A 134,748-nucleotide genomic window follows, 5' to 3' on the forward strand; every position below is an offset into this window, starting at 1 on the left:
GTTACTCTGCTTTTGCTTCTGGCCGTCGGCTCCGGGGTGTTGGCCGAACCCGTTAAGTTCGCGGACTGTGGTGAGTAACTCTTTTGCATGGTGACTGTTCTGGACCCCTTAACTTCCAGCACCGCCCGAGAGTTGTCACGCCTCCTCCTGCTGCTCTTAGGAATCACAGGGTGTTGTGATGTTTGCAGTGGTTCTCCCGGACAGAGAACTCGGGTGGATGTTCCCTGTCTGTAGGCGAGTATGAAAGGTGGAGGAGAAGCCTAAAGTGCCTAAAGAGGCAAGGCAAGCGCCCACGGTCATGTTTTTCCGGCTTCTGGCAGTCCCAGAAATCAGTAAAGAGACCAGCTCTCAAAGCGTCTCTGCTCCAAGGAAACTGGGAATCTCTGATCAAATTATTCATTTGGGGTTCATTCTATCGTAGCAAGGAGAACTCATGCGGGAAACCAGCTTCTTTCCATCATTCCCCTAAAACCACTTTCATAAGCCAGTTTGCTCCAACTTAGAGCTACCTGTTGTCGTGGAGTCACGAAGTATCAGTTTTACTGTACCTGACAGTTATGGTTCAGCTTTGGCCTTTGGGTGTCTGCAGACTGCTTGAAATAATCTCTCAATTGCCGCTTATTTTGTCTGCTACATGATAAATATAGATAAATGTCATCATTGAAGAGTATGGAAGCAGATGCTTGTTGCAAGAGTGACTGTAGACTGTGACAAGGAGGCCATGGGTTGGTTATCTTTTTCATTGGTTAGGATGATGAAAAAATACTAGACCTCATACTTAGTGTAAACTTTCCCAGTACTATGGTTATTCTAACCACTTTTTTTTTTCACTTAATCCAGCTGTTTGGCATTGCATGACCCATTGAATCATATGGACTGGCTTGGCACAGTCTGGTTTTTTGCTCTGTGGGTCATGAAAACAATTAGCACATGGTAATTGAATGCTATGTGTAAACTAGATCATTCTCTTTTCAGAACAGCCTCTGATGCAGCAAGGGGGGCATTGGTGCTCTGAGGTTAAACTTAGATACTGTGTGGTTAGGGGCAAGATGCAGTCACTAATTTTTAATTCTTATAAAATAAAGTGATGAGGAGATATGTGCAGTGCAACATGAATGAATGGTAAGTTTTCTTCCCCCTCCCCCTTTCCCTTTAAGCCTGCTTTTCTCGAGTTTTAAGTTTTCTCTTACAGAATTACTATCTTGGAGCAAAAGTTGGAAAAATCCAGTTTGATAGAATCCATCTAATGGAGGAAAAACCATTGGTAGTACTTTTATTTATAAATCACTAATGAAGAGCTAGAAACACTGGTGGGAGGCTTAGTTCAGAGTTATTATTTTATATATCCTTTGTCTTCTAAAAATATTGAGTTTTTAATCCTTATTCACCTGTTGCCCAGCCTTAATGATAATGGTAGCTCAAACATGTTTGACATTGACAACATGACTTGAAATTTTCTAACAAACACAAATGTATCTGAAGTTATACTAGAATGTAACTTGAATGTATCGGAAAAAAGTTGCTCTTTGATTGTATCACTGTGAAGCAGGATTATAAATAGCTAGGTAGTTTCTGTGCCTTCAACTTTTTTTTCAGCTCCTATCATCGGAGCTGCATCTGAAATTGTGATCCCATCACTGGGTAGAGCCAAGGAACTAGCCCATATATGAGATTTTGTTGACTAGTAAGGTTCTGACATTCATAGGGAGAAAAAAGATTTTTCATATAGTACAGGAAGTTTCTGATTCTAACCTATTTTCTAAATCATCTTTTTAAAAAAAAAAAAAATCCAGCCTTTGACAGAATGAATACTTGTTGTTTCTTAATTATAATTCCCAAACAGCCATGTCTGATTTCTGCCACAGCCATGTTATATACAGTGTCTTGCATAGAGATAATATATACATGCAGGAAAATCTGATGTGCAAAGCAGATTTGCATTTCTGCTAGGATTGCTGATACAGTTGCAGGTTTTTCATCGAGACTGGAAGTATAGTCAGATTTAATTAATTCATTTCAATGTAGTTGGCCATTTGCCATCCTTTTTATCTTCTAACTTAGAGTAGTGATCTTCAGGTCACTCAGATTCCAAATACAGCTCTCAGCCTGGTAAACCTGAGTTCCCCATGCATCAAGTTTATGCCCCTGTGAATGAATTTTGAATGTGTTAGTGGGAAGTTTTTTCTTCTGATTGTCTCCTATTAAGTCCCCTCTAAACCAGGGGTGTCAAACTCGCGTCATGGCACCGTCATGTGATTATCGTGACTTCCCCTTCGCTAAACCGGGCGTGGGAATAGCCAGCGCGTGACGCATCTGGCCCACAGGCCACAAGTTTGACAGCCCTGCTCTAAACTCTCCCTAAACACTGAGGGAATTCTCTGAAACCGAAGGGGATTGGTGTTCAGGGCAGAAGGAAGGAAGGAGTCAAGCTGATGAGATTCTTCCTGCCTTTCTTAAAGACAAAGCTATTTCATCCAGAGTTGGCTGTAATTATCATGTTTATTTTATTTGTTTGTATCCTGCCTTTATTTTTACAAATAACTCAAGGTGACAACTATCCAGCCCACTTTTGTCCTCTGTTTTTCCCACAAGAAGCAACTCTGTGAGGTGGCTTGGGCTGAGAGAGTGATTAGCCCAAAGTCACCCAGCTGGCTTTCATGGTTAGGACAGAATATGAACTCTCACAATCTCCTGCTTTCTAGTCTGGTGCCTTAACCGCCAAAACCAAACTGGCTCTCAGTTTATTAAAGTACATTTAGTAATTTCATTCTGAATAGATTTATGTACAATTTCATTGGAGGGTTGTCTTATAAACAGTTTTAATAGAATGTAAACATCAATGAGCCTTGGTAGTACAGGGGTTTAAGGCACCCTGTTATTAAGCTGGTTATTAAGACCAGCTGCCTGCAATTACTGCAGGGTTCGAATCTCGTCAAGGCTCAAGGTTGACTCAGCCTTCCATCCTTTCTAAGGTAGGTGAAATGAGGACCCAGTTGTGGGGGCAATAAGCTGACTTTGTATAAAATATACAAAAGAATGAAGGCTATTGCTGAGCACATTGTAAGCCGCCCTGAGTCTTCGGAGAAGGGCGGCATATAAATCAAATTAAAAAAAAAAAATGAACACAAGATAATGTTCTGTTCTGAACTGGGGGAGTTCTTTAGACAGCGAGTCATGCCATATCACCTCATGAATGGATTATTGGACTGGGCTGTCCTTGAAGGCTACTCAGAAACTACAAGTAGTTCAGAATGCAGTGAATGGGCAACATTGCCATGCCTTGTTAGGTCTGTGTGACCCCACTGCTTTGTGAGCTGCACTGCTTACCTGTTGGTGTTCTAGGTGCAATTCAAAGTCCTGGTTACTACTTATAATGCCCTTAATAGTATAGGGCCAGGTTATTTAATGCAGGAGTCCCCAACCTGTGGGCCACGGTCCACTACTGGGCCGTGGACTGTTGGCCACTGGGCTGTGTGAGTGGCTGGCCAGTGCGTGTGCATGCACGCATACCCCCCCCACTTGTGCTAGCATCACAAATGTGCCCTGTTTGCATCACAGGTGTGCTTGCTTGTGGCCCCGTTCGTGCGTGTGCATGAGTACACATAAAGGTACCTGCTCCTCCCTTTCCCTCTGGGCTGCCAACCCAGAAAGGTTGGGGAACTCTGATTTAATGGACTGCCTATCTCCAGTTGTTTCTGCCACTCTAGTGTGATTAGGCAGAGTGGGCACACTCTGGGCCCCATTACTTAAGTTACATCATCTTGTGAGGTCTAGAAGCAAGTTCTCTGGAATAATATCCCACCCTCCCCCCCAGACTTCCATCCTGACTACATGCAGAAAGCTATTAAAGACCTCTAACATCCTAGGCTGTGGACAGAATGAAGGATACTTTATTTCATATTTTTTCTCCTTAATTGTAAACCACCCAGAGTAATTGGGAATCAAGCAGCCTATAACTTGTATAAATAAAAATTAATAAATAGGACATTTTTCATAAAAACAAAACTTTAGGGCAGTGCCTGATCTCAATTTAAAAATCTACACTTATCTTTCATCTTGAGAGTTCAAATGGTTTCTATGAGATTTCCCTTAGTATAATAACTACCACAAGAACCTTCTGAAGTGGTTTGGGCTGAGAATGACTGGCTCAAAGTCAACAAATGAGCTCCATGACTCCATAACATCCTCAAGATTATACTATGTTCATCTCAACCTTACTGAGCTCACTGGGGCTTACTTATGAGTAGACCTGCAAAATCCTAGATACAACTGGCCTAATTTATTCCCTTCCTGAATAGGAATATTCTAAAATTATCTGGCAATTCAAATACAAACTTGGCAATTTCCTATTTCAGTTTATGCATAGTTGAGGCAAATAACAAAAGCAGGCACTGATACATTAGTGATGCATCAGTCATATGAGGATAAAAGTCATATTCTGCAGGATACAAACAGCTGATTCACATATTCCTTTCATTTGCTGTGGTGTATGCTAGTATATTTAGGACACAGTAAAGTGAAGAGGATTCATTTTCTAACAGTCACAGTGAGTTAATCTTGATTCTCTTTCTTACTTTATTGTTTGTGCTAAAAAGCACCAGGATGGCATCGAACAAATTTTATATATAAAAAGCAGCATTTTTGTACCATTATAATCTAAACAAGGGAACCTGAACAAGACTATGTAGGTGAGAGATATAAAGATATAGCAGTAGGCATGGTTTCCAATGGCGAAGATCATTGGGGTTAAGGACTTTACCCTTAAAATGTCCTCTTTTTTTTCTTATAGGTGTCATTAACTTTTATAGGAGAAATGCGAACTCTGCACTTAAGAACATTTGCTAGGGTGTCCTTGATATACAGTGGCCGAATAATATTGACAGTAACAGTTTCTTGTAGTGGAAAAAAGCACACCATAATGGATTTGCAGAGTGGGGCTAGCAGTTGAGAATAAATAAATTCATGCCAAAGAACAATAAGCCATCTGGAGATTTGTGGTCATATCTTTCTTCCAAGATTTGGTGATTAGTACTTATCTCAAATAATGCTTGATGCTTACCAATATAGACAAATGGATAGATAGATGAGCTACGGCAAGCCACTAGCATGTCTTTTGAAATGCCGAATGGCCCCAAGACTGAATGGTTTTTGGTCATGTATTTTAAAGGAGCAAACTTAGTACCTTCAGGTCCACAGATACTTAATGTCCATATTTTATCTCTTTAAACTCCTAAATGCCCTCCCAATAGGTCTTGCTTGCTCTGAAATGCAATTTTGGCATATTTCAACAAGCTTGTATTTACTTAATTTGTTGAGTTTCTTAATCAGAGACGTGACGAAAACAGGGAAACACTGTTTGCATGAAGCAAGCTAATATTTAAGAAATTGTCCAAGAAACCTGAAGGTTAATATCCTGATTTCATATCACTAAACTGTAAATATATGTAAAAACCATACCTGTATGAAATCACGGGTGTCAAACTCTCTTTCATTGAGGGCCGCATCAGGGTTGTGTTTGACCTTGGGGGCGGGGAGGGCATGGCTAGTTGAGGCCATCTGTGGTAGCCCAAGCACTCTGCCAGTGAAAACAAACTCCAGAGCTCCATTTTCAGCTGTGATGGCCTCCTGCCGCATATGGCCCCTCGAGTTCCATTTTTCACTGGCAGAGGGTGGCAAGAGGCCGTCACAGCTGAAAATGGAGCCAGGGAGGGCTGTATGCAGCCCTCCCTAGCTCCAGTTTTGCTGGCAGAGGCACTATGGCCCAGTCCTTTGCTGTTTCTCGGGCGGCCCTGCGGGCCAGATCTAAGCACCCAGATCCGGCCCCTGGGCCTTGAGTTTGACACCCCTGGTATAGATAGACCTCGACTTACAGCCATTTATTTAATGACCATTCAAAGTTAGAACAGCACTGAAAATGTCTTACAACTAGTCCTCACATTTACAACTGTCAAAGCATTTCCCCATAGTCATGTGATCAAAATTTGGGTACTTGTCAACTGGCAGGTATTTATGATGGCTGCAGCATCCTGGGGACATGTGATCACTATTTACAATCTTCCCAGCTAGCTTCCAACAAGCAAAGTGAAAAGGAGGAAGCTGGATTCACTTAACAACCATGGCATAAAATGTCGCAAGATGGGGTGCAACACACTTAACAACCACTTGCTTAGCAATAGGAACTGTGAAATAGGGAAAGAAAATATGAGGTACAAGGGAAGAAAGAAAAAGGCATTGACTTCTGACTTTTTGTAACATAGTACAAGATAACAATGTTACAACCTCAACTTTTTACATTTACACATTAGTATATAATTAGTCATTTCTGTAACAACAAATCTATCTAATTGGCAAGACCAAAGTCTAAGTTTCTTTTTTTTCCCATCACAAGCACAAAATCCAGACGTGATATCCAAATAAAAAACATATATTCTCCTCTTTGAATAGAATACCTTTTTCTTCCTTCCTTTGTACCTCATGTTTTCTTTTCTCCCTTTCTATTTCCTTCTTTTAATTGCCTATTTTTATTTTTCTTTGCATTTTATACATTGATAAAATAATAAAAATTATATATGAGTAGCAATAGAAATTCTGGTCCCAATTGTGAGTCGAAGACAACCTGTATTTGCCTTTGTTGATTTTACTCATGTGTTTGTGTGAGTTTTATACCACTACACTATTTGTGATATTCTGTGATAAGAAGACAGTTAGTACAATAGTATAATTTTAACAATGAAATTTATTTAAAAACATTTTTTTGAAAAATATACTGATTTGGGTGACAATGCCCTTGCAAGGTGTGTGGATTATTTGTGCTTTTTATTTGGAATAGAGGAATTCCAATTAATAATATGACATGAACACAGGTGAAAATGTATTCTCCTTAACCTTTACCTCTTGCTGGTCATGATTCATTCTTAAATAACTAGATGACTTTCCCTAAAGTTACTGGGTACAATTTTGAATCATTTTTATTGATTGCCTTCTGATTCTTGTTTCTGCACTGCTTATGATTCTTCCTGTCTCTTAAAGTGATAAGCATGTCAATCAAAGACATATGACACTATATATGAATATATAAATATTTGCAAGGCCATGTCTGTTATTGTGAAATTTGAGGGTTGCTCCAAAATTATGTGGTTCCATTCTTTCTGCACAGGTTCTAAAGATGGAAGTATTTTGGAGGTTAATGTTACTCCTTGTCCTACCCAACCTTGCCTTCTCCACAAAGGAGTGTCTTACAGTGTCAATGTTACATTTTCCAGTAGTAAGTATAATCTATTCATTTTGAAGTACAAGATTAATTTCCCAACCGGAACTTTTTCAGAATGTTTTCAGCATTCATAATGGGGTTATTTTCATTATTCCAAATGTCCTACACATAAATGCATTCATTTATAATAGTTAATTTCACTGAGAATCATTAGCAATCACTATACATAGTTTTAATGGAGTTCATAGACAAAAACCCATGACAACTCTATGTAGAACATGATTTTCAATGTTTCTTTTGTTGTTGTATATATGCCCAGGAAAATTGCAAATGGCTGTGATTTTCTAGTATATGCACAATACAAAATGAGAACAACCACAGTTTTATATACAGTGGGTTTTATTTATGGAAGTGTTTTCTCTATTAGAACCTCCGAAAAAGGAAGTAAAGCAGAAAATTTGTCATCATTGAGACTTACTGATCTGCAGTGCTACAAATTATAAAGCAGTTGGATTAATGGACAGGAAAGGAGGCAGACTGGACATGGAACATTGAGAACACTTTCTTATTGTGAAATGCAGTGTTGTAGTCTCCATTCCTTGTCCTATTAAGATTAATCTCATTTTTCTTCCGCAGAAATTGAAAGCCAAGGCAGCAAAGCAAAGGTGTTTGGGGAAGTGATGTTCGTAGATGTTCCTTTCCCACTTGAAGAGCCTGATGGATGCAAGAGTGGGATCAAGTGCCCCATCCTTAATGGTCATTCTTACAGCTACGTGAACAAGCTACCAGTAAAGAGCGAGTACCCATCTGTGAGTTTCTTAGTAGATTGATCTCTGTACTTGGAGCTACTTTTCATGGTTCTTCATGTCATTTATGAAATAGGGTGCTTACAATTGACCACTTGGTCCTACTTTGGCTCCTTTTGCAATGGGAATGTTTAAGTCTGCAGAGATAGGGTTCCATTTTCCAGGGAAAGACCATTAGCTCACATATTCGTTTAACTTTGTGAAAGTACAATTTCTAAAGTATACAGATTGTGGAAGATTTCATACAGTGCTTCTTTCCATGAAACCTTCCCACGTTTAGAATATCAGCATATTGGGAGGAGACCTCAATTAGAACAAGGAATTGTTTCTATAACATGTTCAGCTATATCTGCCCTCTGCAGTCTGAAATGATATGGTCTCTGTAGTCATATAGCTCATTATATTATGTAGATGCAAATGTGACTTCAGACTTCACAAAATAATGATCTCAGTTGTTTTATCCCTCAGAGCAAGGGATGCAAAATGTAACAATTCTAACAAATATTAAAGGACATAAATTTATTCAGAAAAAGAAATTTGCCATGTTGGCAAGGGAGTTATGAGTATGATCCCTACTTTCAAACATATGTGAGAAAGATATGAAACCTATTTCAAGTTCAAGTTAAATTCACACATGGCATTTTGTAATTTTTTCCTCCAATAACCCCAAATCTTTATATCTGAGGATTAATTGTTTTCATTACTTTCCTTTTTTTTCTAGATTAAACTTATTGTCAAGTGGGAGTTATTTGATGACCAAGAAGGATTGCTATTTTGCTGGAAGATTCCGGTTCAAATCATCGGTTAAAAAGCTATTTAGCCCTCAAGGGTTACAGAGGATGGAAGGCGGGGTTTGATAAAGACAAGTAAAATATTTTGCTACACAAGGCATTTCCTGTTTATCCTATAGTATCTGTGCAATAATTGTTGTCAGAGACATAGTGCAGATGAACAAAATGGATAGCTAGAATAAACAGTGGATTGGTGGATATCTTGCTGTAACTCAGAGCAATGTTTGTTATAATTGAATTTATAACAGGATTTATATTGCTTGATATAGAATACCTACCACAAAAATTTCTTCTAAAAAAACACCTGGCCCAGCAAAATTGATTACTGTGATTCTATCTTTTCAGTGCCTCTTGTAGTCAGATGCTGGCTGCAAATTTCCATCTGCTTTCCCCCTTCCTCTTTATATCATAACCTAAACTATTTTTTAAAACTGCAGTTGCCACCTGGAGCCAAAACAAGACAGGATAGCCACCTTTTGTGACTAATTCTGTAGATATTATACTCTCAGATGCCAAACCAAATGGCACTTGATCTCTATGCAGAAATAATTTATGTTAATCATTTTGCACTATCTTGTAAGTAATTAAAAGTTGCTGTGGGGTGTATTCCTAAATGCAGTGAACTTTTGTAACTGTTTCTAATAAACCAGCAGAATTAAACTTTCTCTCTCTTTTTTGATGATAGTGAAAATATTTGCTTATGATAAAAAGATTCCTTCGAGGTGATTTTGCATCCAGTAATTACATGAACATATCCATTTAGTTCTCTTGGCAACAATATAAAAATGGTTTGTATTGCCTCCTCCTGAGACATTCTTTTAATTTTTCAGTCAAGGTTACAGCCCTGGAAAATTAGATTGATCTTCCATCCAAGACTAGCCCTGCTTAGTTTTTTTGGTACCAGCCATAGTTAGCTAAGTATAGTCTCCTAATACTCTAACGAGTATCTTACATATGTGAATGGTGGTACTGGGACTGGAAGCTATACTATCATATATAGAATGCTTTTATTTGCTCAATGTGTAAAAATATTTTTTTTCCAAACTAGCCATCTCTCTTCTACTTACTGAATCAATAGTATCTGCTACTTATCTGGTTCTTCCCAAGAGTTTCCGGTTCTAACCTCAGAAAGAGAAGGTAGAAACATATATGACCAACCCCAGTCTATAAATCAGTAGACAGAATAAAAAAAAAAACATTTATTTAACATGTATTTTTTCCAATGGAAAGCTCTGCATTACTTTTCAAAACTAAAGAGCTATAACCTTTCCCACTTCCCAAAGTACCGTAACATTCCAGCAATCACAGAAGGTGCAGTTGGATGTCCATGACTTGTGGTGAACAGAAAGCTCAAAAAGGCCAATGAAGTCCAAACCACATTCAAACTAACTGTTCTAACTGCAGGGCAAAATGTGTTCTGGGCTTGGATGTAGGGTACTGTGTCTTTTGATTTGCTAATATAACTTTAAGAAAAGGTTATATAGATTTTTGGCTGGATTCAATTGGAAGCCAAATGTCTGTTATCTGTAGAATGCGAATTTCCTTCAGTCGTGCTATAAAAAGAGGACATAATGCATTATAGCTGTGAGGCAGACATGCCCATTTTGTACACAAAGCTCAGACTATTTCTGAAAAGGCTAGAGTAAGGATTGTAAGTAAATTTAGGAAGCAGTATTCTAAAGAAATGTAAGATGACATGGGATAAGTGAGAAATTGGTACAATAAAGAGGTAAAGCCTTGTGAGAATAATTTGGGGGCACAAATTTGTTCACCTATGATATAAACAGAGAAACAAAAGATGAACAGGAAGGAGGGAGTGTACTACTGGTCTATCCAACACAAATTAGTGACAAGGCCAAAAATCTCTGATAAAAATGGTGTGATAGTTTTTCAAAAGCACATACAGAATATGAAGATTGGGCCCTGAGTGTTTACACTGGCTGAAATACTGTAATTGAACAGATCCACATGTTGAGTCTTTTGCTTTCTGGGAAATAAAATGTTTTAAAGCTGCTGAGTTCCCTGAAACGCTTTTCTGGCTGCATAGATTTCCAGTTCTTGAAGCAAATGGCTGAAAATGTTACCTCCACTTTAACTCTTCTTTTGGAGTTATGCCGCCTCTGGATTTTGTGCAGTCTCTGGAATGCAGCGAGGCTCCACTAAAGCTGCACTGCCAGGTGAGCAAGTGCAGCGATAGGAGCCCTCTGTGTTTTCACAGGCATTACCGTTACAAAGAATCATGGAGGCATTTGCTGCTTCACACTCATTGATATCTGATGGGGAGAGGGTAAAAAAAGAATGCTATTCAGATCCAACAACACAGAACCTTTCTCACATCCCTTTTAGTTGTAAGGTCATACCTAAATTGACTATACCATGGCTGTTCTTTGTATCTCATTTAAACTGAAGGTGATTCAAAAGCTATCTGAAGTGAGCAGAATTCAAATAATCACTGTACAACATTGAGATACTTGCTTTCTGAATTAACCTCATATTTCATAAAGACTTTACTATAAGGATGGAGTGAGTAAAGCTAAACTTTGAATTGTGCCTTCAAATAATTTGGTAAGACTATGAACTCTCCAGCAAAACACTCCTGAGTGAGATGGAACTGACAAATACACCTGGATTTTACAGCCACCAATCATTTTGTGCAGAGCTGACCTACCATATAGAGAAGCAATTTTATTTGAAGTCTCAACTGGCTAGATAAAAGGTAATAGCAATTATAAATACTCAATAAACAAGATCCTGTACTACATAAACAGCCATAATTTGGTTCGTTCTAGAGCTCCTTGAAAACATGTCCTTAGGACTGATGGGTTTACATGTTCAGGCAGTGGTGTTTATAGATAGTTTGTGTAAAAGCTATTGATAGAATATGCTTTATGAAATTTTCGGTACTGAAGCACTGAAATCTTCCATGAGTCAGTTCTGTTTGCAAATGCACACAGCTTTTTTATTCCTGATTCATCATCACTAATGCTCAATTGTAATCCTGGTTAGACCTCCCTCTGCGGTCTGGCTTATATACACACTAAGCGATGATGTGGTTCACTTGTCTTTGGCATAGTAACAATGGCAACGAACTCACTAAAAACCTCTTCAACAATTAAAATTGTGTTTAACAACATTTTAAAAGGATGCACAGCCCTGAGTAGTAACTTGGGCTTTATGGGCTCTGCTGCACTGTTTTTTGGCAAGATCTACCATATTTTCTTCCATGGAACTATGGTGCTTACCGACACAGGCCATGAGCTTCAAATCCAACTGGAAGCCATCAAAGCAATCACAAGTGTAGCCTTCCTGTAGACGCACACAGCGTCCATTTTCACAGCCATTAAGAATTCCACACTCTTCTACTTGTAGCCCTTCAAAGCTGCTGTACTGCTCTAAAAGATGAGACAGTATGAAATAGATATTAAAAAACAATATAGGATAATCTTGTAGAAGGGAAAATGCCAAAATGATTCTTTCAAATGTATATGTGTGTGTGCCTTGGTGGCGTAGTGGACTAAGTGCTGTTAAAGTAGCATGTAGTTGCCAGCTGCCTGCAATTACTGCAAGTTCAAATCTCATCAGGCTCAAGGTTGACTCAGCCTTCCATCCTTTCGAGGTAGGTAAAATGAGAACCCGGATTGTGGGGGCAATAAACTGACATTGTATAAAAAATAACACTGCTTGGGGGGCCCGAAAGCCCTACTAAGCAGGTATATACAAAAGTATGAAGGCTATTGCTTAATGCATTGTAAGCCGCCCTGAGTCTCCGGAGAAGGGTGGCATATAAATTGAACAAACAAACAAACAAACAAACAAACAAACAAATAAATAAATAAATAAATAAATAAAAAATAAATATTGTGTTTAAAACCAAACAGAAAAAGACATTTTCTTTCCATTGGCCCTCCTTTTTCATATGGCACCTACTCTTTCTTTAATCCAATTAAGAATACTTGCACATGAAAATGATTACAAGAAGAAATCAGAGAGGCTTCCAACTGTATGATCCAGCAAGTGATATATATAATCTCTTCATCTGGATGAGCACCACTGACTCTGTGGAATTAGCCATTACAGAACTTCTCTCTGGATGTCGGAAGAATCTGGCTTGAGCACTTGGCTGAAACCAAGATTTTCTTGCATTTTTGGCCAATCTCTGGACCTGTTCTTTAAAAAGCAGGAAATGGGATTGAAGGTTGAAATGCCTACAGTTGGATAATATACTGGTAGTATATACCTAAGCATAAATCAGCTTTTATTTATTTTTCCCTGACATTTACCAATGTGCTCAGGCATGTAGCGAGGCTGTGTCTGATCTGGGTGGATCTGTTGTCTTTGTTGTGTTGTGCTATCCTCAAATGCATTGCTTTCTTCTCTGTTAGTATCAGCTGCTCCATCCTCATCCAAGCGATTCAAATAGGGCTCCAGATCTGGGATGTAAAGCTCATATTGATGACTGTCCTGATTCGACCCATACTCATAGCTGGGCCTTTCTCGGAGTCCAGCCTCATTTACTATATTGCACAGCTGATAAAAATCATCTAAAAAGAGAGAGCAAAGAAAAGGTTAATAAACGAACACCTTTTCATACAATACTGCCTGAATATTGCAATTGTTATTATAAATTATCTATCTTTAGAGATGCAGCAGTCAACTAGGGCTAAGAGTGAGGATTAGCCTGTACAAGCATTCTGGCAATGGAATGCTTTTCCCAATTTTCCCAATTGATTATATACATGATTATTACATAAAATATATTCATAAAAAGTATAACGTATATTAAATATATATGTATATAGTATCTGATTTCATACCTTTTGACTACAATCTATCCATTTACTGTATATCTGTCATTAATCCAAATAAGTATTGTTTTTCAAAGAATCATAGGGCTGGAAGGAACCTTAAAGCTGTCCTCATACCATCTCAGACAAATGGTTGTCCAATCTTTTCTTAAAAACTTTCAGTGATAAAGCATACACAACTTTCGGAACGAAGCTGCTTAATTATTATTACTATCAGAAATTCCTCTTCGTTTCCAGGTTGGACCTTCCTTAGTCTAACAAACTTCACTCATTGCTTCTTATCCTATCCTACCCTCAGGTGCAATGGAGAATAAATAGGCACTCACTTCCCACCCTCTTTTCTGCAGCTCTTCAAGTGTTGGAAGACTGCTATCTTGTTTCCTTTCAATCTTCTCTTCATTAAGCTAAACATTATTTGTAGCTGACAGGACAAGCCTCTGTAACAGGAGTGTCAAACTGGCGGCCTGCAGGCCAGATGCATCATGCACAAGCCATGCCCACCCCAGCTCCGCAAAGGCAAAAAACATTGTGATATGTCACATGATGCGATTAAGTTTGACACCCGTGCTCTAGAATGTAAACAGAGCAAACCCCATCCCCAACTAGCACTGATGGAAGTACCAATAAAGAAGACCATTTGTAGTTCAGGATTGAAATGAGTCCTTAGTGCTCTCTGAACTTGATTGTTTTCTTACACACGTTTTATTACTCAAACTAGGAAATACCATCAGGACTAGTCCTGATGATGTTATCTAGTTTGGATAATGAAACTTCTGCAAGAAAATAACCAAGCTCAGAGAACAGCAAGGACCCCTCCAGCTAAACGTATCTTCATTCTTAGTCATTTTCACAGAACTTAGAGCAGTGGCCCCCAACCTTTTTGGGCACCAGGGACCAGTTCTGTGGAAAGAGATTTTCCCACGGACTGGAGAGGGTGTGGTTTTGTGTGCTGCCTGCATCCCGCAGATGGTACTTCGCTTGTTTGCATGGCCCAGTTTCTAGCATGCCACGGCTTGGTGCTGGTCCACGGCCCAGTGCTTGGGGACCCCTATCTTAGTGTTTAGACCCTTATCATCTTTGTTGCTCTTCTCTGCACTCTTTCTAGGGTATCTGCATTTTTTTGTATTATGGTGACCGAAGCTGGATGCCGTATTCCAAATGTGGCCTCAACAGTATAGAGTGGTACTATCACTTCCCTTGATCTTGTTACAAACCCTCTGTTGATGCAGCTCAGAACTGCATTGGCTTTTCTGGTGGCTGCAGCACACTACCAAACTCATTTAAGCAATGGTCCACCAGGACACCTAAATCCCTCTCATAGGCACTACTGTCAAGCCAGCTGCTGCCTATCCTCTGCCTATGCATTTGATTTTTCCTGCCCAAGTGTTGGATCTTATTTTTATTATCACCAAATGCATCGTGCTGGATAGGGCCCAATCAAGATCCTTCTGAAACTTGAGTCTATCTTTTAAAGCATTGTCAGTTCCCCCCCAGTTTGGTATCTTCTGCAAATTTAATGAACGCCCCTTCAATGCCCTCATCTAAGTCATTTATGAAGATTTTGAAGAGCACTGGGCCCAAGACAGAATCTCGAGGAACCCCCTGCATACTCCCCTCCATGCCCATGTAGTTCCATTAAGGACCATACATTGAGGGTATGTTTATTCTATTGTTTGCTTTTGTTTTAATTGCTGTAAACTAATCTGAAAATCATCTGACTCAGGAATGAGTTATCAAATCCTTGGAAACAATAAATAAAATTACCATTAATAGGATTCCAGGAGTGAGAAATTATTTTGACAGATTGCTCTAGGGAAAGCCAGTTGCACTAAATGTGAGAAGATCCCTATTCCTTATCTTGGGTTATTCCATATGTTTTGGACTATATTTCTAACCCCAGTCAAAATGAACAGCTTTTTCTTATATTCCATTAGGAAGATACTTCATACAAAGCAAACAAAAAAAAAAAAAAACCTCCCATAGTGACTAATAATAATGAATGCTTTAGTATAAAAATGTGGAGTGGTGGGTGGAGTGATCAGTTTACTTAACTGAGCAAATCCAGTCCTAAACAACTTTTGGCTTGTTACTCAATGAGCCAAGGAATAGAAACAAATAAAGCATTGCGTTAGGTTTTTTTTTGTTAGAGCAGTGAGAAAGGAAAACTTTAATACTGTGGTTGGTTTTCAATATTTTAAAGATTTAAGCTTCTACAGTGGTTGAAAGAGATAGGAAAGATTGGATAATGTAAATCGGGTATATTCTTTATGAATTTCTCTGGATTTCTGGTTTACTGTAACTAAGAATGTGCCTGTGTCTTCAGATAACAGAGTAACAGAGTTGGAAGGGACCTTGGAGGTCTTCTAGTCCAACCCCTTGCTCAGGCAGGAAGCCTTATACCATTTCAGACAAATGGTTTTCTAGTCTCTTAAAAACTTCCAGTATTGGAGCATTCACAACTTCTGGAGGCAAGTTGTTCCACTGATTAATTGTTCCAACTGTCAGGAGATTTCTCCTTAGTTCTAGGTTGCTTCTCTGCTTGATTAGTTTCCATCCATTGCTTCTTGTCCTGCCCTCAGGTGTTTTGGAGAATAGGTTCACTCCCTTGTCTTTGTGGCAACCCTTAGTTATTGGAACAATGCTATTATGTCCTTTTTTTCATCAAACTCTACATACCCAATTCTAGCAATCGTTCTTTATATGTTTTAGCCTCCAGTCCCTAATCCTCTTCGTTGCTCTTCTCTGCAGTCTTTCATGATATAAATCCACTCTTCGTATGGATTTATACCAGGGATAAAATCTACTTACCTTCCCTACCGGTTCGGAAGTGCGCACGAGGGGGGCAGGGCACATGCGCGGGGGGTACTCACATTGCATTTTGGGGTTGCGTGCGCTTTAGGCACTTGGCACCAAAAAGCCATCACTGTTCTAGAGTCTCAACATCTTTTTTATATTGTGTTGGCCAAAACTGGATGCAATCAGACTAATCAATTAATAATCTAAATTCAACTATAAAGCCTAACTGTTGAACCAAATGATGCATCCTCACCAGAGGACCTTGGAGGGCAGAGTGCACAGTCCCGACTCCAAGCCTCTCCATAATGGCAACAGCACTCTGAATACGTTGTTTGCCGTCCCAGCAATGGTTCACTACAAACATAGTTTGTCGAGACCTTCTGCCAACAAATTTCTAATTCACTGTCAGGCTCATTCGGATTATCTGTTATTGAAAAAAAATAAAAGGTTATAGAAAAGGAATAAACCAGTCTATCTTGTATTAAGGCCATAATACTGTAAAGCCTTATATAAAAGAACTTCCGTCTTTCCTTTCCGCAGAATGTTGATCTTTTATTGCAATATTGGCTAGAAAAAGAAGTTTGAGATTTAACTGTTCTGAGGGTCAATATATAGAATCATAATGTAACAAGGCCACTTAGGTCTTGAAGCTCAGGATAGGAATATAAATTAAAACATCATTGGAAGACCATTGTCAAGATGATTCAAACATAGCTTACAAAGTAATGAAATACTTCGACTTTTAGAATCCTTTTTGCAACATAAGAACCCAGGAATAGCATTGCTGAACCAGTCCAAGACCCATCTTAGCATGCAGACAGAAAAGGGAGGTATATATCCCTCTCCCACCTGGTCCTTCTGCAGCTGTTATTTAGAAGCCTATTGCTTCTAATTCAGATATAGCAGTGAGTTTTCAAGGTTAAGTTCATTTCTGCACTGCTGACTTACAGGGTCTCCACAATAATACCCAGTCTGTCTATGTTATTGTTATTTTGGCACTATGATATTTGAATGACTTTAGAAGGCAATATAAACATGCAGAAATTGCTTAATATCTGTTGTTAGACTTGTTTTTCGATGCATGTTGATGTATGTATTTAATCCTTTTTAAAAACCATTCAAGTGAGTGGCCATCAAACCTTCTGGTACTAAAGTCACTGATTAATTATACACTTGTGATGAAGTGCTTTCTTTTTCTCAACCTTCTTCAAATCCATTTCATTAGATAATGCCTGGTTCTGGTGTTTTGAAAAAAAATAAAATAAAGGAAAACATCTCCCTGCACACTTTCTCAAGGCCATGTATGTTTTTAGATATTTGAGTCAGGTGCCATTTCCATTATTTTCAAGATAAAAAATCCCAAACATTACCACATTCTCTTGTCTAAACCCCTGAGCATATTGGTTGCTTCCTTCCATCTTTTCCAACATTAATTTACCTTTTCCCCTTTATCACAACAATCCTATGAAGTAGATCAGGTTGAAAGATGCCCAAGGTCAATCAGTGAGAGTTTTAAACTAAGTTTCCTACTTTGGTGCTTCATTTTTTTAGAAGATTTTTTTAATTAAAAAGAAAAGATAAAAGAAATTTACAGGCAGCGTAATATTAAATAAAAATTATGAAGCAATATTAAAGTACCACATATTTAAATACCGTGTATCAATTTAAGTCTTCATAACGTAATTAAAATCAAACTGATATTCACTAATTAATAACTAATATGAGTCCTAAATCAGAATGAGAAATCATTTTTTCCATTGTCTAGTCCAAGAATTTTGTCCTTATTTAACAAATCAAATAGAAGGCTAGATATTTAAGCCTTAACCTAATAGATGTCCAACTTTCAAATGTTGTACAGTATAAATTCATATGTAGAACTGTAATCCATAGAATTAAATTCTGTATCAGATTTATGAAGTTATTTATAGAGATTGATCTTCCAAGCTTCTAGAGATTGATCACATCTTAATTTACAATGTTTTACATAGGAAACTGTGCTTTCAGTTCATTTAGTGACAATTCAAAGTTACAACTGTATAGAAAAAAGTGACCAGTTTTTATGACCATAGTAGCATCCTAATGATCATGTGATCACTGTGTTCACACTTGGCAATTGACTCATATTTATGACAGTTGCAGTGTCCCAGGGTCATGTGATCCCCTTTTGCGGCCTTCTGACAAGCAAAGTCAATGGGGAAGCCAGATTCACTTAGCAACAGTTTGACTAATTTAACAACGACAGTGATTCACTTAACAACTGTGGCAAGAAAGGTCACAAAATGGGGGCAAACTCACTTAACAAATGTTTCACTTAGCAACAGAAATTTGGGGGTCAGTTGTGGTCATAGGTCAATGGCTACCTGTAGTACAACTGCCTCTCTTATATTTTATAATGTGTTCTGACCTCATCTATATTTGACTTTGCTATTTTAAACTCAAGAACAAAACTTACTGTACATTCACAGGATTCTATCAGAAGCCTTCTATGTTTATAGAGACCAGTTTATATACTATCCGGAGGAATCTCACCTGCACGGTTAGAAACGTTGACACAGTGATTGTGGATTACATCCAGAACCAGGGGAAGGCTACAGAAGCAGTGATAAGAACCAGCTGTGTTTAGACATTTGCCGTTTGCACAGATCTCTTCATTTTCACACTCATCAAGATCTATGATCACAGCAGAGAATTCACTCAAGCAGATGTTAAAAAAAATGTTTTTTCACCCTCACATATAGAACACCCAAAGGATGTTTCCCCATTAATAGTTGATAGTTTGGATGGGCCCTTGCTCACCCTGGGCCATGTTTTTCAGTAAATGTATCATTCCCTACAAATGGCACAGAGTGCCTTTTACAAAAGACGTCAAGTAGGTCAAACAAGCAGGGAGAAGATTCTCACCAACACATGCAAACTGACTGGAGTGATAGAAATATCCAATGTGGCAGAAACAGGTGTATCCAGGCACTGTGTTCACACAATGTCCATTACGACAGACTTCAGAGCCAAACATTTCACATTCGTTGGCATCTATGGGGGAAAAATGAACTTCAATAAGAGGAAGGACGGACGGACGGACGGACAGAAGGAAGGAGGAGGGGAGGGAGGGAGGGAGGGAGGGAGGGAGGGAGGGAGGGAGGGAGGAAGGAAGGAAGGAAGGAAGGAAGGAAGGAAGGAAGGAAGGAAGGAAGGAAGGAAGGAAGGAAGGAAGGAAGGAAGGAAGGGATTTCTAGAACACTCTTCACACTAAAATCTCTGGTGGGAAACTTTTCTATTTGGAGCAAAGCCCTGCCTATTGAAGTCAATTCTGGATACAAAAAGAAATACGTACATATAGAAAAGCCCACTGATTGACATCAATGTGAACACTGTGAAGTGACCTCGATTTACTGTTTGATCACTGGCAGTTCTCTGAAGTTTTTATAAGGGTAGCAGAGTCATAATTCAACATGAGAATTGTTTATTGTGTTATAATAATTGCTTATATAATGCATAATGACAGACCTCAGAGCCAAACACTTCACATTCATTGGCATCTATGGGGGAAAAACTGATTATGGATATTAACACTTGAATAAATGAAATATTTCTTCTAAAATATAAACCATCCCTCCCATTCGGTTTGAGCTTGAAATGGCTGTTGGATTTTTAGAATTAGAAGTACCTGTATAAGATGTCTGTCCAAAAATCAGTGTTCCTTCTACAGGAATATAGCCCTTCCCACTGGGACAAATATCAATATATTCCACTGCCAAAAAAATTGACAAAGAAGAATTATAATTAAATGAAACTCAGAAGAAGGGAAAAATGTAAGAAGCATATTATATAACTGAGATACTACTGATCATGATACCCGTGTGATCAGTGGTGCTGTTTAGCGTAACCTTGACTTTCCTGGTAAAGAGGGGCCAAGGGAACACTTCTGAGCTGCTGACATGAATATTGTAGGCATCAATCAAATACAGTCGCTCAGATTCATTCGGAAGCTGAATCTGACTGCACAGGTCCTATGGCACTGACTGAGGCATATCTTACCTGGTTACTTTTGAATACATATAGCTATGCATTTTGGACTTTTGAAGAGTCCAAATCTATTAGCCCTATGAACTGTCCAGCATCCTTATAGCTATGTGGCTCTGAAGGGCATCTACTGGGGGATTAATGGGGTTTTTGTCTAGTTGCTTGGCTATATGAAAACAGACTGATGGACTAGATGGGCCAGGGGTCTGATCCAGCAGGGATCTGCTTATGTTCTTCATGTTATCTCCCGGGAGACTTTAATCAACCAGGATGGACAGGGATCTAAGACACAGGAGATCCCTACAGAGCAGTTGTATACTGCCATCAAGTTTAATAACCATTGATCCTCATGACTTCCATGAACTTGATCCAACCTTTTTTTTTTGAAGCCAGCCAAGTTGGTAACCAGCACTACATCTTGTGGTTGTCAATTCCAAAGTTAAATTACCCATTTTAAGAAATCTTTTTGCCTGTCTTGATTCTTCCAGGATTCCATTTCACTGAATGACCTCTGTTTGTAATATTTCAGAAAAGATAACACCTTGTTCACTTTATCCACACCATGCATAATTTTGTATACCTCAATCATGTTCCTTGTTATACAATACTTTTCTAGATTAAAAAGCTGAAAAAGCTGCAATGTTTCCTGATAGGAGAGCTGCTCCAGTCCTTTGATTAACTTAGTTGCCCTCCTCTGACCATTCTCTAGTCCTATGATATCCTTTTTGAGGTGTAACTGCACACAATATTCTACAAGTGGTGGCACCATTGCATTTATATAAGGACATTAAGATTTTGGCATTGCTGTACTATTTCTTATGTAGTTGGGTCCATGCAATGGTGAATGGATTTCTGTTTTTTAAAGAGATGATTTTCTTCTATCTCCTTAAGAGACCACAACTTGAGTCAACTGATCTGGACAATTTGTATTTAGTTTCCAATCTTCCCGTCTTGAGGAAGTTTGTAAAGAAAACGGTCAGTTTACAGCTCTAGAGGACCCTGGAAGAAGCAGATTATGTACTCTAGTCACACAATATTCAGGCCTGACTTGGACAGCTTTATAGCTATGCATCTGCATATACAACCATATACATCTGGTATATGTCCATACATACATATACCAAAACACATGAGACCTGGTTTGGTGTAGTGGTTAAGGCATCTAGTTAGAAACTAGAAATTGCAAAGTCTAATCCTGGACATAAAGCTAGCTGGGTGACCTTGGGCCAGTTATTGTTTTCTCAGCCCTAGGAATGAAGAAATGGCAAATCACTTCTGAAAAACCTCACCAAGAAAACTGCAGGGATTTATCCAGACAGTCTTTGAGAATCAGACACAAATGAATGGAAGAAAAAAAACCATACACCTACACATACATTCAGAGCAAACAAGCATTTAGGAAGTTCCTTTTTTTGTTGTTCACATGTTTATTACTTAAACAATAATGCAATATACCTGAGCCAATGATTGGGCACAGATATGTTTCACAATTATCTCCCCAGGCTGCTCCTTCTGTGCAACAGCATTCCTCTTTTGTGGTGTTATTGGCTAAGACACTGTCACACAATGGGACATCACTGATGTGATAATAGCACTCCTTCCGCTCTGCATTATCTGGATGTAAAGATACAGACCTTCCAGGTTCCTCTGAGATGAGATTAAAACATATAATTTTTGAACATTTATAACATTCTATTAGACAACAGGCACACATCTGGAAATTATTTGATGAAAGCAATCTGTCAGAGCAAAGCATCCTCTAGACTTTATTACATTATTAATTTTAGCAATATAATGTATGTTTCACAAACTCCAAATAGTTTAATTGGAAGTTTACTTGCATTTGTCTTTCCAAATGCAAATATAACACAATTCCGCATTGTCTGCATTATATTCTTTGTTTGTAAATACAATTTCTCTTCAAATTACAAATGTTTGCTTAATGTGGAAAAAGTTAGCCTCCCGCTGATTCCCACAACACACACTTCAAAGAGTCTATGTTTTGTATTATTTTAAAACTGTCTTTAATGGCTGTATGTGCTTCAACACTTTCATTAAAGCATGCTTTTTTAAAGAGTTGCAACCAATATTATCAGTAAAGCCCCATTTTACCAAACAATTAACTCTACTTTCCCAAAATATTACATGGAGCTGGACAGCATGTTACTAATGCCAAATCAGGGATTACGAAAATCTCATATTAAGACCATTTATTTGAAGACTACATTTTGGAGCAGGAGAAAAATCACTCAAATGCAATCTCTATGTCATTATCCATTTATATGTTAACTGTTAACTGTTTTCAAATCTTGCTTTCACAAATGGGATTTAATATGCTCCTAGCTATTTTTTCCCTCTCTGGACCAAAAGGTGATTGGTTAAATATCCACATGAGATTATATTTAATAGACTGGTTTTATGTATAAGAAATTCAGATTATGGTCAATCTCTGATGTTGGAATATGTTAAGAATTTAAACAATGCTTTCTACAGACTGATGATGTTACCTAGTTTGGTAATGAAATGTCTACAAGAAAATCACCAAGGTCAGAGAGCATCATGGAGCCCACAATTCTTTCTTTTACCCAGACCAATAAGAAGAACTTGCAAGAATTGTATCTCCAATTTCCATTTGCAGGATATTGTTCACTAAACCCTTACCTATGCCTGATCGGGGGCGACATTCCCCAGTTTCTGTGTCATACTCCTCATGGTCACTTGGACACAGGCATAAGAAGGCTCCTTCTACATTTTCACAAAGTGCAGTCCCACACACTGCAATCATCAGCTCACATTCATTCACATCTGCAAGAATCATAATACAGTTTATCAATATGCCTGCTAAATTCAGTGCTTTTTGGAGTCATCATCTCTGTTTCTCACCTAAGGAGTTAATTTCTGCATTCTGCAAATTGCACCTTACATTTCTGACTTCTCATAATGCCTGTTTCCTAAAGACTATATTTAGAGCTATGTCAGCAACATGTGGTTCCTGCTGTAGTTCATGGGATACAACTAATAATTCTGCTGGCTAAGTTGTTAGTACAGAAATATGATTACCTAGGAATAAAATAGCTGAAAAAATAGCTTAAGTATTAGATATATGAACAGGAAGAAATGATAGGACAGCCAAATATTTAAAGACTGTCAATAAATGATAGGCCAATTTTGTTTTCTATGTCTGAAGAAATAGAACTTAAACCAATGAATTCGAAATGTTAAAAAGGGAACTTCAAGAAAACATTAGGAAGTCCTATTTTATGTAGATATCTGGCAATGAGCAAACTGTTTCAAAAAACAGTGGATTCTTATTTGACAAAAACCTTTAAATAGAAGATCTATAACTTTCTATCACAGTTGTACTTGCTGATTTCTTGCAACAATAAATGTTTAGATTTGATGATCTCCAACATCCTTCCAGCTCTAGGTTTCGGCATTCCTCTGAACTACACTGTTTTTCTCCAAGAAACTGCCTCTCTAGCCTGGGTTTTATACAAATGCTTAAACCTCAGATTATGCTACAATCACAACTAGTATTTCTTTACAAAAAGAGCTAGATTTAAAGATTTGTCTGGGCATTGCATTTTTTCAGTCCTATCCTTACAGTAAAAGACTTCATTCACAAAGAACTTGAGAATTGGGAAGTTAGAATTTAAAATACAATTAACCACACATAGACAAAAACCCAATGTTATCTTTAAGGGATTTTCCTCAAGATCATAACCTTGATAAACAAGTTGGAAAGGTGCCTGAATTCTGGATAAGGAGGCCATGTGGATCTATGAAGGCTGAATGACTCTTACCAATGCAATCATGGCTTGAAGGGAAATTTGTATAGCCACGGTCACACAAGCAATGAAATGACCCAACAGTGTTGTCACAGAAACCATGGCTTCCACACAGGGTCTCATTGGCACATTCATCAATATCTGCATAATAGATAGATCAACAAATCAGTATACAGTCCTTTTAAGCAAGGCAAACTTTATTTTGCTTCTTCATTTCAGACGCATGCTAGCAAGATGACTCATACTGATATTTTTAATTCATATCAAAAATGTGAATGTCATGAATTCATTTTAACATAACTTCAGTATTAGAACAACAATTCAGCAAAAAAGAGAAACTGTGGAGAATTAAGGAACTGAAAGAGGAAGCATTTAGGTCTAAGGTGCTGAACTTTGTGCTCTGTGTATACTATAAGAGAAGTAAACCAATCCAAATCCTTAAGAACAATGTTACACACATTGATAGATGTATTTCTCCTTGGAAGAAATGCATAGTCTTGGAGTTAAATTATTTCAGTCTTTCTCCCCTTTCTTGATGATACCAGGTCCTGAGAGAAACACTTTAGAACTTGGTCTTGCAGAAATATAGGAGTAATGTTCTTATTATTATAATGAACTTTATAATACACTTTTCACGTAATTTTTCAACATACTTTCTATCTCACATAAATAAACATTCTTATCAGTGGTGAAATTCAAAATTTTGTACTACCGGTTCTGTGAGCGTGGCTTGGTGGGCATGGTGTGGCTTGGTGAGCGTGGCAGGGGAAGGATATTGCAAAATCTCCATTCCCACCCCACTCTGGGGCCGGCCAGAGGTTGTTTTGCCGGTTCTCTGAACTACTCAAAATTTCCACTACCAGTTCTCCAGAACCTGTCAGAACCTGCTGAATTTCACCCCTGATTCTTATTGTCCAGACCTAAAATTTTGCCATAGTTTTAGAGGAGAGGTTTAATAATATTCCATTATGAGCTTATTTTTGCCCTTAGTTGGGCTGGGCAATTAAGACAATATCTCAAGTTCTGCTATGCTATTTTTTAATATTGGTCTGCAGAAATATCTAGGAAGGTTGCCAGATTTTGACTAATTGTGATTGCCATAAGTTCAATACTGAAAAACATTTACGAATTGATTTACTGCTTCAGATGTAGCTCACTTCCCACTTTATTACCTGCTTGTTTTCTTTTATGCTAATATCCTATTTTGCTTTTATTTGATTGTGTTATACTGGTATTTTAGACTTTGATCGTAGACTATATATTTAGCATATATGGAACTGAGAATAACATCAGGGATGGAAGTATTTACACTGTCTCCTCCCATATGAATTAGTAGCAATAAACAGGAAAAAGAAAGTTATGAGTCCATTTCCATCAAGGTGCTTTCCATTCTGGGTACTTTCATGGCTATTTTATCTATGGGAGATACACCTGTTTAATAAACTGTCTAAGAGGAAGAGCAAAACAATATCCATTTTCTTAAAAAAAAAAGACAACTCCCAAACATTTGAGAGTACAGCCAGATAGTATTTTTATCTCTATAATGTAAAAATGTTTCTCCTTCTTTATAAAATGGAATTCTTCTCTACAGAGGGTCTTCCTTGACTTTTACACACCCCAGAGTTTTCCCAACAGCACCTACCAATGCATTCACCAAATGGTGTGCGATGGAAGCCGGGAGGACATCCCATAATGCAGTGGAATGAACCCAAGGTGTTCTGGCATTGCCATATGCCACAAGCAGTAGCCCCAAATTCTTCACATTCATCCACATCTGTCATCCACGGGGAAGCATTTTCAAAAGAACGTATCAAAAGGACAAAATTTAATAAAAGACTTGGCAGCAGTAAATTGTAGGGGAAAAGGGAAACATGAAAGATGTCTCAAAGAGAAGAAGAACCTGAAAAACATGCACAAGCCCTGATGGCTAACATAGTTAACATTCAAGTATCCTTAAGTAACAATGGGCAACTCTATGTTTCTGGTCCCAGAGCAACATTAATTGTGCTACTAAAATTGATTAATATTTTTTTGCATTTGGGGGAGTACAATAAAAAATAAAAAGTGGATACAGTGCCCACGAGACTGGTATACCTGCCCAGGGTGATAATCTTACATCAGTAGCATTGCCCTCTAGAGCAGCTAGAGTCTATTAAAAAAAAGCCTGCCTTGTCACCAAAGCACAGTACTGACTCCCACTTCCCAAAAAATTGCCTGCCTCTGTAGAATAAGTATTGTAGTTCTAAAGTTTGGTTGAATGAAAGCAATAAATCAAAAATGAAAAAAATAAATAAATAAACAATATCATTTCAGGGGAGATAAGCATTCTTTAAAAAACTGCTTTGCAGGACTAGTAATGAAAAAATAACATTTTCTTAGACGATGGAGAGCAGCTATATAGTATGATGTTACCCCATCTGCACATGTGAATTGAGACCCAATAAACCACCTGAAGCTGTTATTTTCATTAAGAAGAAATCTTGCATTGGCATAATGCAAAGAACTCCTCTCATGCCAATAACAGCTTCAGGGGACCAACGTTTCCCAGGATCTCAGCATGGAAGTTAAACTTCCACACCCCCACCAATAACTATCAGCATCATGCCAGCAGCTAACATTTGTGGGTTTTTTTAAAAAATGTAGATATAAAATACAAAAATGCCTCCAACAATTTGCTTAGCTTGATTCTGATCTATAGTCTTTTTTTTTCTTCTTCAGAGGTCAGCTCTTACCTACACAGTCATCTGTTTCCTGCGAATGCTGGAAGCCAGTTTGACATAAGCAGCTGTAGGAGCCTTCGGTATTGATGCACCGACCGTGCAAACACCGGGAGTGATCAGCACATTCATCCACATCTGCCGAATACAATACAACATATAAGCCCAGGGAAAGAAGCCAGATTTTAATGTGAAATAGTATTGCAATGGGACAGTAGAAAGCTAAAATACGAAGGGTTGATAATATGTAATGGAGAGATTCATCTGAGCTGATTCAAATGAATTAATCTGAGCCTAATTTGGAATGGATTAAATTATCTAATTTGAATCCAGGCTCTCTGATTTCCTTAAATTTGAATTGTAAATGGAAACAGAATGTGAAAAACCTTATAGCAAGCAGTGGAATAAATTCATAATTGGGAATCATATATACTATCTTGTTTCCCCTAGTATCTTATACTGTCATTATAGCATCATTCAACCCATCTTTGAAGTATGCTGAACCCATCCACATTACTGTTATTTTGACAAAGCAATGATTGGATGAGTCTTGAAGATGTTATAGTTCATTAGGAAAATGATAAATATTAAGTTAGCAAGCTGAAATTACATTTCCCATAGTTTAACATAGAAAGCTTAGCTTGTCTGTGGCAAAAACAAAATCTAAATTGAAAACTTTCAGAATTTATAAGCCCTGTCATTAACGTTGTATCTTACTTTAGTAATTTTTGGAAATATGGACATGCAAAAGCAGGGCAGAGAACAGGGTTCTGCAGCATCCTGGATTTCTTGAAGGTAATTCAGAGCATGTCTGGATACATATATACTTTTCAGCACCTTTCTAAATCAAATACATCTTTTTCTTAGATGACAGTATGAGTCCTGGAAAAGTCATAGCGACATGAATTCTAATATGCATTCTGAATCATCTTTCCCCCCTCAAATGCTGGATTGCTGCAGTCTTAAGAGGAAATATAGGGTGGATGATGTTGAATGGGAAAGCATCTTTTAAGGACCTGGGATCAGCCTGAAAAGAAATAGGGAGTGAAAGGAAACCTTCCTTGATTTCTTTCTTTGGCAAGATATGTCCAAGAGGGAAGGGACAGAGAAAAGTTCATTATAGTTTTTAAAATCTCACCCTGGCAGCTGACTCCACCAGCAGCATTTGAGAAGCCAAGAGCACATATGCAGAAATAAGATCCGTGACTGTTTAGGCATTCGCCATTGGGACTGCAGGTGCCACTGTCCAGACACTCATTCTGATCTATAGGAGGTAAGGATAGTAAAGATAGTTACAGGGAATGCAGTCTGAAAAGCTGCTACAGATTATTCTAATTTAACACTATCACCTACTTAACAAAGTATCTTTTCATTCAGAACAAGATTGTCTTAAAAATCTTACGCTACTCGCATCTAAGCTATTGATGTGGGATATATTAAACAATAAGAGAAGCTGAGAGTCTCTTTCAGAAATCTATTGTTGGAGAGAGCTCTAAATAGACGTACATATCCTGAGGTCTAGCACGTATTCACTTAAAATCAAGAAGCAGAAGTCAGCAGCCATATAATTTAATGTAATATGAAAACTGAACCTGCAGTCTTTTCTGGCAAAAATCCATACCCGTTTTTCTCCTTGTTTTTTAATTCTGGCAACCTAATTTAAATGGGTAGGTGGAAATCCATATTCTGATGTTTAACAAGGTGTCAGAACTTCTTGCCAATATATTTAAAAACAGCAAGATATTAACTAAGAAACCCTGGGACATCTTTTGCCTACTCCAATTTTAAACATGTTAACTGAGTTCCAAAAATTATGGGAGAGTAGGAATCAGTTGGTTTCAAGCTGCAAACCAAGGAAGGTGATGGTTACTATCAGATACACAATATGTCATTCTTTTATTCTATTACATTCAAATATGAAAAAATAAGGAACACAAATATATTAGTCATACATTACTGTTTATGCTACCTTTCTATAAAATACAAGTAGTTATCAATAATAATGGTAACTTTAATCACAGAATTAAAAGCACAGAATTAAGAAGAGCATAGGACAAAGACAGCACCCAAATGACAAGATAACTAGAAGAAACCAAATATTGACATGAGGAAAAAGAAACAAGAAGTGGGAAAGGAAAGCAAAAGTTAATATTTAGCTCCAATTCCTCTATTACTTGTCAAAAGCATGTGAAAATAACTAGAATAATCCAGAATCAATTGTTCAACCATCACATGGACAACAGAATTCTCAGTGCATTTAGAGAACATCAATTTGGGGAAGGTTGGTTTAATTTATATAAATGGGCACAAGTTATAAAATACAAAGGCATTTAGAAGATGGTACTGCATATTCTTCAAAAACAAGATAAATTCTCCTCTTCTTTTTTTGAACAGTCAGATGTACTTTTTTTTCTAGACACTAATGAGGCTGATTTGAACAAAAGCCACATGAAGCTCCCAAAATGTCTGCCTTTCCCCCCCTCTTCGTTTATGCTAGTTTTGAAAGTAACTAAATTAATGAAGAATGGGCAAATTCATCCAGATACTGGGCTTACCTTCACATGTGGTCCCATTGAAAAGTTCAAATCCTAGTTGACAATGACATGTGTAGGATCCTGGTGTGTTTAAGCACTCTCCTCCTAAGCAGTAAATGTTTGGGTATTCACATTCATTACTGTCTGTTCAAGAAAAGGAAGGCATGATTAATGGAAAGCAACACCAATTAGGGAAGAAAAATTCCTTATAGGCACAAGCTTTTTTGTGTGTGTTTATTTTAAATGAAAAAAGAAAGCTAACCTACAGGGTACCATTCCTGGAGCTATTAGCAGAGGAAATTTATGCATTCTCCTGTCTAGCTCATATTAAAAGTGTACTGCAAATGCTTAAGAATATAACCAAGCACACATTCTATTGCTAAAGAAGTTCTGTCTATACAATTTTCTTTTAGAAAGAAAAAAGCCCAGAATCGAATGGATGTGATTCCACTGAGCTAGGGCTGCAGAAAAACCTTGGTTATGTAGGAAAAACCTGGCTGGAGGAAAAACACACATAAATCCTACGAAAAAGTAAGAATATATATATATATATATATATATATATATATATATATATATATATATATATACACACACATATACATATACATATACACACATACATATATACATGCATACATACATACAAACACCCACGAAAACATCAGAAAACATATATATATATATATATATATATATATATATATATATATATATATATATGTATGTATGTATGTATGTATGTATGTATGTATGTATGTATATATATGTAGGTCTTTGGTTATTCAGGTTTTCTCCCGCGTAAAATTGGAAGTGTCTTGGCGAGGTTTCGACAAAGTCTCATTCGTCATCTTCAGGCTGGTGTTTTCGGCGTCATGCTTCTAGGAGCACGAAGCCGAAGATGACAAATGAGACTTCGTTGAAACGTCGCCAAGACACTTCCAATTTTACGTGGGAGAAAACCCGAATAACCAAAGTCCTACATACAAACACCCATGAAAACCTCAGAAAACACACACACACACACACACACACACACACACACACACACACACACACACACATATCTCCCTGTGACTATTCACTCTGTTATATATTTACTCATGCTAACACCAAGTTCTTCTAGCTCAAACATAGAAAGACATCAGACTGAAAGGAAAATGTGACACTTTCCTGCAAGACAGTTCAGTGTCTGGAGACATTCATACCTAATAATATTACAGTGCATATCTTTTATCCTGCAGTCTCTATTTTAGTCAAAGAGAATAACCATAGAAAAAAATTGTGATATTGTTGGTTATGAACAAAATGAAGTAGCATTTCTTAAATTTTCTGAATCTGATTTACACACAAACACACACACTTCTCACTATGTGTGCATCAGTCCATTTGTAAAGTAATATAAGGACTCTTCTCTTTAAGGGCTACTCAAACACTGAAAAGAAGCAAGCAAGGTGTGCCATTGAATAAATATCAACAAGTAGTTGCAATTTTCTTAATCACCTAATGAGTGTTCAATGATATACAGTACAACAAACTTTCCAACAACACCTGTTTTGGACTTGGATTATTTTTATATGTATACTTAAAATAGCTCACCTATAAATTAAAAATATATTATACAGTTCTAAGAAACAGGGATGGTCCACCAAAAACATTGTTAATATGCTTCATTTCCATTCGTCTCTATTGTTAAGGGTATGACTTATATTAATAATGTATTTGTATAATGTGACATAAATGTATACTAGCTTCATCTAGTATATCACAGGTGCATGTTTTGTGGTCATTCTTTCTGATTTCTTTGATCTGTTTCAAGTATTAAGGGTTCCAAGTTTGTCACCAGCCACACCCAGCTTGATAACTGTAAGGACATACTTAAATCTAAAGTAGTAGCTGGAAAGAAAGATAAACATTAACTTTATTGTCATTCTTAATCATGAACTAGCAATACAGTAGTGTCCTTTCAAATCCAGAGCCATTTATTAACTATATACTATTACTGTATATAATGAAATACCTGCCAGTTCTTCCTCTCTATTGGAAATTCTTGGATAATTTGCATTTGCAAATTAAATTGTCTGGGCATATTTTTTTAAAGTGTACACCTATAAATATAATGTGGAAAGTGATCTCTAATAAAATTATTACTTATGTAGAATTCTCTTTATGACAATATAAACTTCCATAATTATATAGTTGTGCTGGTTGCAAACACTCCGGAGAAAATTGATTGAAAACGTTGAAATAGGAATTGATTTATACATATTATACATTTCTAGTTTTGAATGATGAAATTCTCCATATTTTATTGAAACATCATCATTCAGGTTATACAAAATGAGTACAGGTAGCCCTTGACCTATGACCACAACTGAGCCCAATATTCCTGTTGTTAAGTGAGGCAGTTGTTAAGTGAATTGTGTTGTGCCCCATTTTACAAATCGCTAGAGTTGTTTAGTGAATCATGTCATCCTTAAGCGAATCTGGCTTTCCCCCTTGACTTTGCTTGTCAGAAGCAGCTGGGAAGGTTCCAAATAGTGATAACATGATCCTGGGACAGTGTAACTGTCATACGTACATGCATGCCAGTTGCCAAGCATCTGTATCTCGATCACATGACTATGGGGATGCTGCAACAGTATGAAAGACAATCATAGGTCACTTTTTTCGGTGCCATTGTAATTTTGAACAGTCACTAAATGAATGGCTGTAAATTAAGGAGTACCTGTATGATTTTATTAACTGCATAGTTTTCAGGTGGATGTTGCTACATGTGTAAAACATGTCTGATTTACTGTATCAGAGAACAATTCTAGCACAGTAAGCATATAAAAGAAACAAAAGGTATTATTGAAAAATATGTAGGCAATTATTTTATATAATTAGTTTCTGCAGTCCACGCTTTCTCAATTTAACTCTTTATATGTTGCATATGTGACACTCTTAATTGGGAAACTGCTGGAATTCCTACTGAAGTCAACTTCAATTTTATTCTCCACATTTTTCTATTCCTGTTTTCCAAAGCTACTTCTTCAAAGCAGTAAGCAAAAATAAAAAGCAATTAACCATTGTTAATTTTCTTATTTCTAATAAACTGAGTTTAACTTATCTAAATTTAGTTTTTTAAACTGGTTTTCAGTGCAACTTTGTTTTTATTTCACATTTTATTTGTTACAATTTTTATAGTGGCATATTTATTTTATTGGCATCATAATCTAATTATTCTCTCATGGAAAACTTGTGGGAGGATTTGATATTGAAAATCCAGTCTGGCACTTCTTGATCTCTCTGTTTTCATGGTCCATTAAATGTCCAGAATATGTGGGGACCATCCAATTAAATAAATGTCCCTCTCATCCCACTCAACTCACAACATAGGAATTCACATTTTTCACTGAATAAAATGATGATGATATTTGCATTGTGTGTGAGCCTCTCAACGTTTCCATTTTTAAAGTCCTTTTTAAATTAAATTCTATATAAAAACGGATGGAAAATTAACCACTTTCGGTAATTATTGGATGACCACTGGGGGGCAGCAATAAGATGCAACAAACTATAGCACAAAACTATTTGCTTGTCACTGACTGATTTCCAGAGTTTTTCACTACTGATCTGGTAGCCTTTAATGCCTGGTCTTCTAATTTACAACTTTAAAAACAAAAGCAGATTATCTTATTTAATCACACTGAATAATCATGCCCTTCTTTCTTTCATTCTCCTGACCCATTTTCTTGTTCTTCTCCAAATTCACCTAATTTAATGTAATGAATGTTATCTGCAACCAACTCATTAATTAATACATTAATCACTGCCAAATATTTCCAATATCTTCAAGTATTTCATAATAGCCTGCCAAGGTTGTGAACTGTGACCTGGGAAAAACAGGATCAATATTCTACAAAATGCTTTCCTCTAGGTGATGAATCTGGGAAAGGAAAAATCAATCCAGATCATAATCACTACTTCTTCTGCTTTTAAATGCACACAGGCCTAAAGTAAGCCAAGTGTTTCAGTCATTCAGCCATGAAGAATGAAATCAATATTACCTTCACAAGACTGTCTGTTAGATGAGAGAACATAGCCTATTTCACAAGCTTGGCAAGTGAAGGAGCCTGGTGTATTAATGCAGATTCCCTGTGGGCAGGCCATGTGTGAACTGCACTCATCAATATCTAGAAAAAAAGAACAGATTTTCACTGACCTAGAATAAGGAACAAGAAAAAGCTCAGAAAATCTATCCAATATATGATTCAAAAGCTTATCAGGCAAATGTCTCTAGCATTTCCTCAACAGTGTATAAAAATGATGTGCTACATCCAATTACATTCTTCATATCAAGTAATATTCACTATATACTGTTTATATACACAGCTTCCAATCAATTTTCAAATAATTTCAATCAATACGTTATTCAGATAACTTGATTTCTATGACCACAACAAAAGCTTGTTATTTATAAGACTATACAATCTTCTAGATTAGGCTAATGTACCTTTTTTAGTTAATCAGAAACTTATCATCATATCAAGCCACATATATACCTTCACATATTCTTCCATCCATTGATGCAATATAGCCATTACCACAATCCACACAAGAAAAGGAGCCCTCGGTATTGATGCAGCGTCCTCTGGGACAGATGTTATAGGTTGTACATTCATCAATATCTATGACAAACAAGAGAAACAGGGAACTGAATTTTGAGTTGATGTCACTGAACTTGGTAGAGCAACAACAGAATATAAAGAGCCCCATATAACTTTCAACAAATGGTGCTATAGGCAGAAGAACAATGTGTGCAAAAGTTATCAAGAAATAGCTATATTCCAAATAAGATTATTATTAGAAACTTCATGAAGTTATCGAAAAGCATGTGGAAATTGTATTAAGGGGTTTTACATCTGGCTCAATGAAGATTATGAGATTAGAGCTTCAATGAAGAAAATAAAAAAAATTGGAAAAATGTTAATTTCTTTCTAACTTCTGATGGGCCTTTTATAAGGTCATTGGATGATTATGAAATTTTTAATTATATGGCAACATAAAATTATGATCATAAAGGGGGAAGGCCTTGTACAGGGACAAGAGGAGCTGTATATTGGTACAAAGTAACTATGGAGGAGAGACGACTAGAGTTAATATTTTCACTCAGAGTAGCCAGCAAAACTTTAACTATAATCTTTCATCCTATGATATTTAGATTAGATACTCAACCTTTGCTGCAGACTGCCAGTGTTATTACCACTTAAGATTACTTTGATTTTTTTGAAATCTTACTCTTACTTTTTCTGCCATTTTATCATTGATCCATTTCTTGTGAACATGTTATACCATGAACTGCAGTCTACCATCAGTTTCTTGTAATGGTTGATGGGTGGAGCTGGTTGTTGATTTTAAAAAAATCACTCCTCTATCTTTGTGGTTTATTGCCTTACTCTCTTACTTACAGTTTGGTTGCTTAACCAGAACCATCATTTTCCTACCAAGTTCATATTCTGGTTCTTATCCTGTGCTGCCATGTCTTAATTTGGTGAATTTATTTATACAGATCCAAATTAAGGTTTTGCTACTTCTGTTTTCTGCTTGTGACTGTCTAATGAGACAGGCATCTGCCACTGACAGCACTGAGGAAGGGCTGAGGCAAGACTGGTCACTGCTAGGCTCCTTCTTGTGGCCTTCCTTCTGTCATTACCTAAGCTGAATAAAGTAAAACAATAACAACAACAACAACAACAACAACAACAATAACAACAACAACAACAACAGATTTTGCATAAGCAAAACATACCAGCTCCCAGATTTCTATGGGAGGGAGTAATCCACTTACCTTGTGGTAAAACAGCAAGGGCCACAGAATTTAATTCAGTGGTGGGATTCAAAATTTTTTACTACCAGTTCTCTGAGTGTGGTTTGGTGGGCGTGGCAGGGGAACGATACTGTAAGATCTCCATTTCCACCCCACTCCAGGGGAAGGATACTGCAAAATTCCCATTTCCACCCGATCAGGTGGGATTTGGGAAGCAGAGAATAGATGGGGGCAGGGCCAGTCAGAATTTTTACTACCAGTTCTCCGAACTACTCAAAATTTCCACTACCGGTTCTCCAGAACTGGTCAGAACCTGCAGAAACCCCCCTCTGATTTAATTACTCTGTTAACTGCTAGCTAAGTAGCGTTACACTTCAGGCAGAACTACTGAAGGCAATTCTAAAGCAATTCTAAAAGACAATCTGCAGAGTGCTTCTCTGTCCAGCTCTTTAAGGAAACTTCAGAATGGAGGAGACAGGCCTGACTAGGGGTTAGAGGGATGCTGCCTTGTTTCTCACAGAGTCACTTTCTGTGAGATATTAATTTGATTGATTGATTAATAAATAAATAGCCAGAAATTGTGAATAGCAACATAAAATTATGATCATAAAGGGAAAAGGTCTTACACAGGGACAAGAACAAAGGATAACTTGACTTTGGTTCTGTTGTCATGGGTGATGATGCTTAACAGATTTTAAAACCCTGAGGATAAGGGGGTCACTTAATGAAGGGGAGAAACACTACCTTGCTTTCATCTTATGTCCAAATATTGCTCATCTCCAGTTTCAACTTTAAGATGTTTTGCTGTGATGACTGCAACAATTTAATTTCAATAAAATAAGCAAAAAAACTTAATGACTTAATGGCAGGGGAAGTCAGTCTGAAGCATTTCAGCCTTGCAGCAATTAAACAGGTATGTGCAAAATATAAAACCAGAATTTGTTGATTTCGGACAGACTTGCTCAACACTGTTGACTTAATGGTGGGTTCATACATCAACTATTTGTCTTGGGATAGAGTTGGAGATGGCACACTATGGATATGCAAAGTGATATGGTTCCTAACAGTTTAACTTCCAAAGAAAATAAACATGGCCAAAAGTAGCTCCTTCTCAATGTTTGCAGCTATAATTTCATTTAATCTTCCTAATCTGTCCAGTATTGGGGGGCAATTGGCTTTGAGGTTTGTAGAGGTCTTTGCTGTGACACAGAGATAATGCAATTATGATCTTAGCACAGATCTCTATAGCACTGTGAACAATGCAAGGTTAGATTTGCAAGGAAATTAGGAGAAAAATGCTTGACACAGTCGGAGGAAATTAGTGCCACATGCAGGAAAGAAGAATAAACTAAACTTTTTAAAATTGTTTTGTTAAAGGAAATGATATACCATAGAACTGAAAAACTGAAATCTAACCTCTCCATATCAATTTTTAATTTGTATCTTACTTTTGATCTAAACTCTTACTTGCAGGAGATCCCACAGCGAGCCTCCACATTTTTAATTTGGAAAAAAAAAATTGTTGGGAAAAATCTCTGTCCAGTATTTGGGGGAGCCTTGCCTGTTTGAATCAATAAGCAGTGTTGAATTAGACATTTTCTATAAGGCAGTTTGTTTTATTATAAGCCAGCATTACTAGATATCATCCGTTCTTTGGAGCAGGTGAAATATTGAGATAGAAATGCAGGTAGTACTTTGAATAGTCTACTTTTTTTTCCGGTTCTGAAGAAAACCAATTATGATGGAGATATACAATTTAAACCAATATACATAGGTCGCAAAAGGGAAGTCAGAATATAAAAACAGCACTATTTTGCATTTTCCTTCTTTTCAGAAGAGGGCAATCTCTGTTCAGCAGATTCCTTATCAGCATTACTTTACACATCCTATTTATTTGTAGCCAGATAAAAGTTAAATATGAATGAACATAATAAAAGTGACACAAAACACCTTTCTAAATGGGCATGTCCTCTGTTAAAGATACAAGTCGCATTAAAAAGCTGAGGTGAACATGAGAAGTATTTTGAACAACTTGGCAAGAAAGATCAAAACTAGCAATGAAAGGAGAACATTTCAGAAAGCAGAGGTCTTCTTCAAACTCACCTTCACATTGTCCTTTGTGATTCAGGAAGTAGCCTATTTTGCACTCACAGTGATACGAGCCAGGTATATTGATACACTGCCCTCCATGGCACACATCTGGCTGGTCACACTCATTTAGATCTGTTAATTCACAGCAACATGCTCTTCAGCAAAAAATTTCACTCTAAATTGCTATGATGCACCATGGTCAAGTACTTAGCTCCTTATATTATCCTCTTAATACAGTATGTTTAAATTGGAATGACCAGGCCAAATCATCATATTTTAAAACACATATGGAAAAATCTAGTTCTCTGGTGAGGTCTATAATACTGGGAAAAACAGAAGGAAAGAGAAGAGGAGAACAACCAAGAGAAGGTAAATGACTCAATTACAGTGGCAAGGGGGCCAAAATTGGGCAAACTGAAGGACCAGGTTGGGCAGAAATTGCCCTGAAGAAAGTCTATGTGCCTCTAACAGTTGGTACTGATTTGATGACATATAATCACTCAATAATTAGCATTTAATCTAATTTGCATATTTCAAAATGTAAATGCTTCTGCAAAAGTATGCAGAGACAAACATTTTTAGATACATATCACACTATTGCTTTTCTGTTCATTTACTTCCATACTTAATGAAAGGTTTATTATCCTTTTTGTTATTTATATATTAAATCTGCAATCTATCTGCTATCATTAGCAAAAGCATAGTGCAGGAAATTGAACACATGATCTAAATTAATACAATAATAATGGCATGTAATAGCTAAACAATAAAATAAAATATGGCAATAAATTCCAGAGCACCCAGTTTTGTTTGCTTCTTCAGATATATATACTGATAAGATGAAGGAAAAGTTAGCTAATTTTCTTGGCCACAAAGATAAAAGAACTGAGATCTGCAGGCAAGACATAAATAAAACAAAATATCTCTCTCTCTTTCAATATAAGGTGGGAGAGTGAGAACCAATCAACCAGATTGCTCTCATTTCCTGATCTTCTATGGTAGGCATCAGAAGACGGCATGGCCAATATGTGGATCAGTACACACGTAATTTGATTTGTGATCTGCATTAATAGAGCAGCATCTATTCTCAGGGTTTTTATTGTTTTTATGTTCCTGATGCAACATCTTTTTTAAAAAAATAAACATGCCCAGTTTATATTCAATTTTTGGAAACATTATACCTTTTCAGATGCCACCTAAATATAAATATAAATGTGTGACACAAAAGATAGATCCTAAAAGACTCAACTGGTGCTACCCTCAGTGGTGTAGAATAAGATGTTTGGTGGAACTTGCATATATTTTCCCACATAAATAAATGAATTTCTTTTACATTCTCTGATTTTATAGAAACATTACTCACCCTGACATGTTTGCATGTTTTGTGAAGTGAGAATGCTATACCCAGAGAAGCAGATACAAGAATAAGAGCCTTCAGTGTTGACACAGTGACCCTTCCCATCACATGGATTTCTCTCACATTCATCAATATCTGAAACAAGAGGAGATAGTTAACAACATTTTGAAACCGACCTCCCTATCTATTCTGTAGTCACCCAGCCAGCTTAGCCATTGTAATCCCACACAAGTGAAAAGTGTAGTTTGTAGAAGACTGAACTAAAAATCACCTATTAAAACCATATGCATAGCTTCTTGGGTTACATTCTTTATTTCCCTGTCTCTAACAACTTCTATATTTTAAACAGTTTTTCTTATGTGCTCATACTGACACAGACTACATTTCCACCAGCAAAACTAATTAAATAATTAAAATACCAATGCAATAAGTGTGACTAGGATGTTGTTGATAACCAGGATAACACAAGCAAGTATATCCTTCAGGAAAGTTCACACAAGTGCCTGGCCCACACATATCAGGTGAAGAGGAACATGGATTTATCTCTAAAAAAAGAAAAAGAAAAATATTGTCAGGGAACAAATAAAATTTGTGTGTGCTGTTGTCCCAAATCCAAGACAAATGTAGATATTTTTACCTTAATTAATGCAATTCATTCGTGCAAGACACAACAAAGGCTATACTGATCCTCCCGAGGACGTGGACAGGATCTTGGGACAGCTGAACACCACCACATGTTTATTGGACCCGTGTCCCTCCTGGTTGGTGCTGGCTTCCCGGGAGGTTACACGAGGCTGGCTCCAGGGAATTATCAACGCTTCTTTGAGTGAGGTTGTCCTGCCGGCCGCCTTGAAAGAGGGGGTGGTGAGGCCTCTCCTCAAGAAGCCATCCCTGGATCCGGCTGTTTTGACTAACTATCATCCAGTCTCCAACCTTCGCTTTATTGCGAAGGTTGTTGAGAGTGTGGTGGCGCGACACTTCCACAGTACCTGGATGAAGCTGTCTATTTGGATCCGCTCCAGTCCGGCTTCAGACCTGGGTACAGCACGGAAACGGCATTGGTCGCGTTGGTGGATGATCTCTGGAGGGCTCGGGATAGGGGTTATTCCTCTATCCTGGTCCTGTTAGACCTCTCAGCGGCTTTTGATACCATCGACCATGGTATCATGTTGCGCCGGCTGGAGGGACTGGGAGTGGGGGGCACCGTTTTGCAGTGGTTCTCCTCCTGTCTCTCCGACCGGTCGCAATCCGTGTTGACAGGGGGGCAGCGGTCGACCCCGAGGCGCCTTGTTTGTGGGGTGCCACAAGGGTCGGTCCTCTCGCCCCTCCTATTCAACATTTATGTGAAGCCACTGGGTGAGATCATCCGTGGTTTTGGGGTGATCATCAGTACGCTGATGATACTCAGCTGTACATCTCCACCCCAGACCATCCCAACGATGCCTTGGAAGTGATGTCCCAGTGCCTGGAGGCCGTGCGGGTCTGGATGGGGAGAAACAGGCTTCGACTCAACCCTTCCAAGACCGAGTGGCTGTGGCTGCCGGCGTCCCGGTATAGCCAGCTGACGCCATCGCTGGTTATTGGGGGCGAATCATTGGCCCCCACGGAAAGGGCCCGCAACTTGGGCGTCCTCCTGGACTCACGGCTGTCTTTAGAAGGGCATATGACGGCCGTGGCCAGGGGGGCTTTTTATCAGGTTCGCCTGATACACCAGTTGCGCCCCTTTCTGGATCGGGACTCCCTACGCACAGTCACTCAAGCACTCGTCACCTCTCATCTGGACTATTGTAATGCTCTCTACATGGGGCTCCCCTTGGGGTACACCCGGAGGCTCCAACTGGTGCAGAATGCGGCCGCACGGGGGATTATGGGAGCGACTGGGCGCTCCCATGTGACTCCTCTCCTGCGCGAGCTGCATTGGCTTCCGGTGGACTTCCGGGTGCGCTTCAAGGTGTTGGTGATCACCTTTAAAGCGCTCCATGGCTTAGGGCCAGGGTACTTACGGGACCGCCTTCTGCCACCAATAGCCTCCCACCGGCCAGTTCGCTCCCACAGAGAGGGCCTCCTCAGGGGGCCGTCAGCTAGACAATGCCGGCTGGCGACCCCCAGGAGGAGAGCCTTCTCTGTGGTGGCACCTACCCTTTGGAACAATCTACCCCCAGAGATACGAGTGATCTCCGACCTCCAGACTTTTCGTCGGGCCCTAAAAACTCATCTCTTTCAGTTAGCCGGTCTCTCTTGATTTTATGATTTTATGGTTGGTTTTAAATTTTGATATGGATTTTAAATTGATATTTTAATCTAGGGGCCAAATTTAATTATTTTAAATTTATTTTTAATCGTACTTATGTATAAATGTTTTTTATTTTGGCTGTTCACCGCCCTGAGTCCGAAAGGAGAAGGGCGGTATAGAAATTCGAATAATAATAATAATAATAATAATAATAATAATAATAATAATAATAATAATACCTTAAAAGGGAATCAGTACAACCAGTCTAAATATAAAAATGTTACGCCCTGAGTTTGCCTGGTTTCTATAATTTATAAACCAAGATTTATAAAGATATATTCCTGTTTCAATAACTTCATTCTAGATTATACCAAACTCACTGGAGAACATTTGGAATCAGCCCAGCAATATGCAAGAGCTCAAAAAACACCCACATCTCTCCATAGACTTTAAAAATCCCATCAACCAGCCAGCTCACAAACAAACCAATACAGACAAAAGAGTATTGAGACAGTCTTTGCCATGGGCTCTTTCCAAGAACGTTTTAGTGCAGAGCATAATGGCAGGGGCAGCTCTCCCAGACATTGAGACAAGACTGAAACAACACAGCTGCTATTATCCAAGCAGTAAACATATGTCTGCCTGAGGTCACAAATCTTCCCACTCCACCAAAAAAAAAAAAAAAAAAAATGCCCATGACTCAACTTGTGTGACCTGGAATAAATGACAAGAGACACTCCATAGCCTTCCGATTCTGCCATTGTTGTTCTGTGGTCAACAAGTATTATTTTTCTATAAATCCTTCCCAGGTTTGCTTGAAAAGGACTACTTGGGATATAAGCAGGACAGAAATGAGTATTCTGAGCCTTATCCTATTTTGTTAGAGTTATTACAATAGCTGATGAGTGAATCAGGAAGTTGCTGGCTCAAACAGCATCTTGGCCATGAATTTACAAAGTCTTTTGATAAAGTCTATTTTCCATCTTAGGAAAATACAACCTACAATATTGGAATAATGATTCTGAGTTGTTAGATTGTTGAAATATGGTATGTAATGTGCTTGGAATACTCTTTCTCCTCTCTCTTTCTCAATTATCCTGGGATTTGGCATAAAGATCTGTCTATTTGCATTTCTTTCAGTGAAAAGAAAAATACTGCATCATAAGATGGTGCTTAGGGGTAATTACTAGTTTGAAGCGTATTGTTTATGATTACCATATTCAATATATATGAGAAACAATGTAAGATTTCATTACAGAGAAAAAGCTACAAATGGTACAATCAATTTTAATCCACTTGTGAAACTGACATAAACTATTTTTTTAGATCAGCATCATGAAATTCTATAGTTTGACTGTCTTGTGTGAACCCATTTGAAATGCAAAATTTCTTTACTTGCTGCATACTGTAATTGAATTATAAGACATAATTTATTAGAAAACTGGTTAACATACCTGTGAATACTGTTGCTGTGTCTCTTGAAGCAGCACTTTCATCTACAGCTACTGGAAAAAGGGGGGGATTCTTGCTTATATCCACTACAAAAGATATGAGAAACAGGCAAAAACTATAAACATATTAGATAAATACCAGCAATCAAGTGAAGGATTCTCTAGTCTTATACATATCATTCAGTCCAACTTACTGCTGAATAATTCATATAGTTGAAAGACATAATAAGTCATCTAATTGCATCTAATCCAATGCAGCACATCTACTCAAAACTATTTCTCCAGTAGTAATATGTATAGGATGCAGCAACCTCACAATGGACCAGCAGGGAATCTTTCAAAAAAACATTTTTTTCAAGGGAGAGAGGGAGAAATGGAGGAAGGATAATTATCTTCTTGGAGACATTAGGTTCAGTTTTAAATGAATTGTCCCAAAGGCAGTTAGGAAAACTTCCACAAAAGTCTTTCAATATATGGATGAATTAGCAATGTCAGAATAATTGTCAGATGCATGGAGAGTACAAAATGCAATGCCTCTTCAAAGGCTGCTGGCATCTATCACTACAGCAATGAAATGTCCACAACCTCCCAGATCAAGGGTGCTATCACCTTTCCCTCACCCCACACCCAGCTGACCTATGAGCCAGGATATTTGACTAATATATTCAGAAAAAGAGAGTATGATCTTAACAATAATCAAATACACATTATACAACATACAATATTAGACAACGTGTATTGATCAAACTTTGAAATACACATGACATACAAATGCATACTGCTTCTGGGGAAGATGGCAGACTGAAGAAGCTTTTTGCAAAAAGCTGAGCTGACATTGGCAGCCTTGAATAGGAAGCCAATGAGTGGATTGGCTCCTTTGACTCTTTTGGATAAAGAGAAGATGCAAGATCTCCTAAACTGTTCTCCTTACATTTGCTCCTTGTGAGGAGAATGCAAGGCAGAAATTTGCAGTGGGTGGGAAATGAAAGAGACAAGGGAATTTGCCATAATTATTTCAGCCACAAACGGATCCTTTTTAAAGGCACTAAATTCCCACTTCTCTTGAGAACAACTTTCAGAAATTGTCTATTAAACTACTTCAAAGGAGTTAGACAATTTGTGTCTAGTGACAAGACCGAGTGAGTGTCTTCAATCCTTAATATAAGAAAATTAATCTCTGTCAGATTAATTTAGTAGATTTAATAGCTGTAAACTGATGGAAGGTTGTAAGCGGAGGCAACTGAAAACTGTATCTCATTGCTCTCCTTGTGTCAGTAGCTATATGATAAGGTATTTAACCACGTATATGTATGTAAATATTTAGCTGTATATAAACTACTGTTATTTATCTAAAGGCTCTGTGTGCTGTGTGCTGTGTTTTGCTCCTAGGTTTATCTCATAATACTAGTTACGCTGCCTAAACTCTGACAATCTCTATCTTTATTTTACAAATTTAAAATAAACAGTGAAAAGGAAGACAAGATTTTTTGCTATAGGAAGTTTTAAACTGATTAAGGGCTAAGAAAACATTAAAATATTGGATTTTGAATATTAAGACTTTGTAATTAATCTTAAAGAATAAATGAACTTTTGGGAAAGAAAAACTATATATAAGAAACATAAGAAGCCAGGTAATTTATAATCATGTTCAGATATATGCTTGAGGACCTGAACAGGGACCTGCAGAGGAACTTTAAAGGAATTATGTCAGCTGTATTATGTCTTCTCAGGACAAGTGTGTTCCCAGATGATGTTACAGAAAAAGATATGCAACAAAATCTACCAAGAACAATATGGATGAAAATTTGAATAAGAATTTGTCATCAGTTATCAGTTACTGAGAGAATATTGGGTAAAGTTTTTTAAAATTAAGAAGGAAATAAAAATGACAATTCCAGCAAACAATTGGAAGACTTTCTTTTTGCTAGACTTATAAAAGAAACTGCTTAAGGTATTGAATAAATTCCTAAGAAGAATCAATGACCATCTGAATGGATTAAAGAGCAAGATTGTCTTGTGTAAAGAAGGAACACAAGGTTGGTTTATTTGACCAGGGTTAAAATGAAAAATGTTGCTATTTGGGGTGGGGATTTTTTTATTTGCTGATATCTGGACTGGAAAAACATTGTTTATTAGATTTTGTTACATTAATGTGGTATTTAAGTTTTTTTCTCCTTCAGTTACTTTATATATCATAGTATGACAGAATTTAAACTAACTCGGTATTTCACTGTCTTTTTACTTAAGGAAATAAGTTTCAGTAACTTGTTCTTTTTAAAGGAAATATCCTTCTTTACTATGTTAAATTTTTTGTTTGTATTAGGATACTGGGATTACTTTATACTTGCTAAATGTGGATTTGTTTATAGTTAAGATATGAAATGTTTATCTGGATATATTGCTATTTGAGGAGGTTCTCTTGGTAGTGTTGGCATGTGGAATGGAAAAATGTTATGCATTGGGCTTGTTTACAGTTAACATGGTGTTTAAGTTTATTTCCATTAGGATATACATTATGCCTTTTAAGTGTGGTTTGGCTTACAGCAACAGAAAACTGTGAACCAGTTTGGTGTAGTGGTTAAGGTATCAGGCTGGAAACTGGGAGACTGTGAGTTCTAGCCCTAATCCTTGGGCTAGTCACTTTCTCTCAGCCCTGGGAAGCAGGCAATGACAAACCCCTTCTGAAAAATCTTGCAAAGAAAATTGCAGGGACTTGTCCAAACAGTTTCTGAAAATTGGACAGAAGTGAGCAGAATAAAACATAATATGTTGCTTACAACTAAGAGTTGAGGTGTGGAATATTGAGTTTTATATTTGTTAATTAATGTTATTATTTTAGGACTCTGGACTTTTTGCTATCATCTGGATTCAGGAAGTCATTATTTATTGAATTTGCTCATAGTTAAGAGGTGAGTTATAGGGTGAAGAGTTTTATATTTATTAATTAAGAGAAGTGAAGAAATTATGAAATTGCAGCATCCAATTTGGATCTGTCACCAGAACCAGAGGTTTAGTCTTTCAAGCTTTCGGACTTGTGCCTGAAGCCCACCTCAGGGAACTTCTCAATACCAGATGTTGTTGAATTAATATTGTCTAATTCTTATCATTAGATGGCATCCTTAAACTTCATAATGCATATATAAATTAGTGTTTATAAATTATTGTTATATGAATCTGCATATGCATATATTATGCATATAGCATAATTTACTGATACCACTTTAAGTAAGCCTAATGAATAAATACATATGAAATTGTGCTGTAAAAAGGAGTTAAAAATATAATTCTGTAAAGTTAGTCCTTTATAGACAAAAATAGAATAGATAAAATATTGTTTATTATCTTCTATCCAGTAGGTTCAACATCCATCTTGCTTTTCAGTCAGCAATGAGTATTCAGCAAATTATAAATTGTGTTTAGAAGATCTATTTGGTTTTTTCCCCTCACATATCAAAATAATCAACATAGCCTAAGAATTACACTTTTTGTCATCTCACTCATAAACACCTATTTCAGCAAATGCACTTTGCAATTTACCTGGATTAGTATCAGTTTCTTGGGTAGCATCATCTGTATCCTATGAACAAAACATAAATACAGTGACTGTTCATAAAGTATATGTAATTTACATGGAGATGAATTCCAACCAATCTAGGAACTTTCTTCTTCAGCAATTTCCTTTTAAATATATTGCTGGGTAAGCATATTAGGGGAAAGTGTAATTTTATATGAGCCTAAATTCAGCTTGATATGAAATGGCACATGGTAAAAAGAGAGAGAGAGAGACTGTCTCTGTTTCTCTCTCTCTCTCTCTCTCTCTCTCTCTCTCTCTCTCTCTCTCTCTCTCTCTCTCTCTCTCTCTCTCTCTGTGTTTCTCTCTCTCTGTGTGTGTCTCTCTCTCTCTCTCTGTCTCTCTCTCTCTGTCTCTCTGTCTCTCTCTCTCTCTCTTTCTCTGTCTTTCTCTCTCTCTCAAATTGACCTTTACAATTTTATATTTTTCATCAGATTAGGTGATTGATGCCACCTGCCCAGTGACCTTTCTGGTGGTAATGACACTACAAAGGGTAAAAATATCTCTCTTTCTCATCATTGGCAAGCTGTAGAAAAAAGATGAACAAATTGTTGCTGAACTTAGTATGGTCTACTAAAAGTCATCCTATTTGATTAATACATTGTTTTTTCAAACTTTCTATTAAAATATAATTTAACTACTCTCTATTTTGCACTATATGAATCAATATAGTACTTTTACAAGATCTGTCTATTATTTTTAGGTTGAATATTACACCTCTATTTGTGTAAAATATGAATTCATAAGATAACATTATCTGCGCATAGTAGGAAATTATATCCTTTCAAAGAAATGCTTTGTAATATATATTAAAGCATATATGTTTTTCTTTGAAAAACAAGTTTATTTTTTTAAAAACAGTGCATGTTTTACGCAGATTATCAGCATGTAAACCGGAGAACCAGTATGCTATAGTCCTTAAAGTGATAAACTAGAAACAATGTAACCCAAATTCTAGTCTGCCCTTGGCCATAGAATCTCATTTGATAACTTTGGGCCCACCATTTGTTCTTAGTTTAATCTACTTCATAGATTGTTACTATGAGGAAAAGTAGGAGCACTGTGCACCATTTTGAATTACTGAAAGAAAGGAAAGATGCAAATCTAACAATAAATAAATCATCTCCCAAATGTAGACTTACTAGTAACTTTTTTTTTACTCACCTGATCTTCTGGGGATTCAGCTGTAAAATGATAAAATGTTATTAGGATATAGGGTGTTTTTGAATGCCAAATATATTTGCAAGTGAGAACTGCTAACTCAGTGGTAACAAACCCGTTTCCTATTCTATATAACTTTTCCATTTTTGAAGAGTGCTATTATTTTCCCTCAGTCATCTTGCCTGTAGGTTAAACATACTCAGATTCTTTAATTGCTCCTTTATAGAGCTTGGTTTCCAGACCCCTCACTATCCTGATAGGCCTCCTCTGAACTTGCTCCAATATTTCAGATCCTTACTGAACTATAGTGTCCAGAACTGGCCATAACATTCCAGGTTTGGAGTTTTGCTGGGCCAAATGGAACAACTACTTCCTATGATCTTGCACCATTAATGTGCTGCAAGATATTAGCCTTTTGGCCACTGATTCATAATATTGGCCCATATTTAATTTGTGGCTGACAACAACATCCAGATCCTTGTGCTATTGCCAAGTCAGATTTCCCCATCCTATATACGTACTTTTTATTTTTCCCACTCAAAAGCAGAAAATTATATACCTCCCTCTTAAATTTTATCCTATTCATTTCTTCCCACTGTTCAATCCAGACTAGATCATTTTTAATCTCTACTCTCTCCTCTAAAATATTAGCCACATCTCCCAAATTTGTGTCATTATAATCATCTTTATCTGATATTCTGTCTGTTTTAAATAGGTGGTGTAGTGTGAGCCAGAATATCATAAATAAAAAAATAAGTTAAATTTATTTTTTTATTAATTAAAGCATCTTAACTCAAAATAAATTATTCATTAAAATTAAGGCCTGGAATACAATCATTTTGGAAAAGTTCAAACTGAATTGTGTGACATCCTCGGAATTACCAAAAAATGAATGTGTGAGGCTTACCTTTTCTTTCTGGTATGTCAGTTGGGGAAAAACTATCTATGGCACCACCTTTCAAGACTTCCTGCACTTCCTTCTGTCTAATTGTCCAGTTAGACATCTGATCACCATGTCCCCTTTGCTCCTCTGAGGTGAGTGAGGGCAGCTCATCAACCTCTGCTTTCCTCAAGGACATCCGAATGTCTGAGTTAGCGTAAGTGTAGCCATGGCCTGCTGGGCAGATTTCCTTAAAAGTTTCTGTAGCCAAGAAAAGTAGCCAAGTACAAGCTTTGATTTAAATAATACAAAGAAAAACTGAAGCTACAAAAAGAATATGAAATGGCTGGAATTCAAATAATCCTAGATTATTAATCTCAAATAATTTAATTCAATAGTAATGGGGTTTTTTTCAGTTACACATATAAGATGTGTGGGGACATACATATTCTCTGTTAAAGGTGTCTATTTAAATAACTTCTACAATCAAAATGTTGCAGGAGAATAAGTTTAGGTTATATATACCCTATTTCCCCTAAAATAAGACATCCCCTGATAATAAACCCAATTGGGCTTTTGAGCGCATGCGCTAAAATAAACCTGCCCTGAAAATAAGCCCTCCCCAAAAATATTTAAATGTACCATTTCCTCTGGTTTCCTCCACGCACCCCAAAATAATAAGACCTCCTCCAAAATAAGGCCAAGCACTTATTTCGGGGTTCAAAAAAATATAAGACAGGGTCTTATTTTCGGGGAAACACAGTATTTGGAACCAGAATTGAAAAATGGAAGTCATCAGTAGAAAGAATGTAATGTTTACAGGGTTGGATGCAACCTCCTGTTAACTGATATGAGAAACTAGGCCTGATTTTTCAATGAGAGCAGTCAAGAAAACATAACGACACAGAAATTCTCATTCTGTTCCTTTCTATGCTGCTCAGAGTCATATTGTAAACCACCCAAAGTACATTCACAATGTATTTGTGAAATGGGTGGCTTAAAAATTTAATAATAAACAAGCAAACGAATAAAATTGCATGAGGATGAAAAGAACCACAGGAAAGAGAAAAGTCTTCCTCTAATGTAGTGTTTTATGACAGCTCAACCTATAGCAATCTTTTTCCTTCTTTTGGCTGCCAAATTAATGGCAGCTACATCTCCCCTTATTCCTCATAATGGAGTTTGCTGCCCAAATATACAGAAAAGCATCAATGTATACACTGAGAAGTCATATATCTCTACTTCCCCTACTTTGTCATGTTACAGTAGGGTTTTGGAGCCCTGAACTCCTTTTATATAATACTGCATATCCTCACTGACTTGAGGCAGGTTTCTCTGGATGGCAGAAAGCCAGACCTCTGTATATACAATGCTTCTGAAACCCAGTTTTGGCAGAGAACATGATGGGTACTAAAACATTTAGTGCAATCACAAGATTCAACATAACTGACAAAACTAGAAATAATATGGTTCAAACAAGAAAGCCGAAGTCTTACCAGAGCCCAACAATGGGCATATCTCACAGTTTCTTCCCCATCCTTGGCCAACACGACTACAGCAGCAGATCTGTTTGGTGATCCGCTGATTGAGTGGCAGCGTACACATTCCTCTTATCACAGAGCGATAGCACGACCCTTGTTCTGTTGAAACTGCCTTGTCCGCTGAAACAAAATTATGGATGATCTCTTCGGGTACCAATTTTTGCAAATTCAAATAAAAACACAGAATCTTTGTAATTCAGGGAGATCTCTGAAGTTAATTTTCCCATGCTCGGTGGGGTTCTTGTCTAGATAAAAGGCCATTTTCTACACACACACGCACATGTACCACTTTGGAAACAGTAATATTTACTTCTGAATAAGCAAATTCAGAAAGTCCATAAATGTTCATAAATTGTATTTTCCTATCTTAATGAGTTTAATAATAAACTCAATTATTTCACCAAAACAGAAAGGAAATGCAAAGAAACAAAGGATAATTTAATGCTGCCATTCATTCTTAACAAAAATTAATTTAAAATGTTACATTTATCATGCTGTAAACGGAATGGTTGAATAGAAGATTAATCTATTTAAGTTGCCAGTCCAGACATCTCCTGCTCTAGGATGCTGGCAAACAACTGACTTTATAGATACAGTGTAACAATTATAAGTGAAACAATATAACAGTTTAAGCTTATAAGTGTGCAACAAGACTGCATGACTTCAGATTTTAGTTAAGAAATCAGTAAGATCTTTCATTGTAAATGAACTGTCATTGCAGTTTTCAGTGTGTTAAATAATGTCATTTTCAGTTTAAATTTAGCTCATTTAAATTACTAAACTACTGAATAATTTATCTTAAATAGGCTGAAAAATGCTCTGCATTTTCATATGTAGTCTACTTTAATAAAGTTTTAATAGGTGGCCCTTTTTAAATGCTCAGTACAATTTTATAATAGTTCATGTTTCTTATTTCCTATTATTCATATACTGTTGCATTTTTATTAGTACAAAGTAGTGGTGGGTTTCAAATTTTTTTACTACCGGTTCTGTGGACGTGGCTTGGTGGGCTTTGTATGGCTTGGTGGGCTTGGTAGGGGAAGGATACTGTAAAATCTCTATTCCCACCCCACTCCAGGGGAAGGTTACTGTAAAATCCCCATTTCCTCAGCTGGACTCAAGAGGCAGAGAATAGATGGGTGCGGGGCCAGTCAGAGGTGGTATTTACCAATTCTCTGAACTACTCAAAATTTCCGCTACTGGTTCTCCAGAACTGGTCAGAACCTGCTGAAACCCACCTCTGGTACAAAGACCTACAAAAAGAGACATCTGTAAAGAGTTTTATAACTATGTTATAAATTTATAAATCGCCTCTCCTTCATTACATCAGTCTGGCATAAAGGACATGCTGTAAGTACCAAACACCAGGGACTTATATCTGGTGGGTTCCAGGAGCAGGCCTTTTCTGCCATGACAAAATTGCAAAATTCTCCCTCCTCCCCAAAGTTAGATTTACAATATTGATATATTCACTCTCCCCCATGCCCATAGTTTGTATATCTTACTTTTTAAACATATTTTGATTTTGGTAATTATTTTTAATAATTATTGTGTTTTAATTGTTGTTTTATTGCTGTATGCCACCCAGAATCACTTCTTGTGAGATGGACAGATCTACACATTAGATAACTACCTAGTTGGATAGATAGATGTGTGTGTGTGTGTGTGAGAGAGAGAGAGACAGAGACAGAGAGACAGAGAGACAGAGAGACAGAGAGACAGAGAGACAGACAGAGAGACAGACAGAGACAGAGACAGAGACAGAGACAGAGACAGAGACAGAGACAGAGACAGAGACAGAGACAGAGACAGAGACAGATCAGATACTGATAAATTACAAAGGAAGAAGGAAAACAGAATCATTTTCAGAATGATATAGCCCCTTGCTCACAATAGTCTAGTGGAAAGCCTCTATTAATATTGGCATTTCTGCTTAAAGAACAAGGAAAGGCATTTGCAATCTCATTCAGTGAAAATAATTACTACATCATATAATCATTTCGGATTAATCCCGTTTGCTATTATTCAATTTAAATATATTGTGATTTAACATTGAAACAGTTATCTACAGAAAAACCATTAAAGACTTACAAATACAGTGACTGCGTGATGGGTCCAGCATAGTACCAGACTTACAAGTACAGATGAAGCTGCCTCGGGTGTTCATGCATTCTGCATTTTTACATATGCCTTGAATTGTACATTCATTAATATCTACAAGTAATAAGAACAAATGAAGTTAACCAGGCTTCAGTAATTGTAAAATCATGGAATTAAAGAATTATAAGCTTGTAAGGACCATAAGCATCCCCTTGTCCAGTCCCCTACAATGTGAAGGGGGGGGGAAGCATCCATGAAAATTTTTTAAATCTTTTCTTAAAATGTCTAAAAATTGAGAACCTATAATCTCCATATGTATACTTTCCATGGTTGTACAGATCTCATAATCATAATGTTTTTTTCCTTTATATCTAAATAAAATCTAAATAACTGCAAAATACTTTACGAATTAATATAAAGTTATATAACCTGACCAATGTCCTCAAATGACCAATGACTAATGGCATCAAAAATATTTTCAACAAAAAGGGAAGAAAAAACCCTTTAGATCTTCAGCATTTGCCAAACTTCCAAATAGCTAGTCTTTCTGTGATAACAAGAAAGAATGAACAATATGTTCATTCAGATGTTTTTATTGGACAATACAACTTATTCAACTAAGAAGATGCAAGACACAAGATGGATGGGATTCTAGAGAGTGCTATTTTGAATACTTGGTTGAATAAATTGACTGTTTGTATAACTAAAGTAATTGGAAATTGGCAAACAAATTTTAATGATAATGGAGATGATAATATCCCCCACCTCCAAAGGAACAATACCTCATTACAGTGGAGGGCCTGCATGCTCTAGGGATGCTAAGGGCTATGCTGAACAGGTGCAACTATGTCAGACAGGTCTTAGCTAAAGAGCTAGGCTAGATTTGTTTGGAAAATACCTCATTCAATATGGTGAGAATACATAATTAAAATTTAATGCCAGATCCTGGCATTAACAAGTTTCATATTGGATGCTCTGGTTCCTGGGAATTTACTGAGAAATATGTGACAGGACTCAACTTCCTATGCTAGGCAACTAGGGCTACCGGAAGGCAACCAAAAGCAAAGAATTTGGTCAAAGAGAAAATACTTAATGAACAATCAAAATGAATATAAAAGCAAATGTATCAGCTTGGAAAGAAAGACATCCAGATTTAAAAATTGGTAAGCAGAAACTTATGTAATTTTAAAACACAAGTTCTTTATCAATGCTGAATTGGAAGCAATTGAAAAGCAAGCAACTTAAAATTTAATTTATTCAGAGCTGCCAATAACTCTCTTTTTAGGGCCCTGTAATCCTTTAATTCAGGATAGAGTCAGGGCGGCTGGATGGAGCTGAGTGTTTACTGGCTGGATGCCCTTCCTGATGCCACACAGAGTTCACAGCAGATTTTTTTTTCTTTGTGCTCTAGGAGAGAAACATCTGCCACTACCTAGGATTGAACTCTCAACCTTCTGAGTGGGAAGTTAGCATCTTCACCACTAGGCCACCACACCGCTCTGTTCAGAACTACCAATAATAATAATAATTTGCAGAGTGAGCAGCAAACAGTAGATAGTGAACAGACTATTGGTGTTAATGAAAAACAATGAGAAGAAATTGAAGATGTTAAAGAATTACAAGCACTAGGGATTCAATCAATCAATCCGAATAGAGCTGGAAGGGACCTTGGAGGTCTTTTAGACCAAACCCCTGCTCAAGCAGGAGACCCTCTATCATTTCAGATAGGTGGATGTTCAGTCTTTTCTTAAAAACCTCCAGTGATGAAGCACCTACAACTTTAATTAATCAAGAACTGGGAATATCAAAGACTGAATGAAAGAAGATGAAATAATATTTTACAAAATTGTATCAAATTAACAAGACAACTTTGGCTAAAACAGCCAGTAATATTAATGAAGATGTTCAAGAAAACTTGAAAAATAAGGAAATCAAAACTAATCTGTATGTGAAGTACAACCTGGAGAATAAAGGAATTGCAGAAGCTTTAGGACAATTGAAACCAAGAATCATGGCTATTGCAGAGAAGATCAAGTGAGATGACAAGTGAAAATTCTGTTCCAACAGAATTTACAGTTCAGAGCATATCAGTATCAGTTATATAAAACCCTTGAAAATAGGATTGAGCTTAAATAATGAAAAACCGAATGACAAAGAATTTGGGAAAACAAAGAATTTGGGAAAACAATAGGAACCACAATAAGAACGCAACATAGATAAGCAAGTTGAAAATGCAGTGAACTTGATATAGAAGACATTTGGATAACTGAGGAAATGATATGAAAGCACTCAGAGAAGGTTAAAAACTGGAGTGCTCCTGGAGCAGATGAGCCACGGATGCTGGCTAAAATCATTAACAAATCTACACTTGAGGTTGGAAGACCAGAAGGATAGGGTTTTGGAAGCACCAGAAAATGAAAAATGGACAACATGAATAAACAACTGAAAGGATGCTCCTAATTCAGAAGAAGGAAAATGAGACCCATTCCCTGTTTGCCAACAACATACAAGCTGCTTATGGGCATAATTGCACATCAAATCTACAGCTACTTGAAAAGAAATGATTTACTCCCTGTAGAACAAAAAAGATACTTTGGGAGGGGGGAAATAAAAGGAACAAAAGAATTAAAAAATTCCCAAAAAGAATAAATTTGTGGTGTGGATAAACTTTTAAAAGATATTTGGATTTGTTTCTCATAACTGAATTGAAAATTTCTCAAAACATTCAGCAATTTATGAATATTTCAATAATGATTTTGCAAAAATGAGAAGAAGTCAAAACCAAGTGTTGAATTTTCCAAGGTGACTCATTATCAACTTTACAGGTAGTATTCGGCCTACAACAAGAATTAGGACTCAAACTTTCACTGACAAATAATGTGGTCATTAAGTGACCACCCAATTTTACAACTTTTATTGCCATGCATAATGGTTGCATAATGCAACCAAGTATGTGTGGTCATTAATGTTAAAGGAATTTGGTGTGGTAAATGTTCCTGTAGCTCCTGAGAAATATTTCAATATTTATTTTAATTTTATATAATACTGGATTCTGAATATTTATATCTGTTATTTCAGAACCGATTTTTCATTTATATTTGGCTCAATCTATGAGATTTTATCCTGTCATTATAACATTTGACTTACATACAAGGTATACAATTCAATTTTTAATTTAGTTTTACCCAATCTTCTGATACAATGATTCTTTTGGGTATTGGAGGCTTCTGTTCACAACTATAAAATATACCGTAGTATTGCAATATTATATTTCTTATTGGAGGGAAATATTTCAAAGACTATCAATGTAGATGATGGGTACAGGAAGAGAACTGTCTATCTTGGAGTCAGCCTGGGAAATCTGTATCTTCCTTCAGTTAAAGAATGAGATGCTACTGGATGGCAAAGAAAATAGAAGTAAATAAATCTTTTTTACTCCATTGGTCTGGGCTAACCCAAAATTAATTAGCTAAGGGTAAATAGATTTAAGGGCAAGAAGTCAGAGAATTTTAAAAGCTATTTCTTATATAAAAATGCTGCAATGTAAAATAAACCTGCAGAATTAATTTTTGAAGGACATTGTTCTAAAGATTTGTACTTTTGCAGATAATAAAAGGATTTAAAAACAAGCAAACAAACGTGACAATTACAGTTATATCATGTTCTGAAATTGTGACTTAATGTGCTTGTTTTGGCAAAAGACACAGAGCAAAATATTGCAGTGATATATTTGATTCAGTGATATATCTTCATTTTGAAAATAGTGAAGTCCTTTAAAAGCCAATTCTAACCATCCCAATTTAATCTTTCTCTTTCCCATTCTATTGGGCGATCCTCTGGTATCTCTTTCTCCCAACCAAATGGCTCTTAATCATCCCAAGGGTGCTTTTTCAAGAGGCAACTCATTCTCCATCTTCCAGTCAGAGCTGAGGAAATTTGTTGGATGAGAAGCAAAACATCTTCAAAGAAAAACAGGAAAGTTCAGTTGCCTCTTGAAAAAGCACCTTTGGGACAATTATGATCTGGATGACTGATAACCTCCATAGACAATGGCTCTTAATGTTTAGGCATGGTTTTCAGATTGAGATTCTGACCAAGCCAGTCCTGCCATTCATGGACACAACATTATTTATAAGTTGCCATGTAGAACTGGGGATATAGAGTGGGATTCTGAGTGCTTAAAGAAATCTTATGTGCATATCCAGTGGTGGGATTCAAGTAATTTAACAACCAGTTCTGTGCCCTAATGATTTGTTTGCCGAACTGCTCAGAAAGTTAACAACCGGTTCTCCCGAAGTGGTGCGAACTGGCTGAATCCCACCACTGTGCATATCCCTATCCACACAAAATTCATATTATCTATGAGCCTTGTATCTTTGATGATCTTAGTTTTCTTCTGTCTTTCACTCTGTCTGAATCTATTTTAGTCTCCTATACTCTTCTATTAGCAGGTGCTAATAACTCCTGTGCTCAACTCAATGTACATATGGTTCCCAATCCATTTTGGAATCTTCCCAACTCAACCTATCCTGGCCATTTCACAGCAAATCCACCTTTGGATATTTTCCTGAGTCTAGTAATAAGCCAAGGATGGCTGTCTGTTAAGTGTTAGAAGATCATTGGCCAATGCTCTCCAGAAGCCACCTTTCAACATGGGTAAAGCCTGGCGGACTTCCCTAACAAAGTTTGTTTCTGCCATTAAAATTCCTCCAACAGTATTCTTCCAGAGCATTGTAAGACATTTAAAGGATAGTTCTGTGACAAAATTACCTAACCCCGGGAGGACCTGTGCTGATTCTAGGCTAACAATCCTAGGTAAAGCATTTCCATTTTGGTCATTGCTCCCTTCCCATGTAATAGTTATTGTTCTGAAAGCAAGTGCAGTGCAAGAATACATGTCACTGATATAGTCAATATAGAAAGACATACTAGCTGAGAAATCTGGGAGCTGTATTCCCAATACATTTGGAGAACATCAATTTGGAGAAGGCTAACAGCAGGCACCATCATAATCTGATACTGTACCAAAGATGTATTATTTCTCTATTCTGAAATAAACCAATCTACTTGTTGAATTGGCTCAACACCATGGTTACAACAAATGCCTTAAAAAGATGTTGTGTAATGTGTGCATTTCTTTCTTGAACAAAATTAGAACTGAAATATATAGATTTATGCTGATCTAACAGTTGCTTCAGGTTTATTTTAGTTCAGAATAATTCTAGGTTAAAAGTTATTTGCCTTGTCAACAGTGACAGAAGCTACCACCTCAGTATACTTTTAGTCATAACTGGATCAATAATAATAATTGGTTATGGATAAATCTAGGAATGAAAACAGTTTTTCCTTCTCAAATTGAGAATTAAGTTAAAATCTTTTTTCAGACCTAATGAGGGCTCGGGACAGGGGTTGCTCCTCTGTCCTGGTCTTGTTAGATCTCTCAGCAGCTTTTGATACCATCGACCATGATATCATGCTGCAGCGGTTGAGGGGGTTAGGAATAGGGGGCACCGTTTTGCGGTGGTTCTCCTCCTTCCTCTCTGACCGTTCGCAGTTTGTGTTGACAGGGGGGCAGACGTCGACTTCGAGGTGCCTTGCATGGGGAGTGCCGCAGGGGTCGGTCCTCTCGCCCCTTCTGTTCAATATTTATGTGAAGCCGCTGGGTGAGATCATCTGTGGTTTTGGGGTGAGAGTCCATCTGTACGCTGATGATATTCAGCTGTACATCTCCACCCCAGACCACCCCAACGATGCCCTTGATGTGATGTCCCGCTGCCTGGAGGCCATGCGGGTCTGGATGGGGAGAAATAGGCTCAGACTCAACCCCTCCATGACTGAGTGGCTGTGGTTCCCGGCATCGCGATATAATCAGCTAGCGCCATTGCTGACTATTGGGGGTGAGTCTTTACCCCCCACAAAGAGGGCTCGCAATCTGGGTGTCCTCCTGGATGCACGGCTGTCTTTAGAAGAACATATGACGGCCGTGGCCAGGGGGGCTTTTTATCAGGTTCGCCTGATCTGCCGGTTGCAGCCCTTTCTGGATTGCGATGCCTTGTGCACAGTCACTCACGCCCTTGTCACCTCCCGACTGGACTACTGCAATGCTCTCTACATGGGGCTCCCCTTGAAAAGCACCCGGAGGCTCCAACTGGTCCAGAATGCAGCCGCGCAGGTGGTTATGGGCGCAACTCGTTGTGCCCACATGACACCCCTCCTGCGCGAACTGCACTGGCTCCCAGTGGCCTTCCGGGTGCAATTCAAGGTGTTGGTCACCACCTTTAAAGCACTCCATGGCATTGGACCTGGATACCTTCGAGACCGTCTTCTGCCACCAGTAGCCTCCCACCGGCCAGTCCGCTCCCACAGAGAGGGTCTCCTCAGGTTGCCATCGGCCAAATTATGTCGGCTGGCGACACCCAGGGGGAGGGCCTTCTCTGTGGGAGCCCTTGCCCTTTGGAATGAGCTGCCCCCAGAAATTCGTAAAATTTCTGATCTCCTTGTATTTCGCTGTGCCCTCAAAACCTTGTTGTTCCGCCAGGCTGAGCTATCAAGGTAAAGATTTTAATTGGATTTTAAAAATGGGATTTTAAATTTGGGGTTTTAAATTGAGCCTATCATTTAATAATTTTAATTTATTTTAAATTCTGTCTGTCTTTGTGCTTTTAATCAGGCTGTACACCGCCCTGAGTCCTCCGGGAGAAGGGCGGTATAGAAATAAAATTAATAAATAAATAATAAATAAATAATGAGTCTGGGGAAAAGGTTGCCTTTACTTTAAGAGTCACATTAATTTTAATGAGCTAATTCCATAAAGCAGATGTTTCTTTTTTCAGGCTCACAGAAAGCCTGAAAGAAGCCAGATGCTATGTTCTCACTTCAGTGAGGTCCAAAGTATTTATTCCAAACCATTTTTGAAACCTGTACAACTCCATTGTTTAGCCAGTGTAAATATAGTTACTGAATTAACATGCACCAGGCCGCACTGTGACTGGCATATTTCAAGATTATGTTTTCAAAGTACTTGCTTTATATACTTACAGTAGTAAAGCAAAAAGATGTTTGAACAAATCTGTTGATAAGCATCTCTGAATGTTAAAATGGCCATCTGTGCATAGATTAGGCCACAACATCCTACATATTAAATGTAAGTACAGCAAAGTATGGTTTCCTCTACATTAGCATTTTAGTATTGTGATGTTTGCCTCACTCATGTTGTAAAAAATTCACTCACTAAGAAGATATAAAATCCCATCCATTTTACTATTTGTATTTATCAAATAATAATCTGTCCGTGCAGGTTCTTTTGCCCATAGAAAGTTTGTAATTATTTCCATTCATACCATCTTCTAACATATGAAGATGTCTGCTTCTTTATTTTAATTTAATTAACTACAAATTTAATTTCCTTTTTAAAAAGTAAATTAGTCTGCTTTCATTATTTAAAACATGCACCTTTCTGACACAGGCTTGCTTTAATGTAAATTTTCCCAGCGTAAGCAACTTTTTAAAAAAATAACTTCCAAGCTTGCAATCATTTTTCAGTAATGCATCTGTTCAGACATATTCCTAATGGATTTTTGTTCAGTTAGATAGAATTTATTTCATGCTAACAAGTGCAGTGTTGTCAAATCCAGTGTACTTCCAATAAAATTCATGTGGAATTCTTTACACCCTCATCCCCAGCCTGTTATCTTGGTAATGCCTGCATTTGAATTAAAATACAATGGATACTGCACTGAATTTATTTACTTATGGAAAAAGATTAGCAAATAGTGGTGTTAAAATGGATCTGACCATTTTACCATAATGGTAATGGTACCTCAGACTCTCATCATTACTTAGATAAACTATTGCAATACATTCTATGTGGGAATATTCAGAAAAGGTACTTGGTGCAAAATGCACCTGTCTACATGCTGGCAGGTGAGAGCCACTTCAGCCATTTGATATATGTATAGTGAGTGTCCAAGTGTATATGTATAGTGAGTGTTCCAGGTATAATTCAAAGTGTTGTTTTTGACATTTAAAGTCCTATATAGCTTGGCTTCTAGGTACTGTACTTGCAGGACTGCCTTCTCCAGGTGCAACAAACTTGGCTGGTATTCTTTTCATTACTTGGGCTATTGAATTTAGATTCATAGACACTTGGAGGTGTATTTCTTCATAGTGGTTCCTATCTTATGGAATAATCTTGCCCCAGAGACTAGCCAACTTTGAAATCTGTTTAAATACTCAGATTCAGTTTCCAATCTTCTTAGCTCCTTTTACTTTTACACATAGATACACATTTGCAAGACAAAAAAAATGTTGTAGCCATGTTTGCCTTAGGTTATAGAAAACAGCTCTTATTTAAAATATTTACCAGAAATATTATACTTAGGATACACCTGGTTGTTACATTATTAATTACAACTTATCAAACTGCAGAAATGTTTATCATTATATATATTTCACAGTTAAAGTGTTGGAAGAATTTATATCTCTTGGAAGGCAGCATTGGTTTTAATCAATAATCAAGACCAGATTTCATGCCTGAAGGCAGCGACTATTGACTTCAAAGCAGGAAGGTTCAAAGTTGTCAAATACCAATTGTAATTGATTTGCATTTATTCAACTACAGTAGATATTTCCATTCTAGTAACTACAGTGGAGGAGATATACAAGTACAGTAACAGTAATCCTGGCACAAGTTCTTCATTGTTACCTGAGCAGGTCACACCACTTGACCAGTCTTGCCAAGGAGGAAAAGTTAAGTGGCATCAGGATAGGTTAGTATTTATATGGGAGGAACTCCAAGGCTATACACTAGGGAAGAAGGAGAAGATCAAGAAGAAGGCAGTGGACATACACTTCCAAAACACAGCCAGGGAAAAAAAACTTTATGGTTAAGTCAGTGTAATTGGTCACCATTGCGGATATTTTTACCTAAATGAAAGCTGATTAGAAAGAAAGGGCTGCCTACCTTGACAGTGACTCTGATTCAGTTTCTTGTATCCTTGTGGGCATTCAACATGTTCATTTTCTATTGTCGGATAAGCTAAATGAAGAGAAAGGGAAATTGCATCATGGATGAACAATTCAGACTCCCCCTTTCACTTTTTCCTTTTCTAGTGGCATTGTGTTATGTTGTGCTGTACTGGAGTTTAATATTGTTTTTACATCTCACCTTTCCTGTGAGAACTCAGAGCATATATATGAAAACTTCCTCTCATTTTATACATTCTCTCCAGTTACAATCCTGTGAGGTATATTGGCATTAAAAAAAAGAATGATCGATCAAAAATAATCCAGACAGTTCTGCAGTCAAGTTGGTTTTACCAATCTAATTTTAACAATGTTTACCGCTATACCATGCTGGTTTTCTCTTAGGCATGCATAAACATGTATCCTTGGTGGAGCCTTGGTGGTGCAGTGGACTAAAGTGTTGTTAAGTAGCACTTAGCTGCCAACTGCCTGCAATTACTGCAAGTTCAAATCTCACCAGGCTCAAGATTGACTCAGCCTTCCATCCTTCTGAGGTAGGTAAAATGAGGACCCGGACTGTGGGGGCAATAAGCTGACTTTGTATAAAAAAGAACACCACTTGGGTGGACCGAAAGCCCTACTAAGCAGGTATATACAAAAGTATGAAGGCTATTGCTTAACGCATTGTAAGCTGCCCTGAGTCTCCGGAGAAGGGCGGCATGTAAATCGAACCAATAAATAAATAAATAAATAAATCCTTCTATTTCAAAGAATTTATGTATAATCCACTTTATCATTCACAAGTAATTAGGTAATCAAGGAACATCCAATCTGCAAAGTGGAATGATCTGAAAAAAATTGTTTCCTCCACAATCTGCCAATCCAGACATTCTGGGGATTGTTCATTTATTTTTTTTAAAAAAGAAACTTCTATAATGGAAAGCAGTACTAAGCGCCCCAGAAAAATGGTATAATGAAGGTTCATTGAATGCAAGTTATTCAGAACACACTATATTTGTGTTCTTGGTGGGTTTGGTGGATTTTTTTCAGAATAAAAACACTGGTTTTATTTGTTGGCTCTTGAGATATTATAACTTAGGCAGCAATTTCATTACATGGATATCACATTATCAACTCTTTATAATATAATGTCCCTGGACATCTATGGAGATTCTCAGTCATCCAGGTCATAGTTGTCCCAAAGGTGCTTTTTTTTCAAGAGGCAACTGAACTTTCTTGTTTTTCTTTGAAAACATTTCACTTCTCATCCAAGAAGCTTCTTCAGCACTGACTGGATGGTGAGGAATGGAAGGATGACACAGATAAAATCTCCAGGTGGCCTTAACGACTCACTAAAAGGATGCAAATGACCAGTTGCCTACAAGGAATATAAATCCTTCCATTCCCCACCATCCAGTCAGAGCTGAAGAAGCTTCTTGGATGACAAGTGAAATGTCTTCAAAGAAAAACAAGAATGTCCAGTTGCCTCTTGGAAATAAGAAAAAAACATCTTTGGGACAATGTCCTTGGAAAAATCATTATTTCTCTCTTTCTCCCACCTACTTCACCTATTATTATTGTAAATAATTCTATATCATCAGTTGGCACTATTGCATGATACTTGCAATACCATTTATCATAAGCATTGTCATCATCCTGTTATTACAACCATAGGAACAAACATGTATTAGAAACAGACTATGTTTGAGAAAGTAAGGAAAATGACTTTCACTGAGTTATGCAGAGGGAGATACTCAGACTTGCAACAGTCTGCTACTATAGCCAATCTCAATAAAAAGAGTTTTAACTTTCCTGGTCTGGTCCACCTAACAGGGCTGATATGATTGTTGGGCACATTCTACTACATATTTACCTTGAACAATCACCAGAAAATGAGATATGACTATAATGATTTACAAAGTAAATATTTGCCACTATATTTCTCCTTCAACATTACCTCACCAAAGTGCCCAACTTTTATTTTGTCAGGATGAACTTCAAACATAATTTGGAGCAGCTATATACCCTGTTTTCCCCAAAATAAGACCTATCCCCAAAATAAGTCCTAGCATGTTTTTATGTGTGCACCTAATATAAGCTCTACTCCCCAGAATAAGCCCTACTTACGAGCCTGCGGAGCTGGCTACCTACCCATTCCATCTGGTTGCTCGTGGTGCCATAGCCACAAGGTGAGGCAGGGGATGGAGCTGCCCCATGCTCCCCGCACTGGCTTACCTCATGGACCCCACAGCCAGACAATCCACACCCTGACACCTGCCTCGCAGCAGCAGCACCAGCAGCCATGTGCAGCAGGAACCTGCATGGCTGCTCGCCCACTTCTTCTGTTTGCTCACAACCACAACAGAGCAAGAAGCTGAGCAGTGTGCTGGTGCCATAGCCATGAGGCAAGGCAGGTATTGGGGCATGGATGGCCTGGCTGTGGAGGCCCTGAAATAAGCCAGTGCAGGGCACGTGGGGAAGCTCCACCCCCCCACCTCACCTCATAGCCACAGCACTGGCACATTGCTCTGCCTCTTGTTCCATTGCGGCTGTGAGCAAGCAGAAGAAGTGGGTCAGCGGCCACATTGGGTCCTGCTGGATGAGGCTGCTGGAGCCAAGGCAGGCATTGTGGCATGGATGGCCTGGCTGTGGGGGCCCTGAGGTAAGCCAGTGCAGGGTGCATGGGGCAGTTCCATCCCACACCTTGCAGTGGTGGCACTGGCACGCCACATGGTCTCCTGCCCCACTGTGAGCAAGCAGAAGAAATGGGCCTCCCGTAAATGGGGGGAAAGGCCCCCCAGAAATAAGCCCTAGTGGTATATATAGTAGCTCAACAACCAAAATGCATGAAGCAAAAATATTAGTACTGTACAACTTTATACAGGCTTAAAAAAAGAAACTGAGCAAATGGATCAATTAAAAGTATCACTAATTTTATATTTTAAAGTATTCATTGCTCTTGAATGCACTGTTGTGTGCTTCTAATCTAGAGCAATTTTACCATTACTGTGGAACTATTTCCTTCCATAAACATATCATCAATTACTCAAAGCTGGTTCAGACAGAGTAAAGCCACTAAAACCTTGTCAGAGTGAATCCCTGGTTGTTAAAATTCTACCGAAAGCCTACACTTCTGCCATCTCTCTCTCCCTCTCCCTCTCTCTCTCCTCTCCTCTCCTCCCCCCACCCCTCCCTCTCCACTTTATGGCTGAAATATAGAGATTATATAAGTGTGTGTGTGTGTACGCGCGCGCACACACAAACACACACACAATATTTTTGAAATTCTACTTAATGGCACATAATCAATCATCTGTTGGTGGCTGAGTGGTTCTCATATTGGATGTGAACTAGGAAAGAGAAGTCACTAGAAGAAAATAAGTCAGATGCTCTGACAGACATAGCCAGTGACCGGACTCAGACGCAGCCAAAAGAATTAGCATCTTTTATTCTGTATGTATCTACTTATAATTTTCTCCAGAAAGAGTAAATGTGGTTTAGACTAACAGGCAGCTGAAAGATCCCTCCTTGGAAGAAAGCGGAATATTAGAATTGCCTGAAGATTTGGCTAAAATGATGTAATCTTCCATGTCTTGATCTACTGTCAGAATGCAATACTTTATGCTTTGTTTTAAGTTCCAATGATCTGCAGGTGGCCAAAGACCATGATATCTCCTAACTTTCTGGACAACATTCTGTTTCCCTCATATCAATTCAGTGTCTTGTTATTCTGCAAGCAAACAGGGTGTTTGACAGTTTTTCTCAGATAAAAGATCTGTCATACTGTTGGGAGATCAAATGCATATATGCCCCTAGAATCAAGTTATGGTTTTTCTGAACCATAAACAGGAGACATGTTTTATCACAATGGACAATCAAAATGTTAAAATATTAACAAAAAATTAAAAATATTTTCTAAATATGTAGGAAGAATATTATTCACTGGAAAGTCAAAGTATATCACACTGGGTTTCAAGCTTCCGTAAACATTTTTTAGACAACTGCACTCATCACCTATCTAGAATCTGAAGTTAATGAATTTGTTTTTTCCCTTTTAATGGATCCCTCTTTCATCTACTGACATTTACAGTAATTACAACAATCCTCTCCTTAGATTGTTCTGAGTCATTCTTTTTTTACTACCCCCCAAACTGTCATGTGAATTATTTCAGATAACTAACTCAGATAACCCTGCATCTCCAGTAACAATTTGATGCTTCTCTCCCTCTCTCTCTCTCTCTCTCCATCTCTCTCTCTCCTCTCTCCCTCTCCCCCTCCCTCCTCCTCCCCTCTCCTCTCTGTCTGTCTGTCTCTCTCTCCTCTTTCTTTCTCTCTCCTTTCTCCTCCCTCCCTCCCTCTCTCTCTCTCTCTCTCTCTCTCTGGAGATTCTGAGTCTAAACCACGCTCCTGTTTGGAATGTTTATGTGAATCCACTGTAAAAGCAAACAACCATAAAAACATCTTCATTTTTAAATGTTTTAAACATTAAATAATAGAATATTATGTCAACCCCAGCAGTATTATTTGAAAAGTTGTTGATCCTCTTGAGTTTCTCATTCATTGAAATAAAACAATGGATCTCTCTACTTTGTAAACAGCACTAAATAAGATATTTGTACCACAGATACTTAGATCCAAAGTGAAGCCATTTAAAGAAACATCGCAGAAAAAAAATCTTTCCATTCCTGATGCCATCCCCAGAAGCTTAGCAAATTCTTATGAACAACATAACCAGTACAGTACTGTATATGACAGATCCAAAGTTCCCTGGAGAGCTCTTCATTAAAAATAGAGAATTTGGGGACATTCATTGGACTTGCAGCACGTCTCAAAGATTCCTCCCATGTTGTTCAGGAGCACCTGGATACAATTGTTAGGGGGCACTGGTGGTCATAGAATGAAGGAAAGAGTAGGAAACCTTATTTTGGTGAAGTTTCTGCAGTTAAATTTTCCTAGGGCATCCATCTGCAGATTATCTGGAAATACTTTAACTCTACCTCTTATCCAAACTCTGAACTGAATATGAAGATTTTATTTCTGCTAATTTTCAAAGAATCTAAGATGTTGCTTGAATGTCAGCCACTCCTCTATATCTTTCAGGTTGTCAAGTTCTCAATTAGAAGGACTGGTTTGCAAACACATTTGTTACTAGCCACATTCTTTGATGCTAAAATATTAGCAGTGGTGAAATCTGAATTTTTTTACTACCGGTTCTGTGGGCGTGGCTTGGTGGGTGTGGCTTGGTGGGCGTGGCAGGGAAGGATACTGCAAAATCTCCATTCCCACCCCACTCCACGGGAAGGATACTGCAAAATCTCCATTCCCACCCCACTCCAGGGGAAGGATACTGCAAAATCTCCATTCCCACCACACTCCAGGGGAAGGATACTGCAAAATTTCCATTCCCACCCCACTCTGGGGCCAGCCAGAAGTGGTATTTGCTGGTTCTGTGAACTACTCAAGATTTCCACTACCGGTTCTCTGAACTGTTCAAAATTTCCGCTACCGGTTCTCCAGAACCTGTCAGAACCTGCTGGATTTCACTCCTGGATATTAGGCTATACTATATGTCTGTTACAATACTCCAAGTACCTTATATCACTAAATGCATGTGAAAGAATATGGCCTGAGGGGTAACAGAAGCCTGAACAGATTTATTAATATGAATAATGATTACCTATAAACACCACAGAGATTTACAAAGCTGCATGTTGAAATAGCTAGATGCTTGAGATCAGTTCATCAGATGGGGGCCAATATGGTTGCTTGGGAGATTGTTTGTCACCACTTGCCCCACCAGTTCTACCACTTTCGCTACAGCAAACCCCTTTTTAACAAATTAGCTTCCTGTATACAAAGCATATGAGGCTAATGCTTTTTTCTCTTTTCCTGGAAGGAAGCCTCATTTGAATGGCTTTCAATCATTCAGTTGAACATTTTACCAAAATAGTGCCATGCTCATGAATTAAAGTGCATTAAATGTTTTAAAAAAAATCACTGTTTTAAATTCACAATTGATTTAAAACTGTTTGAATACCTAGTAACTTCGTGAAAGATGGTTGTGTGAACATTTGGAGAAATAGAAGTTGGGATGGATTCTTTTAGAGTAGACCCATAATTCTATTACAGCATACTGTATAAATTTCTTGTTACATAATATCAAGAGAATACTTCAAAAAAATCTCTAGTGTTTGGAATACGTTCAGTTGTTTCATTCAAACAATTACACAACTGAGAATCTACTTAAGCAATTAAAATTGTTTGGTTACTCTTTTTTACCAAGAAGAATTAGTGCAATACTTCCAACTGCACTTCACTAGAAAAGTCTCATAAGTTAAAGAAAGTCAATACGATAACTGCACATTAAATACAGAGACTTTGCTAACCCTTAGAGTAGTAAAGTCTCTTTCAAATCTTTAGGGATTTCTCCAGAAAGATGAGTAACTCACTCTTAAATCATGCTGAAATTCTACTTGATGAAAAAGCTCCTATACATGCATTCTTAATTAAATGCTCTACATAAATTCCATTTCCATGAAGTCAATTCTTTTTCCCATTTAAATGTGTCTTTCCACTATGAGTACCAGCCTTTGGGGTACCACTTTGACATTCATTGGAAGCATTTCTTTCAGAGGCTTCAATAAGCCTGTAGCACAGTGGACTAAAGCACTGTTATTAACATCTGCTGCTTGCAATTACTGCAAGTTCAAATCTCACCAGGCTCAAGGCTGACTCAGCCTTCCATCCTTTCAAAGGTAGGTGAAATGAGGACCCAGATTGTGGGGGCAATAAGCTGACTTTGTATAAATATACAAAAGTATGAAGGCTATTGCTTAACGCATTGTAAGCCACCCTGAGACTCCGGAGAAGGGCGGCATATAAATTAAAGCAAAAAACAAACAAACCTATTTTCATACTATTTTATTATTGTTTTTGTCATGGATGGACAAGGATTTGGGGTTTCATAATATTTTCTGTTCAACCACAAAGTTTGGTATGACCACTGTAATAATGTTTAGCATTTCTCAATGATTCTGACCTTATCTGGGCAATCTGCCAGGTATTTGCCAACTCAAATTAACTCAATGGGAGGTTAATTCACAGAATGCATTGAATACCTTGTTCAAAATTCCATTTCAATACATAGTATTTTTTTTTTTCTGTTTGAAAAAATGAAACACTTTAAAAAGCTGGAATTATTTATAATTTGTCTGAAAATCTTCAAAAAGTCTAATAAAATTGACTAGAGTAATAGGAAGGCAAATAAAGTAATGACATGTATGGGTGCTGAAATCATAGGTAGACATCCCAGCACCCACAAATCACACGCTGAATTTTTGCAGTGAAATGATATGACTCCGTCAGCAGTGTGTTTTTTCAGCCCTTGGGTAATTTTAAGATAGGAATGAGAAAAGTTTGCTTCCAGAAAATATTGTGCTCCCACTCATATCTTCTGTCCTGTCCAAAGCCAAAAGAAATGGGGAAAAATCAGCCTTACTCCTTCTGGTCACAGCATAGCACCACCAGATGGATTCCTGTGCTCTCAAAAAGGCTGAGAAGAGTTGTATCTTCAAATGTTGCCTATCCTTCAGCTTCTAAGACTGAAGGAATAATATGGCAGTGATAGCCAACTGGCACTCTAAAACCTAGAGACATTAATAATAGCAATTTTGACAGGTCTTTGTCATCCACGATGCTGTTGAAATCCTATTCTGATGCCTAGAGGGACTGAATGGGAGAGAACAGGCTTAAATTGAATCCCAGTCAGATGGAGTTAACATTTGTCCATTGAGGTTCTCTGTCTATTCCAGAGCTGTCTCGTAAGGAGTTTCATAACCCCTGAAGGAACTGGTTCATAACCTTGAGGTTCTCCTGAATTCATACTTCCTGCTACTACAACAGGTGAAGGCCTGATCAGGGAAATATTTCCCCAGCTTGGTTGGTGTGCCACTAGCTAGAATGGAAAGATCTCGCTTGGTTTATGCATTTGTTAGATTACTGCCACATACTCTACAGCCTTTGAAGATCACTCAGAAGCTACATTTGGTTCAACGAACAATGGTTCATGTGCTGACTGGTGTTTGTTGGTGCACCAATATTCTGGTCCCTGCACTGGCAACAGACTTCTTGAGGCAATTTAAAATGCTGTTATTTGCCTATAAAGCCTTACATGGCTTGGGACCTAGTTTTCTACAGGACTGCATTCTTCCAATTGGAATCAGTCAAACCAGTTTAATTTACTCAAGATAAACTATAGGGAGTGCTCCACTTTAGGGAGGTGACAGGAAGCCAAGCACTATAATTATAGTTGGTGCCATAAAACTCATTATGCTGCCCGATATCTGTCTATCTTTCTGTCTATGTACTGTATCTGTATCCCTGTCGCCATCCCTATCCTTATCTCTATCCCTACCTCTATCTCTACCTCTATCACAACAAAGCCATTTAATTTAACTTAGACATAATCTTCTTGTTTGCCTGTAATATATATTCTCAGCAATTGGAGAAGCAGTGCAGTGCCTCAAAATGAGCATCATTACAAAACATCCCTAGCTATTGTGACTCATGGCATATAAAGTACAATAATAAAATACAAAGTGTGATGCCTGATGTCAGAGACATAGCTTATGTCTGTTTTAAGCCATTAAATGGACATCTTCTGTGCTGGGGTCCCTTTATTGTCTACAAAAGGCATGCTCAGAATACACCTATCCATAACCATGGCCATTCCACTTTCTATGGTGTGGATCAAAGAGAGGATTGAATACTCGTATCAACAACCTATTACAATCCTTCCCCCAACAAAATACTTTTTTGCATATATAACAGTTCTAATCAGTCTGTCTTTCCATTTATTTTTTATTTATTTCGTTTATTTATTTAAATTCTATGCTGCCCATCTCACTGAGGCGACATTTACCAGTTGGCCTAAGTAATAGTCCAACTGGAAAGCCATGCATTTTTGAGAATAACTAAACTATCACCTGCAATTGTTTTACATCAGGAAAAGAAAACACAGAACCAGATTTCTATGTCTTTGGAATGGGATCTAGACTCAGTCACGCCAATTGTTTGAAGTATTGCTATTTCCAAAGTGTCTGCCAAGAGTTCATCTAAAACAGGCCCATAATGCATAAAGGCTGAGTATGCAACCTCATAAGCTAATCTGCAGCCACATCTCTTAAAATGATGGGCACGTTTTTGTGGTTTCCTCTTGACTAATTCCTTTGAATCAGAAAAATTGTGATTAGCTGTGGGTTTTATGGAGGTGGTATGGAAGGATTCTTGAAAGCTCTGAGCCAGGAACTAAGTCACCTAAATTAACACTGTAGCCAAGGAAGCATCAGAAAAACTAATACATTGCATATTATTTGCCTGGATGAGAGAAAACACCAAATTCAAACAGGAATCAGTGTCCTAAAAGCATCCAGGTATGCCAACTTCCTATAACAAATGGGTTTACATTAAGCATCACACTCTAATTCTATCTATGTCCTTTTTAATAAATCATATTACAAAACATCTAGTGGAGACTAGTCGCCTTACCCAACAAAATGCCCTCCAGATGTGCTAGATTATATGTTGGCTGGCAATTGTGGGAATTTTATTCCAACACATTTGAAGGAAATCTGGGCTAGAAAGGATCTCCTTCGACAGCAGTTACCTGGTTTCACTGGGCATGGAATGCATCTGCTGAGACCCCAAAAGGCTCCCACGCTTCCACAGCAATCCTCATACCTGGCCAGACCAGGCAATGGATCAGCACACTGGAGATGAAAAAGTGACATTAGAATCTCATCAGTCCCAAATACAAGGAACAAAGAAAATGTGAAAAAACATGGTGAGGAAAGACTCACAAAAGCATGATTTTCTGTGGAAAGTAGAGTGCATGGTAGATATTTTGGATTTAGCAGGAACCCTTGTTAAAAGCACTCCTTAAGATAAGTAGGGTAGTGAAACAACAATGAGTTATTAAACAGCGCGATGTTCCATTAAAACATAAAATGGTCATAATATAGTTATCCTGAATGCAGTGCATGATTTAGCTCAGCTGCAATTTGAATGCTAACAGACATTCACCATATTTGGATCAGAAGTTAGATTTATTAAGAAAAACATGAAGATAGAAAAGCTTACTTTAAATTTACAATAAATTTAATAAATAAAATGGAATAATAAAGTTAAATAACTTTGAGTAATAAAGTTAATTTAAATTAACTTTAAAGTTAATTTAAATCACATTTCGAAGAGAAGGAAGAAAGAAAAAGAAATGGACAGGAAATTCTATTTGTATGTTAAATATAAAGGTAAAGGTTCCCCTCACACATAGGTGCTAGTCGTTCCCGACTCTAGGGGGCGGTGCTCATCTCCATTTCTAAGCTGAAGAGCCAGCGCTGTCTGATGACAATTTCGTGATCATGTGGCCGGCATGACTAAACACCAAAGACACACGAACACTGTTACCTTCCCACCAAGGTGGTCCCTATTTTTCTACTTGCATTTTTATATGCTTTCGAACTGCTAGGTTGGCAGAAGCTGGGATAAGTAACAGGAGCTCACTCCATTACACAGCGCTAGGGATTTGAACCACCGAAGTGCTGACCTTTCTGATCAACAAGCTCAGGTCTTAGCCACTGAGTCACCGTGTCCCCTTATGTTAAATATAGACTCATTTAATTAACAATAGGCTAGGTAAGAGACAGGCCAGGTAAGAGACAGACACAGACACTCTTCCCTTTGCCCTTTGCTCCTAGATGCAGAGATGACATAATCCCCAACGCTATAGCTAAAAAAGAAACTTGATGCTGTCAGAGTCAACTATATATTTTAAGCGAGTAAATAGTCTCTCACACATGAAAATGAAAACTCATCTTTCTCTTTGTACCTTGAAAAGTTAAGGAATTAATATTAGGTACGAGGTGTTGACAATGGATCATGTCTTAAAAATGATATAATCAAGCAAAGCCTTTGGATAAAATAAAATAAATGTCTATTCCCAGACTGAAATATATTATCAAGTGGGGACATATGTATCAAGGATTTTTCATTGATTTATTCCTGCCCCAAAAGGCCTCTGGGTTGTAGTCTTCCCCCTCTAGAACTGAATAGCTGCAATCAACAAGCCAGCACTGGCAGTAATCCACCCCCCACCCCCACCCCCACCCCGCAAATGGCCATGTGCCCACAGATCACATTCCAATAAATTTGGCATCAGATTGAATCTGAAGACAAAAATGCTTTCTGCTCTGGTTTTTTGCTCCAGTTTAAATAGCAGTATAACAGAATAGGCACAACCTTTTCTCATATAATTATTCGGATGTTTTTAAAAAAAGGAGGGAGGGAGGGAGGACAGGAGAAAGAGAAAGAGAATCACATGAACATAGTTTCCCAAGAAGCTACAAGGGAAATTAGCATAATGGTATTTGTTTCCTGAGTAAAAAAAATTTTTCCAAGCATTTTATCTATGATCTACTGACAACAGAACAGCTTTAAAAAGGGCAACCTTTAGACCTAGATTTCTTGAATGTGTATTGGGTCAGACAGAGAATAATAAAGACTTGAACAAAAAGTTTGAATTCAAGATGATTGCACTTCAGGGTCTGCCTGAATCATCTTTATTTTCTCTATTAATGAAAAGAGATGTTTGAACAACTGCAAACTGCTTCAAGATATTCACACTACTGAATCTACCAAATTAGTTTCCTACTCTGCATTCAAAATCTTCAGAGGAAACAGAATGCATCTGTCCAAAACTTAGACATTTCAGTGTCATGCACTGTGACGTTATCGAACAAGAATGCAAAAAAGTTGCAATGCGGATACTCCTCAAAAGGCAGCAATACATTACAGCCCTTCTATGGTTTCTCCAATTCAAGCCACCACTTTATGCTATAGTAAGGTGCAAATAAGGATGCGGTGGCTCAGTGGCTAAGACGCTGAGCTTGTCAATTAAAAGGTTGGCAGTTCAGCAGTTCGAATCTCTAGTGCCGCATAACGGGGTGAGCTCCCGTTAAAGCGATCCCGTTGCGAACTGGTAGTAAAGATAAGTAGAACCCACATCTATTTGGTTCTTTTCTTCAGCTAGGAAACACTCAACTAATATTTTTATTCTCTTCTTTAATTGCCTCCATCACATGAAGCTATTCTATCCTTTACAACTGGCTTTGTATTCTTGAAAGGTTACAGTTAGAACAAAGATAACAAATAATTCACTATTTTTTTATATTTTTTTAAAAAAATCTTTGCCCATGTAGATTCATATTTTAATATGCTTAAATGACAGCATTTTCAACTTTTGCTCCTATTGCCTTGATTACACATTGATTCACTGAAGCATTAACACCATTTTTTCATAGAATATATTTTTAAAAATAAGAAAATGAGCATTTCTAACAATTTACATGCCCAGCTAAGCATGCTCAGCTGATGAAACTAGATTGTTTTTCTTTATTCCAAATCACCTAACATTCTCTCTTTGTTTAAAGTTCGGGATTGAGACATAGCTGCCCTTGTGGCTTTGTCCTTTAATGGTCTTCTCCCACAGTATAAAGGCCTTCTTTTGATTTTTATAAATTAGGTTAGTGGCATCTGTTTAAACAGAATCTATTTTGCCATGATGCTATGATGAGTTAATCTTTATGGCACGATGATGAGTATTATTTTAGGGGGTTTTGGTAGGTGGCAGGAGGCTACAATGACTCTGAAGAAAAGAGCAAAGTAGAATTTTTAAATCTACTTTTGTCATTTGGATTGGAGGAGTAGAGTAAAAATGGGCCAAATAGCTTCTAATCCCATTCACCCCAAATGAAAAGCAGCTCCAAATCAAGACCCTGACTTTTGCCCACCCCATAACTTCCCGCTCCCTTAATGCCTTCCCACCACAAACAAGCTGAAACCAGCTCTCCCCTTTCCACCCTAATGGCAATCCTTATTTTTGTTTACAAAAAACATTGCCAACAATTAAATATTTTGCCAATGGATTTCAGCAGTGCGGTCTCTTCATCCTGTGGGAAGAGTATAAATGGGCGGCTAAGGTGCTTAGGCTACAGGTTCCAACTTTGCTCTATGAGGAGGATAAGGGGGGAAATGTCTATACTGAGACCAGGAGACAGGCAGGGCAAAGTTCCCAATGGAAAAATAGCTCCCCAAAATTCTGCAATACTGGAGCACTCCAACAGTGAAAATGAAAGTTCATATTTTCAGTAATTCTATTCTGGTAACTGAGCCACAAATAAATCAGCTCATCTACCAAGATGAAGACATGAAATTGCATAGGTTAAAGCTACATCTTGAGCACCATGGAAGAGCTTTATGTTCATATAAAACCCAGAAAGACAGAGTTGTTCCAAACCTTTCCATGTACTGTCTCCAGGTAACATTTTCCCATGAAGCCCTGGGACATCTGTTGCTGGTTGCTTTCAATGACAACATTACTGCTTGGGGTGGCATTATTATTGGAATGGGAGGCCACTGGAAGCTGGGGTATTTGTACACTTTCCACACTGTTCTCTTCTGATTGCTCTGAGTCACTCTTCACTCTAGCCACCTGATGAATCTGCACGGTGGCTTCTGGAGGATGCTTAATATGCACATTCACCAGGGAAGGGTATATTGAAGCTGAAAGAAAACGTTGAAAATTATCGTTAGAAACTTGACTTTTCCTTCTATTACAAGCCATCATGAAAATTTCTTAAAAAGTAACTGAAATGGCTGGCATCATTCAAATAACAATTTTAGCATCCATTCTATCCTCAGAAAACCACAGTGTTTTTCAAATCAAACAGTACGTGCCTCCCCCTGGAAAAACAGCAATAATCACATAAGGCTCACAATATATAAGCAAGTGAAATAACATCTGGTTTATAATGAAGCCCAAAAGAAACAACAACAAATGGTGACTGTCACAACTGATAAATAACCATCAGGGCAACATATTGTGGTGATTACATACAGATCAACAATTCTGAGAGTTGCAACACATCTGGAAAGTGACATTCTGGGGGAGACTGCTATAAATTACAATCCATATAACTGGAGCTGGGTTAGATGAATGTTCTGATTTGCAATGCAGATGACTTATTATACAGTTATGGGGTCTCCAAATTATGCTGTCATTCTGTGTGAAGCTAATCAATCTAACTCCTCTGAATGCGATATGTCACTTAATTCCATGAGACACTGGTGTTCAACATCAGCAGTGAAGTTTGCTTTTCCTCCTTGATTCTCCCCTACATCTTATCCTAACAGATGAACATCCCCACATGCTGTATTTAGTTTAGCTTGAAGCACTTCCAGAATGCTCAGAACAAACCGTTTCAAATCTGAAACAACTGTTTTGAATTTGAAACGTCTTGTACAATCCTACTTTTTATATGCCAGACTTCTGGAATTCAGGTATTAAAGAAAAACACTGGACACAGTCGTGAAAGAAAAACATTGCACACAGCCGTATGTACTTTCCAAAAAGATCTCTGTTCCAGAATTTCAGCTACAATTTCAAACAATGATTTTGTTTATGTGGGTGAGAAAATCATATTTTATGTGCATATATTCATAAACACTGCCAGGCAGGAGGATGGAGTGCACAGGTAAGAAAAGAGGACAGGTGCAGATAAACAATGTCTTTAACAACTCAATATTTATTTAGTTATTTATCTTTTCTATATTTAAGTGACTTTGGGCAGTTTATGTTTATATTGCGGGTGATATAAAGCACAACAATGTAACGTAGAAACAAAATGAATTCTACAGTATATTGCTGTTCCCCAAACAATTGAGACCAAGAAAGCAGTGCCAGTTTGAAATAAAGTAAAGAATTTACATTTTGACACATCTTGGCTTATTGAAATAGATGAATTCCAAGATTGATTTTTTTCCTAGTTGGTTTAAAAACTATTAAGTAGCAGTGGGAAGAGAGAGAGAGACAGACAGACAGACAGACAGACAGACAGACAGACAGACAGACAGACAGACAGACAGACAGACTGACAGACTGACAGACAGACTGACTGACTGACTGACTGACTGACTGACTGACTGACTGACTGACTGACTGACTGACTGCAAAAAGCATGCAGTGTGTGCTGGAAGCTGACCTTTTCCCACCTTCTGGGTGTGGACAAGTTTTTTTTGTATCAGCAAAAGTTCACAACTGGGAAGTTTTTAATAATGTCTGCAAATGACTTTGTATATTATTTATAAATTTATACATTCTATTTCAAGAATGACCAGTAAACTAATAGATCAAAAAGCAAATGTCTGCACAGTAGCAAGAACAGAACTTACACCTCTTATATCAAGAATCTTAGACAGGTGACCACTATGACTAACCTAAGAAGTGAGAAGTCATGCAATTAATGCTTACCAAGTTGATTGGACAGAGGAAGGGTATACATAGAATGCTTCACAGAGCTGCTTGCCAGGCTATTTGGAATTTGTTTCCTTTCTGCTTTTAAAACTGGTAGATGGCAAAACTTCCCTGTAGAATTAGATGGGCACCAACATTCATCCCTGCCCACGCAACGCCCTCCATTTAAACACGGAATCTGGCAGAAATCTGTAAAGAAAATAAACGGAATGCATTAAGAAAAATGTATGGATGTTTGCTTCAAATGCAGATGAGCCAGGAGTTGTGTTATTGGGAAATAATAGACATAGCCTATGTGTGCACCTCCGTATCTCCACATTCACTCCCTCCCACCCGGAAAGGATACGAGAGGAATTGACTTGCCAGCCTGGCCTTATGTCTAATGAGTATGCAAAATCTTCTCCCCTGTGTTAACACACTGACTTATATCTTATCTGCTGTAGAGAAGATTATAAATATGGGATAAAATAATTGAAAAGTAATTGAATATTCAATATAACCAATGTTAGTTTTATTGTCCAGTTTATACACTCACTGAAATCAAAATGAGAGAAATGATAGAAACTGTAAGCTGCCTACCGTTGTCTCTAGGTGAGATAAGAAGAAAACAAACAAACAAACAAACAAACAATAAAAGTCAATTACAGAAAGCAAGTATTGGGCTCCTTTTATTCTAAGAGTTTATGTAAGGTAAACTTTTCATAAGCTAAGAAAGTCAGTGCAGCCTTCTGCATTCCCTACTTCATCATGGGTAGGATACCTATGGCATGCTGGCTAAGGGAATTCGGGGAGGTGGAGTCACACCTCTTAAAGTTGTGGGAGTTGTGAATATCAAAATAGTGATATTCTTATAAAAAGAATAGGAGAACGACAATAAAGGACAACTTAGACTGGCCTATTATCTCCAAGAGGATAGGACGGGTCCCATAGAAAGTTGTTTCTTTTCTGCTTCTGTAGATAATTGCTAGTCCAAAAGAAAATAAGAGGGAAAATAAGAGGTCACACATTTGGGAAGACTCACAAATACGGAAACCAGATTTGGGGTCGTGGTCATGTCCGCTCTGGCTATATAGGGTAGTAGTGTCTCCTTTCTCACAATTATTGTAGCAGTGGCCATTGTGACATGTTTGTTTACAGATTGTTGGAGTGAACACTATTTTTATCTTCCTGATTTTTTCTGTCAGGTTAGCTCCTGCAAGAGAAAGAAGAGACACATCACAGAATAAAATATTATGTCTAAGCAATTTATTTTGGGGACTGGCATGCAGCATATTAACTCTTCTGATTATACTGTATGTTATGATTCTCTCAGATTCAAGCAACTTTATTACTTTATTATGTGGCCTGAAGCTTAAGCAGTGTTTATTATTCCTCAAAAGTAAACCTAGAGAACTAAGTATAACCTTAGCACAGCATTCAGGAATGGCTTTTATTCTTAACTCCCTGCTGCAATGACAAGACAACCCAAGTAGGAAAACTGGCCACCTTAATGGGAGAGATAGATTGCTTCCTATTTAAATTAGAGAATCCCATTTATTCCAAATTAGGATTATAGAAGGGGCAATATTTTTTCTACATAGTATTTTTTAAATGAACTCTCATATTAATAAACTTTAAAAGGGCAATTTTATAGGAATCATATAGAACAAAAGTCTATATCAGACAACAGGATTTGTGGCTTACCTGAATGAACAGAACATGATTGAAAGATTTAATCAGATAAGAGTTGAAAAAGGTCCCGTTAAAAGTACACTTGAGAATGTACATATTTAAAAGCTAATATATTCTTTTTCCCTTTATTTTTTTGTCACCTCTCCCCTCCCCTTTTTTATGGGCAATGAGAGAAGACTAAGAACTCTATTCTCAGAAGATATGTTTTGTTATAATAATAATCTACAATGGTAATGCCATTTTCCACCTGTCTCAACAAACATGACTAGGTTGTTCCTTTATTCCTCCAACCAAAAAAAGAGGAAGTCAAAGCCAGAACAATCAACTAAGATTAAGGGAGAGCAATGCTGCAGAAAACAATGAAGAGAAGGGAAGTTCTATTCATTGTTGAATTCAATTCAGACTGACAAAGAAGCTGATATAGTGCAGGGAAGCCAATACACAGACCAGAAGTAGAATGTAAAACCTAGTCCATTCAATAGCAAGGAGAGAGGGGAAAAATCCAAAATGTTTGATAGTATATTGGTGGACAGGGGTGATGAATTAAGGATTAATATGTTCCTGTGGAAAAATCTGTTCTTTTATAACAATTTGGAATTGATTAAAAAGAACACTCACTCTGAACCAGTGGTGAAATCCAATTTTTTTTTACTATTGGTTCTATGGGTGTGGCTTGGTGGGCATGGCAGGGGAAGGATACTACAAAATCTCCATTCCCACCCCACTCCAGGGGAAAGATATTGCAAAATCTCCATTCCCACCCCACTCTGGGGCCAGCCAAAGGTAGTATTTGCTGGTTCTTCGAACTACTCAAAATTTCCACTACCGGTTCTCCAGAACCTGTCAGAATCTGCCGGATTTCACCCCTGCTCTGAACATATACAAAGTACGTTCTTATTTCTCCTCAGTACTCATCACATTAATTTCACACACAGGAATGAGGAGAAAGAAAAAGTGGGATGACTCCAGACTTGAAGAACTTAAGCTCCAAGATGTTCCCTGGGTTTGTCTGCCAGAACAGATTTCATTTTCCACAGGAACATTCTGTTCTACCCCAAATTTTTAGAAATTTCCAGAGTAAATGAGAGTGAAGAAGGCAAATTAGACGGAAAAGAAAGAAAGTTTTGTTTACATGAAAGAGAAACCTGCCTGTGTGATTATTAGAAGCTACCCTCTATTAAGTAATAATGAATTGCTCTGTAGATTGCTTTTTCATCTGAGTAAAAATGGAAATAAAACAATGTATACTTTATTTTTCAGGCAGCATAATTCAGCTAAGAGAAACAGGAAAGTAACGAAGGGTAACAAGGTATATGCAGCACCATTGTCTCAGTCTCACATATCTTTTTTAAAAATCACTAATGATGTAAAGTCTTATTCATTATAGACTTGCAGGAAATGCTGGCTATGAAATCTCAAAATGTCTACACCCAGTGTAATAAAGGCCCACTTCTCCTAAATCCTGCATCCAGGATCTTTTGTCTGTAAAAACAAAACTAAACAAAAAGAACATGTGATTACTCAGATCTTACCCCAGGGAGACAAAACAGGTTCCTGATATACCATTCGTGTGCCAGTACTGCTCTGTTCAAATCCATTCCCATTGGGAAGTATATTGGAAGTTAGATGATCATGATTTACAGCTGGATAGCGTCGGACTGTGCGGGATGATCCAGTATATGACTGAGAAGTAACAAGGGAGCTGCTTCTGTTCTGAACCCTGTGAAGATGAAAGCTAAGTTAATATTTGTGCTGAATGGCTGTACCCATTGAAAGTCTTCTTTGTTTATGAGGTTAAAGCCTGCCTGTAGAGAGAAAGGTAAAAAACTGAGAAAGGTAAGCCAAGAGGCTCTTTTAATATGCTTTTGAGAATAACAACTGTTTCACTCTTCCCATAACTTAAATATTGCCCTCACTTCCACCATTTCAAAAAAAATAAATGTTTTTGGAGAAGCACCTCTCCACCTATTAGAGGTTAAATAGTTAAGAAACATTTTCCTGATTGATCACGGGCACCTTATGTACTAATAAAGAAAATAGTGCCTTCTGATTTGTGATCACCAGATGTGGAATATTCTCCACTTTCCTATAACTAGTGCCAACATTATCGACAATTCAGTGACAGCTCCAAGTTTTTCCCCCTTGGGCATTTAAATTCATTATATTTATCCACTCTACTCTATTTCTGTCTCTTTTTTATTATTTTTATATTATAATAGAGTTATAGCTTTTTTTTATTGCAACAACGTATTTTAGTTGCATTTGTAGATTATTCTGATATTGCAATGCATGAATGAATGTAATTCATCTATTAACTTATTGATCATACTCTTCTGTAATAATATGTATTATTACATATCTCTTGGATTATAGATAATTATTTAAAATCATAGACTATCTTTTTACTTCATCTTCTGAAACACAAGCAAACTTCTTAGCTAAATTACGTCTACTATCATTCCATTCTTCCTTTATATGGTAGCTGCCTTCGGAGAATTTAGTCCCCTGTGAATAGTAATTTTTCCCCAAGAGAATGGCAGATTACAAAAAAATATACAAAAATTGCTAGGGTAGTGAGAATCACTTTCTGTTGCTTTGTTTTGAACAATGCATAACCAGAACAGATCCTAATTTGGCATATTACCATGCAACCATTTCAAAACTCTTTGCCAAAAGCGCTGATTATTGTGGGCTCAAAAAGCAAAACAAACCACTTGAACGAAAAACAAATACCGATCACCAGCGGCAATCATGCAAGTCAAATTAAATGAATTGGCTCTGAGTATAAGAGGGTCACTATTATGTCTGTGCAAGGGGTAACATATTCATAAGGAAAGTTCCATTGTTCCTCAATTCTCTCATCTGTTTCCAAACATGAGCGATCCCTTCAAAGTTGGCTCATCCTATATGAATTTGGAGTGCATTCTCATTCCTGATTTTGGCACTGACTGATCACTATAGAAATATAGCCAAGAAATGGTCCCAGACAAAGAAATAAAACAGAATATACAATCCATAAAAGTCATCAGTGAAAGAAGCCTAACAAAGAATGAATACCCATTAGTAAATTTGCCTTACTTAGGATTTTTTTAAAAATTATTTAGGGTCAGGGGTGGTATTCAGCTGATTCGGACCAATTTGGGTGAACCGGATGCTAATTTTACATCTGGTTCACTGAACCGGTAGTTGCAAGGACTGGCTGGCCCCTCCCACCCTACCCCTTCCCTCCCAGGAGTTTCCATGCAGCCCATTTTGGATGTCAGTTAAGTTCAGGGCCCACACAGAGGCTCTGGGAGGGTGAAAAACGGACCTCCCAGTTAATGGGCCCATTTCCAGCCTCCAGAGGGCCTTCGGAGCCCGGGGGAGGCCGTTTTCGCCCTCCCGGATGAAAGCCTCCAGAGCCCGGGGAGGGTGAAAGCAACCCCCACCACCACTGTGGTGTAGGAAGCCAAATAGGCCATGCCCATGCCCACCCAGCAACTGGGCAGAAAACCAGTTGCTAAAATTTTTGAATCCAACCTCTGTTTAGGATGCTTAGCTTTTTGTGACAGGTGAGCCACAACATGAAGCATATCTTCTCCACTCCCAAGGTCTAGTGCTTCAATGCAGATTCTTACAAAGCACAATTTGTTTTGACTTAGTACATGCTAAGCCTCTTTCTTTCTTTCTTAAGTTTTTCAGCTCTATTTGGTCCTGCTGGTTCCTCTTTCCTCTGCTGGAGAACAGTGCCAAGATTTCCAGACTGCTTTGTTTCTAAGCACCTCAACTACCCTCTTATTTTCAACATCCTAAATAAAGTAGTGGTTAGTACTGGAATTTCCAAAGAAGCCAAAACTTAATAAGATTAAGCAGATTTCATGCAAGATACACAAGCCCCCCAGGGAGCAAGATATTTTACAAATTTAATGGCACCTTTATATTCATTGAGCCAAAGTTCTTTTCCTTTACATGTACTTTCCAGGTATCAAATCCAGTTCTGATCTACATCTAAAATAATTTCAAAAGTGGAACTAAGGTTTGAAGAACTACTTGTAATACTATTTAGACTCATCCTTTATTGGTAAATTACATTGATCATTTTAATCTAATGGTTTGAAACAGAATTAGGTAAATCTTGCTTATATTTTAGGGACCATTCAAAAAGAATTCTCAAGACATTTACATTAATAAGCTATAATTTCCTGATTGTTCATTCAGTAATTTTTCGGAGTATAAGATGCACCTTTTTACCCCCCAAAAGAGGGTGAAAATCTGGGTGAAATTCAGTCTTATAGTCTGAATATAGCCCCACCCACCCGCCGGCCCCCACCGTTCAGACATTTTCGGGCAGTTCCAGGTGGCGGGGATCTGGGTCAGGGCACAGCCTGAAGAACAAACCTCTTTGGGACAGTCGGGGGGGGGATCTGCCCGGCGGCTTTGGTGAACAAGGCAGGCCTCACGGTTCACAGCTGGTCACCCCTCTGGCTGCCCAGTGGGCAGCTCAGGGCAGACAATGGTCTTGATGACTTCACTCCCAGCAACATGAGGAGCCACTGCCGCTGCCACCGCCTAAGCCCTCTCCGCACCCAGGAGCCGAGCCAAGTAGGAGCCCCTAAAGTGAAACGTCCCTCCTTTTCAGCCACCACTACCCGTTGGCCGGATTCCCCATTGCAATTCTCAGAGTCGCGTTTCAGGCGGCGGCCAGTTCCCCTGCAATGTGCAGTGGGGAACCGAGAGGGGATCGCAGCTCTGTCGCCTGAAAATGATAGATTCCAAAGACAGCTTTCCTTCCTGATTCCAAAGGAAAGTGTTTTTGGGCGGCAGACCCGCAATCCCCTTCCCGATTCCAAAAATGGGGTGTGCAGAGGCAAAAAAAGTACATCATGTTTCAGGCGACAGAACTGGCCAGGAGGAAAGAGAAGGTGAGTCTGCTGAGAAGGAAGATGAGGGCGCACGGCTGTGCAATGTGCAATGGAAAGAAAAGCATTTTTAGGCGGCAGCACTGCAATCCCCTCCCCAAATCCAAAGAGCCTTGGTAGTACAGTGGTCTAAAGCACCCTGTTATTAAGACCAGCTGCCTGCAATTACTGCAGGTTCGAATCTCCCCAGGCTGAAGGTTGACTTAGCCTTCCATCCTTTCTAAGGTAGGTAAATTGAGGACCCAGTTGTGGGGGCAATAAGCTGACTTTGTATAAATATACAAAAGGATGAAGGCTATTGCTTAGCGCATTGTAAGCCGCCCTGAGTCTCCGGAGAAGGGTGGCATATAAATCAAATTAAAAAAAAATCCAAAACGGTTCCCAGTTCCCCACTGCACATTGCAGGGAACTGGCCACTGCCTGAAACGCGGCTCTGAGAATTGCATTGGGGAATCTGGCCAACAGGCAGCAGTGGCTGGAAAGGAAGGACGTTTCATTTTAGAGGCTCCTGCTCGGCTCAGCTCCTGGGCATGGAGAGGGCTTAGGCGGTGGCGGCAGTGGCAGCGGCTCCTCACATTGCTAGAAAGTGAAGTCATCATGACCATTGTCTGCCCTGAGCTGCCTGCTGGGCATCCAGAGGGGTGACCAGCCGTGAACTCTGGGGCCCGCCTTGTTCGTTGAAGCTGCCGGGCAGATTCCGCCCCCCCAGACCATCCCAAAGAGGTCTGTTCCTCAGACTGTGCTCCAATCCTCCCCCCAGAGCATGCAAAGGGTCTCTTCGGGAGAAAGCGAGTAGTCCCTGCAGACCGCAGGAGCACCCCAATAAGTTTTATGGAAAAGAACCTCTCAGTACCGGTAATCAACTCCCTCTTTCCTCAGCTGAGTCTCTGAGGCACCTCTCAGGAGGAGGAGGAGGGTGGTGTAAAACAGCGCCACCTTAAACCAAAGCCTCTGAGTAACTGGGAAAGAAAGCCGTGCTTCCTACAAAATAGAAAGGTACTGTAATCCAGGCCAAAGAACCCAGGCTTTCAATGCCTACGGCTATAGGTAGGAAGACGGGGGCGTCTCGGGAGTGAAGCCTTCGGTGCCAAGTCCCTCTTTTGCCCCCATGAAAATCATCCCCTACCCCACTCATTCCAGTTAAATGCACGTAGAGTAATAGGGTTTGTTTTAAATGGATAAAAAGATTTGTGCTGCTTGTTATCAAAATTGAGTGGAAGTGAGGATGCGGCTGATCTTGATGCTGGTTGGCAGAGGCAGAATTCTTGTTTTCTTGTTTTCCTCCCCAAAAATTTAGGTGCGTTTTATACTCCGGTGCGTCTTATACTATGAAAAATATGGTAAGTAATACTTTGAATTCATTCCTCCACTTGATTTCTCTGGCAACATGAAACCTGTGCAATGGAATAAGTTTAATAAATTGGAATGTGAATTAACTATTTGGTCATCCACACAACCTCCTCCCTCTTCCCTTTGAAGTGTGAACAAGCAAAACATCATATTTTTAATTAATCAAAGCATTCTATATAGTTCAATCAGACATTTATACTTTAAAGCAGGGGTCCTCAAACTTTTTAAACAGGGGGCCAATTCACGGTCCCTCATACTGTTGGGGAGCCAGATCGGCTGGGTGGGTGTGGCTAAGTAGTCATGTGACTGGGCAGGCATGGCTAGGTCATGTGACTAACTGGGTGTGGCCAATTTAACAGTCCATTAAACAATGCACATAAATTAAACTTTAATTTGTTTTGCTCCTGGGGGTGTTGTATTTGCTTTTGTTTGCATGTTGCTCTTTTGGTTGACTTTCTTTTTACTAGATCATTTTTTCAGTTGTTTAGGAGTCTAGGGGTCCACTTCAGAAAACTCAGTTTTGCAGCAATTCTTCTCACCTCCAAGGATCTTACAATCAAGTCATTGTGTGTGTGTGTTCTCTCTCTCTCTCTCTCTCTCTCTCTCTCTTTCTCTCTCTCCCTCTGTCTCTCTCTCTCTCTCTTTTTATCTATCATCTGGAGGCTGAGGAAGTGAAAAACAGGCAGTTTTTGCCCATTTTTTGGCCTCCTGGGGTGTCTGTGCACCCCATTTTTCACCTCCCCCACCTCCAGCAGCATTCTGCAGACAACAATTGTTGGCTTTACCTTTCAGTTCCAGCCTGCGGGGCTTGTGAAGGTAAGTCCTGCACTTGGCTGAAGGGTGAGCGGGCGATGTGGGCAGGGCAGCCTCGTGGTCCTGCGCGGGCTGGATTAATGGCTTTGGTGGCCCGCATGTGGCCCATGGGCTATAGTTTGAGGACCCATGCTTTAGAACTTCAGAACAGGCCAGAATATTTAAAGTATGGTTTGGAGTTGATGTAATATTTTAATCCATTCTATAACTTGTAAGCATAGTTTCCAATTTCATTCAAACTGGGAAACTATGGGAAGTAGAGGTGTTCTGCTCCAAGCAGAGAATTTATAGGAATTTAAGTCTATACTTCTGAGGGAAATGCCTACATTGGGGAAATCACATGTTATGATATTCACACAATGTGCTAACCTCTAACCTACTTTTGCTTTGACATAATGTGCTGTGTGAATTCAATAAGTCATCATTAAAACAAGCCATGGCATATATGAAACCCACTACTGTCAATCAGTCTTTATCATTAGGAGTTTTCTTCTAATTTTAACTCAAACTTTCTGTTTTTAGCAGTTTCCATCCACTGTTTTATGTGTTTCATCTTCTATATAACAACTGCTAAGATAGCTAAAGAAAATGATCATTTCTCACCTTCTATTCTCCAAGCTAAACATGTCCAACCTTTTCAAAAATTCCTCAAGGAATTGGTTTCTAGATACTTTAACACCCTGGGATGTGACTTCTTGATATTTCTATTTTGCCTACATCCCTCTTAAAGGAACAGAGAAACATATTGCCATCAGAGAAACTTATTTCCAATTTTCTCAATAAAGTCAAGAAGTGAGAGTCTCCCTAGGATCAATACTGTGAGACATCAGTGCTTAAATATAAACTCTATCATTTGCAGTAAAACTTTCTCTGGGATGTCAGTAATCATTATTATGTATTTTAAAAATACACAATGTATTTTTAAAATGTGTTGCTCATTTCTCATTAGAACCATACTCCCGAAATGCACTGCAAAACTACCACAAAACTACCAGCATAATTTACATTGTTGTTGTTAGTTGCGAAGTCGTGTCTGACCCATCGCAACCCCATGGACAATGTTCATCCAGGCCTTCCTGTCCTCTACCATCCTCTGGAGTCCATTTAAGCTCATACCTACTGCTTCAGTGACTCCATCCAGCCATCTCGTTCTCTGTCGTCCCCTTCTTTTACCCTCAGTCGTTCCCAGCATTAGGCTCTTCTCCAGTGAGTCCTTCCTTCTCATTAGGTGGCCAAAGTATTTGAGTTTCATCTTCAGGATCTGGCCTTCTAAAGAGCAGTCAGGGTTGATCTCCTCTAGGACTGACTGGTTTGATCGCCTTGCAGTCCAAGGGACTCACAGGAGTCTTCTCCAGCACCATAGTTCAAAGGCCTCAATTCTTTCATGCTCAGCCTTTCTTATGGTCCAACTTACATTACAGAATATTAAAAACATAAGCTACCAACAAATCAACCTAGAAAGTTATAATATTAAAATATTTTTAATGAGAACTGCAACTGGAAACATAGCAATATATATTCAGTTAAAACAATAAAAATTTTAGCTGGTTTGAGAATTTACAAGGTTTGTAAAAAGAAAGTGGAAATTCCAGAGTTATGCACCAGTACTGAGGATGTCATCTCTCAGATACTCACATAATTAATTACTTTGCTGATGCTCATTCCTCTCCTACTGATGCTACTTACATTGTTTCATTACTTCTCTTTTACAAGAAGTGCTGGCAGTAACTCAAGAACTTACAGTTCATTACTGGATATAATTTTTGAGACCGTTTCCACAGGTTACAAATATAAAGAAATGACTTTACTTAAACATCCACAAGCATGAACTATAGCTGATGCTTTCATAATAGTTTTTTGCAATTGTTTTCAATTTTTGTTTTAGGAAGTATACAACTTAATATGGAGAACATGTAAGCTATAGATTTAAACTTCTCAGATCAGAGCTATATATAAAAATCAGCCCTACCACCTAAACACGATTCAGCACCGAAGAAGAAAAATGTCTGCAATTTTTGTTTTGCATTGCAATGAAACATTTATTCTATCAGGAATTCCAAAATAATTTTCCAATGGTTAATTTGGCTAAAAGTTCACAAACAGTAGAGTACGCTAGCCAAAGTTATATTGAGAAACCACTGCCTTTTTCTCCAAAGTACAAATTGTTCTTGGATTATCTTCTTCCATTGTTTATTTTATATACTGAACATAAATATAATTTTCTCCCTTTTTAAAAATCTTTCCATAAACCTTTCTTACAGATTGTTATAGCACCTACTAGAGAACTCTTAACAGGAATCAGAAAAACCTCTTTTAAATATGCACAAATAAAGTAATAGTATCCAATCTAGTGATATCATCTTTTCCTGAGATAGCTAAATTATATCAACTGCATAATATTCTTACCTCACCACGCACTCCTCCATAGCTGCACCTTTGAAATTCATTTTTTTAAAAAGTTTGGGTGATAAAGTTGAGTGCCACATTATTATGAGAAAGCCTAGAATTGTATGGCAGTGTACAGCTAGAGATAAAGTGAAAAGTAAATTGGCAGCACTTCCTATATGAATTGAAATATATGTAACAGGCAACTGACTTATTTGTTACTTATGAGTCTGGTTACCATGCTTCAATGGTAAAGAGACATGTATTACTTGCAAATTCCTCCAAAATTAAGTTGGCATCTCCAGTTAAAAGAATGTTAGGGGGAAAAGCTAAAAAGAACTCATTCAAGCTATTACATATAATGAATAAATATACACACAGCCTTCAAATCAGTTTTGACTCCTGGTGAATCCTGGACTAGTCTCTAAAAGACTTTCAGAAGTGGTTTGCCTTGCCTCCTTCTTAGAGTTGACAGAGAATGATTGACCTAAAACCAGTTGGTTTTCATGTGTAAGGCAGAACTAGAATTCACAGTCTCCTGGTTTCTAGCCTAGTGCCTTAACCACCACATCAGACTGGATTGTGCCATGTGTCATGTCATGTCATCAGTTAGAGTTAACATTATTGAGTTAAATGGATCAACCACTCTGATAATATTTAAATGTATCCATGTATTATGAATACATGTATTTGTGAAGCATATTAGGACAGTTAATACATTTCTGTTGCTTGAAACAGAATACTATTCAATACCAAAGTTGCCTGTGCATTAGATTTGAACACCTTTCATTCTTAGAAACAATTAATCAACACATGCAGAAGAAAATGACTTAGCTAGTTTTTTTTAAACGTCACAAATCACATTTATCAAATAATGATGAAATTAAAAGAATTAAACTCCCACATCCAAAATGCCTAAATAGCCATCCATTAAGATTGAATTTAGATTAGTTTTTGTCAGGCACGAACAACCAGACTCACAGATGTAGAGTTCCAATTAGCTATTTTATTGTTCTATGCCAATTTCACAGGAATCTGCCCAGATTGGCAGTTTTCACCAGAGAAAGAGTAGATAAGGCCCAAAAGCATTCAAGAGGGGTCAGACCTTACTATCTTATAATGAGTCCAGGCTAATTCTCTGCTTGAGCCCTCCTCCCAACTGCTCTCTCCAATAGCTTTCTTCAATCTGGAGCTATCCAGATTTGTTGGGTTGGCTCCACCGCCCATAATTCCTAATCAATACCAGGGGCAGGAATCATCAGTGATAGATTAAAGATTATAGATAGATGAGTGTGTTTTTATACCATTTTCTGATATTCTGAAGTAACTCAAGTAGATATACCATGGCACCATACCTAGCAAACTGAATTGGCCAAATCTTGTCTAGTTTTACATACTAGACAATGTACAATGTCTAGTACAGTGTACAATGATCATGAATAGAACTTCAGGCTTTCAGTTATTCATTTTTAATCCCAACAATATATACTAATTTTATTTAGGAGACAAAAGATGGGTATTGACTGAAATAGCTTGTGTCAAGCAGAAGCTGTTTTCATCAGGTCTGAAACCTTTTCTGCTTCATTGACGGATTGTTTGATCTTTCTCATGGAAGGTTACAAAAATATTTTTTTATAATTAAAGAGCTAGTAATTCCATTCTGAAACATATAATCTATGGATCTGTGAATACCTTTCAAAGAAAGCACATAACCATGACAACCTCTTGACAATCAGCCATACTTTTTTGCTTAACCTTAAATGTCTTGGCAATTTTTCTTTTAGTTTCTGTCTCATTCAACTGCCTCCCCTATTGGCCAGCTGCACTTCTTACTCAATGCCACATAACCCATAAGCCAGTGATTCACTTCCTTCTCTTATGTAATTTCCACTGAATCATTAGAGAAAAATGGACACCACAAGAATAGCCTAAGTTACAGAAATGAAGAGCCATTGGGTCTTTCCTTTTTCAGTCTCTGAAGTGGTCATTAAATGGCCTGGCAGAACATACAGAGAGCACTCTTCAAGCTGGGGCAAAGAGTTTCTCAACACACACAATTGGAGTTAATTGCACACATAGTCTACCAAATCTATGGCAAATGAAACTGTCTCTCAACGCACTCCCCTACCTTCAAGGCCCCACTTGTCCCTTTGTATTTCAAATGGATACATCTGATTTTGCTTAGAGGGGCAATCCTTTTCCAGACAGTTAAGGATTTGGGACACAAATTTCCCCTTGTGTCTTTTATTCTAGACAGTGGCTGCCCACTAAAGGAAACTCTGACGTTTTTAACAAGGAACTCTTGGCCTTCCTCCTGGAATGGCCTCACATTCTGCTGAGGTTTGAACAGACTACAAGAAGCTGGAACATCTACAAATTTCACAGAAAGTCACACATCAATTCAAGTGGGCAGAATTTCCCCCCCATTTTAATGTTCATATCATCTGTACCCCTAGTTATATGTGATCTTTTACATAAGCCTTAATATTTTCTTCCCTGTGGTCTGCTTTCCTTTTCTAGCTTGCAATTAGAATATTCCACCCTTTAACTAGCACCTTCTGTTGCTGAAATTGGATTCTGACAGACATACTCCTAACTTTACTAAATAAATTTGCATAAGAAATAGCAAAACACATGTTTGGATAAGTGTTCAGACAGATGGTCTTCAGGGATATCTTCTGATTTATCCTTTCCCACTTCTAGGAATGGAGAGAATTCTAATACTATAGCTATATATTATATATTCTCCCTTCCCTAAGAAAAGTACTGAATCACTACTATGATTGTAAGATTATAGAGAATTTAAGAAGTATCCACCACTATCAAGCAGTTATAAAAATCTATGCATCTTCTTGTCACATAGGCTACTCTGCTAAGTCTGTAACCACTAAACCAACTAGTCTCTTATATCTCTTGAATGAGAAAAAGAGATGCAATAATTTTGAAGGTCTATGGAAATTCTCAGTCATCCAGATCATGGTTGTCCCAAAGGTGCTTTTTCAAGAGGCAACTGGATTTTCTGGTTTTTCTTTGAAGACATTTCACTTCTCATCCAAGAAGCTTCTTCCGCTCTGACTGGATGGTGGGGAATGGAAGGATTTATACTTCTTGCAGACAGCTGGTCATTTGTAGAGCTGCTAAAAGAATGCAAATGACCAGCTGTCTACAAAGAGTATAAATCCTTCCATTCCCCACCATCCAGTCAGAGCTGAAGAAGCTTCTTAGATGAGAAACAAAACGTCTTCAAAGAAAATCCAGAAAATCCAGTTGCCTCTTGAAAAAGCACCTTTGGGACATTAATTTTGAACCTTGATTTCAATATAAATAGGGTTCAGTTTTGCTACAAAGCAAACAACTGAAATTCTTTAATAACTATTGTACAATATGTCTACTTATCTGAGGGTTTGTGGCCTTGGAATATGATCTGATCTCATTTCATTTAAATTAGCAAAGTTACACTCTCGATATCTATCCTCAGCTGCAGTTACATCACACTCTCAGTAATTTAATAATCTCCAGCTAGGATCCATTTAGCTTCTGAGGGATGATAGATGCAAAATAGGAATTAAGAATTTTATTTTTCTCATTATCCACCATTGTCACTTTACTGATTACTTTTTGATCTGCAAGCAACAGATATAAATGATGTTTTATACATGAAAGGCTGTGCAAAATTGTTTGTAAACTTATATACTTTGCAAGTCCAACCAGAAACCACAAAAGCATTTAACTATCCATCTTTTTAAATGTAATATTATGGCTTATTGTATTAAACATTTCTTAATTGTTAAGATATGCTGCTGAGACAGTAAATGGGTGATTAAAAATGGTTGACTTTAGCATAAATAATATTTTTAAATGAAGAATTAATAATAGTAATAATTCATATAGAAAGAGATCTTTATATTATACTGAATGTTTTCTAATCATATCTTGCTTCATGTAATGTGTGGAGAAGTTTTTTGAAGGATATTGTTACAGTATGCAAAAATTGAGTTGTTAATCTTTATTGTGTCATTTAGGATTAAAAATTTATCTGGAATTGAATCTAAATCCTATCACTGTGAGAGAGAAATGTGATTGCATGAGGCTATTCAAGATATTAACAATGATTAATGGCAAAATATCTGCATATGTAAAATGGGTAATCATGCCTTGTAATGAGTTTTTGCAAGGGAAAATCATGAAGTTGGGTCACATAATTGCAGGATGTTTAAGCTATAAAATCCTAATCAAATAAGTGGGGCGTTGAAAGTAAAATGACTGAGCAAAGGTCAACTGTAGTTTTGAAACATATATTGACCAAGTAAATAAACAAGAACAGAAATAAGCAGAAACTCTGGTAGCAAAAGTATAATATAACAAATCACCAGTTCCTAATAGTATTCACCCAAGAGCTTAAAAGCAAAAATATAGAATTGCTGACCTTATGGTATATGTAATTTATTCTTCAAATCAGACTCGGTGATAGAAGATTGGAAAATAACCAACATGACACCAATTTTAAAAAAGGACCCAATGGGAAATTATAGGTAGGCTGGCTTGATATTTTTTTGGGACATATTTGTGAGAACAGAGGAAAAAAATAAGAAATATATAAAGTAACAAATGTTGTTGAAGGAAAAATCAGCATGGATTTTGTACAGGTAAACCCTACTGACAAATCTTTTTTTGAGAAACGCACAAATGAAACATGACATATATGAACTTTCAGAAAAGAATTCATTGAGTTCATGAAAGAGGTTGAGTAAATTTAGCAGTCATGGAATAAGAGGGAACTGTCCTTTAAAAACACAGAATGCAGAGGAAAATAAATGGATAATTTTCTCCATGAAGAATATAAGAACTGGAGTCGCTGAAGGATCTTTTGGGGGATCTATGCTTTTTAACTTGCTAATAAATGACCTTGATTTAGGAAAACATAATGAGATAGACACAATTTGTGGATTATACCAAACATTCGGCATGATGAAAATCAAAAGGATCGCCTTAAAATGGGCAAATGTCACCCAAAACACATGTTGTTCAGTGCTGGCACTAATCCTCAAATTCTCCCTAAAAATGGTGTGAATATGATCAATAAGGTTATTTTTGCCATTTCTTTAGGCCATTCTCTCATCTCATCCTTATCCAACAGATAAAGCAGTTTAAAGTTGTTCCAGATTCAAAGCAGACTTTTCCTCTTCTCCCAATATCATAGATACAGTCTACCATGCTTCATGATGGATATGGCTGAGGATGCAGTCAATGTGAGAGAATCCAATACCTACAGGTTACTTTAGGCTGCTTCAGATGTGCCTCCTTCCATTCAGCTATATATAATCCTCAGCTTATGACCACAAGTGAGCCCCAAATTCCCATTGCTAAGCAAGGTAGCTAAGTGAGTTTTGCCCCATTTTGCAACCATTTTTACACAACTATTAAGTGAATCATGCAGTTGACTTTGCTTGTCAGAAGCAAACTGGAAAGGTTACAAATGATGAACAGATGAGCCTAGGACAGTCATAAAAACATGCCAGTTGCCAAGTGTCCAACTTTTGATTGTGTGACCGTGACGATGCACAAGGGTCATAAACGTGACAATCATAAGTCACTTTTTTCAGTGCCATTGTAACTTCAAAAGATCTCTAAACAAATGGTTGTAAATCAAGGACTAGTGTATTAAACTATGTGTATCAGGATAGCCCAGACCCTTGGTCTTGACAAAAGTGGCTGTCTGAATAATGCTTGATCTGCACTTTCCAAAGTGCTTGTCAAGACCATATGTCTATTTTTTATATATCCAGATGTAGCACTGTTTTGAAAGAATGTTAGACTTACTACATTTAAAAATGTATATTTAAAGCTATACTGGAGAGGTAATGGGATTGAATGATTGGCACTTTTCCCTGCAGTTTTTTTTTTGAAGGACACAGTCATAAAAGCACTATTAAACCAAGTTTTAAAATCTTTTTGCCCAAACATGGAATGGGGTTGAAAGAAAAAGAACATGTGAACTAAGAGCTGTAGTTTATATATTTACTACTGACAATTTCTGATTAACCATTCAGTTTTAAACTTTACTCATGTCATAAAACATACATCTATTTCCCCCCCCAATAATAACAGCAATACCAAAATATCCTCATATTTTAGCAATTATTATTTACTTCCTTCCAGTGACTGTAAATTCACTGTGCAGCTGTCATGAGTCACTGAAAGCTCTCATCTTTGACTGAGACCTAGGGAATGATAGTAGTCCATTTTATGCATGACTGCTTCTTTACTGTTTAGAATAAAAATGAAGAAAAAAATGCAGAAAAAGAATCAAGAAAAAAATTAGCGGCAGGTTTGAGGTAGTGGATTTTCTAAGATCGTAATAGCAACACAGCTTTACTATCAATCCAATTTACATGTCTTAGGCAGACAGATTTCAAGAGGGATCTGTTAGTCCATGATTCTTTAGAGCTGGTGAGTATGTGCAGATGCATCTTTCTTGTTCTCCACATTTGTTCTAGAATGGAGCCAGCTGTCCTTCCACTACGCCACTGTTAAACTTACAAAAAGGGAATAATTGCTATGGCATATAACTGGAATAACTTACCCAGCTGGAAGCTTTTGTATGGTAGGTAGCTGTGGCTCTCTTTTTTCTGCATTGTTTATTCTTTTTGGAAGGGCACCTGCCGGAGGCTGAAAGGCACTTGCAAGGCCAGGAGGATGATATTCTTCTTCTGGAATCACCTCTTCGCACCTGGATCCTCTGAAGCCTGAGCGGCAAATGCAAAGCTGGGGACGGCTACAGGATCCTTTATTCTGGCATGGAGGGTCACATACAGCTAAGGAAATAAGGAGAAGAATGAATAGAAACAGACATCCACATCGTAATATGTCTGCATCACCCATACGTAGCACTTATTTATCTGCTTCCATGAGGTAAAACAATGCAGTAAAGGTAAAGGTTCCCCTCACACATATGTGCTAGTTGTTCCCAACTCTAGGGGGCGGTGCTCATCTCCGTTTCAAAACTGAAAGGCTAAGACGTCTGTGTGGTCATGTGGCCTGCTTGACTAAATGCCAAAGGCACACGGAACGCTATTACCTTCCCACCAAAGGTGGTCCCTATCTTTCTACTTGCATTTTCTACATGGTTTCGAACTGCTAGGTTGGTAGAACCTGGGACAAGTAACAGGGGGCTCACCCCGTTACGCGGCACTAGGGATTCAAACCGCTGACCTTTCAATCGACAAGCTCAGCGTCCTAGTCACTGAGCCACCACGTCCCCTAAACAATGCAGACAACCTACAAAAAAGTTAGTACTTTTTCAAAATCTGACTGCACAAATATTGCAAATAATATTGCATTTGTAACAGAAGACAATCCCTTTAGATTAATCCCACTTTAAGAAACTTAAAGTGGGATTTTGTATTGATTTTGTATTGAGATAATCTGTGTTTACGTATTTCACAGAAATAATTTTCTTCTTTGTTTACAATAAACTTTGGCTACTGTTCCATTCAAAGAAGGCCATTTGTCCCAGATTTAACAATTCAATATAAACATTTAATATGAAATGTCAAAACCTTTTATGACAGAGATTCCAAAAGTCATTTCAAGAATTTGCATACTCAATTCCTACTGAAGTAGGTAATATTTACATTTTAAGATTTAAGCATCCTTAGTTTAAAAGATTTAGCCTTTCTTTTACCTGACATCTAAGTGAACCAAGAAGAAACTTGGGATATAACCAGTGGAAACAAGTTAGACATATAAATGATTAGCTACTTGTTTAACTAAAGATTTAAAAGGCAAAGAGTTTCTTGGTCTTTAGGCTCTGCTAAAATTTACCATCTGTTTAGAAAAGACTTTTGTAGGATTTTAAAAACACTCTTTTAATTAACTCAGGCAAACAGCACCCTGCATTTGAAATATCATTAACGCAGGGTGAATAGTTAGAAGCTCACATCTGAAATAGCATTTGTACTATTCCCAGAAATATTTCTCAAATGAGAGAAAGAGGCTGCTGTTTCTGGCCTTGTCTGTTGTTTATAAGCACTGTTCTACTTCTGGGACAGTGAGACAATCCTTCACCTTTTATTAAAGAACACTGAGTCAGTTTTCTGGAACAATCACATTAGCAAGACAAAAGATGGCTTTTAGTAAATAATGTACAATTTTGTTGTCATTGAACAGCTGAGAATGTCCAAATTTCCATTTGTCTTTTTGGCACCATTAGTAGGTCATATTTCATAACATAAAGTACTATATCTAAAGCACACTGGGGAGCAATGTCTAATAAATTGGAAATTTTGACTTCTAGTTCTGGAAGTACAACTTCTGAGTAATATTTCAGAATTGGGGGTGGAGAGCAGATATATTCACAACAAACACTGAAGTCTTCAAAATACCTTTGAAGGTATTTTGGTATGAACCACTCTGTGTAACCATTCTTTTATTAGGCAGGTCAATGGTTAAGACATCCAAGATGATCAATGTTTCATCAAAATGGAATTGGGAGATAGTCTCCTGAACAATATGTTGCCTGGCAGCTTTGAGTAGTGATATCAATGACTCTGCCTCACAGATTTTTTTAAAAATCCAAGCAAAAGGTAGCATGACTAGTATTATGACAGATCAGTCATTGCTTTTTAACAAAAAACAGGTCAGTAGCCACAATCTGCAACTGGTCTGCTTTCAACCAATACATAGCAGCTAAAAATCCAAAACAAATGAACTGGCCTGTGGGGTTTTTTTTTTTCCTTTGTCAATAAGCAAAGAACATTACTATAAGCATTATAGTAAGGTCACTATACAAGCCCCACCTTACAATCATTGTGACACTGGCAAGTAAAGGAAGGGCTCGTTCAGTAATATCATTACATGGTGAATTTTTTTAATATATTACATTTTTAGGCTGTCCAATTCTATAACAACTTTAGACAGTGTACAGTACAAAAATAGAATCATTGCAAACAAAGTGCAAAAAAGGGCACAGCCATTTGGGAAATAAAAATACCACTTTTTCTAAAAATAATTAGGCAATCCATGACCCATTGGGTCATTTATCTTTCCACATAAAATATAGGTATGCACCATTTCCCCCAGCCAGTCCTACCTCACCAGTAGACATCCCAGCCCCTCCTTCCACATATAAGCTTGCCCTCCCTCTCTTTGGGAGAGCCCTGCTGAATCCTTTTCCTCTTCCTCGGCTGGCCAGAGGAAGAGGCCTGTCACTTTGCTGGGGGAGGGAAAACAAAGGAAACCAAGGAAAACTGCACCCACACTCCCCAACTTGTTATGTCAGGGGTCCCCTCCCTCCAGGGAGGAAGTGGTAGCCAGCCTACCTCGCCAACAGGTCCCTTGTCCTTTCATAAAAGGACCATCACTGTTAAGAAATTTCAAAAATTTTGGGCTCAGTTCCAATGCAACCACTGGTTGCCAATCAAGTCTTGCCAGCAACCAATTGGTGAAGAGCCAAAGGGAGGCAGGAAAGGCACAGATATACCCCTTGTATCAATCTACAAGTTTCTGGGAAGCATAGCTAGAAGGCATTGTGGTACTGAAGCAGCCACAATCTTCCCAAATTTCATTCTGACAGGAGTCGTGGGTCCTGACATTTTGTTAGCCCACCAATTTGAATTTCTATGGTTCAATAATTGTTGCCCTATCTTTTCCAATTTCTCCCAATTGAAGATTACAAACAGACACAAGAGTTTTAATAGTATATAGATACAACCCACAGCAGCCACCCTAAATTTCCATAACTTGTCCCACTTTGCTGCAGACACTCCTGGAGAGAGAGAAGATAGGAATACAAAAAATAGCTCTTGATTTGAAAGGCAATGGGAAGGGGAGGAAGTTAAAATTCCATTTAGATTTAACTGAAATTGGAAGGCCAGCAAGAGAGGCAGGCTAACTACATTGGGAGTTTCTGTTTTTCTGGGTAGAAATATCCTGGGCTTTTCATAGAATTACCAGATATCTGAACAGGCAAAGGAGAACATTGACAATTTGATGGCAGGAAGGACATATTGGGGTTTGTTTGTTTTTTGGCATCCATGACAAATTGCAGAAAACATTTATTTAGGTCTACATGTATATGAAATTACTTTTTCCAAGATCAGAAACACTGGTTTTTTTTATTAGCTATTTTTTTCCAACAAATCTTTACTTTCAAGAACATAGGTTATGATTACATTGAATTGATGATGATGTTTTTAAATTCCACCATAGAAATGTGAGTCATGTGATGTTTTATGATTACAGTGATCATAGATGTGAAGGGGCTGGATTGAAGCCAATTACTGGAATTAAGAAATAAATTAAATAATGCAATTCTTGGCTGTCGAGTTTGTCAATAGACGAGGGAAACAAAGATACAATTTACAAGGTTACAATACAGAAAAATTTGAATGACTACTTTTGTGAAAACAATCCAAAAGAAAAAGAAAAGACACTCAAAAAAGCCAGACAATAGTTGATTTTTATGACTATGCTTGTTGGACAGAAGATATGAGGACAAAAGAAAGCATGTTCTTTCATCAGATGTCTGGTAATCCTAGCTTTTCAAACCTCCAACACATATAATTTGAATTTGTGGATGATAGCTTGAATTTAAGAAAAGAATCAGATAAAAGTTTATCTGGTCAGTCTTAAAAACTCATTCCCATACTCTTCCATCTCGAGAAAACAGAATCTACCTGAACCATTTGGGAAAGTGGAGTACCTAAATATTTTATCAGGATTTTTTCAGCGGATTTAGACAAAATTCTCCAAGTTATAGGTGGTTATGTTGGGGGAAAAGACTTAAGATGTCCCAGAGTGCATTACCAAAGTACGTTCCCTTTATCACTGTTTGATAAAGGGAACGTACTGCATACAGACTGAGGAACTTGAGGCAGTTTCCGGCAACAAAAGTTCTTCCTAAATTTTAAAAACTCTTATTCAAATATTTTATTTTACTGCTGAACTTCATTTACAGATGTTACACCAGGAAATCTCACCCAGCATTAAAAGAATTGGTTTTGGTAGAGTGGTTTGATGACATTTTAATGCATACATAACTGAGAAATACAATATGTCACATTCTTCCTTGAACAGTGGGGTTTTCCACATAATCAAGTCTTTTTGTAGAAAACACACTGGAGAGCTATCTCTGCAAGGATTCTTTTATCTGAAAATTTACAGATTGAGAAGGTAGTTGACAGATTTATAATAAGACTAACACTCCCCTCCCCAAATCATTTATATTATCCAAAATCTCTTTGAAACTTTGACAGTCAAATCCAAACTGTCATTTTCAAACCTTGCTCCTGCTTTTCTAGAATGTTGACTATTAGCATTTTAAGATAATTTAAATATTTAATTTTTATTTGAATTATAGAAAAATTGAAATTAAAAAAGTTGGTTGTTTTTGTTTTATATATGTTTGATGCATTTTTTGTCACATTTTAGCTTGTCCAGTTATTCCCCTCCCCCTTTCCCCTTTATGTTAGTTTGCATTTTAATATTTGTTTATGAAATATAATGAAATATTTGTAAAAATACTTTTCTTGTTCCTGCTTTCCACATTTGGGCAAGTCAACTGCATAGAATATTGGCCCATCCAGAGCAGGAACTGACCAAGTAAAGCAGCAGAACAGAAACATCTAAATTAGCAAATAATTTATAAATCAAGTCCTTGATTATATTTCACAGTCACTCTCTCAGAATGCAGTTGTCAGTTTGGAAGCCATATTAGGCCGGAAGCTTCAATGCTGCCACCTTCTCATGTGTGGGAAAGTAGGAGGGGGGATTAAGGAGAGGGGTTGTTAGTAGACATAATAGCATTCTTCCTGTCAGTCAAGGTCAGGGCGATCCAGCATCTGGAGAAGGAATGGTCAGGGGGCTGGGTAGAGATGGAACGGACATTGATTGGAGCATGTGATCGACTAGGAAGTGAGAAGATGGTTTTGGGGGTTTTGACTTACTGAAGGAAAACCCGGGCTTTTCAGATTCGGGTTTTCCCAGATGTGCCAGTTTACCTATTCTAGTAAAGAGAACTTTGGAAAATGCTTGCTTCCGCATCTTTACTCGGAGTTGGGGTTTTCTGGAACTCTGACAGCAGTTTCCTCATTTTTCCTCCTGCTTGTGATGTTTCAGTGGCAAAAAATCATTAAAGGTAGTCCTCAACTTGTAGCAACTGTCTTGCTCAGCCACAGAAATTTTGGGCTCAATTGTGGTTTAAAGTCAAGGACTGCCTGTATAGTGAATTCTGAAATAGCATTTCATTTTTAAAAAATAATTAATTTTGCTTAGAAAACAAATCAAACTACAGATATAGGATGAGGAAAAGGATATATGACTTCGCAATAGATTAAGAAAATACAAAGTAAAACAATAACAGAAAGCAAAAGACAGTAGTTAAAATTTAAAAATATGACAGTAGAATTAACAGACTTATTAAAAATATCTAAGAACAAATCAAGACTCCAACAATTATTGTATATACTGAGGTAAACAAAAATAATTCAGGTAGTTCTCGATAAACAAAATGAAGACCAGAAATTCAGTTGTTAAGCAAAGTAGTTGTTAAGCAAGACATCATGTGACCACTTTGTTCAATGTCTGCAATCCCAGCATTCCCAATAGACCCAGGAGGCCTCATCCTGTTCCCTCACCAGGCCTAGGAGGCTTTGGTATGCTAGCGTGCAATTTGGAAAAAGAAACTTATGAAGCACCAAGAGAATGGGGCCTGGTTTTAAGATGACCCCAGTAAAAAGGCTGTGCCTTGCATAGGATGGATGCACCAGTTAATAGCTGGAGAAAAATGCTGAAGGTAAGAGGGGTGCTTAGAAAAATCAGAAATAAGCAACCATTTAGAAACTCTAGCTCATACCATGCTTTCTTCTGCTACTTATATCTTAGCTACTTTTATCCTCTCTTCTTTTTTTTATCTTCTCTTTTATAAATCTATTTCCTGAAGTCATGTGTTGAGAGAACTACCTGTAACAGGGATCAGCTAATCAGCTAGTAACCATTTTCTGAAATTATTTCATAAGAACCTATACACCAAGCTCCCATATCTACTTTAATATTGATGATAAGGAGCTGTGTCCATTTTCCCCATATATGTAATCTTCAATTATCCTCTGACAGCTCTGTTGTCATTTGAAGCAGTTGTTAAGTGAGAAATCATGACCGTTACTGTGCTTTCCCTTCCCCCCTCCCCTTCCCTTTGGAATACTCCCAAGGGGGCAGGGCAATAGCAATAGCACTTAGACTTATATACCGCTTCACAGTGCTTTACAGCCCTCTCTAAGTGGTTTACAGAGTCAGCCTATTGCCCCGAACAATCTGGATCCTCATTTTACCAACCTCAGAAGGATGGAAGGCTGAGTCAACCTCGAGCCAGTGAGAATCAAATTGTTGAACTGCTGGCAGCCAGCAATCAGCAGAATTAGCCTCAATATTGCATTTTAACCACCGTGCCATTATGGATCTATATATTGAGCACCTGCTGGTGTTCCTGCCTGTAACTGACAGAACTAATCAGTTTCATACTTTCCTTTTCCTTTGCCTCTTAACCACTCCTCTACTGGTTGGAAGGCTCACCAGGGTACTGGGATAATTAGCAAGAAGAGAATTAATGTTTGTATTTACATTAATTGGAAAGGAAAGGATTACAAGAGAATAAACAGCCATACAATGGCATACAAAAGGAATTTGGAGGCACCAGCAGCCCAAAATGCATTACAAAACAGCTTGGTTATTTCCCATTGCGTGCCTGCTTGGTGTCTTTTAATTCTTTTCCCTCCAATATCTCTGCTCTGTGAGGGGAGGGGAGGAAAAAACAAGTCAGGCATAGGAGAGTTTGCCTACAGAGATTGGTTGAGGTTTTATTTCTCCCCCCCAATTAATTTAAGCAATTTTTCTGTTTTATGTGGGGGAGTAGGAAGGGGGAGGGGAAAAAGTTTCAGCCATGAGTATTCATGGCTCATTCATGTGGTTCTGGACATAAAACTACAAAGTTTCCAAATAGTGTTTACTGCCAGCAACCAAGTAAGCCAAAATCAGGAAGAACTGCTAATAATCTTTTCATTTCTTACCAAGAGGATGAATCACAGCAACAGAGTTATAACACTGAGAAAAAAATAGCTGGAAAATTGCCTTTTCTATTTTCCTAGCCCAAAAAAACAACAACGACCCCAAGAAGTCAACTATAAGTCCTGGGAGTCCTTGACTGAACTTATATATCTTTTAATGGTGATTTTTCTCAACCCACTGAAATAGTATGAATCTTGCAATGGATCTTCCCAATTGGTCTAATATACCATCAAAGCAGAAGTTTTCAGATTTTGTTGGTTCAATTCATTGCCCACCTTTCAAGCACTCAAGATCTCCAAGTATTTATCCATAATAAGACCACTATACCTTAATGATCATCCCTGACATATAGTTTACATAGAGGGATAGAAGTACTAAGTACAAGATATACAGCTTATATGGCAAGAAATCCCAACAGATTTCTATCCCTCAGTAGAATTCCTGGGGAACCCACAGCAATTTAGAAAGAGCTGCCTGTACTTATTCCCCATTTCCTGAACTCACAGGCTTCATTCACTCTTTCCTTGGTACTTGAAGGAAAGGACAGAGCCCAGTTTAACACATGACTGCCTCACTCCCATTCCAAAACTCCTATATAAAAAAGATTCTGGACATCAACTGTCTTCAGGGACCCTTCAGTCCAGTGGTGAAATTCATTTTTTTTTACTACCGATTCTGTGGGCGTGGCTTGGTGGGCATAGTGTGGCTTGGTGGGCATGGCAGGGAAAGGATACTGCAAAATCTCCATTTCCATCCCACTCCAGGGGAAAGATACTGCAAAATCTCCATTCCCACCCCACTCTGGGCACAGTCAGAGGTGGTATTTGCCGGTTCTCCGAACTACTCAAAATTTCCACTACCGGTTCTCCGAACTACTCAAAATTTCCACTACCAGTTCTCCAGAACCTGTCAGAACCTGCTGGATTTCACCCCTGCTTCAGTTTGATCCCATCAGGAGACATCAACTGCTGCTTTTATCAGCTCCTGCCAGAACCATTAGCACAGCATATTCACATGGACAATTGCACTCACTGCTATCCTTTTCTCTCAAGAATTACTGAAACAGAGGGACCCCAGGGAGTTTGATTATTTAAAAGGTAAGCCGTATGTGTTAGACAAATATTATACAGGAAGACATATTTGGCAATGCTGTAAATGCATCACGTATTTAGTTTGTATCAACAAGGATTATTTTGGAATGAGGCTTTCAAATAATTTTCTGGTTTCATTACCCACTGCTATAAGTCATTAGTGAGGCAATGTTAGATTCTTTCATTTTCCATTCAATTTCATTTTCACATTAGTTGAAGCATTTGCTTTTTTGAAGGTCAAGTGAAAATTTATCTACAAACCATTATAACTCTATAGATATTTTGCACAAACAACTTTCCCGTATATGCCATAGTATATTTTGTACATTTATTTCCTCCAGATACATGTATATTTCTGTATGCACTATTTGTTCAAAGAACCATGCCACAATTTCACTTCAGTTCCTATACATTTGAAAAATAGAAGTTTCCATAAAATTACAATATTCTCTCTGTTCCTTAAGCAGCATGCCAGGCACTGTCCTGGTGGGAAATCTCAAACCTTAATAGCTAATTATAAAGGATCAATCAATAACAATTTCCAATCTGACTATAGTTCTCCTAATCCCCTGTACTGCCTATAACTTGTTTTTATTTATTTATTTATTTATTTATTTATTTATTTATTTATTTATTATTCAAATTTCTATACCGCCCTTCTCCTTTCGGACTCAGGGCGGTGAACAGCCAAAATAAAACATTTATATATAAAGTACGATTAAAAATAGATTTAAAATAATTAAATTTGGCCCATAGTTTAAAATTTATCAATTTAAAATCCATATCAAAATTTAAAATCAACCATAAAATCATAAAATCAAGAGAGACCGGCTAACTGAAAGAGATGAGTTTTTAGGGCCCGACGAAAAGTCCGGAGGTCGGAGATCACTCGTATCTCTGGAGGTAGATTGTTCCAAAGGGTAGGTGCCACCACAGAGAAGGCTCTCCTCCTGGGGGTCGCCAGCCGGCATTGTCTAGCCGACGGCACCCTGAGGAGGCCCTCTCTGTGGGAGCGAACTGGCCGGTGGGAGGCTATTGGTGGCAGAAGGTGGTCCCGTAAGTACCTCGGCCCTAAGCCATGGAGCGCTTTAAAGGTGATCACCAACACCTTGAAGCGCACCCGGAAGTCCACCGGAAGCCAATCTCCTGAGAATAACATTTAGGAGCAGCCTTGCCAGGGAGGATAAGAGCCCATTCTCCCACCTTCCCCTGGACATGTTGTTAATTTTTTTTTTAAATTTGATTTATATGCCGCCCTTCTCCGGAGACTCAGGGCCGCTTACAATGCGTTAAGCAATAGCCTTCATACTTTTGTATATTTATACAAAGTCAGCTTATTGCCCCCACAAACTGGGTCCTCATTTAACCTACCTTAGAAAGGATGGAAGGCTGAGTCAACCTTGAGCCTGGTGAGAGTCGAACTTACAGTAATTGCAGACAGCTGGTGTTAATCACAATGATTTTAGTCTGCTGAGCTACCAGGCCCGTTGGTTCTTGCAGTCCTACTTGTAAAAGGTGGAATTGACAATTCTCTGGCATAAGCATTGGCACATCCAGGTTAACAACAGGACTGGAGCAAGTGGAAGACTTTAACCAGCCAAGATTTTGAGAAGCAAGAACTAGGAAGAAACACAGTTCAAAAAAGATTATGAAAAAACAAGAGGAGGAAGAATGACGAGATCAGAGAATAAAAGAAAAAGAATATAGTTAAGTGTTAAGAGGCTCTTATTACTTCAAGCAGCAAGCACAGTATTCAGCCCTCACTATAGTTCATTGAATAGTTAAATATAGACAAAAGTCAAATGGGCCCCTTTATAATTTAAGTTCCTTATTTTCTTCTTCTTTTATTGCTTAGGTCCAAATTGGAAAAGTACAAAGCAATGTTTTCATTAAACCATGGAAAAGGCAAAGAAATGAAGTGCCATAATTAATTACTACAGTTATAAAAAAATCACTCTATACTGTATTGACAAAAGAGAATCAACTTTAATACTTTCATCTTAGTATACAATCCAAATTCTCATCTAGCCATATTTCTGCTATGTTTGAGCTAGAGAGCCTGGCACCTGCTGTAATACTTCAAAGAGTTTATATTTAAGGTGTGTTGGGAAGCAGTTGGAGTCTTTTAGGAATATTTATTTATGCAACTTTATAAATTTAGTAAAAACAAATTGTTATTTGTACTATATATGTGGAATAAATAATATTTCAAAGTCTACATTATAGCAACACCTTTATTAAGCCATCTCAAATTCTGAAAATAGCATGCAAGCTTTTCAATTATTCAGAACATACGTGCAACTTTATCCCACATCTCATTTGAAGATCATGATGAAAATCATTATCTTTGATACTAAACATTCTCCCTGTCATTTTAATGCTTTGTTGAACATGTTCCTTATTTAGAATTTTTGTAGAACTTTAAAAGCTTGTTACACTATTTATTAATTTTAATTTGGTCAAATAAAAATATTGACAATGGACAACAAATGGGATTAATTTGTCATGAAATCAAAAAAACAATGTAAAGACATGCATGATAGTGATATATTAAAAAATAGAACTGAAAGAGTGATTAGATGGACTTGATGAGATTCTTAAGTGAAGTAGAAATGTTTAAAGAACAAAAGCCAATGTACACATAACTGTCTGTATAAGTTATGGATAGATGGAATTAATATGGTCTGCAAGGGGAGAATAATGGGCAGAAGGAATATCCTTCAGGAACAGAAGGAAGAACTGCTACCAAGACAATGATCAGATGAAGGAAACTCAAGTCCAGGGCAGAACTGCAACCTAGAAAACAGCTCAGACAAGACCACACCAAGTTCTCATGAAGATAAAGTGGGATGGGAAACCACATTTAGACTTGCAAGATTTTGTTACATTAATAACATAATAAAAGTATACGGATCTGCATGACCTGGTTTTCTAGATATAGAGAGGTATGAGCAAATATAGTGACTGTGACTTGGCATATTTTATAATAAACATAGATAGCCAAATCTACAGATAACTACTACTCATAAGAACATACCTGAGGATCCCAAATAATACAACTAAAATCTATCTTTACAGGTAATTAACTCTTATTTCTTTCGCTGAGCTGAAAGAAAAAGTAATACAAAACTTCAGAAGTCTCAACCTGGACTGGAGATTGTAGCTGTTCTGGCTTATTACACTGCTGAGAACTATGGCCTTTGCAAGCAGCAAGTGCTGGCTAGAAACACTAGAGAAATCAAGTGCTTCTTTACTGTTCCACTGTGACTTAGAGGACTGCTGAGTGTGGAAAGTTAAAAGCATGACTGGATGCAGAGATTAGAACAATGAACTAATAATGGACAAGTTGCTCTGATTTGCAGTGTAATTAACTGCATCCCCAATTCTACTCCATATGGTTAATGATTTCATCAGCATCTCCTTATGGGCCTATTTCCTTGTAAATCACACCATACTTTTCCCTTCCTGATTAATATAGCAAGAGTAAATGGCCTAGCAGGAGGTTCTAGTTTACAGGATCCCATGTTTAAAGCTTAAAAAGGAATAGGTGAAGTAATAACCTAAGAGTGGAAAAAGGTTCCATAGGGAGCGTCTAATGGAAGCTACAAAGTGGAGATATTTAGCACCATTCAGCTTTAGAGTAAGCCCTCTAGACTGAACCTCTTTAAGAGTTCAATCCTTGGAAAGTAATTGCCTGACAAGTAAAAAAAAATAGTTTTATTTTATTCCCTGTGGTCTGAGTCATGAAAAATGGCTTATCATATTGCTGCTTCACTATTTTCACTGATTTTAATGTGATAATTGTTAATTGTTCAGTTGTTATGGAGCTAATCAGAATCATACCTTTATTGAAAAACTGTTGATATGACTGCATCCTCCTGCACATAAACTGTAGTATTTTCTTCCCATTGGCAGTCTCTTTGATTTGAAATTCCTGTAAGCAGGAAACTACAAAAAGCTAGACATACTGGTAATCCTTAATTTACTACTGAATAACAGAGTTGGAATGGACCTTTGAGATCTTCTAGTCCTATAGCCCCGGCTCAGGCAGGAAACCCTATGCCATTTCAGACAATTGATTGTCCTATTTTGTCTTGAAAACTTCCAGTGTTGGCACATCCACAACTTCTGGAAGCAAGTCATTTCACTAATTAATTGTTCTAACTGTTGGGAAATTTCTCCTTAGTTCTAGGTTGCTTCTCTTCTTGATTAGTTTCCACCCATTGCTTCTTGTCCTGCCCTCAGGTGCTTTGGAGAATAGCTTGATTCCCTCTTCTTTGTGGCAACCCCTGAGATATTGGAACATTGCTATCACGTCACTCCTAGTCCTTCTTTTCATTAAACTAGACATACACAATTCCAGCAACTATTCTGTATATGTTTTAGCTTCCAGTCTACTGGTTGCTTAGTGACTGGTTGCCTAGTGACTATTTGAGGTTACGACCTACCTGAAAAAGGAAGTTTATGACCTGGATCCAAAATACTGACAGGACCATACTTCAGGCATTCAGCAGCACATCTGCATTTACAGCATTCTACAGTCACGTGACCGCATCTTATGATGACTTTGCTGAAAACCAGCACTTTCAATTTTCAGAAAAACCATGCCCATAGTGAACTACTGGTTTGCTTAATGACCACTGTAAAAACATCATAAACAGTTTTATGACCATTATACAACCATTATGGGCAGACCCCATTATGGTCATAACTTGAGGACCAGCTGTACTTAATTTGTTAAGAAAGATATTTGGGTTCATACAATGTAACAGAATTTAACTGATCAAAAAGGATTAGATTTATACAGCAAACAAAAATTAAGGTAAAAGTCAAACTTTGCTCTGCAATGCTGCTGCTAGATTTTTAACTGACCCGTTTAAGTACTTTGTGCAAACATAGCCAAGAAATATCATTACTAAATTCCATTTTGTACTAATTCCTGCCTGAGAATCACGCTTAGCATGGTTACACTCATTATCTTACTTTTGGTTCTTGGATGTGAATTTTATATTAGGTGTGAACTGATCTAGCCAGGACAGTTCACTGATAAGGTAGTAGTAAGTAAATCTCCACCAGGTACAGCTACTAAAATTCCTAGGAATGCTGCAGTGCCATCACAAAACGTTTTGTACCTCATAACCCTAATTATTAACACAGACAAGGCTAATCTGGAATGTCTAATCTGGGTAAAATTTCAAAAGCAACATCATGGTTACAAGAAACTCAGCTCCATCAGGTCCACAAAATGAAGCAAACTTTTATTGCTAACACTGTTCTAATATTTGGATAGACTTTTTCAAATACCTTTCAAACAGACGATGCTAAAGCAGATATGATAAAAACCATTCTATGACAAATTCTATCTGAGTTTTTGGCTTGCAAAAACTTGCATCTTTCTTCTATCCCATCCTTTGTCCGTCCATTCACTATTATCAAAATAGACTTCCAACCCCTTGAAACTGGGGTTTTTGTTTTACGCCTTGTATATATTATGCAGTAGGTAAACTTCCATGTGAAATTGTGATAATAGCAATTGTAACAATTTTATACTCACGTTTAATACATCTATTTGTTCTAGGAGCTGTTGTCCACCCTGAGCAGCATTGTCCCCCGCAGACATTTGGTCTAAATAATTACAAATGACAAGATTAATAACCTGGAAACTTCCTGAAATCAAACCAAACCATTCAGCTATGATTACTTTTGAAAACTACTTTCTGCATTGAATCAGGGAATCAATCTGAATGCTGAAATCAACAGGATCCTCTGGACTAATTTGGATTATTCCAGAAATTTGTGCCTATATAGAGAATTGATTTTTTTCTGAATCCAAATTGATCTGATTTTCTGAATCAAATCGTAATTTGGAATTCTATTGTAAATTTGAATTGGCATTTGCACAATTAGTATATCCCACAAATTAATTTTCCAAAGGTACTCTCTACCATCCTGCTGAGAACATTGTTTGGCCAGAAATTATGATTCAAATGAATATGTTAGTAAAGGTACATGCCCTCTATTATAGCATGACACTTCCTGTGTGTTTTATTAAAAGAATAAAGTAATGATAAATAAAGTTTCCTATTTCCCTAAATGGAGAGAACACCACTTTGGCCTTCCAAAGGAAAGGCAAGCTCTAAATTGAATATATCATTAGTATTACCCTCAAATGTGTCTTAACTATTGCATCTGAGAAAGAGAAAAATATTTTTTAAAAATCTATTAAAATGCTGCAGTTTGGAAAACTCTGTTAGGTTGCAATGTTTTGTCTCCCAGGACACCTGCATTGAGATTAACAATCCCAGTCTTTCTTCTCTTTCAAATTTGATGCTTGTAAATCCCTCTATTTTACAATTGTGGGTGACCCACAGTTTGAGAAATGCTGTACTTAGTCAAAACCAATCAAACTTTGGCTTAGTCCAATGTATGAATCCAGCATTTTTCTTCTTTAAATGCATGTTGACATGACCATATGATAAAGCAGTGTTTTTCAACCCCATACTGGCTGAAGAATTCTGAGAGTTGAAGTTATCTATCTTAAAATTGCTATATCCATCTTTCTTTTTTTATTATTATTATTTTTCTATTGATTTTACAACAACACAACACAACATACATACCACAAACACATAATATGTGTTTCTTTTTACATATCAGTTTCGTTCCTCTTACTTTCTACTTTATACATTCCCCATTTTTCCCATCCTTTATTATCATTATCTTTATCGTCCCTTTATTTCTAATTTTATTCATTTACAATATTTTACATTTTTGTCACATTCTTCTCTCCATCATTTATTCTTTCCCTAATCTCGAGCAAATCATACCACTTAGTCCATACTTGATAATATTCTGTATCTTCCTTTTCTTTTATTTCTTTCGTTAATTTATCCATCTCTGCACAGTCCAGAATATATATATCCATCTATATCCATCTTTCATACTAGACGAGCTTGAAAGTTTCCCCAATGAGTTCCTGTGCCTAAGAACAAACTAAAAGCTGAGTCTGTCTGTCCAGCATACTGACCACTATACCACACTAACCAACCATACCCTCCTATTCCTCATGTTGGATTTGCTAACTCGTTTGTTATAAATTTGTAACAAATGACTTACAAAGGAAGAAAACACTTCTCATTCTACCTCAGATTGCTGGCATAATCTGACAGATTTCTATAGGCAGCCGCAGAACCACTCACCCTGCCCAGAAAACAGACCTAGTTGTAAACCACTGAGAGACATTGGCAGTACATCAAGTTAAATAAAAATTAAAACCCCTGAGTAAAGAAGTCAACTCCTGCTGACTTCATGCTAGAGACTTTATGTTCCAAAGGGAATAAACTCCAGAATTTTGGCAAATTTACTAACCCCTCATGCTTCTTCTAGCACCTGATTATTCTCTTTAGTATTAAACACACTTACAGGTTGGGTTTTCATTGGTAAGATTTTTCCTTAGATCAATATTTTCATAATCTTCTGGTGACTGGTCATATTTTTTTCTGAATTAAAGCTGGAAGCACACAAGCCTGACAATAGTTCAAATTTTTTAGAATAATAAAAAGCAAAACTAACTTGAATAAAAGGAAGTCATGCTAAGTGTGCCTCCTATTTCAAATAAGGAATAGTGATTCATACAGAGAGATGACAATTTAATAAATCTTAACGCAGTTGGAGAACTACATATATTTTTTTAAATGTTGAATGCCAAAGAGCCATACCATTGCCTATATATATATATATATATATATATATATAATATTATTAAAATTCTAGCTATGAATGTAGCAGCTCCAGAGCAAAGGCAAACTATTATGTTTAAATGAAGCCTGGATGAAGTCAGAAATGTAGCTTTCTTAAATTATTTATTCCAGTTATACTTGCCTTTTTACTCAATTTCTAGCCTTGACTAACAAATAAACCCAATAAAATATAGACATATATCCAAATAAAGTGTTTTTCATTTACAAAGTACATATTCATATAAATCTTCTAAAACCTTAACAAAATGTACATCATACATGAAACTTCTCCAAGAGAGTTCAGAATTAGAGAGCTACGTGATCTGGGCTAATATTGACTAGAAGAAAAGGAAAGGTCCATTTTACTGAGGATGAAAAGCAAAGGACTTTTCCATTTCTGGTGGAGAATTTTAATAGGGCTCTGACAGTGGGGCTATGCTGAAATCCAGGGGAAGCTAAAACGACTGTTGGTTTTCCTTAGTCTATACCAACCTTCTGAGCATCTGGTTGCAGTTAAATAATTTTCTCAACATTTGAGTGACTTGAACAGTGTGTGGTTTTTGTTGCCTCAGAAAGAATGCAAAATAAATTCCTGCTGCTTTGAGGATCACCACATGTTTACAGCTTAAAGAAGGGTGATGCTCCTAGAAGAAGTTAACAAGCTGAGCTGCCTCTGTGGCATGTTCAGCTCTGAATGTCTGCTTAGCAGTACAGATGGCAAGATAGCAAAGTTCCACCTGGTTCCAATTGTTCTTCCAAAGCAGGGAATGGAACAGCTCCTACCCACCTGTGCTTTTCCAGATGAAACAGCTTCCTAATCCTTTTGGGGAAGGGAGGAGAGCGTTAGTTCCATTTTTTAAATACTTAAAAAGTAGGCTTATGAGGAAAGAAGTGGATGAAGAGTTATGGCCCCGCGGCAGCCTTTACTATACATTTATTTAGATTGGTTGAGCAGCTGACCCAATTTTACAAATTCGCAAATATAATTAGTTTGACCCACAAAGTGGACACTTGGTTTCTGAACATACCTCATGTAAACTGATGTACCAGTAAGAAACAAGGATTATCAGATATACAATTGAGGAGCATTGAAGCTGAGGGACATTTGTGAAGATGACATTGGCTGGATTTATCTTGCCCACATTGCTGTTTGTTTGGTTCTGGCTTTGTATAATGGATAAACCAAAATATGTAGTTTGTAAGTGTCAATTTATAGTTTAGCATCATATATGAAATTGTCACTGTGGTTTAACAAACTAAGATTAAAATACCAAGATTAGTGCAGTAACATAGTTTTGTTATGATTATGGTGCAGAAAAAGATGAATTCCCCCTCCCTACACCATAGGTTCTATCCTCTTCTATGTAGCTATTATTTTTAAAATAAAAACAATTTGGTCCAATTAGCTTTTCCAAATATGAATGAAACAGTCAGATGACTCAGATTAACATTGATTATAAGTGTAACGATTAAAGGTACTGGACTAGAAGCTGTGAGATCATGAGTTCTAGCCTTGCCTTAGGCATGAATGCCAAGAGAGTGACTTTGGGTCAGTCCCTCTCAAGCCTAGCAAGAGGGCAACGGTAAACCATTTTCAAAACGTTTACTGTGGTTATAAGTGCTGTTTATATAGTAGGCTGTATACTGTAGATTCTTTATAAATTTGCAGGAAATGTAAATAACTTTTGTATGGACTTTTCAAAACAAATATGGTCTTAAATAGATTAAAAAGTGAGAAATGGGACAGAACTGAAATTGATAGTTTCTTCCTTCTATAATTCTCAGATTCTCAGATTATATATAAGGCAGAAAGGCATAGCCATTTCCTGCAATGGACATTAAAGTGATTCACTTTCTTTCATTTATATTCTCTTTCAGGCTTGATCTGAGCATCCTTGGATCCATCAGTTTCGGATCCCCATCTGGTGCAATATGTGGTACATAAATTTGAGTCTATGTTTTTCTTTACCACATTTGTCCTTAAATTAAATGAAAATTAGTTTTTTTGTTATCTCCATGTAGTAAAATCCAAGGTTTCTAAAAACAGCTGTTAAACCCACATAAGGTTGATACCCAAGTAGAACGTCAATGACACATTACATCAAAACACCTCCGTAAGGAAAGTTTTCACTGAGAGACCACATTTCCCCCTGAGATGTACTGAATGGCCGTCAGTGAAAAGAGCTTTGCTTTGGTCTGTCTGGTTACATCTGTATTTCTCAGTCTTGGCAAATTTAAGATGTGTGGACTTCAACCACCAGAATCCTCCAGCCAGCCATATCTTCAAATTGCCAAGGTTGAAAAATGCTGGGTAAAATAATCCAACAGATTCTTTGAAACTTTGCATCCTGAATTATCATGATGGCATTAATATTAAATAGTATTAAATAAAGACATTTGCACTCATTTTCTATATGAATATGTCTTATTTTCGAAAAATATGTTTTTAAATTTACACCTAATTTATTGTTAATCTCTCCACAAGCTTTAAGTAAAACTACCACATCTGGGCTATAAAAATTTGTTCCATCTGGATTTTTATACCCTAGGTACAGTTAACCCTTAAATTAGGTCCCTTGACTTTCAAATTATGTTTTTTAAAAAATATTTAAAATAGTGAATTGGATAGCTACATCTGAACAAAAGTCTCTGTACTCTCCAGATATTATAGGCAGGCTTACATATTCATGTATCATGTTTATTTATCATGCTTTTAAAAAAAAAACAACTCTAGACTTGGAGAAATCTTGCATGAAATTGAGCTGTAATGGCTACTACCTTAAAAAAGTTGTTGATCTTTGCAATGCAAACTCAGCCTTCCCTGACTGAGGTTTCCTCCAATATCCCACCTTCAATTTTGCAAATTCCCAGCAATAGGCATAAATAGTTTGCATCTAACAGATTGGGGGGGGAGACTGTGCTATAAGTGACTTTTAGCCAATCTTGTGAGCATAATTATTTTGGTTTGTAAACTATAGTTTATGGTAAGCATGATATATAAACCTAGCCAATTGTGGTTTATTCAAGAAACCATTATTAAAATAAACCATGGCATGTAAAATGCGGATTTAGCAACTGAACCATGGGAAAGAAAGACTATAAATCTATAACAAGAACAGAAGGGGACAAAAAAATCTCCTGTCCTCTCAGTCCTAAAAAAGAGGAGAAATCCATAATACTAACTTAAGAGAGACAACAGCACTAATACATCACATCGCCTGTATGTCTGCAAGCCAAAAGGAGAAGTAGTGTATACCTACATATCCATTCATGCAAGACAACACAAGAGACTGTGATTTATTTGAGCAACAAACCATGGTTACCAACACCTTTTGCATTCTTTTTAAACTTCAATCATAGCCACACTTGGCCATTCCACTAAACCCAGCACACAGTGGCTTAGTTTACCACTGCAAACCATAATTCAATCATCATAAACCATGGAATTTCTCTCTTGTTTTTTCCAATGGGAAGTACTCATTATGTTAAATTTGCATGAAGTAACCAACAGAAAATAAGATTTGGGTGGTTGACAGCAGCTCCATTCAAGTGGAAGAATCCTTGGGCCTGTCATAACTAAATTGTGGCAGCAGTATGGAGTGTATATTTGTATATTTACATTTCACATATATTTTTTTAGTTTACATTTGTCATTATTATTTTTAATAAGCAATTCAAGGCAGCAAACATATCTCATATTCTTTCTTCCCCTTATTTTCCTCATAATGATAACCCTGTGAAGAGTTGCACTGAGAGTGTATGATTGTCCCAAGGTCACCCAGCTGACTTTCATGGCTAAAGTGGGGCTAGAACTCATGGTTTCCCAGTTTAATTTGCTTTTTAGGTCCCAAATGAGTTGCAAATGTGGATAACATCTTAAGCTTAAATCACTTAAGCTTAGATTCTGATACAGCAGATGGCTTGCAGAAACCTCTGCAGCAGTATTCTTGACTATGTTGTTCTATGAAATAAATCAGCATTTTCTAGGTTGCATTTGTACCTGGATGATTCTGAATGAACTGATAAACTCTAAAATCAGAATATAAGTGTAAAAGTGATATGGAGATAAGCAAAGAGTGCTCAGATCTCCCAAGTACTTTATATGACAATTGGAGAATGCTTGTTGCACTTACCCTACCATCCGGCCTCTGGCAGTCTGCACTTGTGGGGCTGTCCGTGGTCGTGGTCCATTCTGAACAAGGTTCACCGATGGTGTTCTCTGCTGGAGAGTCCAGCTTGGACCTCTACTCAAAGTAGCAGTGTTCCTTCTAGGATTGCTGCTCTGAGATCTCACATTGGTGAGAGATGGGAGTTTGTGGACTGCAGGAGCAGAATTTTGTTTTCGAAGTTCCCTCCCTGCTGGATTTCTTATCCGGGCATTAGCCGCAGCATTTGTCTGAGGAGTTACAGGAACATGATCCAATGTAGAAGAAGAACCATGTACCTGGAACAAACTCTGTACCTTAGTTCTTGGCCCGAATCTGCCTTGGTTCTGCTGAAATCTAAACTGTGTCATCCCCCTGTTCCCAGCATCTGTCCTGAAAGAAGGATATGGAGCCAGCCGCCCAGCAAGGTCTCTCTGACAGTCCACAACCCCCCAAAAAAGTGCTATAGTTAATGGGAGAAAACTGTTCCAGTAACTCCTCATGGTTTCCATCCAAGAGGAAAACACTTGTCAGATTAATAGGGTCATACACCAAATACAATTGGACTTTGGAGAAAAGTCCCCTCAGCTAAATCCCTCTGGTGCATTTCAGAGCCAATCACATCTTCAGGTACATCCAAAAGAGGCTTCAATAATACTTGCTGTCTAGATGAAAAAACAAGCCTCAAAGGAGCAACAGCACAGATCTTCCTGAACCAGGAGCAACAGTTCCCTGCCTAAGAGTTCTCCCTTCGCTTTCTCTCAGTGGCTGTCGGAGCGCATGGTATTCTTTGCAGACAGCTCCAAGCACCTTCTCCTTTGCCTCTTGCACTTCCCGGCTCTGGATAGGATGGGCAATTTTATTTTTGGAAACCTCCCCCTTTTGAGTCTTTTTGATACTGACATCGTCCCTGTTCAGAAGACAAGCTCAGTAAACCCCCCCACACACACTTTTACAAAACACATTCCAGCAACACCCACTTTGGCAGAGGGAAACAAATTGCAAGACAGAAATATTAACTCTTGAGCAACCAGGGAGTCCCATTCACAGCCTGTGCAAAAAGTTGGTGTACTTTGCTTCTTTCTCTTTCCACCCCTTTCCCTTACACATACCACTTAAACGCAACTGGTCTCTGGGTAAACTTTCTGAGCAGAAGCACATGCTCAAATTTTTATGCTCATCTTTAACCAAACAGAAGTGAAATAGATACAGACACAAATAGATATATTATATGATACATGTGAAAGAAGTAATTGTCTCTCTACTACGACCTGATGCCAACCACTACATATATTAGATATAGTGCAGAACAGGGATTGTGCAAGCTGAACAGGGATTGTGCAAGTTGAAATCCAGGCTGCTATATTCTACATTTTCAGGAAGAAACCGAAATAATGCTTAATACGCTTACACAAGGACTGAACAATAATGTAAGATTTGGCTACCATTACCATAATCATAAGGTTTGATTTGATTCTTTCCCTTAAAAACCAGAAGCAGGTGTAAAGGTAAGACAATGAAATTTGCTTGTTATTACAGTTGGAGGAGGAGCTGGATCTTAATTATTGGCTTATATATTGATACATTTAAATATGATATGCTAACTATTTTGCCATTTGCCATGGTTTGCAAACATCTAACCACACATAAAAATCTAACAATTAAACCACACAAAAAAAGCCACCTCACAACATAAAAATGTGAATGGTATGGATAACTCCCAAGGCAAATTGTTTCATAGTGTAGACCTTGAAAAATTTAATTGGTTCATCTGTGGCAGGATCTTTCAGCTGTGACTGACTCACCATCTCCAGCCTTTCTTGGAAAACTCTAATTTGGCTATTCTTATTCATGCAATAGTTTGTAATCAGTTTATTATAATGCACTCTAATAGGGGATGCCCTTAAAGAAGGAAACTTGAAAACTGCAGTGGGTACATAATGTAGGAGCCAGGCTTTGGATTAGGATTAACCATCAGAAGCATATAACACCTGTCCTCACAAAGCTGCATGGGTTGCCCATCAATTTTCAGATTAAATTCAGGGTGCTTGCTTGGGCATGAAAATCTCTAAATGGCTTAGTCTCTGACTCCCTGAAGGAGTGGTTCCTTCCATATGTTATAAAGCAGAAGGACAATTGTCTTTGAAGAACTTCATGCAGGTGCCAAAGTCAAAAGGCAGATTGAGATCTGGAAGGGTGTGCCCCAGTGATAGCACCAGGGCCATGAAACTTTTTTTTTTCGTTTGAAGGGCAGATCTTTCCTTCCTTCCTTTGCTAAATGCCTATGTTTAATCTTTAGAAATTTTGTTCTATTACTGTAATGGCTTATGGAATTTGAAAATGTAAAGCTTCACAGAGCTATATTATTCGGATATTGTTGGTGTTTATATGGATATTCAATTGGGCTTTGTGGTTTAAATACAGTCCAATGATTGGTGTGATGTTATTGTTGATATTTTGTTTTATGCTAAACTGCTGTGGACTGATTTTTCTAACTAGCATGTCTGCAGAATCTAGACAGGAACTCTGCCAAAACAGAGAGAAGATTTTAATAGTTTGTTCTACTCTGAACCCCATTTGACCCTCTATCTGCAGTAGAAGTCCATGTCTCTTATGCCAATGGAAGCTTCTCTCCTTTTCCAAACAGCAGGATTGAGATGGCCTGATTCCAAGAGCAATGATAAGTGTAAAGAGCTAAAACCATTCCTCTCTCTGGCTGTATGTTATGATCCCAAGCCAATTATGAGCCATGGTGGTGCAGTGGTTAGAGTGCAGTACTGCAGGCTACTTCTGCTGATTGCTGGCCAGTGGTGGGTTGCGAACCAGTAGTAAAGGTAAGTAGAACCCACCCCTGCTGCTGGCTGCCTGCAATTTGGCAGTTCAAATCTCACCAGGCTCAAGGTTGATTCAGCCATTCATCCTTCCAAGGTGGGTAAAATGAGGACCCAGATTGTTGGAGGCAATATGCTGACTCTGTAAACCGCTTAGAGAGGGCTGTAAAGCACTGTGAAGTGGTATATAAGTCTAAGTGCTATTGCTATTGCTATAAGCTACAATGGCCTGCACAGGTACAGTTTTTTGGCATGTATATAGGTAGAAACAGAGCTTGCGGAACAAACTAGAACAACTTTTCAATATTTCAGATCTGCTATTTGGCATTCAGTGTCTCTGTTTCTCTCCCTGTGCACTAGCCTAACCAACACAAACTCTTCCAAAAACTTCTGTCCAAATTCTGGTGCAAGAATTTTGCATTATGATCCCTTGTTAAAAAGGTATCCTCTCTCTCAAAAGTCTATCTTGCCTCTATTCATGATCAACTACCATTTGTATATTTAGCAATAAATGCCCAGTATGATACTGTACTATGAAGACATTGAGCTACAACAGGAGAAATCCAACTGGAAATACAGATTTCATTATGGATCTTGTCCTTGGAAACTTATCCAATATTTATATGATACGGTTACTTACAATTGGAATAATCATGGTTCTCTGAATTAAATCAATGCTCACATAACACATTGAACTAAAACCTAATTGCATAGCCTGCAGGATGGTATCAAAAAAGGCAAATTTACGGTTGCAGCATCACACTCAAAACCTGCTCCTTTTGTACATCAATGTCACATGTACAAAGGGGCAGGGCTTCAATTACAATGCTGCATCTGCATCTTGCCAATTTTGGCCTTTCTCTATAGACTCTATAGAGTCTAAACAGATGTTACTATGTGCAGCCTGGGTTTGTGAAAACATGCTAAGGTAAAAAAATGGCTTTTGCAAATTTGTGGTTCAGTGTATTGAATAAACAGTTTGCCCAACAGAGTTATGAGGATTAACTCTACTGAGGGAATAAACTCTACTGTTATACAAGGGGTAATTTGCATGTGTAAACTATTGTTTAAAGGCATTATTGAAATTTTGTATTGATTTTGGCTTTGCATTTGGAAGAATATGCAGATGATGAACATTAGTTCAGGCTTCAGTGAAGCATAAAAATGTATAGACTAAGATTGTTTATATCTTGTTATAAACAAGGTTATATAAATTGTTTATGCAATTAATGGTGCAGTTGGGTTTACTCAAATAAGAAACAGGTTGAGAACAAGATGATATATTTAAAAAGAGCAGATGGACTAAAGAAGGACAACCAGCCTGAAAACTCAAAAATATGTAATAGACTTTCTTGGAGACAGGCCATGGCCTTATCAGTCCAGATTGAGCAATAGATATATCAAGATTCAGAGGGGACAAAATAAGACTGACATATCAACAAGCTTGGTGGTGAAAGGTCATCAAAACTCTACCAGATTGGCCAAAGGCTAATTTTGCTGTTGGGAAAGGGTGTAACTCTAGTGCAGTGAGGGCTAATCTTTTCCAGACCAAGTGCCCAAAGCACAAGCGCGCCCAAACCCCCAAAATGCAATGCGCACACAGCCCCCCACATGTGGCCCGGCCCACACAGATGCACATGCAGCTCCCTGCACATGCCCCTGCCCCCATGTATGCTCGGCAGAGACCTGATGACTAGCTGGAGGGCGGGTAGGAGGCGCATGCGCATGCGCGGAAGAGCTGAACTGGGGTGACAGCTCATGTGCCCACAGAGAGGGCACTGCCTGCCACCTGTAGCCATAGGTTCATCAACACGGCTCTAATGCATCACTCAATACAATGAATAAGATTCATTTCTGGATACAAGATAACATGTAGGGAGCTCCCCAATCTAAGCTCACCGAGGGAAAACTCTCCAAAGTACCAACTGGCTAATGAGCTTCTCATCCTGGTAGTTGTGGCAGATGGACAGCACACTCTGTAGATGTGTTTAAACCTACTAGGCCTGCTCCAATTCTCTTTAATTACCACTTGTCTGAAATAGTATAGGGTCTCCTGCTTGAGCAGGGCTTGGACTAAAAGATCTACAACATCCCTTCCAACTGTTATTCTGTGTTTTTTTTTAAGAAACAGGTTTAAGATCTTATTTCAGTTACTCAACATTTTTGTTATTAGAAGTTGAATCCTAGAATCCTAGAAAAAAGGGAGCACTGGGTTTGATAGCACAATCCGATTCAAGAATTTCATACTTAAAATGGCTTGATGGCAGAAGAAGCTTTCAAAATCTCAGCAGGTGTAACTAGGACCATTTTCAGAACAAAAAAGAAAGGGAGGGAGGGTGAAATTCTAAAGGCCCACTTAACTATTAAAAAGGAAACCTCATGGAGTTCTGTTGAATGTGTAGTACGTATGTGTAGGATTTCAGTTTTAGACTTACACATTATTCTAAAGCATTATGTGGCTTGCTTGTTCTATTCTTAAAATAAACACACCTGCAACTAACCAAGTATGCTGAATAAGCTCCAAAGGGTCTGATCAATTGATGGTTTGATGTTTTCCACATTTCTTTTATCACTGCAGGATTTGCCAGAGAATTTCATGCAGATGCATTACGATTCTATGCTTAGATGCTAAACTCTTCACTCTCTTGATAGTTTTGTTCTTAGTAGAGATTAGCTTGCAGTAATGTGGAATCTGGGAGTGTAGCTCAATAAAATCATTGTTGTTTGATCGTTTGTTAGTTTTGTTCAAAATGCTGTCCCTATACTTCTTAACAGCTTTCTTATATAACAGGAAGTAAAAATTGTATCTAAATCCAATTCAAGAGGGTCAGGATTTGTCAATGTGACAAATCTTCCCCCAGTTATTTCAGACAATTTTTTTTTCTACTACAAAATGTTTACATTTGAGTAAGATTGTCCTCCTAGGAGGTATTGCTTTACTTCTTGGAAACTTGAATTAAACCTCTGATAGGTACAAAACTAGACCCATTTAGTTCTTTGACCAAATCTCATAATATAAAAATCTGAGAAAGAAGAAAGGTTTAGTTTCTGGAAAATATAAGAAAAGCATGCAAAAAAAGCCACTTATAAATGAATGTAAGTGTTCAATGAAAACTTATCCAAAGCCCTGAATATACTGATGATATCTACAGCTCAGACCTGTTGCATAATCATCTTTGCCCAACGAATTGTTCCCTTCATGCAGAATAAAAGAGGGATCACCTGGTGTCCACTTTCCATCTTTATTCTGCTGCTGACACACACACACACATACACATATATATACACAAACATGCACATACACTGTACAGTATATGCATACTGTAAAGAGAGTATGGACAGTCCCCAAATAAGTGACCTTTGGTTGCTCCAGTCTTAATACATACATGCATACTGGAAAGCGGAACACCAGGTGATCCCTTTTGTATATGTGTGTGAGTGTGTATGTATATGTATGTACCAGGGGTGGGTTCTACTTACCTTTACTACTGGTTCGCAATGGGGCCGCACGTGTGCGTGCACTCTCTTCTGCACATGCGCAGAAGCATTTTGATGATGTCGGGGTCAGTGACGAGCCTCCCGCCGGTTTTACTACCAGTTCTATAGAACCAGTGCGAACCGGGGACAACCCATCACTGGTATGTACAGTATGCATGTATGGATTAAGGCTGGAGCAACCAAAGGCCACATATTTGGGGACTGTCCATACTCTCTTTACATAAGTACATGCACATGATTCATTTCTTTTTATCTGAAAGTCTTGAATCAATCTTCTTAATTCCTCTATTATCCACATTGCAGAGTCACTTTTGGTGTAGATGAAATTATAGGGGTATAAAATCACACACACACACAAAACCTCCTTCTTCCCACTCAATTGTGTACAACAATGAAAATTAAAATATTATTAGAATAATTTCTAGTCTCCTGAGCATGTCAGTACAGTGTATACATCTTCTAGCTTACTTGCAAGAAGTCCTTAGGTCAAAAATCCTTGTGTGAACAGGGTAAAAGTGAGCTTTGATTATGTTTGCGACAAGCTGACCAAAAGGTGTCAAAGCATACCAGTGCTGTTCCTATTATTGGCAGAGAATGCTGCATGTGGCACAGATCATACTATGGTCACTAATCTAGCCTATACCTTGTCCACATTTCTAAAAAGCATTATGCAGAAGATCGAAATAAACAACATGATGCCAGCAGATGTCTATATCCAGGATCTCCCAGGGGTGATGACTATTGTGAAATTATATCTTCTACATTAATGAAACAAAGAGAAATAAGAATTCTCAAGTTAATGCTCAAAAAAAAAAGTCTACGTAGAATACATGGCTTAAACTGCATTCATAAACTGCCTGGCAAAAACATTATTTTTGGTTTGATTTGAATGGCCACCTCTTAAAATACAATTGTGAGTAGTATCAAATTTAAAACATTGATAAAATCATCAACAAAACTGAAACACATCACTAAATTTTATAAAGCATTTGCATTTTGAATAGAACTCTATGAGCATGATTGATTTGACCGCTTATGGTGAAAGATTGAGATAATTAGTTCAGGATGATAGGAGGTTCTGAATGTGGAACAAAACACTTTTTTTTTCTACAGTCAATAATGGATCTTGGGGGGGAAATGAAGAAAAAGAAATAACTAAAAGAAACAAGAAAAAGGTAGAAGGACTGCAGGAAAAATAAGTTTGAGTCCTGTATAAAAATGCACTAGAAGATGATAGATTGATAGATAGATAGATAGATAGATAGATAGATAGATAGATAGATAGATAGATTAATAATAATAATAATAATAATAATAATAATAATAATAATAATAATAATAATAATAATAATTTTATTTCTATACCGCCCTTCTCCCGAAGGACTCAGGGCGGTGTACAGCCAATTTAAAAACACAAGTCATAACAATGATTAAAAATTAAAATAATTAAATAGATTTGGCCGGTTTAAAACCCCAAAAATTAAAATACCCCAATTTAAAATTATTATGTTGATAGCCCGGCCTGGCGGAACAACAGGGTCTTCAGTGCGCAGCGAAACACCCGGAGGTCGGAGATCTTACATATTTCCAGGGGCAATTCATTCCACAGGGCTGGGGCTCCCACAGAGAAGGCCCTCCCCCTGGGTGTCGCCAGCTGACATAACTTGGCTGATGGCACCCTGAGGAGACCCTCTCTGTGGGAGTGGACTGGTCGGTGGGAGGCTATTGGTGGCAGAAGACGGTCTCGAAGGTATCCGGGTCCTATGCCATGGAGCACTTTAAAGGTGGTAACCAACACCTTGAATCGCACCTGGAAGACCACTGGGAGCCAGTGCAGCTCGCGCAGGAGGGGTGTCACGCGGGCACAACGAGTTGCGCCCATAACCATCTGCGCGGCCGCATTCTGGACCAGTTGGAGCCTCCGAGTGCTCTTCAAGGGGAGCCCCATCTAGAGAGCATTACAATAGTCCAGCCGGGAGGTGACAAGGGCATGAGTGACCGTGCGCAAGGCGTCCCGGTCCAGAAAGGGCTGCAACTGGTGGATCAGGCGAACCTGATAAAAGGCCCCCCTGGCCACGGCCATCATATGCTCTTCTAAAGACAGCCGTGCATCCAAGAGGACACCCAGATTGCGAGCCCTCTCTGTGGGGGGCAAAGATTCACCCCCAATAGTCAGCGATGGCACCTGCTGACTATATCGGGACGCCAGCAGTCACAGCCACTCGGTCTTGGACGGGTTGAGTCTGAGCCTGTTCCTCCCCATCCAGACCCCCACGGCCTCCAGGCAGCGAGACATCACATCAAGGTATAGATATAGATGATAAATTTCCCAACATAATGAATGAAAAGTAGATGTAAGAAAAGAGAATGTGGAAAGAGGGGAAAAGGTGAAAAGCATTATGTTGAAAGTTACAACAGAAATGCATTTAGTTACACTAATGAAAAATGTGGAAAAAGGTTGCTTTGTGGATTAAAAGAAGATCTGGATGAGGAAAAAAAACTAATATTTTTTTGCTGTAAAAACGAGAATGAAAAAAATACACTGGATTAATATATTAGGTACAATATGTCTAAGAAAATTAGCTGAATTCTGACTGAAACAATAATAAAGGTGACAAAAAGCCAAAATTGGGGTGTGCAGTACAATTTTATGTTATGTGAATTTATAATTTAGTGAACCTTTGGCATGAATGTGGAGTTGAAGTTTGGTTACTAAATTTAATAGGAGTGTAAGCTGGAAGTAAAGAATGCATGAGAAAGATAAAATGTTTGATAAAGTACTATACAATGTTGGAAAAATTATTGTAATTGCCTAAGTCTATATACACTATGTTTTGTCTCCAAACCAGGGAGTTTTCTGAAAACCTTAATTCTTTGCTTTTAGCCTTGCCTTTTGAATCTCAGCTGCTATTAAGAAATTTTGGCTTATCTTGAGCTCAGACTGAAACTGGAAATCTGGCTCTGCTTTCTGACTTTAGTACTGAATGTCTGTACCTACTATTGACTTTGGACCATTAATAATTCAGTCTGGAAAGCAGAGGAATAGTCAAGCTATGAATTTTATACTTTCCCCATAATGTGGGCACTGTTATTGTAAATTATATAATAAAAAAATTGTTCTTGCAGAGTAACCTATAATTCTATGGAATAAATTCCACAGAGGCCAGACAGTGAAGGGATAGCCTCAGTTGGATTGAATATAAAAATGAGACAGTCTGCATCAGGTATATATTCATGTACACAGAAATGCATATATGCATTCAGAAGCATCCAATGAACTTTGAATAACTAAGTTTCTCCAAATTAAATCATGAAACAATTTTATTTTATGTGAGTGAGGAAGGGACAAAATCCACAATATTTGCCTGTCATAATATGGCAACAAGATAAAGTTTTTAACATGTGTATGTCATATTATACAATTGAATGATACTCATAATAATAAGGAAAAGGGAAGTAATTAAACATAAACTATTATAGGCATTCAAATTTCTAAATAGTTCTCCAATAGAAATGTTACATAATTTCTGAAGAATAAGAGTTCTCCCAATCTTGTTCTATTGAATATTCTGTGAACATAAAAGCACACTTTTATTGTGCTTTGATTAATGTAGCCTTGGTAGTACAGTGGTCTAAAGCACCCTGTTATTAAGACCAGCTGCCTGCAATTACTGCAGGTTCGAATCTCGCCAGGCTCAAGGTTGACTCAGCCTTCCATCCTTTCTAAGGTAGGTAAATTGAGGACCCAGTTGTGGGGGCAATAAGCTGACTTTGTATAAATATACAAAAGTATGAAGGCTATTGCTTAGCACATTGTAAGCCGCCCTGAGTCTCCGGAGAAGGGCGGCATATAAATCAAATTTTTTTAAAAAAATGTACAAATATATGTGATATCATTTTTAATATAACTAAAATAATAATTTTAATATAATTTCTTTTAGTTAGGGTTCAGTCCTAACTTATACCCAAGTGAGGATCATCAAGCTATGTATATGTTCAGTCACTATAGGAGCAGTGGTGGGATTCTGCTGGTTCTAGGGGGTTCGGCCGAACCGTTTGTTAAATTGCTGGCTCACCCCGCCCCTTGCCCCGCCCCTCCACACCACTATTTATTGCCAATAAATAGTGGTGGGCGAGGGGCAGGCGAGCCAGCAATTTAACAAATGGTTCGGTGTTTTTTTGTAATTTTATTGGCCCGCAGAGCTTCAGCATAGGCTAATTAGCCCTTGCTTAGATCGGCTCCCGACTCTCAGCTGATTTGCTCTCAGCTGTTTTGCTCAGGGCTGTGCTGCTTGCTTGCAAAGAGTGCAGATTTTTTTCCCCCTATCTATGCTGAAAAACGAAACTGAAAGTAAAGCAGGCTGTTGGCTTTGCTGTTGCTGCAAGGTTGGAAAATTAGGCAGGCAGATTTCTTTTCTTTTTCCTCACCAAAAAAGGTAGGTGCAAACAATGGGAAATTTAGGGAAAAAGAGGAGAGTTCAAGATTTTAAAACACAAAAGAAAAAAAGCTCTATTTAACTAGGGAACTGTAATAATTGAGATACTATTAATTCTATATTGGGTTGAAAGCAGAAATGGTTAAGTTGTGGTTTGGAGGAATATATGGGGGAAATTATTTGGTTTATTATTATTGGTAAATATAATTAATTGATTTGTAAGAAATTGGATTGCATGGAAATAATTGGAATATTCATGTTCATATTGATTAATATACAAAAAAGGTAGTTATATAACTAATTGATTTATATTAAAATGTTGAATTTATATTAAACAACTGTAATATTACATAATTAACCAATGTGAGGATGGATATAAAAATAGATGACAATGGGAAGGGGTATATAGAATAGAAGGGAAAAATTGAATTTGATTAAGATTAGAGATGAGGATGAAGGGTAATATTGGTTTTTTACAAAAATAGATGAGGAATAAATATGGCAAAAAGGAAATATAGAAATTATAAATTTAATTGAAATGACTAAACACTGTTTAAATTTGTGAACCAGCCAAATACTCTGTTCAAAGAAAATACATTGTATGTTTGTATGTGTGTTTCTAATTATTGTTATTTATTCATATTTGTTCTCTTTTATTCTTTAAAGTTTAACAATTCATTCTTTATCTTAATATCTTTATATTTGTTTGGGGTTGGCTTTCTTCCCTTTCATCTTTTTTATTGTACAGCAATCTTTCTCCTCAAACCTACCACCTCTCTCTTTTCTTTCCTTCTTACTTTCTCTTCCTCCCCCTCTTCTTCTCCTCCCTACTTCCTCTTCCTTTCTCCTTCTCCTCCTCTCTTCCTCCCTCTCTCTCACTCCTACTCTAATTTCCCTTCCCTTCCTTCATCCCTCTCTCTTGCTGTATCCTTTTATGCATATGGACTACTCAGAGGGCTGAAAAAGTTATTTCTGACTGGTCCTCGCACTTTTGACCAGTCCTCGAACTTACGACTGTCCTCACATTTTACGTTTTTGCCCTATCTTGTCACCATGATGAAGAGAAGCAGTTGTGAAATGAGTGACACGGTTGTTAAGAATGCCGCAACAGGCATAAATGTGAGGATGGTCATAAGTGCGAGGACCGGTCAAAAGTGCGAGGACCAGTCAGAAATGACTTTTTTCAGCCCTCTGTAGTCCCTATGCAGATAGCCACGCCCACCCAGTCACATGACCAGCTAGCCATGCCCACCCAGTCACATGACCACCAAGTCACACCCCAACTAAGCCACGCCCACAGAACCGGTTGTTAAAAAAATTGAATCCCACCACTGTATAGGAGTTGGAAAGACTTTCTTCAGGGGAGGGAGGCTAATAAAGAAACATAACCATATGTTAGAAAGAAATGGAGTGAAGAGATGTTGCCTAGGGAACAGATAAGATAGGGCATAGCTTGCAGCGCATAAAGGGAAGAGTAAAAGGCTCAGCAGAGAACCTACTTCTCTGGATGTAAAGATGATGGCAGATTTGTACTTTCAGACTTACCAGATTCTGTTACCGTAGCCTTATAATGATGTAGAATTAGCTCATCTAGTCATTTTTATTTTTATTTTTGCTAGACTTCTTGAGAAGGCAGACAAGAAGCATCGTACACATAATGTCAGAGTGCGCAGTGTAACTATTTTCAGACAACCCAGAAGCAAAATAAAGTAAAAAGAGGTTTGTCTTTCAAATAGTGGTTTATCTACATGGAAATATATATATATATATATATATATATATATATATATATATATATATATATGTATGTATGTATGTATGTATGTATGTATGTATGTATATATGTAAGTTTTCACGGGTATATATGTGTGTACAGTTAATATCTCGGGTTTCTTCCCGTGTAATTGTAAACATATCCTTAAAAGGGTAGTAGCGACGTTTCGACGAAATCGCATTTGTCATCTTCTGGCTGAAGTTCTCGGTTTGGTGCTTATGGGCAAACTGTGTGATCGTAACTGACGTTTTTCTATGAAAAGAGGCAAAGGTGTATTCTGATTGGATGACAGTGTTGTTGTATTCTGATTGGTTGATGACGTAGCTGTATTTTGATTGGGTGGAAGCGCTGTTGCTTGGTTGTGGGTTAATGGATAAGTTACGCTGGGAATGGTGGCAACACAGGCATTATGATGAATCTTTGATCTATGGTTTATATTTTGTGTTAAGATTTGTCTGTCTATGAGAGCAGGTTTCCAAATAGTAGGCAGACGGGAAGTATCATCACGTTTATTCATACAATATGGTCTTTTCTCTATTTCAATGGCCTCTCTGATTATTCTGCCATTGAGATGTTCTATTTTTGCAACTGTTTTTGTGTTATTAAAATTAATATTATGTCCTGTGGCATTTATGTGTTGTACTAATGATGATGTGTGTTCTTTCTTTTGTACTGATTTTTTATGTTCCTCGATGCGCACACTCATTCTTCTGTTGGTCTGTCCAATATATGTTGAGGGCCAGGAAGCACATGGGATTTCGTATATGCTTTGATCTTCTAATTCTATTTTGTCTTTAGGGTTTCTCAGAATAGACGATATCTTTCTATCTGTGCAAAATATGGTTTTGATGTTGTGTCTATGTAGTATTTTGCTAATTTTATCCGTTGTTCCTTTTATATAGGGCAAGATGGCTTTCCCATTGTTTTGTTCCTCTTGTTGATTTCTTGTTGATATATATATATATATACACACACGTATTAGGCAACATAGGGATGTGGTGGCTCAGTAGCTAAGATGCTGAGCTTGTTGATTGAAAGTTTAGCAGTTCAGCGGTTTGAATCCCTAGTGCCGCACAATGGGGTGAGCTCCCATTACTTGTCCCAGCTTCTGCCAACGTAGTAGTTCAAAAGCACATAAAAAATGCAAGTAGAAAAATAGGAACCACTTTGGTGGGAAGATAACAGCGTTCTGTGTGCCTTTGGCATTGAGTCATGCCGGCCACATGATCATGGAGACATATTTGGACAGCGCTGGCTCTTTAGCTTAGAAACGGAGATGACCACCACCCCCTAGAGTCAGGAACGACTAGCACATATGTGCAAGGGGAACCTTTACCTTATTAGGCAAATCAGGCAATCAATCATCAAGTAGTTCCAGCAGCAGTAGTAGTAATGGTACAGTAGTGTTTGTAGCAGTGAGAGTAGAAACCAAAGCAGGAGCCGAGGACATAATAGAAATAGAAAGCAGCATGAATATGTTAAAGCATTCAGCTGTTCAACTTTAAAGGGGAGGAGTGTCAGGGAAATACTTTAAGAGCTGACCAGCTGCTATAATGATATAAGACAGGCAATGAGTTAGCAAGGTTTTGGGGCTGATATGACTTTAAGAGGCTGTATATATAAGAGAGGCCCTGTGATGGAGTCTCTCTCTCTCCGTGTGTGCTTCCGTGCTGTAGTTGATGATTGATTGCCTGACTTTGCCTAGTACATGTATGTATATATTCCTTGTAGATAACCACTATTTGAAAGACAAACCTGTTTACTGTATTTTGCTCCTGGGTTGTCTCAAAATAGTCACACTGTGCGCACTCTGACAAGTAAGTACTGGGAAAATAGGAGATACTGCAAGAACTACTGATTTTAGACAAAAGCAATACAGTTCAAGACTCCAGTTGTTGACTTAGCTGTTTGATTTTTGTCTAATTTTCTGTCTACAAACATGCAGCCTGAACCATTATTCTTTTAATTCTGTCCATTGGATAATATTTTTCAACAAATAAAGAAATTCTTTCCTGACCATCAACCCCTCAGAGTAAACAAAGAGGCAGGGGTTATCCCATTTCTTGGTTTGGCGCTTTGTCTCTTCTCTAGTCTATTTTACCAGCCAATTGAATCAGCAAACTAATCTTAATCCTTCTGGTCAATTTCACAATGTCTATAGAAAGCTGTCCAGCTGACTTTTTCTGTTTTTAAAAGAAGAATGCACTTTCCCTAAGTGAAACTGATCACACCACAACTTTGAAACACATTGTACTTGGCAGCACATGGAAGCCACAATTACCCTTAAGAATTATCATAAACAATGTTAAGGAAAAATAACTTAATTTTTAGGGGGAAATAGCATCAAAAGAATGAATTGAAGAGAATGAGATCATTTGCACACTATGGGATATTCAAAACAAGAACTCAAAATCCACTATTTAGTAGAAATACAAAAGCTTCACAATTTCAATTCAAGAAATAATTTATTAATTGATTATATACCATCGTCATTTTTGACATTTAGTAATAGCATATGTAGAAATTTTCCATGAGAACATATCCCTAATCTATTCTTTCAAGTCTCCCAGAAATACAGATATTGCCATTATAACTGAGTCCATCATCCTCTCTGTTGGTTGTCTTCTTCTTTTCTTTCCTTCCGCTGTTTGCAGTATTAGAGCCTTTTCCAGAGAGCTGCGTCTTCAGATAATGTGTTCAAACTAGGATAATTTGAGCCTGATTATTAGTGCTTCAGTTGAGAACTCTGGGTTCATTTATTCAATGATCCGTGTGTTTGTTTTCTTGGCTGTCCAGGATGTTCTCAGGAGTTTTCTTTAATCAAGAAATAAAGATTGCACTTTATTAAATTGCTATTAAGCAATGTATCTTTTCTTCTTTTCCTGATACAATTAAGACAAAAAGAGACCTAAATTAAAACCTAAATCAAATATCTGTACATTTTCTAAAGATGAGCTCACCAGTTTGAGCTATTGCACAGAAGTAAGAATTTTTAATCTCATCAGTAAGTAGAATGTGGAGAGAGTTATAACTTATCCTATTTTACTTTATATTCTCTTAAACTGTATGTCCAGTTGTCCTCTCCTCACACCTAGTCAGCTATTACAAGAAACCAAACTGAGAAAACTATTAAAGCAATGGAGTGTGGAGTGATAAAAACATAAAAAGGTTCGTTCCTATTTTACCACAAACAAATCTACAATTTTTCACATATATAGTTATGTATTTAATTTGATATAACGCTAACTACCAAAGTTACAATAAAGATTTACAATAAAAGCAAATTTAAAATCAAAATAATTTAAGAGAGTGAACCAACTAGAATATTTGAAATCAGATTGAATAATTAGAAATTAAAAGCGTGAGCAAAAATATGTTTTTAAAAATAAATTAATAAAAAATATGAGACCGATCGTCTCTGTAGGGTGTTCATTCCAAAGAACTGGATAACAGAAAAAGATTGATCCTGAATCATCATTACATGACTTCACACCATCTCTCGGTGAACCTGTTAGATGCTGCTCTGTTGATCTGATGAGCACTACAAAACTTTTCTGCAGATCTTCACACTGCACTCACTCTGGTCTAACTGCTACACAGTTACTCTGCTTATTCAGCCAAAACAACCACAAAGCCATTGAGAAACATTGATTTGTGTATGTGGACATTCTGAATACTGATTTTGAAATAGCAACTTCTTGTTATCTTTTACTTGAGGAGACAGCCTATCTTTTCATGGAGAGGCTTTTTGACTTGCCACATTTCCCAGTCCCTGAGATGTCGTTGTAATGGCATGTAAAGGAGATGATGTCTCTCTCCTTCTCATCATTTCTAATTCTCACATTCCTGACACTATTGTTTACCTCCCTACCATCCTGCCACGCTACAAAAAATTTTAAGGAGCATTAAATTCCATTTTCCTTCTCACTACCTTTCTCTTGTTTTCTCTTTCAATCCCTCTTCTCAAATAAATGTGCTTCATTTCACAGTACATCAAATAAATATGATTCACCACAGGTGACAATGGACAAAAATTCTTATATATAATTGGTTGACAACTGTTGTTTGAGTTGTCTAAAGTAGTCTTAGGAATGCTGGTCAAGGAAAAACACAGTCAGACTAAGACTGGCTAGTATTCAATTTCCCCAACAATAATAAGTTTAGAAGTGACAGGTATTTCCGATGAAAACATCATACAAGAATTGATGTGAGATCATCCATTTGCTGATCACGCGGCATTCTAACAAGTTTGCAATTATGACCAGTTTTAATATATCTTTATGCCAGTGGTACAGTATCTATGGCAGTATTCCTAACCGTGAGACACTTGAAGATGCATGGACTTTAATTCCCAGAGTTGCTCAGATAGTGTGCTAGCTAGGGAATTCTAAGAGTTGACCTCTACACATCTTAAAGTTGCCCAGGTTGAGAAACACTGATTTGCGCATGTGGACATTCTAAATGCTGGTTCTGAAACAGCAATTTCTTGTTGTCTTGTAGTTGAGGGGACAATCTATCTTTTCATGGAAGCACTTTTTAACTTTCCACATCTCCCCAGTCCCTGGGATATCATTGTGCTGGCATGTAAAGGAGATTAAGTGCAAAGTAAATTTTGAAGGCAACAAAGGCTTGCCATCACAGCACCAAAGAAACACTGGAAATGCATTTAACTTTTGTGAAAATGGAGAAGGATGTTTGTTTAATCAGAAATCTGATGGAGCAGGATGAGATAGTTGCTGGCAAAATGCAAGCAATGATTGATTAACAGTTCTGTGCTCAGCTATAGGACAGAAAGTGTAAATCCTTTTGGCTGGTACTCTTGGCAAACATGTTGGATCTGCAAACATGTAATACGTCAGTGCTCATAGCATTCTAATCATCTGAAAATATTCATAGGAGTTGGGATCAATTTTGTTTGCACTTTAAACTGAATTTGAGAGTTGGAAGATACAACTGGCCATATGGAAGTGTTCTTATTTTTCTGTCATTCTAATAGAGAGAGAGTAAGTGACTTTGTAGGCTGAAATGGCTCTAGGCTTTTTGTCATGTGAATGAGTCTCTCTTTTTTTACTTGTCATCATCTCATTTTTTAGGGACAGCACATGTATTACAATTTAAAACTTTTTAAAACCACAGCATCCAGGGATTTATACATTATGAGTCAACTGAAATCTGGCATCTAGATATATGATATATAAATAAATAAGCAAGCATGGCATTTGGCTTCCAAATGTGTCTCTTGGCCTCATGTTTGCTAGGCTAATTAGCATCTTTTCTTTCAAATGACAAGTTCAGAATTCCCATCTGCTTATTCCCCTTTTCTCTCTCCCTCACTGAGCTCATCTAATATATTGCAGATGAATACATTCCATGGACTTGGGAACTGTCTGTTGCAAGAGAGCCTCTGACCCAGAAAGGACATTTCTTGATGGATTGAAGCTTCATAGATCAGGGACTACTTTTGATTCTGGACAGACACCAATGATATTGGACAGATGGCTTGAGTTTTTGAGAACTTGTTTTATCCTATCTGTACCTCACATTTACTTTTTCTACATTCTACATGTGGGCATAGCTAACTAGAAATATGCAAGCTTGTGTGTCCTTTAGAACTCTTCCTCAGGACTCTCTCCTAACATTTTTATGGCTGTCAAAATAAGACATGCCAATAAAATGAAGTGTGCCATGTCCTTGGAAAAACAATGTCTGCAACTATACCATGTTGAAGTAGCATGACTATCTGACTTTGAACTGTTCTGGTTCCTAATGATGGGTGAAAAGAACCCCTTGATGATTACCTGTAATGAAATCCCTATTGTGAAAATTTCTGAACTGCCTTGTGTCAGTGGTTCATTCATTAAGGAGAACATTCTTTTTCAAGATGTGGCTGTCACAAATTACTGCCTTGCCACCCAAAGGAGGAGATATGTTCTCTCATTAGATAAAGACATTTAGTTTGCCTGTCTCCCATCACCTAGGGTGCCAGTGGTATGACAGAATGACTAGATCTGAATAAGAAATCATAGCCAGGTGAGTGTAATGGTAAAGGTGCCAGGGTATAAATCAGGGTATTAGGGTATAAACCAGAATACTATGAGTTCTAGAATTAGATCAATATTCAGTATTATGTTCATTCACTGATCAGTCTATAGTGGCAACGATGGTGACAAAAACAATCAAGCTACAGAAGCATAATTTACTCTCTTTTCTAAAAGAGGGAAATGGTGTACATTTAGGTACAAAAGTGAAGGGATGGGATGAGACAATTGCCATTGACTTGCAGCAGAGAACAGACTGGTTGATGTCCTATGTACTCAACTATTGGCCTGTACATGTGGTATTCTGATATCTGCAAAGAGTAAAAAAAAACATCCCTGATCAGTGGCAGATGCATTTTGAAGCCATGATGGAACAGCTCTGCAATTTGGGAGTTCTTCTGAATTTCTGGCTCCTGTTGGAGTAGCAAGTGAAAGCTGTTACCAGAGGGACATTTGTGAGCTCTGGCTAGTGTCTTAATTGTTGATAGATGTGGATTGGGAAGCCTTGCCTGCAGTGATTCAGGCCTTTGTTACATTGCATTTAGACCACTGCAATATATTATACATGGGATTGCCTTTGGAGATGACTTGATAGATTCAGTTAGTCCAAATGCAGTGCAATCCATCTCCAAACTGAAAGTAGCAGGTTTAGCTACATTAATACCAATGTTACCAATTTGCTTCTAGACCAATTTGAAGTGTTGATTGTTATGTCCATGTGATTTAGTTCCTGGATACCTACTGGATAGTAATAATAATAATAATAATAATAATAATAATAATAATAATAATAATAATAATAATAATAATAATTTTATTTCTATACCGCCCTTCTCCCGAAGGACTCAGGGCGGTGTACAGCCTATTTAAAACACAGAAACATGTATGTCTATTAAGGTTTGTCCTGCCTTATGCATTCCTGCAATAAAGCCTTACTGAGGTAGTGGGGGCTCTAATGAGGGGATTCACATTTTGGGGTGGTTGATAGACTCCCACCTCCCTCCTACTTATCCTACTCCCTCCCTGTTTTTTAGTTAGGGTTGAGTGTTTTTCTTTTTCTTTTTTTAAAAAAAAATAATTTTGTTGAGTATTTTACATTTTAAAACCAAACACACAATAGCAAAAGAAGTCAAGAGACAAAAACAAAAAACAAAAACACACGCACATCAGACCTTAAAATACAATACTAACAAGAAATATATACAATTTTACAACTTTCTGCATCGACTTTTGTCTTTACTCTTAGTTTTTATCCTCCCGCTCCTTCTCTTCATTTTTAAATTTTCATAATTAACTGTTTTGTTAGCAGTTTTCTTTTTATATTATGTAGCTCACATTGTGTATAGGGGGTTTGTAATATTTTATCTTTTTAATATTATAAATCACCCAAAGTTACCTTGTGGTAAGGTGGGCGGTCAATAAATTTAATAAATCAATCACAGGTGAAACAAAGAAACAAAGACATGCCTTCTCTGTAGCTGTCTTTCTGTGATGGAATATGTTGATTCCAAAAAAAGCAGAGACCCTCCTTGCCTTTTGCTTAAAAACGGTTGCCTCCTAAACTTTGAAAATCAGAGGTTGTGGGCTGCCTTTTAGACAGATAGCTGATATAATTTGCTGCTATTTTTATTGTATGCATAACTCCTGGGTAGCTCTGGGTTTTTGTTTTTTTTTAATAATAGCTAGTCTTGAGTTTGAGAAGCTGGACCTTTTCATCCCTACTACCATATTTTAAACTCTCCTGCCAGCTCTTCAATCAGCAGGGAAAATTCTAAAAGGTGATGACTCTCTCTATAGTTCCACCAAGAAAAATATAAACCTCTGTTTATGAATACACAAAACTGCTTTACTTTTCTACTTACATTCAACTCTACAAACAATATTACACAGTTTCAAAAGCTTCAATAACAGTGGCAACTAAACACAGTGGCTGGCTTTGTTGGTTGAGTGGTAGTTCTTCATTTCTCCTTTCCTCTCCTTTCCTTTCCTTTCCTTTCCTTCCCTTCCTTTAATTTTCCACAGT

At 37.7% G+C, this 134,748-nt stretch overlaps 2 protein-coding genes across 2 annotated transcripts in view; one reads left to right on the forward strand and one right to left on the reverse strand.

The window, feature by feature from the left end:
- The window catches only part of NPC2 (NPC intracellular cholesterol transporter 2), a 9,551-nt gene extending 84 nt beyond the window's left edge, over window positions 1-9,467 (forward strand). Inside the window, exons 1-4 of the mRNA XM_070931409.1 lie at window positions 1-70; window positions 7,157-7,264; window positions 7,847-8,019; window positions 8,738-9,467. The exon at window positions 1-70 is cut by the window's left edge and continues 84 nt beyond it. Coding sequence (XP_070787510.1) covers window positions 1-70; window positions 7,157-7,264; window positions 7,847-8,019; window positions 8,738-8,824 — 438 coding nt within the window. The 3' untranslated portion in view covers window positions 8,825-9,467. The remainder of the gene's footprint in view (window positions 71-7,156; window positions 7,265-7,846; window positions 8,020-8,737) is intronic.
- Window positions 9,468-9,991: 524 nt separating this feature from the next.
- LTBP2 (latent transforming growth factor beta binding protein 2) lies at window positions 9,992-114,660 on the reverse strand. The gene is made up of 34 exons (XM_070931410.1): window positions 114,137-114,660; window positions 107,819-107,889; window positions 93,696-93,927; window positions 79,199-79,386; window positions 77,017-77,187; window positions 75,993-76,184; window positions 73,980-74,245; window positions 70,293-70,395; window positions 60,627-60,701; window positions 51,656-51,778; window positions 49,520-49,684; window positions 48,051-48,284; window positions 47,147-47,166; window positions 45,949-45,988; window positions 42,415-42,498; window positions 39,147-39,272; window positions 38,734-38,862; window positions 37,383-37,502; window positions 34,015-34,140; window positions 33,520-33,645; window positions 29,489-29,611; window positions 28,072-28,197; window positions 26,949-27,071; window positions 25,859-25,990; window positions 24,232-24,357; window positions 23,090-23,233; window positions 21,884-22,075; window positions 20,073-20,156; window positions 19,310-19,438; window positions 18,938-19,078; window positions 16,662-16,832; window positions 13,088-13,348; window positions 12,050-12,199; window positions 9,992-11,080 (listed from the first exon to the last, which is right to left on the reverse strand). Exons 1-34 carry the CDS (start codon window positions 114,658-114,660, stop codon window positions 10,917-10,919), a joined length of 5,181 nt encoding a protein of 1,726 aa, XP_070787511.1. The 3' UTR covers window positions 9,992-10,916.
- Window positions 114,661-134,748: the final 20,088 nt, after the last annotated feature.

This window comes from Pituophis catenifer, unplaced genomic scaffold (genome assembly GCF_029215685.1).
Source record: "Pituophis catenifer annectens isolate HBS135680 unplaced genomic scaffold, rPitCat1.0.hap2 SCAF_1, whole genome shotgun sequence".
In the NCBI taxonomy this organism is placed as follows: Eukaryota; Metazoa; Chordata; class Lepidosauria; order Squamata; family Colubridae; genus Pituophis; species Pituophis catenifer.

Excerpts from the sequence above, each read along its gene's own strand:
- LTBP2 (XM_070931410.1), bottom strand. The coding sequence starts at position 114,660 with ATGGAAACCATGAGGAGTTACTGGAACAGTTTTCTCCCATTAACTATA. Across the intron at positions 45,989-47,146 it reads CTGAATCCCCAGAAGATCAG|GATACAGATGATGCTACCCA; the intron begins GTGAGTAAAAAA and ends TTTTGTTCATAG. Across the intron at positions 20,157-21,883 it reads GTGCCCAATCATTGGCTCAG|TGGAATATATTGATATTTGT; the intron begins GTATATTGCATT and ends TTTTTTTGGCAG.